At 38.7% G+C, this 144,179-nt stretch overlaps 2 protein-coding genes, 3 non-coding genes and 1 pseudogene across 6 annotated transcripts; all 6 read left to right on the top strand.

The window, feature by feature from the left end:
• The first annotated feature begins 2,597 nt into the window (after positions 1-2,597).
• Positions 2,598-51,788, top strand: MAP3K2 (mitogen-activated protein kinase kinase kinase 2). Its single transcript, XM_090278999.1, has 16 exons — positions 2,598-2,662; positions 11,638-11,756; positions 12,373-12,413; positions 13,828-13,927; positions 20,650-20,763; positions 21,135-21,219; positions 24,426-24,556; positions 25,607-25,686; positions 27,229-27,296; positions 29,586-29,678; positions 37,768-37,974; positions 39,698-39,846; positions 40,217-40,348; positions 44,600-44,729; positions 50,128-50,305; positions 51,037-51,788. Exons 1-16 carry the CDS (start codon positions 2,656-2,658, stop codon positions 51,260-51,262), a joined length of 1,860 nt encoding a protein of 619 aa, XP_090135125.1. The 5' UTR covers positions 2,598-2,655; the 3' UTR covers positions 51,263-51,788.
• On the top strand, positions 24,936-25,041 carry LOC150021803 (U6 spliceosomal RNA). The gene has a single exon (XR_016513441.1). It is a non-coding gene; the product is annotated as a U6 spliceosomal RNA (small nuclear RNA).
• On the top strand, positions 48,611-48,773 carry LOC150021804 (U1 spliceosomal RNA). The gene has a single exon (XR_016513431.1). It is a non-coding gene; the product is annotated as a U1 spliceosomal RNA (small nuclear RNA).
• An 8,333-nt stretch (positions 51,789-60,121) lies between the features above and the next one.
• LOC150021805 (small nucleolar RNA SNORA50) lies at positions 60,122-60,257 on the top strand. The gene has a single exon (XR_016513697.1). It is a non-coding gene; the product is annotated as a small nucleolar RNA SNORA50 (small nucleolar RNA).
• A 15,871-nt stretch (positions 60,258-76,128) lies between these two features.
• Positions 76,129-121,917, top strand: ERCC3 (ERCC excision repair 3, TFIIH core complex helicase subunit). Its single transcript, XM_090279003.1, has 14 exons — positions 76,129-76,332; positions 77,191-77,427; positions 79,036-79,085; positions 79,408-79,543; positions 79,699-79,863; positions 80,311-80,515; positions 81,699-82,013; positions 87,423-87,607; positions 90,198-90,400; positions 95,174-95,270; positions 96,333-96,450; positions 117,989-118,107; positions 119,897-120,049; positions 121,527-121,917. The coding sequence occupies exons 1-14, from the start codon at positions 76,291-76,293 to the stop codon at positions 121,656-121,658; spliced, it is 2,157 nt and encodes a 718-aa protein (XP_090135129.1). The 5' UTR covers positions 76,129-76,290; the 3' UTR covers positions 121,659-121,917.
• Positions 121,918-135,712: 13,795 nt separating this feature from the next.
• On the top strand, positions 135,713-136,883 carry LOC150021807 (large ribosomal subunit protein eL42-like; annotated as a pseudogene). The gene is made up of 2 exons (XR_016509067.1): positions 135,713-136,109; positions 136,510-136,883. The product of XR_016509067.1 is annotated as a large ribosomal subunit protein eL42-like (transcript).
• Positions 136,884-144,179: the final 7,296 nt, after the last annotated feature.

Genomic DNA, 144,179 nt, shown 5'->3' on the forward strand with positions numbered 1-144,179 from the left:
AACTCAAGGTGTCAGCCTTGCTGTGTTACTTCTGGAGGTTCTAGAGGAGAACCTGTTTTCTTGCCTTTCTATTTTCTGAAGTTTCTTGCATGTATCTACTATGGCCACCCCATCTCATCTGCCAAACTAACAATGACTAGTCAAGCTTTATTATGCTGCATCACTTTGACACCCCTTTTCTGCTTGTTCCTGTCATTTATAAGGACTGCCATGATTATATGGGGTCCAAGCAAAGAATCCAGGATAATATTCCCACCTTAACTTTCTAAATTTATTATATCTTCAAAGTCTGTTTTGTCATGTAAAGTGATATATATGTTGAGGTTCTAGGAGTTGGAGCATGGACTTTTGGGGGGTGGACCAGTATGGTACCTCCCACAGTCAGGAGAAATAGATAGTTAGAAACAAAAATATATGCTTATTCTGCCTTTTGTCTGTACTTATATAATTATCCTTACTGATGTTCTTTTGCCGTGGATTGGATTTGCTGCCTAGTATCCTTTCATTTCAACCTGAAGGACTTATTTTCTATTTCTTGTAAGGCAAGTCTGATTGTGATGAATTTTCTGTGCTCATTTATCTTGTAATGTCTTAACATAGGCTTCAGTTTTGCAGGATGGTTTTGTTGGATATAGAATTCTTGATTGACAATCTTTTTCTTTTAGCACTTTGAATGTCATTCTCCTGCCTCTGGTCTAGGTTACCAGTGAGAAATCCGTTGAGCATCTCTTGTACATGATGATTTCCTTCTCTGTTATTGCTCTTAAGATTCTTTGCCTTTGAACAGTTTGATTATGATGTGTCTAGGTTTGGGTCACTTTGATTTTATTCTATTTGGAGTTTGTTGAGCTTCTAAGATGTACAGATTGTTTTCCATTGAATTTGGGAAGTTTTAGGCTATTATTTCTTAAAATACTCTTTCTGTTCCCTTCTTTTTCTCCTCTCCTTCCAAGATTCCTATTATCCATTTGTTGGTGTGCTTGATGATTTTAGTAATTGTACTTTCCAACTCCAGAATTTCTATCTGGTTCCTTTTTAGTAATATTTTTTCTTTTTGTTGATACTCTGTTTGATGAAACATCTTTCTCATACATTCTTTTGTTCCTTAGACATGGCTTCCCTAGTTCTTTGAACATATTCAAGATAGCTGATTTACTGTCTTTGGTTTGTTAGTTTAACTCTAACAGAGGCTTCCTAAAGGTCAGTTTCTATTGATTTCTTTTTCTCCTGTTTATGGAACCATGCTGTCCTTGTATGTGTCACGACTTTTTCTTGAAAACTGAACATTTATATTATAGTGTACCACCTCTGGAAATCAGATTCTCCTCCCTTCCCAATTTTGTTTGTTTATTCTTATTTATTCACTTAGTGACTTAATTTTTTAAAGTCCTCTATATTCTTTGTTGTGTGTGGTGACTGACAACTGTTCAGTTTGTTTAATTGTTAGCTAATGATTAGAGAGATATTTCCTTAGATACCTGGAACCAGTAAGTCTCACAGTCTTCTTTGAGAGATTCTCGGCCTGTGTATTGGGTCTGGCCTTCAGCACTCTTCCAGGCATTTACATCTCCACTCTAGTCTTCACTTACTGCTACGTAGGGCCTCATGGTTAGCCAGAAGTGAAAGCCTTAGGGCCTTCTTAGGCCTTCAGTATACAATAGCCTTGGACATTTGTTTGACTTGTACATCCCTAGAAATCTGTTGGAGCTTCTCAAAACTTTCTATTGACATCTTACCCCTCAGCTTTTCTAAAAAAAATTTTTCTTAACCTTTTGTTTTGCCCCCAACTGTTTCCCCTTCCTCAGACATTTGAAATAATTTAATAATTGCCTGACTGGTTTTAACAAACACCCCGAGCTTTTTGCATTGTAAGAGCTTTGAGTCAGGTTTGGTTTTAGGTGTGGTCTACTATTAAACCACTTGATAGGTCAAATAATGATAATTTGGGGAGAATCAGACTATGAAGGTATTTCTGCCCCATCTGTCCTCTCTTGCGGCTTCCAGGCTGTTGGTTTACACTGCTACTTTGAAGTTTGGGGTAGGGGGTAGGGAGATAGGAATAGGAACGATTAGAGTACCACAAGTCTCTCTTTTTTATTGAGATAGTTAAATGTCGCCTAGATTGCTGCTGTTAGCTTTTGGTTAATTTCAGAGTTCTGAAAAAGTTGATCCTAACAGTTTATTTCTCTTATAGAAGAGAATTTTTGTAGGTCTTTACTGTTTTCTGTTGATGTCCTCAACCCTTTTTACTCATTTTTATATCTGCCATTGCCCTGTAGGAATTTGAGTTTATTGGATTATCTTTTAAGGATTTTGACTCTCAAAAATATTTTTTTCTTAAGCTTAGATAGACAGGAGCGTGAAAAACACTTAGTTAAACTCAATATGAAATAATAATGATTTTTTCCTTCATTCTCAATAATTGAGTATCTGGGAAAAATAGAGGACCTGTCCTCAACAAAATGTATATAAAGTATTACTATTGTATGTTTCTCATTCATGTTTTTTATACTTACATTTGTGTGTGTGTTTGTGTCTGCTCTTTCTGTTCTTATTATTAATGTCTGTTTTTGTTTTTTTTTTACCTCCTAAGGCAGTAAAGAATGCTGATGGGAGAACCATTACACTAATTTTCAGATTGTTGAGCTGGTTGCCATGATGGGTGAGTTCAAACTAAAAGAATTTTTTGTCTATAATTAAAGGATAAAATAGGGGAGAAATTTTTTTCTCTATGTGCATGATAAACATGTAGCAACTATGGAAAAAAGTATGCAGGGTTCTCAAAAAACTAAAATGGAACTGCTTTATGACCCAGCAATTCCACTTCTGGGTATATAATCAAAGAAATCCAAAACACTAATTTGAAAGAATATATACACCCCTTTGTTCATTGCAGCATTATTTGCAGTAGCCAAGCTCTGAAAGCAACCAAGCGACCATCAGTGAACAAGTGGGTGAGACTTGTGGTATTGAGTTGGCCAAAAAAATTTGTTTAGTTTTTCCTCTATGACGGCTCTAGTAGTGCTTAGTTGTTCTTAACTTCATCTGAAACAATTTTGTTAGATTGCATTGTGACGGTTGTCATGTGAGTGTGCATTTAAAAAAAAAAACCGACTCACTTCTGGTCAAGATTGCAGTGTAGGCAAACATGACTCACCTCCTCCCACAACCACATCAAAATTACAACTAAAATATAGAACAGCCATCACTAAAAACCATCAGAAATCGGGTTGAATGGAAGTCTGAGAACTACAGAATTAAAGAAACCACATCTATCCAGAATGATAGGAGGGGTGCAGACGCGGAACTGGCTGGTTCCAAATCCACATGTGGTGGATAAAAATCTGGGAGGGCTATTTCAGGAGTGAGGAATCCCAGCCCCATACAAGGACCCCCAGGCCAGGGTTTCAGTGCCAGGAAGATAAGTCTCCACAACTTCTGGCTGCAGAAACCAGCAGAATTTGAGTTGGTGAAAGAAACTTCTGGATCCCTAAGCAGTTTCTCTTAAAGAATCCACGCATGAACTTACCTACTCAGACTCACTCCCTCTGAGCTCCAGCACTGAGGTAGCATCTTGAAAGTCACCAGTGGCATACAGAGAGACTCTGAAGCATCTGGTATCAAGGTGAACAGAGGCCATTGTCCCTTTTCTGAACCTTCCCCCCACAGAGCCAACAAGCAGGTGCCATATCTGAGACTCCATCAGCCTGGCTAACATTGTTTGTTTCAACCTGGAGGTCCCCTGAGACTCCACCCCATCCAGCTTACAGATCTACCCAAGCTGCTTTTCCATATGAATGGCTGGTCTTGGCTCATGCTTCACAACTTCCTAAATCCTCTCAAACAAGCAGCAGCTGGCCTCAGTGAGCTCCAGGACCACCACTAGCAGCAGCCAGTCTAGTTTCACAGCTTGGCTTCACCTGGGTAGCTCTAAGCCCAGCACAAGTAGCAGCCGTCTGAGATTGCTTTATAGCTCAGGCAGGGTGGTACCAGGCAAAACACAGGTGGGGGATGACCTTACCCTGTACTACCCAGGAAACCCCAGAGCCTGTGCTTCCAGTGGGCTGCTACAGAATACGTCAGAGCACCACCACCTGGCCCCTGCACAGCTGATCCTCCATAGAAGGCAGAGGATGGTGGTCAGTGGTCACAGCCTGTCTTTGAAGCTGACTGGCCTGGGTAAGTCCCTCCCATTGACCTGTCAACAGTAAACAAGACTCAACCACAAGAGGAGGGTGTTCTCAGCCCACATAAAGGGTGCACCTTGAGTACCCAGCATGGATGATAGGGGAGGCTGTGTCACTGGAACCTATAGGATGCTTACTACATTAGGCAATACTATCAAGACATGGAGTCAAATCAATTTTACCTAATACATAGAAACACTGGGAGGCTGCCGGAATGAGGAGATGAAAAAACATGGCCCAAATGAAGGAACAGATCAAAATTCCAGAAAAAGAACTAAATAAAATGGAGGTAAGCGCTCTATCAGATGCAGAGTTCACAACACTGGTTATAGGGATGGTCAAGGAATTTAAGACCTCAGTGGCATGAAAAAGGATCCAATCAGAAATGAAGGATACACTAATTTAAATGAAGAACGATTTATAGGGAAACAGTGGTACAGTGAATGAAGCCAAGAATCAAGTCACCGATTTGGAACATAGGAAGCAAAAAACAACCAGTCAGAGCAACAAGAAGAAAAAAGAATCCAAGAAATGAGGATCGTATAAGCAGCCTCTGGAACAACTTCAAGCATACTGACATTCTCATCATAGGAGTGCCAGAAGGAGAAGAGAAAGAACAAGAAATTGGAAATTACTTGAAAAATTAATGAAAGAAAACTTCCCTAATTCGGTGAAGGAAATCGACATGCAAGTCCAGGAAGCACTGAGAGCCCCAAGCAAGAAGAATGCAAAGAGACCCACTCCAAGACACATCATAATTAAAATGCCAAGGGTTAAAGATAAGGAGAGAATCTTAAAAGCAGCCAAGTGAAAAGCAATTAGTTACCTACAGGGGAGTTCCCATAAGACTGTCAACTGATTTCTCAAAGGAAACCTTGCTGAGTAGCAGGGATTGGCAAGAAATAATCATGAAAAGCAGGGACCTACAGCCAAGATTGCTCTATCCAGCAAAGCTATCATTAAGAATCGAAGGGCAGATAAAGAGCTTCTCAGGCTAGAAAAAACTAAAGGAGTTCATCATCTCCAAATCATTATATGAAATGTTAAAGGGACTTATTTAAGAAAATTGATGTTTGCTAGATGGGAGGGGGCTATGGAGGAAGAGGTGAGGGGATTAAGAAGTACAAATATATAGTCACAGAATAGCCATGGGGATGTAAAGTACAGTATAGGAAAAAGAGTAGCCAAAGAACTTATATGCATGACTCATGGACATGAACAATGGTGGTGCGTTTATCCTCAAGCATGAGGAGCTGCTGAGCAAGTGCCGGCAGTGTGCAGCATGCCGGCATGTGCAGACCTAGCGGCCTTCTCCTGGGACAGCTCGTGGAGGGACCTGCAAGGCTGTGAGGAGGGCCAGGGCGAGGCCAAGGCCACCGAGAAGAGCCTGAGCCAGCATGTAGAGGCCATGAACAAGCGGCTGGAGCAGAGCCAGCCTGAGTACAAGGCGCTATTCCAGGAGATCTTCTCCAGGATCCAGAAGACCAAGACCGACATCAACGCCACCAACGTCAAGACCCACAGCAGCAAGTGACCCTTGAGGTCGCCCCCAAGTCAGGCTATGGGTCCCTCGTGTCTGGGCCGTGCTGCCTCTGGCGAACGAAGGAGCCTTTTAGAGGCAAATATGTCCCAGTGGAGGCTGCTCCCAAGCAAGCCTGTGTGGACACAGCTTGTTCCCTGCTGGTGTGGAAAGAGGTCAACATGTCAACATGCCTGGCCTCGCAGGACCCTCCATGGTCTTATGTCAACCCAAGGCACAGTTAAGAGTTACAAAGCCAAACGTCCCCACTTCTCTCCCCTGGCTTTCTGACCCCAGATTTGTCATCAGGCTTCTAAGAGCCATTCTGGACTAGTTGGCCTTTTTTCAAAGTTTTTTTTTGTTTGTTTTTTGTTTTTTTTAGAGGTTTGCAATGTAAGGTCCCCATGACTCCTTGCCACACTGAAAACACTTGAAGCGGGGCCCCAGAGCCAGCTGTAGCAGGTCCCTGGATTCTCTTGGACCACCTACTGCTTCTCTTCAGCTGTGACACACTGTCATTCCCTTAGCACACGCTGTTTCACCCCCAGCCTCAAGTGCCCCCACTCCAGCCCCGGTGAGGGTGGCCTTCTCCTTGGAGACCCTCAGCCCACTGCAGATCTGTAGCCAATCTGAGGAGCGGAACAGAAAGCCCCTCAGTAGCTATACACGAGCGGTGCACCATCTCCCTCAGAGCTAGCCTCCGTGGGTTCCAGCGCCGGAAATGCCCTCTGGGCATTAAGCCTTCCAGGGGTCTGGGCGTGGGGAGCCCCCATCTCTGCATGCCACCTGCCACTCATCCAGTTTGGCCTCTGCCTGCCCCCACCTCAGGGACCATAACGCGTCTCATTCACTTCCATGCTTCCCACACTCTGACCTCACCACAGGTCACAACAGCTGCCCCCAGAACGTGCCGGGCATGTGCCACAAGCCGGTGGTCCCAGCTTCCGCCCCTGCCCCCTTCACTGGGGACAGCCCCAGACACTCACCCCACACTAAACAGTGTTGACATAGGACTGGGAGGGAGAGGATGTCTCCTTCCTCACGTAAAATGTCTGCTCTTAAGTCCTGCCTTTGGGAGGTGGGGGGCTCTTGAGGACCCAGCTGGGGTTTAACCTATTTTTAAGGCTTCAGAAAGTCCAGCTTCACCTAAGAGTTGCCAAGCTCCCCAGACTGCCCTGAGCAATTCTTCAGGGCTTGCAGTTTCTGCTGCCCACCCATCCTGAGACCCAAGAAATCAGAGGAGCCATGCTGCCCAGTGAAGGCGGTGGTCCTGTGGGCACCTTCATGCCTTACTCATTCCTAAGGGGCAAAAGGGCTTTCTTAGTGAACCTGCCTGCCTGCCCCAGAGGTGCCAACCTGCTCTCCAGGCGGCACTGTGATGAGAGCTGTCGGCTGGTCCTTCAGCCACATATCTTGAAACCCTTTGTTCTTTGGAGCGGGCAGCTTCCAGCCCTCCATGTGTCTCTGTCATCCAGGTGGCAGGGGATCGGGTGCCTCAGGGTGTGGGAAGGGCGCTTGCTTGCTCATTTCCCAGTTCTGTAGCAGCCGACCAGCGTCACCTTTGAAGTATACATGACAGAAATATATGTACAAATCTCTTCTTTAATTAAAAAAAAAAAAAAAAAAAAGCACCAGTAAAAAACAAACACAGAAAAATGGGGGTGCTCTGAGGGGCAAAGGGAGAAAAATCAAGACAACTGTAATAGCATAATTAAAAACATCAAAACTGGTGGATTTTTGTGTAGCTATTTTAATATTGATGGAAGAAAATAAGCAAGATTTTTGGTGCGTTATGCTTCATTATTTCAAGTAAGGTAAAAATACAATTGAAATGTAAAAAGATTTGTGCAGTGTATGGAGAAGGTGCTGTGACTGGTTGAGTGTGTGAAAAGTGGTTTGCAAACTTTCTTTGTACTATTGACATTTTGGCCAAATAATTGTTCTCTGTGAGGCTGTCTTATGTATTGGAAGATGTTTATTGGCTCCCACTAGAAGCCAGTAGTGGGAGATGGCCAACATATTCAACATGTTCAAATCAATAATGTTATTAGTGAAAATGAAAAATGTGTGTTTTATGGAAAAAACTAAACAGTCTATTTGGCCAACCCAGTACATATATATAATGGAGTGTTACTCATCCATACAAAAACGAAATCTTACCATTTGTAACAGCATGGATGGACCTAGAGGGTGTTATGGTAGGTGAAATAAGTCCGCCAGAGAAAGCCAAATACCATATGATTTCACTTATATGTGGAATTTAAAGAACAATATGAATGTACAAATAAAAGACAGAGTCATAGACATAGAAAAGAAACTGATGGTTGCCAGAGGGGTTGGAGGTTGGGGAACTTGGTGCAAAAGGTAAGGAATTGAGAACTACAGATTGGTACTTATATAATAGTCATGGGGATATAAAGTACATCATAGGAAATACAGTCAATGATATTATAATAACTATGTATGATGCTAGTTGGATACTGGAAATATCAGGGGAAACACTGTAAGATATATGACTGTTGTATACCTGAAACTAATATAAAACAATATTGAATGTAAACTGTAATTGAAAAAAAAAAGATTTAAAAATTTTATATAATGTTTTATATTTACTTAATAAATTCCCAGTTAAAGTACTTCTTACTTATATTGTTACAGTTTTGGAATGACCATTTCATGCATGACATTGAAGGAACATTAAGAATACACTGTTAGGATGGATTTTCTTAGAGTCTGATGGCCAGAAAGATTGCTTGATAAATAAACCTGACTTTTAAGGATTGAAAGGATGCTGAGGAATTAATTGTTCTGATTACCAAACAATGTAATAATATAGATAGACTAAAGAAAATAGCAGCATAAAATAATACCTTATACAATTTTATAACAATAGAGCAGCAAATATTTGGCACTCAGAATATATTGTAATAGCTCTTACAAATATTTTATGCTATCATAATGTTAATGGAAAGGGAGGCTAAAGAATGGAAATGGATTGTGGGTATGGGTGTTTGGTTCATTTATCAGTTTTTCTTCTTTACCTCTTTTTTTTCTTTTCTTCTTGGGGTTGTAGATTCCAATATGAGTCAGGGATTGAACAGGGAAATGCTAGAAAGAAATAGAGTGAATGGCCCATGCAAGCTAAGTTTTTAAACTTACATTGATACTGATATCTTAACTCTGACATATACTTTCCCATGTTTGTCTTAGTCATGACACTTTTCCTAATACTTGCTTAACCAATGTATTATTCACTATTGTATGTATGTTCATAATATTATAGGCCAAAGAGGTTAAATTTGTCCATGTTCTTTATTTAATGGAAGCGCTAGCATACTTCTCAAAGTGTTTACTTATGGAAGTATGTAAGCCAAAGGGCCACTTTCTTACTTTTTAAATCTCCACTTTCTCTTTGTAACCATGAGTGCAGTGCCATCACGTGGTCCAAATTCTCCACTTGCTTCAGATTGGATATCTTTGTATTGAACTATTAGTAATTTTTCATTTTGGTTACTCTTACTTGGAATCTGAACTGTGTATTAAGTTGATTTCTACCATACTTCTCAAATAATACTTCAATATAGTAAGTAACAAAACAAAGAACAGCCACTGTTTAAAAACATATACCAAAGTAGTCATATGAATATTTTAAAGTGTGAATCACAGATATTTGAAATTTATTATTGAGGATGTTCTCCTAGAATTCTTTCTTAAGTATAATGAATTAGCATCTAAGATATCTAATTAAACAGGTCTAAGAAAAGATTTTATTTGAAATTATTTCCCAAATAATTTCTGATTTTGTGCTCAACTAAATGTCCTTTCAATGTGTGTCAGAAACTCACTGCTTCTTCTGTGTGACTGTTGGTCAGAGTGTGGTATCCTCTGGGCATCTGTACTGCCTGTTGGATCAACTCCTGATCCTTAGGACATTTATAACCTGTCTTATCTGCCTAGTATCTGTGACCACCACAGAGATTTTAATAGAGTAAAACAGTCTAAGAATTGTTAGAATAGTGCTCCTGGTGTATCTCAGCTCACTACTTTGCTTGGTCTTTTGTGGATTTGTTAGCTTACATCTTGTTACCTCCCTCAAAGTAAGTTTCCTGTTGGGTATTTATCTATCATGTGATTCTTCTTAAAGCCAGAAAAAGAAGGAACTCAATTAAATTGCTCTTTATTAGTATGTCATCTCTCTAAGAAGTCACTTTTATTCAAATGTCTTCTTTTGTATATGTACGAGATAGAAAATGGCACTTTTTTTTTTTAACAAGGAAATTAGTATATATAAATGATAAGAGATTTAGGCCAGTCTTCCCAGGCATTTATTTATTTTAGTATTGTGATATTAAATATGAAAATGCCTAAATTCAAGTGTTTAAGTTTTTTCTAATAAACTTAATTAAAACAGTTATGTTTAAGTATTAGAATTCCCCTCATCCAGTACAGAATTAAATATCTTACTTTTCTCAGGAAGATTACGTCAGATAATTTTATTCCAGTTGAGAGCATTTTAAGTTAATTTTTTTCTAAGGGAAGATTTATTTTTATCAAAAAATGACATAGTCTACCTTGAACCCATGGACAGTATACATATTGTGATTATGTTATACCCACTAGCGCAGTTGCTTGTTGGCTAAGCTAACATTTATTAGTAAAATCCTTGGAGCCATTAGTTTTAATTTTAGTTTCACTACATAACAATATACTGACTGTTAAAAAAATTAATACATTACAGAAGTCAGCTATTTTTGTGTTTGAAAGACTGGTAAAGCCACAGTCTTGTTAATGATTTTTTTCTTACAAGATAAAGCATGTTTTAATTATTACTACTCTGGAACATAAATTATTACTACTGGGGAACATAAATTTATTACTCATCAAAATGGTTACATTTTAAAATGTAAGCTGTAAAGTCCCTCAATTCCTTTATTTACCAGTTGTTGATTATTATCAGTGGAATTGGTTTACTAATGAAAGTTTATGGTTTATGATTCTTTTGCTCAGTATTATGGGTTTAATATTTTTTTTCCCTTAGGACTGGATTTTTTTTTTGGTATTGTTACCATTTGAATTGTTCCTGGCTGACATCATTAAATGGTCTTAAATGTTTGTAGTTCTATTGAACCTTAATGGTGAAGAAGTTCAAGAAAGCTCTGTAAAATCAGTACACCATTATCCACAGGAAAAGCCTTTTATTGTTTTTGACTTGAAGTACTGAAGAAAGAGAAAACTCTAAAAGGAATTATTTACTTTGAACATAAATGCTAAGTAATGATGATATTTATTAAAAGTAGTTTATTGCCCCCGCCCTACTATTTTTTAATTAAGATTTTAGATGTCTTGTGATGTCCAGGTGTCATAGAAAAGAATTAAAAGGGCTGTTTTGACCCATACCCTAGGATGTTACATAATTAGAAGAAGGAGAATGATTTTATCTTTAAAAAAAAAAAGATTTTATTTATTTATTTTTAGAGACAGGGGAAGGGCAAGAGAGAGGGAGAGAAGCATTGATATGAGGGAGAAACATTGGTCCATTGCCTCCTGGTATGCTCCCTGTCCTGGGACGGAACCTGCAACCCAGGCATGTGCCCTGGCTGGGAATCGAACTGGTGACCTTTCACTTTGTGAGATGATGTCTAACCGACTGAACCACACCGGTCTGGGCCAGAATGACTTTATCTTCCCTGTAAATGTCTCATGTGGGACATCTAGTATAATACTAGTGCTTGAGTTCAGTGCTATTTTAATATTACTGGCCTTCAGTTTTTAAATAATTAAAATTTTATTTCACAAAAATAACAAGTGTAGGCATTGAAAATGTTTTAGATGCATTTTTGCATTAAATTTTATTATAAATTTTGTGTTAATGTCAATAGTAAATACACATTAAAATTACAGTTCTGAGTATGCTATTTTTAAAATACCTAGATGATCAGCAAGCTTTGAACTCAATCATGCAAGATTTGGCTGTTCTTCATAAGGCCAGCCGACCAGCATTATCCTCACAGGAAACCAGAAAAATAAAATCGTTATCACCAAAAAAGCAGGTATTTGTTTCAATAATATTTTAATAAATTTATATTGTTCTATGAATTATTTTCCTTGAATATCCTGATCTTAGAGAGATTTTACTTGAAGTGTTTTGCTTTTATACTTTTGAATCAATTATTTTGTTAAACATTTTTTCCATTAAAGGTGTGTATTTTTAAAAATGAATGGTATTTTCGTTTAATGTGGTAACTGCTCTCTGAAGCTGATATTTCTTCCATTCTTAAAGCACTTAAGATAAGCAAATTGTTTTTATTTATAGTAATCTGTTCTGTATATTTCCAAATGAAGATCATTTTGATTCTTATAGATAAAATTTGTTTGGGAAAAGTGGAAATACATTATCCTTATTTCCCTCTAATAGGATTAGTAAATGTCTCATACCCATGATGCCATTACTAACAGATACTGGTGATCTTTCCTATTGATCCCAGATTCAGTAATATAATTCTCAACTTGGCTCTTTGGCAGATGCTATTAATTGATTAGAACTGATACTTAAATGAAACCTCCTTCCCACTTTGCACTGTTTTAAATGAGTGACTAAGAAAAAAATTATTTAGAAATTCTAAAAATTTTATCTGATTTCTGAAATGATTTATTATTTCATTACAGAATGATGTCCGAGTCAAATTTGAACATAGAGGAGAAAAAAGGTAAGAAAAGAAGCATTATATTTTAGATTATTGATTTAATTAAATGCATGCTGTAGTTAAAAGTTGTTAGAGGTTCTTTCTATATTTTAATTAAGGTTCTTAGCTTACAAATTGAGAATGGAATAGTCCTTGGTAATGTATAACATGTATTTAGACTTAAGATAGAAGCTGTCAAAATTCACGCTAAACATTAGAAATGATACATATTTTTACTTTGCAGTATTAGGAAATAAATAAGATAATTACATAATGAAGCCTTTAAATATTACCATTTCCTTTTATTTTTAATCAGTGGAAATTAAATATATTTGTTCTTATCATAATTGTGTTATTACTTCAGATACTATACAGAATTTATGTATGTGGGCTTACCATTCACAATTTTGATTATAGTAGCATTGAGGGAAGTGAGTTGGAATGGTGGCTGTAAATTATTTAGCAGAGGTGTAAGCCTAGTCTTCTTCTAGATATCTGTGTCTCGGTACAGTAGTGGAGGTGTGTGGTGTTGGTTAACAACAGAGTTACTAACAAGCCTAATAGGAGTTGGAGAATATGGGATTTCATTTTTATTATTAAAGTCTCATTAAATTAGTTTAATGAAAGATCTATCCATGTTAAGGCCTTTAAAAGTCTCACAAATCACATAACCTAAGATGTAAAAATATTTCACACAGAGATATGTTTTTTTTTTTTAATTATTATTTGTTTTATTTTTAGAGAAAGGGGAAAGGAGAAAGAGGGAGAGAAACATCACTGTGTGGTTGCCTCTCACTCGCGCCCCCAACTGGGGACCTGACATGCAACCTAGTAATGTGCCCTGACTGGGGATCGAACCAGCGACACTTGGCTCGCAGGCCAACGCTCAATCCATTGAGCCACAGCAGCCAGGCCCCAGAGATATGTTTTAAAAAATGTTATATACCAGATATACAAGTGTTGTCCAATCTGCTTTTTTTCTATTTACAATTCTACTGTGGATATTTTCACAGTTTTTCATTCAGGGAGTACTATTTGTTGAGTGCTTACTATCTGCTGGGCCATGAAGGAATAGAGTGAAACAGATGGTCCTTCCCCTTACAGAGCTTATAGTCTAGTATAGTAGTCTCCAAACTTAGGTTTATGCTTCCCAGAGGCAGCACAAGTGAATGTGTTGCAATAAAGGAAGGAAATACTAGAATTAAACATTCTGAGAATTTCCTTCTTATAATTTTTATTAGCACAGAACAAAATTCAGACTTTTTGAACTTTATGTTAAGAATTAGTGCACTTGATCAAGAATAAGCCATTGTAGTGTTCAAGTAAAGTAAATGTTTACGTTTTTACTTAATTTTAATTTCTCTATCCAAGAGATAACTGTTGTATGTTATTTAACTATACCTAGAAAATAAAATATTTTAAAATTCTGTTTATGCAGAATCCTTCAGTTCCCCAGACCAGTTAAACTGGAAGATCTGAGGTCTAAAGCTAAAATTGCCTTTGGACAGTCTATGGATCTACATTATACCAATAATGAGGTAAATATGTAAAGTTTAACTTTAAGTAGTTCCTATTTTAGAAAGTGATGCATTCATTTCAGAGATTGTTTTAGGACAGTTGTGTTTTATTTAGGTATTGCTTAGGGTATGGTATATTAGAGGAATGATATAGAACAGTTAAACTTGTAAATTTTAACTACCGTATTTTTTGCTCCATAAGACGCACTTTATTTTTCCCCCAAAAGTGGGGGGAAAATGTCTGTGTGTCTTATGGAGCAAATATTGCATCACAGACCATGATGTGTATTACCTAACCTGTCAGCGGTGGCGACAGCTGTTAGAAGAGGAAGTAGTGGGCCCATGCAAAACCCCTGGGGACGCTTAAATGTCCCACTTTACTGCTGAATCTCAGGGCATCTGGTCAGTATGAAGATAATAAAGAAAGCGATATCAGGGATTGTGAGCAACTGAGCTTCATAAATTCTGACACTAGCGATGATGAGTTCTCGGGGTTCCCAGAAAACTAGAAGAGTACTTGAACCTTAAAGTCTCTCCTTCTTTGTTAATGACAATGATGATGGTTCTTAATACCGCTGTTGACTGCTGTTCACTTTACATGGTTGAAATATTATTCTGTTATTTTATTAAATATTTTAGTACACCATTTGGTTCAGAATATTTTTTTTCTTGTTTTCCTCCTCTAAACCTAGGTTTATCTTATGGTCAGGTGCATGGTGCACCTTATAGTGTAAAAAATGCAGTAATTAAAATGGATTTTTCATTGTAAAAAATATTAAAAGGTGCTACTGTGAAAATAATTGAATGAGAGTCTATTAAAGGGGGAAATGTGTGTGAGGTCTGTCCAGAAGTTATCCAACCATGTAATAAGAAATATAGAGACATTTACGTATTGAAGAATATTCAAGATACAAGAAACATTGTACATAGGACAATGACACGTCAGTCTCCTTCTAAGTAGGCACCTTAGGACCTCCCACAGTTCTCCCAATCACCATCAGCTGCCCCTTCATATTTTTCTGAGTCTTATTGATGGTCTGAAATCTTTTCCCTTTTGAAGGTCATTTCAGTATTTGGTAAAGCCAGAAGTCACAAGGCGCCAAATCTGGGCTGTAGGGGGAATGAGTCACCTAGGTGATTTGATGTTTCACCAGAAGACTCTGTATGAGACGTGATGCATGAGCTGACACGTTGTGATGAAGCTGTCAATCACCAGTTGCCCATAGCTGCAGGCTTCTGAATCATCCAGATATTTTCTGTGTTGGAATATTCAAGCTTAATGAAAATTTGATGCAGAGTTGTTGCTCTACTCATTCAGTCATTTTGAATGCAATAGCTATGCAGTACATATGCTCACTCAATGGCTGTCTGCTGTCTGCACTGACTAGTACAGTGAAGTCATCATTATTCATGTATGAGCATTCCAGTCCACTCTCCTTGATTGCAGGTTACATTGGATATCGTGCAAACCTTTCTCATTAAACAATAGCTGGACTTTTTCCGGACAGACTTTGTATATTACTTAGAAGTTCGCTGCTTATTTATGTTTTATTTTTACATTATGTACTTTATTGATAAACTATCTTTTCTCATACTCCATACTTGGCTACATAGACAATAGCGCTTTGGTCGTGAGACAGTTTAGTTAAAACTTATAGGATTATTTTCATATTGATTAAGACATGATTAGATCATGTTTATATTTGGGGGTCGGTGGTGATCTGAAAGACATTCTGTGGCACTGAGGAGCTCTGTGTTCCGGGGAAACCTTTTTGAACCTTCTGTAAAACTTGAATTGGTTTAGATGATATTTCAGGTTTCTTTCAGATCCTATGAGATCCCAAGATACTGAGATCTTAAAATTTTTAGGGGCAGTGTTGTTAACTGGTTAATTTGTACTTTTTTTTTTTTTTTACCCCCTCAGAAAATACTTGTTGAATTTTCCAGGCATAAAACTATGATTTAGGAATTGCAGCCCCTCATGGAATTTATAGACTTGTAGTAGTAGAAGCAGACAATTAATAAAAATATTGTTTAAATATATTAAGTTCTTTGAAGGAAATGTGTAAAGAATAAAGGCAAGGGCAGTAGGTCTTCTATTTAGATAATACTAACTAAGAACTAACTGAGGTGGTGATTTTTAATTACTGAGACTTGAAGTATGAAAAGCTAACCCTGCAAAGAGTTTGAGGGAAAGAACATTCTTGGTAGAGAAAGAAGCTTGAAAGCAGTGCAGAGGTCCTAAGATGGAAAAGACTTATTTGTTTAATAGGAAAATTACCAGTGGGGATGGAGTGACAGTGGAAAGCTTAGCAAAAATTAGTTTTAGAATACACATGAAATTACTTTGCAGATGTTAAAGCATTGTACAAATAAAAATACTAGATTTTGAAATGCATTATTGTTAATTTAAATCAAAAGAATATGCTAATGTAGCTTGTTTAAAGAAACACTATGGGAAGCCAGGGTGCTTGGTGGTGGCAAATGTAGCTCAGCCCCAGATTGGAAAACCACTGGGAGCGTGGCAGCACACAGGACCCACTCCACACACTGGTTTTCCCATGGGGAACCAGGCCTGCGTTTCTATAATAGCTTAAAAGCTTGCTTTCTGCTAAAGGAATCCCTCATCCTGGGCTGAGAACAACAGATGTTCAGTGTGTAACTTTGAAGCAGTTTCTTAGGGTCTATTCTGGGCTGATTTTCAAGAACTGGATGTGGTTAGACGAGTTATCCTTTTCATCCATGCATGTGTAACATTCTTTTCTCTGTTATATAAAAAGTAATAATCATATAAGGCATTAATTGGCACAATGATTCATACCTTTCTTGGATGTAATCCACCTAAAGAATTAATAAAAACCTGTTAAGGAGGGGCAGACTGCGCTTTCTGCTCTGGAAAGTGGCCAGTTTTGTCCCTTCTCCACAGGATTCTTGCAGTCTGTGTGCATTTATTCATTTCATTCACAACGCCGTGGACCCTGCTGGTCGGAGGTCCGTGACAAAACACAGCTGAAAACAGAAAATATTTTGATAAAAAATCCATATCCAAAGAAATAGTAAACCTGAACAAAGTGATAAGTACTATAATTATAGTAATATCTTAAAATTTTAGTTTCCAAATACCTTGGCTTTTCCGTTAACCATGTACACCTCTTGTTGACTTGCCCTATCTTGATTCTTATTATTTGTCTTTGTGCTGGCCTGATTTCCCACTGCCAACCCCTGAGACTTTGACGGCTTTTCAAGGGTATGGCTATAGGGTCTAGGCCAGTGGATCTCAACCTTCCTAATGCTGCGACCCTTTAATACAGTTCCTCATGTTGTGGTGACCCCCAACCATAAAATTATTTTCGTTGCTACTTCATAACTGTAATTTTTCTACTGTTATGAATTGTAATGTAAATATCCGATATGCAGGATATATTTTCATTGTTACAAATTGAACATAATTAAAGCATAGTGATTAATCACAAAAACAATATGTAATTATATATGTGTTTTCCAATGGTCTTAGGTGACCCCTGTGAAAAGGTCGTTCGACCCCCAGGTTGAGAACTAGCTGGTCTAGGCTGAAGTACATATCAAGGATGGGGTGGGAGGAGGGGATGGATAGACTCTGCTTGCCTACAGTGGTAACTTGGTGGATAATATGCCCTTTATGGGTCTCTTTCTCTTCCCCATATTCCCCATTCCCTACCAGTGTTTCCTGGTGTATCTTTCCATATAAACAGCCTTGAACTTGAATCTGTATCTTATGGTATGATTCGAGGGGAACCCAGATGCATCTTTGTTTTTGTTTGCTCTAAAAATGTATCATAGAAAACTTTGAAAAGCCAGGCTACATTAAGACTACAATATTATCTTGATTTACCAGCCAAGTAGGTCTGTCAAGAAAAATGATGTTAATTTGACGTTATTTGTACCTGTTCCTGTTCTTAGAATTACTATTTCTTTTTGGAGTTCTCTCAATTTGTTTATGTAATTTTTGTAGTTTTCTTGAGGATTGATAACATCAAGCTAATTGATCTGTTGTTTTAGGAACTCTCTTCCATTTTTTAAAAGTAGAGAAATTTCTTTAATTTCATTTTCTTTTCCCTGAAGCTTTCTGAAGGATTTCTGGGAGTGGTTCTGCCATTATATCTGGATAGTTTGGGGCAGGAATGTGGTAGAGGAGGCATTAGGGTGAGATTACATTGTTTAAAATGTTTTACAACTTAGAGATTCTGTGAGAATTTGTGATTCTGTGAATTAACCATGGCCTAATTCACATCATGACCAGCTCAATGCATGCCCTTGCTCATTGGAGGTACTAGTAAAAAAACTTACAAGAGGTGTTAGTTTTGTGGGCCTGTGGACAAGCAAAAAAAATAATCTATACTGCTTGTTATTTCAGTTCTATACATATATTTTTTCTAGTGGAATATAAATTTTATTCCAAAAGAACCATTCTATAAACTTCTAGCTTGCCAGAATCGAACCAACCAGGAAATTTAAGCCAGAATTGATTGGATATGTTAGTTAGGCTCCTGTTTATGTAATAAAGTGTCAGGGGTGTGTGTGTCTCTGTGTGTGCTGTCATGGGGATAGATATGGCAGTGTGCGTGGAAAGTGAGTGGATTTTCAAGATCATTCCGATTTTACATGGATAGAGGAGGAAGACCTTTTTATGGACTGTTTTCATGTTTTACTATATAAAGTCAGGAAGATAAATCACTTCATTCAAATTTAAGTTTTATTTAATGGGTTTCTGAACTCAATTTTTAGTTTCCTTTCCAGAAGTGATTTATATTAACACATGACTGATTTATCAATAATAAGCCAGAGGAAAACAAATTTCATGAATGAGGCTAAAATGAATTGATGAAGTAGGAAAACATTGTGTGATTTATTTAGTGTAATTTAGACAAGCAGGGACTTGTTTTAAAATTTGTAATAGGTGACCTTAAAACATGAGGGATCACATCAAAACCATAGGCAGTAGTAGTGCAAGCTGCTGCTCCACACACAGCTCCAGAATGTCTAGATTTCATGTTTGCAAACTGAAGAGCAAAATCATTTTCCTTAATATTTTGTTACTGTGATTTAAGGTAGTTTTTTTCCCCCCAAAGCAACATATCTTGGAGAAGTAAGCATTCCAGTTATAAATAAACATGTAGTAAAAGTAAATATTTGGGTTTATCCCTCAAATGAAAAATTGCTAAAACAATCTTTATTTCTTTAAAATGTTTTCTAATGCTTAAGAAAAAAAGAATATTAAAGATTGGAGCATGATGTACCAATATGGTTCATAATGGATAGGATAATGAAAATAATTAAGTAGCTCAGGCTTATTTTATATTAAAGTTAATTTTTTTTTGTTATTAGAAAAAAAGTCTTAGGAAAAAAGGGTCTGGTTAAGTCGATAAGTTGTAATATAAAAAATTAGCTACACACAGAAATTGGGAATATAATTTCAAGTACAGATTACGTAAACATAAACAGATTGTATGATGGAATTCTTATTAGTCCTGCTTTATATAGTGAGCTCTCACGTAATAGCATTGACAGGTTCTGCGACTTATAATGAAACCAGTTTTACCATAGACTAATTGATACAAACAAGAATTAGGTTCCTATGCATCAGGACCTGATGTATTGGTGTCTAACATCTTTTCTTAAAACAAGGAATTTTTTTCCTAAAGAAATTTGTAGAGAATGAATGTACACCATGTCAGCTAGTAAGTTTGGGTGCAGATGAAGCTTTTACCCTATCATACTTACTAAACAACATTTAACAAGTGTTTGCTTTTCTGTGTTCTCCATGTTAATTGCTTGTGTGTGTTTGAGGTGGAGGGCAGCATCCTCTTAAAGACAATTATACTGTAGAGGACACAAAACTAACTAGGCCTTTACATTTGAATGGCTTATATACTGTGCTAAATGTGGGATATGTTCACTCTTGTTTTTATTCAGTTCTTCTTTTAATGAAATGGATGGAATATATACTTTGAAGGTAAATGAAGGAGTCATTTTATGCTACTAAGTTTACATTTGTTTTAAAAAAGAAAAAGGTATTTTGGTTTTGTTAAATGGTGTGAATCATACTTGTTCTCAAATACCTCAAAGATTGTTTTGTTTTATGTAATGTCTGATCTATTAGAAGACTAAAGAAAGCAGATTTCCACATTGAGGACTCACTGCGGGATGGCTGACTTATTTAGCTTATGTTTGCTTAGAATGTAGTGGTCAAGTCATCAGAGTTAGGGATATGAGCCCCTCCATTGCAGCTGTCACAGATGTTCATTGTGTTTGGTATGTTGATAAACCCCCAGTGAGAATGTAAATCCATGGTTACAATTGAAAAAAAAATCAACTAAACGTTTCATCAGTGCAGATGATAGTATTTTTATTTTATATAGCTTTTGTGTGTATTCCTTAATGTTGTTTTCAAGTGAATACTGTAACTTAAGTTTAGCAATATTATGGAAATATTGAAAATTAATTTTTAAATGTGTTTTCCAGAAGAATTTAATGATTAATAAAATAAAAAAGTTCATATTTATTTTATGATTTTAGTGGTGGTAACATCAGAAGAGCAAAACAATCTAGATACATATATTCATTCAGAATTTTATTATACAAATCAAAGAAGAAGGTATTTTGAGAGTTATAATTCCATAATAATAGAGATACTCCTGGAAGTACTTGACTGGTGAGATGGTTGCATGATTCCTAAATGATTCTTAATATTCCTTTCTGTTTAGTTGGTAATTCCATTAACTACTCAAGATGATTTGGACAAAGCTGTGGAACTGCTGGATCGTAGTATTCATATGAAGAGCCTCAAGATATTACTTGTAATAAATGGAAGTACACAGGTATGAACTGGGATTTTTTTCTCAGTAAGGATTATAGGCTTTATGCCTGTAAAAGTCAATATATAAAACATGGTTACATTCTTTAATCATTGATATATTTTCAACATGATTAAATTAAAATTTATTCATTGTAACTGTAGTTTAATATCCCTGTTCCTCGAAACTATATAGCCAAAATTACAAGTATAATATTGTACATAGAACTAGCAGAAACTGAGAAGTTGGGAAGAATTATGTTGAAATTTCAAAGAGTAGATTTAATAAGACTCACAAACAATATAGAATATCCAGGTTGTTTTTACTAGGGGACAGGATTCTGTTTAAAGCCTGAACGGGGAAGAATAGCATTAACCATTCTTTTTCCTCTGTAGGCTACTAATTTACCATTGCCATCACTAGATGATTTGGATAACACAGTAGTTGGAGCAGAGAGGAAAAAACGGCTTTCTCTAATAGGTAAGAAAGCTAGTGTTTGAATCATGATGAAATGGATGATTTCTCAGTGTCTTCTCTATCCTTTAATATAACCTAAACATTACCCTGAAAAATAGCAGCGTATCTCCGTATTTTCTGTAATTTATCTTAGTTAACTATGTTCTAGTAGCTGATATTCCCTGAAAAATTATGTTAAGTATTATAGGATTAGCAGTCTCTAACTTAAATATTTTCTTTCTTTATGTACCCCAATGGTATTTTAATGTTGAACAAATTCAAATTCCTCAAAGAAATTTTAACTGTACAAACAAACTGGAGGGGAAAAAAATTAATGAATTATTTTACTATATTAAAATTAATGAAAGGCGTGTGAGCCTTTCTCTAGGTTTTTAGTTAATGCCAAGAATGTTGTTAAAATAAAGAGTGCTAAGAGATTCCAGATTATGCTTTATTACTTTAGTAGTATCCAGTTTTTATTTATTATTAATAATACATTGTTATAATTAAGCTTCTGCTATAAAGAGAAATGGATGCTGTGTGCTGTTGTGTTTTAAAGGAGGCCTATCAAAGGGCATGTGCTGGGCAGAGGTGCTGTAAACTCCCCAGTCTTCAATTTGTGTAAAACGTTGATAATATATTTTTATGTTGTAAGAGCATTACATTGCTTAAAAACCATTTGTCTAAATGTTTTTAAAAGATTGGGCAGTGAATATGGTCATTAAAGATAGCATGAAAACATATTTGAGTGATAGGTTTGAAGGGGAGAATTCTATAGAGGAAGAGGTAAGACAGATGAATTAAGGAGGAAGCAAGAGAGTATGACAAAATAAGCGGTGTGATTGATAACAGAAAAGGATTATTCATAATGAAAGAAAAGGTTAAATTAACATGTGAGCCACCAAGAAAAATCAGTTATTTATCTTCTGTTTTGGTCCCCAGAAAGAGCTATTTTATGACTATTTCTAAGTGTCAGTCTTACATAAGTTGTATTTTTGTTTTCAGAAATGCTGAAATTGTGAGCATTGGAGATAATATACAAGTAAAATAAAAATTGCTCGTCTTCATTTGGATATATTTTTATATAATTTAAAGTTTTGGTGAAAAAACATTAGGGAGACCTGAATTCTAATTCCAGCTCTCTAATTAACCTGAGATCAGTAACTTTGCCCATATCTTTAAATCATGGGATAGTTGTAGCAATAAATTGAGAGAACAGTTTTAAAATACATTTTACTTTCAAACCAGAAAGCATGACTACTATTAATTATGTTTCTTTTTTTATTCCCTTTTCTTATATTTTTAAAATAAAAAATTGCCAATTTGTTTTAGTTGCATTAGACAGACAAGCTAAATGTACTAGTTAAATTGACATTTTAAATTAATTTTGAATTAAAATTGTACTGAATGTCTCACTCCTGTTTGACTTCATTGCCAGCATAAGAAGAAGCTGAAAATTGTAAAGTGTAAAATTACTGGTCTTTCATTGGCACCTCGAAACTCAGAATGGCTTTGATAGATATGACCATTATCTTCTTTTATTTATTTATGAACAATTATTCCCTTTAATTATTTTCGTAAGAGATAGCTAGGGGAAAAACTTACTTTGGGACGGGAATCTATGCTGTTGCGAAGTTCTTGATCAATAGTATATTGGCATACCCGTTACCAACAAAAGTTAAGAAAAATGAATTACTAAGTAAGAAGATGAAGAAACTTTCATAGTCCCTTTTCTTCCCTATCTCCTTTTAATAATGAGTATATAGGTCTTCTTTTATAATCAAGGGTATAAGAAGGGAATAACAATATTAAGGGCAGTGTGATTCTAGTTGTTAAAGAGGCCCAAATCAACCCTTGGCTTACAGTTGAGTCCCTAATAATTTTAGAGTCAAGTGTAGAAAATTATCTCATTTATGCATCTTGGTAATCATTTTATTCTTTCTTATTCTATCTCATTACTAACAAATATACTTAAAATAACCCCTTTATATAAGGTAAAACCTTTTTAAAAAAAATCTGATTAGAGCTTTTAATGCTGGTATAACTTCCCCATGTTTTTTTATAGTTTAATTTCAAAAAATAAGGAACAAAATAGAGAAAATTTATTTCTATACAACCAGGTAAAAATAAGGTGGATTATTGTCTAATAAGAAATTGATTAATTAGAAATGCAGACTCGTACAGCCACTATGGAAAACAGTATGGAATTTTCTCAGAAAACTAAAAATAGAACTGCCTTTCGAACCAGCGATTCCATTGCTAGGAATATACCCGAAGAATTCTGAAACCCCACTTCAAAAGAACTTATGCACCCCTATCTTCATAGCAGTGCTATTCACTATAGCCAAGTGCTAGAAACAGCCTAAATGCCCATCTGTAGATGAGTGGATCAAAAAACTGGTACATTTACACAATGGAATACTATGCAGAAGAAAGAAGGAACTCCTACCATTTCAATAACATGGATGGAACTGGAGAGAATTATGCTTAGCAAAATAAACCAGGCAATGAAAGACAAATACCATATGATATCACCTAATATAGGAGACTAATGAACAACACAAACAAATGAGCAAAATTGAACCAGAGGCGTGTAACCAAGGAACAGACCAACAGTTACTGGGGGGAGGGGAGGAGGGAGAGAAGAGGAGTAAGTAAGTGAAAGGTTTAGTAAAGGAACTAGTATAAATAACCCATGGACATAGCACATGTTCATTATGAATAATTTTACAGTCACAATACTCTTGCAAAGGAGGAAACAGGTTTCTGAAGATAAATAACTAGAACTGGCATTTAAATGTAGGTCTGACTAAAGCCCATATTCTTTCTACTACATCATGATGCCTTTCATTAATTGCATTGAGGGGTAATATACCTAAGTACAGGTGACCTCTCAATATTCAGAAGCAGTAGTATTTATCTAAAAATCTTTATTGTATTATTATTAACCCCACAATGCAGTTGTCAGCAGTCAGAAGAACATACCACCTAATAAGTCTAAATTAATAATTACACAGAGGTTAATAATTATAGTAGGGTGTGAGTTTAGATGGTATAAAAATACTTGAAGTTTTACAGACATGAATATTTTGATAAATTTTAATAAAAACAGTGTTTCAATTGCTAAAATTATTGGTACTGTAGTTCACAAATTCTGTGTGTGTATTTAATGAAAACAAAAATAGATTCCATGATTATGTTTATAAGTTCATATTATTTTCTTCTTTGAGGTCCCACTAGTAGAGATCAAAGTTCCCCTCCCCCGGGATACATTCCAGATGAATTACATCAGGTTGCCCGCAATGGGTCATTCACCAGTATCAACAGTGAAGGAGAGTTTATTCCAGAGAGCATGGACCAAGTAAGCAAAAGTTGGGTATGGTTTTTCGTATTACTTAAAGAGATGTTGCCAAGGTCAGTGTGGTTTGGCAGGTATTGGTGTGTGTGTACACCTCTTCTCCAAACCCCTATCTTCTTTACGTGAACAAAATAGTAAAAATATGTAGGAAAATACCCACTAGTTTACGTATGCCTGTGCTCATTCATGCATAAAGAAAGCTGGAATAAGACGGATTATCTTACATTGCCCATCCATAAATGAATGAATGCATATATTTGTAATCCTGGGGTAATGTGTAGATTTTTAAATTAACATTTGAAATACATAGTAAAACTACAAATATCTAACTTTGTGAAGGTGAGGTTTGCCAATTCTCTAAAACATTTAAACATGTTATTAAATTCTCACTCAGCAACACATACACTAAAATTGGAACCACACAGAGAAGATGAGCATGGCCTCTGCGCAAGGGTGACATGCAAATTTGTGATGTGTTTCATATTTTTATGGACTCTAATGAAGACTCCCAATAAAAAACATAGAAAAAATGTTATTAGAAGTTTAGTAGTATTGAAGTATTTCCGTGGGGTTCTGTTGTGTCCTTAACATCACCTTGGCTGCTTACCAATGCAGGTTTCTTTTTCTAATAGTGTAGCAGTCATGGTGTCATTAGTCTCGTTTGGGTGGGGCCTTTGTTCAGTTTACAGCAAGCAACAGTATTTGAAATCTTTTAGTGTTTAATTGCTTAGCTAATAGTCCATAGAGAAGCAATATTTTTCTCTTAGGAAAATTTGAAGTTATAGCCTACCTATAAGGGACAACTGCATTTTAAACATTTAAAAATGAGAAACTGGGTTGGTGGTGGTTGCTATTGGGTATGGGGTTTCTTTTGGGGAGACTGAAAGTGTTCTGAGATTGTTGTGCACAACTCTCAGTATACTAAAAACCACTAAAGAGTACACTTTAAATGGGTGAATTATATGTTACATCATTTGTATCTCAGTAAAGCTGTCTCTTAACAAACAGTGACTTCTGGTTATATAACATCAAATGGTGAAACTGTTTTCCTAGATGCTGGACCCATTATTTTTAAGCAGCCCTGAAAATTCTGGCTCAGGAAGTTGTCCATCTCTTGATAGTCCTTTGGATGGGTAATGTTGACTCTAGTTTTTGTTTCTTAGTATATGTGGGTGAATATGCATATAAATACAGTGTGTTGAATTATCAACAGTTGTGCTACATTTAGAGGAATGTAATTGATACTTGTTTATACTTACTAGCAAATGAATTTTTAATAGTTTAGACAAATCCCTTAACCTCATGGTGCTCAGTATTATTAGTTAAAATGATACCTGATTATAATATTTTGAGCACTCCTGCTTGCCAAAATTGTGTTTTGGAGCTAAATGCAAACTTAGAATTTATGCAGGTTTACTTTTAAAACTGTGTTGATGAAACTACTATCAAGTTTCTTATTAATAATGTTTTGGAGATTTCATGAGTTGTTTCACCTATTCAGGGTTTTATCCATTCTGGCACCAAATTATAAATAACTTAAGATTCTTGGTAGTTGTGACTCAGTATGTTGGTTGTGATTTAAGATTTAAGTACTTTAGTTTTGTAAAATAGGTGTTCAGGAATAGAAAGCAGATAAAGTTGCAACTGAATTTTTTGTTACAAGTGCACCCTCATTCCTGGTCCCAGTTAGGACAGTGTTCACCTGTAGTATACAGAGTCACCATGTAGCACACAGAGTTAGTATGTTTATTAAAATCTTGCCCTGGCTGGTGTGGCTCAGCTGGTTGGGCACATGTCTAGGTTGCAGGTTTGGTCCCCAGTTGGTGTGCATATGAGAGATAACTGATTGATGTTTCTCTCTCACATCAATGTTTCCCTCTCTTTCTTCCTCCCTTCCCCTCTCTCTCTAAAAAAAAAAAAAAGGAAAGAAGAAGTCTTTACCTATTTGGATGGGTGGCTCGGTTGGTTGGGATGTCATCCCTTACACCAGAAGGTCGCAGTGTGGTTCAGTTCCCAGTCAGGGCACATACCTAGGTTTCAGGTTCAATCCCCGGTTGGGCCACGTACGGGAGACAATTGATCGATGTTTCTCTCTCTCAAATCCATAAGCATATCCTTGGGTGAAGATGAAAAAGAAAATCTTTGCCTGTTTAATCTCCTCTGGGATTAATTTGTAAAAGCAAATTGTAAAAACATAATATTTTATGGAGTATACGTTTAATTTTTTGTTACCTGTACATATACATGAAGCCTTTGTCTTTGCCCACATCTACTTAAAGATAGCCATTTAAAACATTAAGAAATTTAGGGAAATAGTAATGTGAAATATTATATACTTGATGAGTTAGAAATTATCGCCTTTCTATTGATGTGGAAGCAGTCTAGAAAGGTGATTTGGCAAGTTAAAACAGCTAGTTAAGTGGCAGAGCTATGGTAAAAACACAGAAATTTCTAAACATCTGTAATGCCAAAGCATAACATTCTTACCACTATACTCTATGGGTTCATTTTATAAGCCAGACTTTTTGCCTGCATGTACCAAATAAGTATATATATATAATGTGTGTGTGTGTGTGTAGTCTCCCACACATACATACAGATACTGATATTATATAAAGTTTTTTAAATGTCTTGTTTATATTTTCTCAATTTAATGTGACATTTTCTACTTTTAGAGAAAGCTATCCAAAATCACGAATGCCAAGGGCACAGAGCTACCCAGATAATCATCAAGAATTTTCAGGTTAGATTATTCACATTCCGAATGTTTAATATTTATGTCATTACATCAGGGAACACAGTTTTCGTTGAGTTAGATCTGACACTTGTTTTTAACTAACTTTTGGCATCTGAATCCAAAAATGATGCCAGTTTTTCGCTGTCACGTCAACTTGTGAAGGTACAGGATACCCTCCCTTTTTCCAAAAAATAATGCAAAATGTACATATAAAGGAAAATAAAGAAAACAATTACCTGAATATACTGTTTATTTAGAGTTATTTTATTCATATAAAGGCACTATATTGTTACTGTAAGTCAAATTGTGTACAAGTAGTTAAATTCTGCTACAAAACATACATATTAAGGTATTTTATCTTTTCAAATGACAGGCTAGGAAATGCCAAAATGAGATACTTGAAACAGTCTCCTTCAGTTGGCAAAGCTTTAACAAATTGCTTCTTGAGACCCAGTTTTATGTGCAGAGATGGGAATATAATGTTCTTTCTGTCAACAAGTGGCTCATGTAGAATGTTTGGATCACCAGATTTGAAGTCAGATTTTGGAGGCCAATTCGACTCCACCCAGTGCTTCTCATGAGCTCTGCTGTTCCACATACACAGAAAACAGGGATACTTGGTGTATCTGTGTTGCTGACCAAGAAAGAAGCAGACCATTTTAAGATGAGCACACATGATCCAATTGTGCTTGTGATATTACAACAGATCAGTGACTCTCTTTATGTCTTTATATTCTTCACGAAAACAAACTGAATGGCCAACTGGGACAGCACCAAATAAATCACCATTGTGGAGGAGGACACACTTCAAGCTCCACTTTGAGCTATCAATGAACGGTCACCATTCAGTTGCATTCTAGATGAGAATTCCCAATTCCTCCATTAAACCCTGTATGTTATGGTAATGCACAAAGCCACCGTCACTTCAAAAGTACTGCAGAAATGCACTCTCTCTTGATTGAAAGTAGGATGCCTTCGCTCCTTTTTCAAGCAAGTTTTTCTTGTGCAGTCTTGATGCTAGGAGTTCTGAAGACTTTTTGGATAGTCCCAAATCTTGTGCCAAATCATTCAACTCATGCTGATCAAATCCCTTATGAACTGATTCGTCTTCAATTTCAAAATCTTCATCGTTGCTGTCACTTAGTTCTTCACCATACTCCTGTGTTTTGAAAGAGGGTAGTTCAGTGAAAACTGGCACTGGCATTTCAGCTGAATGAGGCACTGGACGTATGGCTGATGATGGTAGACTAGGATATTCTATTTTACACTTATTTTTCTTGTTATATCCTGACGTTTTCACTATATAAAAGTTATCAGTCACTTGAATGACCTATGAGCTCTCGCCAAACCATAGGTATACCAAATGGCATTTTATCGCATGTTCCCTTCATCCACATCCATAAACTCTCGACACACTGCTTGCACTCCTTGTGAGAGGCCCAAGATTTATCTTAATCACCAAGTTTTACTTTAAAATATGCAAACCATAGGTATACCAAATGGCATTTTATCGCATGTTCCCTTCATCCACATCCATAAACTCTCGACACACTGCTTGCACTCCTTGTGAGAGGCCCAAGATTTATCTTAATCACCAAGTTTTACTTTAAAATATGCAAAATATGCAAAATAGGCTTGCCTGACAAATGCGCTGATGTTTGTCTTTTGACTGGGAATGGTAAAACTGCCACAGATATAACAAAACGAATCAGGGTTGTTTAGGGACTTATGACAAGAGATAGCAGAGGTAGACATGATCTGAAGGAAAGAAAGTAAGTACGTATGTAAATAAAAAAATAAATTCTGCTAACTTCTTGTATACAGACAAGAACTCGGACTATACTTCTGAATACGATTCACTATACAGAGCAGTACACAACCTCTCACCACACTGTCTCCTGTGTAACTGAATAGCCTAGACAAGTATGAACCTGTCACTGGTCTCCAAGGTCGTCCCCACCCCTCTCCACTCGAGGGAGGTTTGCACTCAGCCAATAGGAAAGCACTAGTGCTTCTCTTGATCCAGGCTCGATCCACCCTGGAATGATCGCATTAAGATAAGCTGTACAGAAAGAATTTGACGTGACAAAAGAAAACTAATTGCAGTTTTGAAATCAGCATGCCTATTTAAGTCTAAAACAGCTGAAAAATCGAACTCAACAGGAATTATCTTAAAAATTGTTCCCTTGAGTAATATTTTAACTGGGAGGGAGAAGGGACTTGTGTTTAAATAAAATAAATGTGTAAATATGTTTGATTTTTTTAGTAACATAAATTTCTTATGTGTGTTAGTAGACTTTGATAACCCTATCTTTGAGAAATTTGGAAAAGGAGGAACATATCCAAGGCGGTATCATGTTTCATATCGCCATCAAGACTATAATGATGGTAAGTTGCTGGCACTCAGACTACAAGAAAAGTTTGTGAAAAATCTCAAAAGTAATAACAATAAAAATTTTATATAAAGGAATACCATTAGAAATAAACTTGTTTCTCCATCATTTAGTTTTCTGCCTAAATTATTTTAAAGAAATTGTATCATAACTAAAGCTCTAATAACATCTTAGCATTATGCCAACTTACCTCATAGTATTTATCCTCCCTTAGAAGAAAAGGAGTAAATAAAAATGATGTTATTTAGAAAGTTACTCCTTCATGATATTTATACTTATGTCATCCTTTTAAGGAAAAAATATTGCTACCTATTAACTTTTTAATTTGGGTTTATATTTTAAATCATGATTAGAAATGAGAATAAAATATATGTTTTCTACTTTTTATTCCATAGTGAGGGAGTTATATTTTATGAATATGTATATATATTTATAAACATAAAAGATTATTTGAATTTCTATTCAGATCCTGTTTGTTTTTTCCCTACTTTTCATTTCTCCTTTCACCTTTTTGCTGACTTGTATTTTCATTATTATTTTTTCACATTTTCTAACTATGTTTATACATAATTATTAAGAATATGCAGTGAACATCGAAGAAAAACCTAGTTTTCATGAAACTGCTATCTCTGCTTCTGTATATTCTAGTGATTTCATTGTTAACTATAACACACAGTGAATCATAAGAATGTTATGACAATGAAAGCAATGCTCTAACTGAAGGAATCATTAGAGAAAGTGGATATGTTTTGTACAGTGTAAACTTTACTATTTTCTTTTTTTTTAATTTATTTATTGTTTTTCTATTACAGTTGTCCCACTTTCTTCTCCCATTGGTCCCCACACACCACCTACCCCTTCTCCCAGAATCAGTCCCCACCCTGTTGTCCATGTATATGGGTCATTTATACTACTTCCTTGACTAGACCCTTCCCCTTCTTACCTTGCTTCATCCCATGCCCTCTCACCCCTTGTCACTGTCAATCTGCTCCTTCTTCACATGCCTTTAGTTCAATTTTGCTCGTTTGTTTATATTATTCTTTAGTTTCCTGTATTAGGAGATACCATATGGTATTTGTCTTTCATTGCCTGGACTATTTCGCTAAGCATAATTTTCTCCAGTTCCATCCGTGTAGTCACAAATGGTAGGACTTCCTTCTTTCTTTCTGCTGCATAGTATTCCATTGTATAAATCTACCACAGTTTTTTGATCCACTCATCTACAGATGGGCACTTAGGCTGTTTCCAGCACTTGGCTATTGTAAGTAGTGCATAGGTTCTTTTGAATTGGAGTTTCAGGATTCTTCGAGTATAATCCTAGCGATGGAATTGCTGGATCAAAAGGCAGTTCCATTTTTAGTTTTTTGAGGAAATTCCATACTGTTTTCCACAGTGGCTGCACCAGTCTGCATTCCCAGCAACAGTGCACTAGGGTTCCCTTTTCTCCACATCCTCATCAGCACTTGTTTGTTGATTTGTTGATGATGGCCATTCTGACTGGTGTAAAGTGGTATCTCATTGTGGTTTTAATTTGCATCTCTCTGATGCCTAGTGATGTTGAACATTCTTTCATATGCCTATGGACCCTCTGTATGTCCTCTTTGGAGAAGTGTTTGTTCAGGTTCCTTGCCCATTTTTTAATTGGGTTGTCTGTCTTGTTGTTGTTGAGACCTGTGAGTTCTTTATATATTTTGGAGATAAATCCCTTGTCTGAGGTATCATTGGCAAATATGTTTTCCCATGTGGTTGGTTTTCTTTTCATCTTGCTGATGTTTTCTTTTCCTGAGCAGAAACTCTTTAGTTTGATGTAGTTCCATTTCTTTATTCTTTCCTTTATCTCCCTTACCCTAGGAGATATATTGGTGAAAATATTACTACGTGGGATAGCTGAAAATTCCTGCCTATGTTTTCCTCTAGGGCTTTTATGGCATCACGGCTTACATTTAAGTCTTTGGTCCATCTTGAGTTTATTCTGGTGTATGGTGTAAGTTGGTGGTCTAGTTTCATTTTTTTGCACATCCCTGTCCAGTTCTTTCAGCACCATTTGTTGAAGAGGCTCTTCTTACTCCATTTTATGTTCCTTCCTCCTTTGCCAAATATTAGTTGACCATATAGACCAAGGTTTATTTCTGGGCTCTCTATTTTGTTTTATTGATCTCTATGTCTGTTCTTATGCCAGGATAAGACTGCTTTGATTACAGTGGCCTTGTACTATACTTAGATATCAGGTATTGTGATTCCTCCTACTGTGTTCTTCTTCCTCAAGATTGCTGTGGCTATTCGGGGTCTTTTTTGCTTCCATATATGTTTTTGAAGTATTTGTTCTAGGTCGGTGAAATATGTCACTGGTATTTTAATAAGGAATTGCGTTGAATCTATAAATTGCTTTGGGTAGTATGGACATTTCAATGATGTTGATTCTTCCCTTCCATGAATATGGTATATGCTTTTATTTATTTGGATCTTCCTTAATTTTTTCTTCAGTGTTCTGTAGTTTTCCAAGTACAGGTCTTGGGATTTTTTTTCTAGTTTCTATCTCTGATATTTCATTGTTGGTGTACAGAATTCCCTTCCATTTATGAATATTGACTTTGTACCTTGCTGTTTTACCAAATTCAATTATTAGGTTTAGTAGTTTTTTAGTGGAGTATATAGGGTTTTCTGTGTACACTATCATGTCATCTGCAAATGATGACAGTTTTACTTCCTCTTTTCCAGTTTGGATGCCTTTTATTTCTTTTTCTAGTCTGATTGCTGCGGCTAGAACTTTCAAGACTATGTTGAATAGGAGTGGAGAGAGTGGACACCCTTGTCTTATGTCTGATCTTAGGGGGAACGCGTTCAGTTTTTGCCCATTGAGTATGATGTTGGCTTCATGTTTCTCATATCTGGTCTCTATATGTTGAGGTGTGCTCCCTCTATTCCCGTTTTGCTGAGTGTTTTCATCATAAATGAGTGTTTTACTTTATCTAATGTTTTTCAGCATCTGTTGATATGATCGTGTGATTTTTGTCTTTTGTTTATGTGGTGTAATACGTTTATTGATTTGCAAATATTAAACCATCCTTGCGTCCCTGGGATGAATTCTACTTGATTGTTTTGTAAGTTCTTTTTAATGTGTTGCTGGATCTGGTTTGTCAGTATATTTTTTGAGAATTTTAGCGTCAATGTTCATCAGCTATATTGGCCTGTAGTTTTCTTCTTTGTTGTGTATTGACCTGGTTTTGGAATTAGGATAATCCTGGCCTCATAGAAAGAGTTTGGGAGTCTTCCTTCATCTTGGATTTTTTGGAATAGTTAGAGAAGGATAGGAGTTAGTTCTTCCATAAATGTTTTGTAAAATTTGCCTGTGAAGCCATCCAGTCCAGGGCTTTTGTATGCTGGGAGTTTTATGATTACTGCTTCAATTTCAATAGCTGTTATCAGTCTATTCAGGCTTTCTGCTTCTTCTTGATTCAGTTTTGGAAGATTATATGTTTCCAGAAATCTGCCCAGTTCATCCCAGTTGTCAAATTTTTTGTCATATAGTTGTTCATAGTAATTTCTTACAACCCTTTGTATTTCTGTAGTATTGGTTGTGATTTCTCCTGTTTTCATTTCTGTTTTTATTTATTTGAGTCCTCTCTTTTTCTTGCTGAGCCTGATTAAAAAAGGCTTGTCGGTTTTGTTTATCTTTTCAAAGAACCAGCTCCTTGTTTTATTGATCTTTTGAATTGTTTATTTAGTCTTCATGTCATTTAATTCTGCTTGATCTTGACGACTTTCTTCCTTTTACTCGCTCTGGGCTTCGCTTGTTGTTGTTCTTCTAGGTCTTGTAGCTGTTCTGTTAGGTTTTTTATTTGAGATTCTTATATCCTTTTCAGGTAGGCTTGTATTGCTATGAACTTCCCTCTCATGATGGCCTTCGCTGTGTCCCATAGATTTTGGGCTACTGTGTATTCATTATAATTTGTTTGCAGAAACTTTTTGATTTCTTCCTTTATGTCATTATTAACCCATTCATCATTTAATAGCATGTTATTCATTCTCTATAACTTTGAATGTTTTTAATTTTTTTCCTTGAGATTGGTTTCCGGTTTCAAGGTATTGTGATCTGAGAATATGCTTGATATAATTTCAGTTTCCTTGAATTTGTTGAGGCTTGTTTTGTGTCCTACCATGTGGTCTGTCTTTGAAAATGTTCATGTGCACTTGAAAAGAACAGATATTTTTTTTCTTTGAGATGAAAGGTTCTGTATATATCAATTAAGTCCATTTGAACTAGAATGTTGTTTAATGCCTCAGTATCCTTGGTGTTTCTTTGCTTGGAAAATCTGTCCATTGTTGACAATGGGTTGTTAACGTCCCCTACTATGAGTGTGTTGCTGTCGATACCCTTGCTGTAGTCTTCCAAGATTTTCCTTGTATATTTTGGTGCTTCTATGTTGGGTGCATATATTTTTACCAGGGTTATATCTTCTTGATGGATTATTCCCTTAAGTATTATGAAATGTCCTTATTTGTCTCTTTTTATGGCCCTTGTTATGAAATCTATTTTGTCTGATATAAGTATTGCTACGCCAGCTTTTTTTTCATATTCACTTGCTTGGAATACTTTTCTCTATTCCTTCACTTTCAGTCTGTGTAGATCTTTTGTTCTGAGGTGGATCTCTTATAGACAGGATATTTGTGGATTATGTTTTTGTTCCATTCTGCTACCCTACATCTTTTGATTGGAGCACTTAATCCATTTACATTTAAGGTTATTATTGATAGGTACTTATTCATTGTGATTTTTTTCCCTTTATATCTGTGTTCCTATCATTTTCTCTTCTTAAAACATTCCCTTTAGCATCTCTTGCAATACTGGTAGGTGGAGTTGTATTCCTTTAGTCTTTCTTTGTCTGGTAAACTCCTTATTTCACCTTCCATTTTGAGAGAGAACTTTGCTGGGTAGAGTAGTCTTGGCTGTAGGCCTTTGTTTTTCATTGCTGGAAATATTTTTTTGCCATTCCCTTTTGGCTTATATTTTTTCTGTTGAGAAATCCACTGATAGCCTTATCGGAGCTCCCGTGTATGTTATTTTCTGTTTTTCTCTTGCTGCCTTTAGGATTCTCTCTTTGTCTTTGAATATTGCCATTTTAATTATGTTCATTTGAGTGGGCCTTCTTGGGTTCATCTTCACTGGGATCCTCTGTGCTTCCTGGACTTGTGAGCTCCTTTTTCTCCTCATGTTCAGGAAGTTTTCTGTCATTACTTTTTCAGTCATGTTTTCTATCCCTTGCTCCTCTTCTTCTCCTTGTATTCCTATGATACAGATGTTATTGTGTTTCATGTTATCCTGCAGCTCTCTTAGATCCTCTTCATTTTTTCTCAGTCTTTTTTCATTTTATTGCACTGTCTGGGAATTTTGTTCTAGGTTATCCTCCAGTTCACTGAGCCAATCCTCTGCTTCATTTAGCCTGCTTTTGATTCCTTCTACTGTGTTCTTCAGTTCAGATATTGTATTCTTCATTTCTTCTTGGTTCTTATTGATAGTTTCTATGCCTTTTTTAATGCTGGTGTAGTTCTTAGTAAGTTTCTTGTAGGTTCCCTGGAGTCATTTGTCATTTCCCTGGAGTTCTTTGCAGTTCTCCAGGAGTTCATTGTAGTTTTCTCTGAGTTTGTTGAGTTCATAGAGCTTCCTTATTACCATTGTTTTGAATTCCATGTCTGATAGTTGGCTTGCTTCTATTTCATCTATCCCTCCTTCTGAGAGTTCCTCCTTTCCTTCTGGTGGGATGTTGTTTCTTCATCTCCCCATTCTTTGTGGCTCTTCTTGTCTCTGCTTCTTAGATTGGTCTGCTTTGACTTCTTGCTTTCATGTTGTGACTTTCTGTGGTAGGAGTTTTCTGGGATTCAGTGGTGTAGACTCCTTGATCCCCTGAACTTGATGCGCTTGGGGTGCCCTTTATGCCTTTTATTTGGCTCTCTGGTAGAATTTTGGTTTTGCTTCTTGTTGTGTTGCTCTTTCATGGACCTATCCTCCAGCTACCTGACTGAGAGTCTCCTGTGCTGTTCCTGTGCTTCTGTCCCTGTTTGCCCTATCTGAAAGCCGCTCTTACCAAACATTTGTTGAGCTGCTGCTAAAACAAAGCTACCCGCCCAGGCAAGAGTCCCACACCCACAAAGATATCTGCCACTTCAATCACTGTATCAACTGCTAATCAGCCGGTATTAATAAGGATTTAATAAGATTGAGTCTATTACAAAAAAGGAGAAACAAATAAGAGTTGACTAACTGGAAGAAAAATAATTTCTGAGAGGGGCGGGGGAGGAGCAATAATAGTAGCAAGTAGGGCAAGGCAATGAGAGAAAGTAAAATTTATGTCATAAATTAAAAAGGGAGGAATTAAGAGAGGGGAATTGTGTAGTATTAGGTTTAAACAGAAGTTGTAATATATATATAGTGTGTGAGATAAACACACATGCACAAATAATAAGGAAGATGAATATGAAGAAAAAAATAGGCATCAAATTTATGATGGGAAAAAGAAGAGGCTGGAGGGTTGAGAAGAAATTAGTGTAGATTGGAAACAGGTGGTAGTAAGAGAAAATATAGAATTTAAAACAAAAATTGGAGGAAGAAATCACATGGTAAAATTGATTGAGAAAAGGGAGGAGCAAAATATGAGATTTAAAATAAACTATAATATAAAGACTATTTACTTATAATGCATAGACTGGAGGGACAAACAATGACTATTAAAGGATATTTAGGCGACAACTCCTATAGAAGGTCGCAGTGGAATTCGTCACTGTAAGTTCTGTATTTTTTCACTTTCTTCTCTTTCTGAAACCGACCTGTTGACTTCAACTTGTGTCCAAGTCTGGATCTTGGCAGCCTAATCTCAGCAATCGCTGCTCTTCTGCCAGGGTGTCTGTCTTTCGCTTTTTACTCTAGTCACTCTGAAATCCGCAGTGAATCTTAAGCACCATGGGGTGGGGCCAAGTACTTTCTTCCGGCAGGGCTCCTGCTTCCCCTCCAGCTGTTGCCACTGGGAGGGCATTGATCTGCTCAAATGACTTCTCCCACAGCATTCAAGCATCTCCAGTCCACCTTCTGCCCACCTCTGCCAGAGCCCGGGACAAGTGCATGCCTGAGCTCCCCTTAAGAATCTCGATGCACCTCCAGCCGTTCCTCCTGGGTCAGTGAAAACAGATGAACAAAGAAACAAAAAAAACGTTGCTCTTCCAGCGGGCCCAGCCTGAGTTTTAGCCCCCAAACTTCTCGAGGAAAATCTGGGTGCTGTAAAATCTCTCTGCATTGAGGTGCTCTCTGCAGGCACCAAGCCTGCAACACTGGGTTCCTGCCAGCATCTCTTCTGCTATCTGCACCTGACAGGTCGTTAGGAAGCAGCCTCCTGCGTCTGCCACAGCCACAAGGCTCCACTCTGGGCAGTGTCTACTGGTCGTACCTATGATCTCTCAACAATTAAGCTGAAGATCCAGACCCAGGGGAAGGCCAGCACACCTTTTCATTGAGTCCCTCTGGGATATCACTGGACAGGGTGCCCACAGTGGGAGCGCAGCCTCCAGGCCTCTGCAGTTCCCCAGCCTTCACTCTTCACCCCCTCGAATCCTGGCCACTGAGCTGATCCTCCAGTGTCCCTTCCTGGTGCATCCCAAAGTGCAGGGCTGGGATCGGGGCCCTAGTGAGTCACCTTAGAAAATACGGACTGGGGCTCCTTCTCTCTCCTGTGCTGTTCCCATGCTCCTGTCCCTGTTTGTCCTATCTGAAAACCGCTCTCACCAACTCTCTGCTCTCTGTCCGTGCTCCAAGTCTCCTCTATAATGGGAGCTCACCCAGCAGCCTGCTGACTACCCTGCTGCCTTTTTTCTACTTTCATTATTGACTTTATGATTTATTGTTAACAAGGGTGTTTTCTTGAATTCTAAAAAAAATACCGATCTTAGGTTTAAAGCATATAATCAAATAATGATTGCTTTGTCTGTGTTTTTAGCCTTGTCACGGGACAGATTTCTGTTCCTTACATCACCAGTTTTAGAAACATTCAATTACAACATATTAAGAAAAGTCTTAAGGTAATATTTTTGTTTTGTAGGTCGAAAAACTTTTCCAAGAGCTAGAAGGACGCAGGGGACCAGCTTCCGATCTCCTGTGAGTTTCAGTCCTACTGATCACTCCTTAAGCACTAGTAGTGGAAGCAGTATCTTTACCCCAGAGTATGATGATAGTCGAATAAGAAGGAGGGGAAGCGACAATGATAATCCTACTTTGACTGTAATGGACATCAGCCCACCCAGCCGCTGTAAGTAATAGAAATTGGCATAGTGCAACGTTTAACAGAACCTTTGCAGAATTTTATAGTATTAAAAGGAATAAATACCAAGCCAGTCCTCAGAGTGAGACCAACTTCTTAAAATAGATAAAAGTGGTATTTCTAAGGTGATTGGAATGTCAGTTATAAGTATGGTATTGCTGCTAAATTAGGTGATTCTGTCCTTCACTTTTATTAGGAAAATGTTTACCAATTAATTATATATTCATTCATTTCACATTTCCTCATTTTGTTCCTGCACTGAGATTTCAAATACACCCTCTTAAGTTATAGTCTAATGGGGAGAATGATGTCTGGAACAATAATTATTGTATAACATTTAATCTTCATCTTAAATGTGAGTAGGAATTCACCAGTTAAGGAGGTGACATGTGCAGGGGACCACAGAATATTCTGAAAGTGGGGAATAGTTAATTTTTTTTGTCTAAAGTGGTGGAGATCTTACTTGAGAGAGTGGGAGTAGGAGAATGGTAACTAAGGTCAGATTGTCAAGTATTTGTCCTTTTTAATGTAAGCAGTGCATACAAAGATATGTGCTGATAGATTGCAGTAATATTTGCATATTCTGAATTCCTCTATTTTGTACTAGTGTTGTCATATTTTACTTCTACACCTGTGATCTCACACTTCATTGCTGCTATCTTTGCTTTTGAAAGCTATCTTTCAGAGATTAAAAATAAGAGAATGTCTTTTATGTGTACCTTCAGTTTATTTCTATAGATCTTTATGTAGATCCAAGATCCCGTCTGGTATCAAATTTCTTCTGCCTGAATAATTACTTTAACCTTTCTTGTGATATAAGTTTGCTGGTAATGAATTCTTTTAGCTTTTGTTTGTTTGACAAGGCCTTATTTCTTCCTTATATTTGAAAGATTTTATTTTCTGGGTGAAGAATTCTGGGCAGTTTTTTTTTTCTTTCAGCACTTTAAAGCTATTTTTCCATTGGTTTTTGTAGTTTTTATTTTTATCCTCACCCAAGGACGTCTTTTAAAAACTGTGTTTTAGAAGAAGGGAGAGAGGAGGGATGGAGAGGAGAGAGAGAACAACATCAATTGGTTGCCTTCTTGTGCACACCCCTATTGGGGATTGAATCCACAACCTGGGTATATGTCCTGATCAGGAATCGAACCTAGGACTTTTCGGGCTATGGGACAACATTCCAACCAGCTGAGCCACACCAACCGGGCTGTTTTTTGACTTTTATACTTTCTGAGCAGAAGTGTTCTATAATTTTTATCTTTGTTCTTCTGCCTGTAGTTTGCTTTTTTTCTCTGTGGCTGCTTTGAAGATTTTCTTGTTAGAATGAGAGGTGGTCTTTCCAGCTCTACAGCATAGGCAGATGGAAAGCTGTTTGTAAGTATTGCTGCAATAAAGATTAGAAATAGTCTGTCTTACAATCAGTGGTATCTTAGATTGAGTGAATGAGACTAGTACATTTGTAACCAAGAAAGAAAATAATCACATTGGAAAAAATGAGTTATGAGTTTATGAACCTAGTTTGGGTTTAGAATTTTTAGAAAATTGAAGAGAAAATTTTTCAAAGATGATGATCATTTTAAATTTGAATCATCTTGATTTTCTCTTATACCCAAGCATATACAATTAAGGATATCACTAATGCAGTACACTGATTTAGTCCTTAACCATTTTTGTGCTGTCTAGCTATTCCAATTTAAGAAAATGTTCTTTTTAGCTCCTCGTGCTCCAACCAACTGGAGATTGGGCAAACTGCTTGGCCAGGGAGCCTTTGGCAGGGTCTACCTCTGTTATGATGTTGATACAGGAAGAGAGTTGGCTGTTAAACAAGTTCAATTTGACCCTGATAGACCTGAGACCAGCAAGGTAAGAATCACTGCACAGACTGCACAATCACTTCACACAGAAAAAAAAGCAGTTTTAATAAAATAAATATAACACAATAGAATTATTTTTTCCTTAATACAAAGTATTTGCAAAACAAATAGATAATTAGATATGTTTATCTACTTTGTACTGTACTCTTTTAATGCTTAGTTATATTTCTAATCTGATTTAATGTTGCCTTAGCACACCTTTAAGAACTGTTATAAAAGTTATTGTTAGTGCTTTAAAATGTTTATTCTTTAGGAAGTAAAAATTTCAGTATCAAATCACCTTGATGGGCAATGAAATTTGAATTTTTTACTTTTACTAACAATGCTGTAAAGACTTAACAATGAGTTCTGTCTTTCAGGAAGTAAATGCACTTGAGTGTGAAATTCAGTTGTTGAAAAATTTGCTGCATGAGCGAATTGTTCAGTATTATGGCTGTTTGAGGGATCCCCAGGAAAAAACACTTTCCATATTTATGGAATATATGCCAGGGGTAAGTTAGCATATTCTTTGGAAATAGATATATTCTATTTAAGGGTTCAGTTGAGGAAAGAGAAACAATAAAACTTTGATTATAAAATGTTATACCTAATTAATGACATTTTGGAGAGTTTTAACCTAGTGATATAATTTTATTTTCTATATTCTTCAACTACCTCTGTATTTTTTAACTAATTTTTTTAAAATGCTGACATATACTAAAATAGCTTACATACGTAGCAGTCTATACTCAGATTTCTCTAAGTCTTAAAATTATCCATAATTGCTGGTTTATCCAAACCAGGATCCAGTTCAGGATCACACATTTCATTTAGCTGATATATTCCTTATTCCTCTTTTAATCCAGAACAATTTTTATATAACATAGATTTGACAGATAGACCAGGTTATTGTTCTGTTGACAATCTCATCTCATGGCATTGTAAAACTTGCTTCTTTATCCCCTTATTTTCTATAAACTCCAAGTTAGATCTAAAATCTAAATTAGATGCAAATTCAACATTTTTTATTAGAATGCATCATAGATGATGCTGTGTACTTTATATTGCATCTTATTAATAGATATACAGTTTTTTGTTGTTCCATTGTTAGTGATGCTAAGATTGACTGCTAGGGTGCTTGTCATCCTGATTCCTCCAGTGGAAAGTTTTGTTATTTTGCCGAAGACCAGAAAGTAATGAGCTATAGCAATGGCACATAGAAGTATCCAGTTCCTTCTCAGCCATCCACCTAATGTTTTAACACATTGATAATCATTGCCTCAGTCAGTAATTTCATTAGGAGCTACAAAATGTGATTTGCAAACTCTGTCATTTCTTCTTTTATTTTTATAATATAAAAAAGCCTCGTTGCTTTTGACTATGATAACCAGTGGGGGTTGGGGCAGAGGAAGAAACTGCCGATCTCAGTAGAGTCCACTTGTTTAAAGGGCCCCCACAGTCCTAGAACAACGGCCAGGGCAACAGCTAGAGAGGCGCCAGTCCCATACGGAAGCGGGAAAAGCGCCTGGAAAAGGCGCAAATGCTGAGCAAGCGACATTGTTCCCTCTCAGACCCCTCCCCCACATACAGTGTCACAACGTAGTGAAACAGGTCGACTGTACTGACGAATACCTAAGGCTCTGCCTTTTACAATGTAACAGGTGCGACAGGTCTACCTAAGACACACGCAAACAAACACAGGAGCCTGTCAAGATGAGGAGACAGAAAAGTATGGCCCAAAAGAGGGAAAGGATCAAGGTTCCAGTGGGAGAACTAAGTGATGAGGAGACAGCCAACCTAACAGACACAGAGTTCAAAACACTGGTGATAAAGATGCTCACAGGTTTGACAGATATATTTAAGTATGGCAAACGCACAAGGGAAGAAGTGAAGGCTTTGTTAAATGAAACAAAGGAAAATCCACACAAAACCAATGGTGAAGGGAAGGAAACCAGGGTTTAAATCAATGATTTGGAACATAAGGAATTTAAAAACAGTCAACCAGCACAGAATGAGGAAACCAGAATTGAAAAAAATGAGGAGAGGCTTGGGAACCTCTGGGACAATTTTAAACGTGCCAACATCCGAATTGTAGGGGTGGCAGAAGAAGAAGAGGAAGAGCAAGAAATCGAAAGCTTATATGAAAAATGATGAAGGAAAACTTCCCAAATTTGGCAAAGCAAATGGGCACACAAGTTCAGGAAGCACAGAGAGTCCCAAACAAACTAAACCCAGAGAGGACCCCACCAAGACACATCATAATTAAAATGCCAAAGGTGAAAGATAAAGAGAGAATCTTAAAAGCAGCAAGAGAAAAGCAGAGAGTTACCTACAAAGGGATGCCTATAAGACTCTCAGCTGACTTCTCAAAAGAAACTTTGCAGGCAAGAAGGGACTGGCAAGAAGTATTCAGTGTTATGAAAAGCAAGGATCTACAATCAAGATTACTCAATCCAGCAAAGCTATCATTTAGAATGGAAGGGCAGATAAAGCACTTCCCAGACAAGGTAAAGCTAAAGGAGTTCATCATCACCAAGCCATTATTATATGAAATGTTAAAGGGACTTACTTAAGAAAAAGATAATCAAAACTCTGAACATTAAAATGAACAGACTCACAACTATCAACAACTGAATCTGAAAAATAAAAACAAAATTCAACTAAGCAAACCAAAATAGGCACAGAATCATAGGTATGGGGATCATTTGGAGGGTTATCAGCTGGGAGAGGGAAGAAGGATAAATGGGGATATGGTACAGGGATTAAGAAGCATAATTGCTACAAAATAGTTAATAATATAGGAAAGGGTGAAGCCAAAGGAACTTATATGCACGACCCATGGACATGAACTAAGGGGGGTGGTATTGCTGGAGAGAAAGGGGATACTGGGCGGAGGGAGCAAAGGGGAAAAAAATTGGGAGTACTGTAACAACATAATCAATAAAACATACATAAAAAAATAAAATGGTTAATTGGTTAGAACTGACATCACAAATGGATATGGGTAATTTTTTCATTCTTAGCAATTTTAGGATTAAATTAAGACTATTCAGGAAGAGGTATTAGAGCATGTTTCTCATTAGTTACACCTGGTTTTGTAAGAGCAGCTATCTCTTGAAAGTATAGATTGTCATTTTTTGAATTTGAAAAGCATGTTACCAAATTAGTAATATTTAGGAAAGCCCATGGTATATATGGGTTGAACATAAATGTTCCTAGACTTCCCTGAATCTCTTTAAGTTTGTGAATGATACTCTACAATTTCTCTTGTTAAATTTATTATGCTGGACCCCTTTATGCCCTAGATTCAAAATTCTCCATCTGTCATTTCTTTCTTCAGTTCTCCCAAATGTACCATTCCATTCCTTAGTTTATCTAGAACTACTTTCAGACTAGAACTATAACTTTCTTTTATCTTTGATACCTGGACTAGCATTTGATTTATCTATGTTACTTTTACACACAGAAAGACACACACACACAATTTTTAGCTGGTACAGTGCTTCCCAAACCATTCTAGTTGTTCGCACTGAAGAAAGTAACATTTTATGGTACAGAAAGGTAACAAGACTATACCAATGGATCTGTTAGTTCCATAGGCCACTGACCCAGCTACCTAATGATTTAATGGATCCATAAGGCCATCACTCATTCACTGCCTACAATTATTTGGGGACTTACTGTTTGGAAAGCTCAGTTCAAGCTGGGTTATTGTATATATTTACTACAAGTAGAGGTACAGTAAGTAGACTGAAGAAACAAGCCATGTTGAATAATAGGTGTAGTTAGTTGGCTGGGCTCACTCCTTGTCTGAGGCTTTCCACACTAGTCTACGAGTCAAGGCCAGCAGAATGGCATCATTCTGTCCCTTTAGGGATTGCTCTTGAATAGTAGAAACAACAGATGGTTAAACCTGTAAAATTCAAGTATCTACTTTTATATGACAAAGTACATTGTTTACTAAAATTCAAGGGAAGGCAGAAACATTTGAATATGTTTTCTGTTTAAAAGAAAAGATTTGTCTCTTAGGAAGCATTTCATTTCCATTTTGTGAAGTGGATGAGTATTCATCAAATTTGTACATTGGAATCAGTAGGGAAGCTTTCGTAAATTCAGGTGTGCATGTCTCATTTCAGACTGATACAGCATTCTCAGAGGTGGCACCGCATCCTGCCTTAAAAACACTTACAAAAATTTGAAATTCCTCTATATTTTCTCTTATTTTGAACTAGAATGTTGAGTATATAAAGAAAAAACTTAAAAAGTTCATGTGTTCTGACTTTTTAATTATACCTGTTATTTCTCCTGAGAAATAAATTAGCAGATATCAATAAAACACTTAAAAACAGAGAAAGAAAAAAAACAGATAAAGAAATAAAGTAGGATATATGTAAAAGAGCAAGTAGGAAAAACAAAAGTATATTCCAGGCAAAAAAATGACATAAAAGTACTGGAGAATTTTTAAAAACATGGTTGCAAGGCATAGGAGATAATTGGAAACAACATAGTCATAGAAACAAGGCTATCCATCAAGAAACAGTTTTAAGGGCTTCCTTTACCTGTGAGCCATACTCTTTCATAGTTCTAGTCAGGGACTATATAGAATTGTATGTAAATGAGATGGCGTATATGTTCTTACTGAGAATTCCTGTGCTCTCCAACTAAAGCCTCCCACTGATGAAGTAGGATTCTTTTAAAAGTGAAGATTTAATATAGTGGTTTTTATTTCAAACCACACCGTAGTTTTCTTTGTTTTCTTTTAGGGTTCAATTAAGGATCAATTAAAAGCATATGGAGCTCTTACTGAGAATGTGACTAGGAAATACACCCGTCAGATTCTGGAGGGTGTCCATTATTTGCACAGTAATATGATTGTTCATAGAGATATCAAAGGTAAGTAATGAGGTATTTTTTAAGTGCACATGTTTTTTTTTTGGTGAATGTGAATGAATCAAGTAATACGGTTAATAAATTTAACATTTATATCAATACATTTACCTTTAAAGTACCATAAGAAAATAATTCTGCTCTCTCATGGACTCAGTCAATATTCCAACTAGTCCTGATTTTCAGGTCTCTACAATGGGTAGCTCCGCTGTGGGGGTTCACAGAATCAATAAAGTTCAAAATGATCACAGAATTGAGACTATGTTTTTATATAGAGAACATAAGCATTAGAATATAGTGATTTAGAGAAGGGGCTCTGACAAGAGATGGCCTGGTTCAAATTCAGGCTTTCTCCATCATTAACCAAGTGACCTTGCACATTCACATGATCCCTCCATGCCTGAGTTCCTCATATTTAGTGAGGGTGATAATAATGTTGAACCTATAAGGTTCTTACAAGGATTAAATGAGTTAATGTGTATAATATGCTTAAAATAGTCTGGTATCTAGAAAGCATTCAAATAGCTATGATGGTGACATACTTATATTGAGATCATATTTAATTAAAGCCATTGGAATGGGCGTTATTACCTAAGGAGAGAATAAGAAGGAGGAGGATGAGAACCTAAGATTGAGCTTTGATGAACTTCAACTCAGTTAAGCTCATTTTCAGGGATCAGGTATATAAGGTTAATGCATGACGTGAGACAAAAGTGAGTGGGGGAGATACGTACAATTTGAGAGGACTTAAAATTCTGTATTGCAAAGCATATCTGAAGGTTTGATTCTATAAAAACTGGGGTTTAATTCTATAAAAACTGAGGTTTGGTTCTATAAAAAATTGGGTATGACCCCAAATTCAAAGGTGACTCTAGTTGATCAACTGATAAGAATAATAAGTACACACATATATAAATAATAAATAAATAAATACATTTTTTATTGGTCTTTCTGAGGGTTCTTATGAGCTACCAGGTATTTACTACCTCCTTATGGTGAGCCACATCCTGAATATGGCCATATTCACACTAAAGAGAACATACCTAACCAGTTTCTAGTGATATATTGAAATGTGCTGGAAAATGCTGAGCCAGATCATGTGTACTAGAATGGAGCTTACCAGTGAGTCTGAGAGAATGAAGACATGGCTTATGATCTAAAAGAAATTGAAACCTGTCTTTCATTTTAAGACCTACTGAGCTTGGGCAGACCTCAGTTGTCAAGTATACAACCTGATAGCTTTAAGAACCACGTAGGGAAATTATTGAATGTGAATTATTCTATTAGGAGTGATCTCTTATTGAATGTGAATTATTCTATTAGGAGTGATCTCTGTTCAAGCCAGTTTCTCTTTAGCACTCTTTATAAAGAGACAAGCTAAAGGAACCAAGGGGAGATACACCCCCAAGTGGACCTTGTCAGCAAGAGTGACAAACTACTGTTAAAATGAGGAGGTTGGAAACAACAAGCTGACTTAAAATCATTATAGGGCAAATATATTGATAGGAGAAAAGTAAGATATAAAATTAGATATGCAATATGATCTCAAGTTTGTAAAAATAAAGTATGACCTAGAAGAAAATTTTTTATGTGATTAACAGTGGTTATTTCCAAATGTAAAATGAATGATAATTATTTTCTTCAGCATACTTTTTTACTTTTACTACATTTCCCAAATTTTTATAATGGGCAGTTTTTAAATTGTAAGGGAAAAAGAAAGGTGACTTAAGTTTAAACCTATGAGTTCATAATGAAGCTTAGGAAAAAACTAATTGATAATTGTTACTAGGGAACAAACTCATTATTTCATAACAGGGTTCCTTCATTCTGCCTTTCTTTTTCTAACTATACCATTGAGGACTAAACAATGGATGGAAGAAAACTTATCTTTATAGAATCATTTAGACTAACAAATGAAGAAGGAGTGATGGAATAGTACCATTTTGCAACCAGTAACCAATTAATAGATATAAGCATTAAACATTAATAGCTGCTTACATCACTAAAATGGAAGCAGTTGAGACTTCCTGTCCTTAGATACATCATCATATTTATGAAGTAATTTTACAAAAAGTAAAAGAATATGAGTCTGATTAAGCCTCTAGATTCAGCTACCAAATTTTAGAGTTATAGAACAGATATATCAGACATATGAACATGTTAAATACAATCCCTTGGGATAGAGTCAGCAAAATCTAGACAATAGGAAAGCTACAGGCAAACAGGTTCTTCATAAATTCCAAAGAAAAATAGATTAGAGGGCACTTTAGATTAGCAAAGACTTAAAAGATATATTATTGAGTCTCAATGTATGAAACTTATTTGGAATCTGCTTTTTAAAAAACTAAAAGACACCGAGTGTATATTTAATATTCTTAAGGAGTTATTGTTTATCCTGTTAGGTGTAATAAGAGTCTTTATCTCTTAAACCTATCTATTGGAACTAGTGAGATGATGTCTTGAATTTACTTCAAATAATATGAGGGAAAGAGAGTGGCTAGCAGTTTGGTTGGGGAAGATTTTCAGATGGTTGTTGGGGCTGAGTGATGGGTATCTGCTTTTGTGTATGTTTAAAAAATCTCCATAATAGCTTACTTTATTATTATTATTTCTTAATCTCCACCCACAGACATGCTTATTGATTTTAGAGAGAGAGGAAGGGAGGAAGAGAGAGAGAGAGGGAGAGAAACAATGATGTGAGAGACATTGATCGGTTGCCTCTCATGCATGTGTGGACCAGGGACTAAACCTACAACCGAGACATGTACCCTGACTGGGAATGAAACCTGCAACCTTTCAGTTTACAGGATGACACCCAACCAACTGCACCACACTGGTCAGGGCAATAGCTTACTTTTAAGGTATCGAAAATAAGTTTTGAAAAATTAGGAGACTATATTGGGAACCTGATTACAGTAGTCCCTCTTTATATCGTGGTTCACTTATCGTGGCCTCACTGTATCGCGGGATTTTTAAAAACATTATATTTAATTATTTATCATGGATTTTTCGCTATATCGCGGGATTTTGTGGTACTGTATACATATGTTGTTAAAGTTACATAGGTTTAAGAGTAGAATGTGTTTAAGAACATAAGCAGTGTTTATAAAAAGTGTGGAAAAGGTTAATAAGGGAGTGGGAAAGGTTAGTAAGGGACTGGGAATGGTTTATAAGTGTATGGGAAGGGTTTATAAAGCCTTAAAATATATATAAATACTAAAATAAATGTAAGGTTCCTATTTCATGGATTTTCACCTATTGTGGGGGGGGGGGTCTAGAACATAATACCCGCGATAAGTGAGGGAATACTGTACACGTTTTTCTCCTCAGGCCTTTGTGTGAATGGGCATTGGATCAACATTGGTGATTACTCCCCAGCAATAGTTCTCCCTGGCTGTGACCTGCTTGAGATTGTTTTATCCCAGCTTGTAGCCAGTAAAATATGGCTTGTTTGTTGTCCTTCCCCTGGTTAAATATTTTAGAGATAGTGCCTTTCTTTGACAGAGTCCTCTTTAGGTGTTGTATAGTGAGATGTTAAATAGCATAGACAGTGCTGTTTTACAGGGTCACTGGTATGTGTTTCACTTAGGCTTACAGCATGCAGAGAATGGAGCCTGTATCCTCTCCTGCAAAGGGGCTGAGGAGAGCTATCATCCACTAGGCTGGGGAATTTGCTGGGAGAACAGAAAGACAAGTACAGAAGCTCATGATGGGAATGGACATTATACATTCTCTCCACTGATAACTCTCCTTCTTAGGGTCCATAAAAAAATTAGAAAATAAGGATTTTTTTAAAATATAAAATAGGTTTAGGAAACTTAAAAACAGTGAACTGAATTTAAAAATGAAAATTAGGTAACAAAATGAATTGTTCATTTAAAAACAAGTAGTTTACCTGGCAGGGGAGATACCATGATCATGAAGGTGGTTTTCCCAGGGCGAGGCTTATCTGTTGCACTCCGGATGTGCTGACTCCTGCGATTTCCCCAAATGTGGGAACTCAACTGCATAATTTGTGGTAGTGGGGGACTGTGTTCACGCTCTCCCCTTAAAAATAAATAAATAAATAAATAAAATAAAAACAGGTAGCTTCCAGACAAAACTAAAAATGAGAATAAAAGTAATTTCTATTAGACAGAAACTAGACTTATAATCCCAGAAAAAAAGATTGAGTTTTAAAAATGATAAATAAAGGGGAAAATAGAGAATAAAAAATAAATGTACTTAGCACCTGGATCTTGATTTCTGATACCATTAAAAGTAACCAGGGCTCCTTGAAGAGATGGCTGATTGTAGGACTGGTGCAGGAAATACGCAAGCTGAGCCTGGAGTATCTAATAGTGCCCCAAAGTAATAAAATTCTAGAAACAACCCCAAACGAAAAACAGACAAGAACGCAATGGTCAGAGTATGGCAAAAGGACACAGGAGCTAATGGAAGAGTTCCCAATGGCCAAAGCTGGAATGACTTGAGCAAAGGAAAAAAACAAAACAAAACAAAAACCTTATTGGTTTATAACCCAAAGTATACAGTAAAATCCATGTGTTCATACTGACATGAATGGTCAAATAATAAATGGAAGAGAGGAGACAAATCTCTGCAGAATAATTCTAAATAATTCCAAACAATTTATGTATCTACTCAGCCTGGAGCATAACTCCTGACTCCTTAACTGTGGACTGCACATAGTGAACTTCTCCTAAAGAGTACAGTATGGAAAGGGGGGAACTTTACAGTAGAGGAGTCAACAAACTTGAAGCTAGGCAATCAAAGTCAGTTTATAATAAATAAATTAAACTTATTATAAAAGTGAATGAAATTTTAAAACAAAAAAGCCAAAGCTTTGTTAGAAGAGATTTAGCTTAAAATATATAGAAATCGAGAAGTAAAATTAATATAAAGCAAACCCAATATTTAGGAAAACTATAAAATATAAGATAACTAACATTAAGGGGGGGCAGAATGTGATAGAAGTCTTGATTATGAAACTCCTTCAGGAAATTTCTTCTCAGAGAAACAAGCTTCAGCCATAAGCCTCTTGGTTTATGATAGAGAAACTGTGCCCAAGAGCCTGTTGTTGCTCTCTATCCTTCTCTTGACCTTTCCCCTTTCCCTTCTTTTTCATCCCCTCCTACCTCTGAATCAGTCCTTTTCCGTGGGAGAACCTTCTTAGGTTTTAAAGCGCATACCTGACTCTAAAAACTCAGTGTTTGTGTTGTGAATCTTACTGAGAACTGTTTGTGTGTCTGGCATCGTGACAGGTACTGTTCAGAAGATGAAAAGCAGTCTAGTTTTGGAGACAAATTGAAGTGTATTTAAAGTTTAATTCTCTGCCATTGTTCTTTTAGATTATACTTCAAACTACTAATAAAAATAATGAAATGAAGATGTTTCTTATTTTTAGGTGCAAATATTCTCCGAGATTCAACAGGCAACGTCAAATTAGGAGATTTTGGAGCCAGCAAACGGCTTCAAAGCATCTGTCTTTCAGGGACAGGAATGAAGTCAGTCACAGGCACGCCGTACTGGATGAGCCCTGAAGTCATCAGTGGGGAAGGGTATGGCAGAAAAGCCGATATCTGGTAGGTTTGCCTGAAAACACCTGTCTTACTTATTTCCATCCAGGATGGAAATTACTGAGCCAGATTTCAATTACCTTTTGTACTCTTGAAATAGGATGTCAGGATTATAAAGATTAATATTTTAATTATGCCTCTTTGAAACTTAATCATTGAATGGATAAATGGAGGTCTTGGACCTGTCTTCCCTTCTTCAGGAGGAATTTCGTCTTAAGCAACTTCAGCATCAGAAAACTATCATTTCCCTGAAGAATTTTAAAATAATTAATCTTTATTGTTAGTCTCTTATAATTCAGTTACACTTTAATTGCTTAATAATTTTAAGCTAGAACTTATAATGGCCATTTTCTTCTTTCCACCAGAGAAGTTTTTTTTAATACAATAGATAATCATTTTAGGCATCTAAAGGCAGAGTTTTAACATTTGTATTTGTAAGATAAAGACCCAAAAATATACTTAATGTCAAGTTATAGAATTACATAAAGCAAAAACTATAAAATGAGGAATGTTTTTGCTTAGCTATTGGAGTCATTCCTTAAATTGTGGTTTATTTTCATTGGTTTTTATGTTTAAATTATGTTATATATATATAATAATTACAACCTTTTAAATGAAACTTAACTTGAAACCAAGTCATACTTAAATGTATATAGACTTCACTCCTGTTTCTCATTATCTGGCTTTCTTTCATCATGATATTGTTTGTGTAATGTAATTTAAAAATTTCTTTTTAGGAGTGTGGGCTGTACTGTGGTAGAAATGCTAACTGAAAAGCCTCCTTGGGCAGAATATGAAGCAATGGCTGCCATATTTAAAATCGCCACTCAGCCAACAAACCCAAAGCTGCCACCTCATGTCTCAGACTATACTCGCGATTTCCTCAAACGGATCTTTATAGAGGCCAAACTGAGACCTTCAGCTGAGGAACTCTTAAGGCACATGTTTGTGCATTATCACTAGCAGCCAGTAACCTGTCCTGTGCCTCTGCCTGCTCCCATCTATCCATTCACCTTCTCTCTGACTGCACTTTTCTTTTTTTATAAAAAAAGAGAGATGGGCGAGAAAAAAAGACAAGAGGGAAAGTGTTTCTCTTGATTCTTGGTTAAATTTGTTTAATAATAGTAACCTAAATTTTTTATATTTAATCTTTTTTTCCTTACAAGAACTTGAAACTTTTTTTAATTTAATTTTTATAATGTACTGATGTGATTCAGAGACATAAAGCACTTTAGTACATGGTCACTCTTTCTAGTACAAACAAATCATTTGGAATACTTAAAGACTGTAGTCTTTCTCTGTATCAATGACAAATTGTCAGTGATGGGAGACATGGAAAACAAGAAGAAGAAAATGATGTATAATTTGTAGTTTTTAATGATAGTATTTAAAATAGATTCTTATTTGTGGGTCTGAGCCCAAACTCGATTTTAGAGTAGGTACTAAACTTAAAGAATATAGATTCCTTCTTATATCTGTATTCTTTAGATCCTAACCTCTGTCTACCAAGCTTTTTGTTCAGTAGTAATCTTGATAGAAAATATGAATCTCCTAAGAGGTATGTTTATTTGTTCATTCTAGCCAGTATAATAAGCAAATACACTATAAAAGATCCATGTTACTGGAATCTATAAACCTTAAGGGATGGCCTTCTGTTTAAAAACATAAAAGATAGTATTTTAAAACAAATATGGGAAGTCAGTGAGCAAATACAAATTAAAAGACAAAAGGAGGTTGCTCTAATTCAATGTGGTAAAAGAGACCACATTTTCCTATCAACAGAAATAATGAAAAGCAGAACTAAGTGTTGTTTAGTGTATTTTAAATTGTGTTCTTTACCTGAGGGAGAAAGTCCCAAAATTAAGGGAAAAGAGAAATAACCAAAATAATTTATATTATATCTTCCTATTTCTAGCTCCTGATTCCCCATAGATAACATTTCTTAGGAACTAAATGTTTAACCTGGAGTATCCATAAAGCTAGTGTCATGAGATAAAACCCTTGTTCTTGGGATTACAGAATACGAAAGCACCTCAAAACAAACAAACAAACAAAAACAGTAAAACAGTGGATCTTAAGGGTGGGGTGGTGATAATTTCTCTTGGCATTTTGCAATGCCTAGAGACAGTTTTGGTTGTCACAGCTTAGGAGGATGCTAGTGGCATCTAGTGAGTAGAGCCCAAGAATGCTGCTAAACAAACTACAGTATACAAGGACAACAACACCTCCTGCCTCCCAACGAAGAATTGTCCTGCTCAAAATGTCAAAAGTACCAAAGTTGAGAAACTGTGTTGTTATTACCAGCCTCAGTTATAAAGTGGTAACAGCCATTTACAAAGCAGATTCCTTGCAAAAAGTAAATTTCAAAGAGAAAGTGTAATGCGTAATGAGGGTTTTACAACAGAAGCTATCACTACTTCAAGTCAAGGGTGAATGATCTGAACAGCAAGTAGCAACCTGTTTCTTACCAGCTGCATATTGCACCCAAATCAGTAACTTCCATTTTAGAAACAAAATGAACTTAAACACAGAGCTTATTGAACTCAGCCACCTGTATATATTCTTTTCTCAACTCAATTTATAATTTTGGGGAAAGAAAAGCATACAAAAACAAATATTAACTACTTGATAGGAATGTTAAAACTACCAGCTATTTCTAGTATAATGTATCCACTAAGAGCAAGGACATTAAATGGAAGAAGACAACTAGGAGAATTCCACTATCTCTAATGGACTTGTGCTACTGAAAAATATGAATGACATTAATAATTTGATGGCTTGCAGTTTTTTCAGTATTTTAAAACATCTAGAAAATAGTAGTCTTCCTGAAGGCCCATTTAGTGATGATGCCTTTTGTGGGATTATATTATAGGGGACTCGGGTATTTTATTTTCTGCTAAAAAGCATAATCTTTAGGGATTCTTTTAAAATACTGTTTCTGAAGTTAAGTAGACTTTGGTTTACCATATCAAGGTTCTTTCTGGTGTTCTCTGTAGGAAATTTGAAATTCCACTAGCTAGACTGAGAAGTCAAAGCACAAAGATTCTCCCATACCTTATAATCAAAGGAGGTGGCTCACCAAGAAGAATATACATTAGTGGCTCCTCCCCTGGAAAATCAACTATCACATCTTTGTGTTATAAGCATAGTCCCCAAGGATATTGATCTGTTATATTTCTTCATCTTTTATGAGTGAAGGCATATCTCCTACTTGAGCAATATCATGGTATCTGGACCAGTGGGCGTTTTCTTTGTTTCTTTGCCTTGTATGGTTGTGATTTTTTTCTGGCTCATTTTTGGTCTGTCAGGGTAACCAGTGGTGCAGAATATGAGACAAATGCTCTTTAGAGAGAAATCTTGGGAGACTGTGAAACTCAAAGCAAAATTGTTTGCTTTTTTGAGTCTCTCTTTTCTTTTTAAATGCTATAGAAAATAAACCTGAAAAAAAAAACTACTTAACACTGCTGCAGAAGACCTTTGTTTTATAAGAAAAATATTATTAGCTATGGGAAAATATTGTTCTTTATGTAAAACTTAAAAATAGACTAATAGTTTACAGAGTTATTATATAAAATGTGATGTGAATTTATTTTAAACAAATTGTAAAGGTACCAAAACTACAAGAAAAATTAAAATATATATAAAAGCTATTACAACAAAAAAGCTTGAAGTGGGTGAGGTATGGATGACCAAAAGTAAATTTAAAAAAGAAAATTTTGAAGCAACACCTCTATTAGGGGCAGTTAGATATAACACTCCAACTTGTTATTTCTAATAATGATATGGATCAACAAATGAAATTTGAACTTTTTATTTAAGATGACTCTCAATGTATTTTGTTTTTTAAATGCACAACTGATTCCTCTATACTGTAATGTTTCTTTGCTGAGGCTGGAAAAATGGTCAGACTGCTGACTTTGTGCCTTTAAAATGTTTTCTGCTTTGATTGTAGCAGACTTTTGGTGCTGGAGAAGATTCACTAGCAGTCTTACCTGTGCTTTTCAGGAAGTATCTTTCTACTTAGCCTTTAGAGATTCAAAATGGCGTGACTTAGGTTTGGGCCAAATATGAGATCTTTTCCATTGCAAACAAAGTGTATTGAATAAAAGGGTTGAAAATATAGTGACTAATGGAGATTTTGATTGTTAGTAATTATTTAAAATGTATTTAAAAGTATATAGGCTTTGAGATTTTCAGTATGAATATCTTGAAAAATTTTCAGTTTTCCTCATTTACAAAGCATGTTTCTAACTTCAAAAAAATGATTGTAGACTGATGCACAGGCCGAACTACAAGAAAAAAAATTACAACTTATTTTAGAGTAAATTAAATTGGCTTTCTCTTGGGAGTCTATCTTGTTCTCAGTTGAAACTACATTAAAAAGTGAAATTATTTAGCGTAACTTTTTGCTACTTTACCTCATATATGTCAGATCTGGTCTGTAGTATTTCTGAGATAGAGTTGTGAAATATAACGTGAAGTTATTAAGAAAATCAAATCTGAATAGTTTAGAAGGATGGCCAAGCTTAGGTTCAAAAGCCAAGATGTTTGCCACATGCAGACTCCTTGGCCCATGGCAGAGTTCTGAGCCAATGATTTCATTGGAGTCTAGGGACCAATAGCATGGATATAAAATCACCTGGTGTCAATCAAGACTAGTAATTTGTCATTTTTTTTTTAATAGGGCAAATCATTTTTATTTGCTTTGTCAATAATTGTGGCTTATTGTGTCAGGTACTAAATTTATTCTTAAGAAGGTCACAGTCTAGGAGGAAACATGGGCAAACAATAGGGTTTACCCTAACTCTGAAAGTTCAGCAATGATGTTTTAAAATATAACTTTGTATGTGATGTAAAGGGAAAGCAATTTTAGGTAATTATTGGTAGTTATAAATTAAAATGTCATTAACAACTTACATTAAAAGCATCCCCAAGTTAGAGGGACTTACATAGGTTGGGCAGCCTCTCTCTCTCAGGACTCCCTCTTACAAAACCCAGCCTGTTCTCTTAATAGTTTCAGTGATGAAGGGCATTTGTTCCATAACATGTTTTCTTCTGCTGTTTTTTTTAAAGAAAACCAAATATTTTGTTTGGTCTAAATAGTTAAAATACCTAAGACATTTGATAGAAATTGAATTCTCTTAGTGGTAATTATTTATACTAAGAACAGGACAATTTCTTGAGACCTTACTGTTTCTTATTTTTTGACCTTTGTTAGAAATGTGATTGTTCATATTTATTTGAATTTTAAGATTAGTTAAATGTTAATGAAAGCAATTTAATTGTTAATTTTTGGTAGTGCCTTTTTCTCTATATGCCTTAATTTTATTTTATATCAATAATTTACATTACCCACCAAAATGAAGATTTTTTCCAAAATCATTGATTTCAAGAGTTGATTTGGCTTTAGACTGTGTATTGGCCCTTAAATATTTCTTAATGCCTGCTTCTTCCTCCTACCCTTTTCTACCTTCCCCCTCCCCCTTTTTTTTAATGTTCAAAGACAAACATTAGCATTAGTCCGGAATAGACACACTGCAGTTTCCACTAGATGTGAACTCCTAAGGATAGAGGTATTCTAATTCTAAAGAAATGTGTAGTAAATTGTTTTCCAGACTGACTTCTTGATTTTCAATCATACTGACACTGTCCAGATTCTTTGTATATCATGGTTCAGTTATGATATTTATAGCAGAGGTAGAATGGTGGTTTTTGCCCTCAAGAGGTGGTTTAAATGGTTAAGGTTCCTAAACTTTGGGCAATGCACAAGAAATCCAGGGATAGCAAATTCTAATCTAACATTTTGATGAAAACTCTAGCTTACTTTTCTGTGAAGTGTGTGTGTGTGTGTAGAGTTGGGACAGGGATGAGAAGAGAGGAAAGGTATGAATGTTCAGTTAGATTAGTCTCTGTTCTTGGAGGAACAGCTCAAATGTGTACGACCTACTGATGATGGATGAGAGTAATCATCCTCAGGTAGGAATACCAGCACATTTTCTACAAGTAACTAGTACAAATGATTGTTTAATAAAGGTATTTATTTTAAATTGCCAAACTCTTGGTTGCTAAAAGATGAAAGTTAAATTTGTATGTGTGTATAATAGCTTACATATAATCCTTAAATAGAAAGTAATTGATTTTCAGTAGTTCTTCATGAACTCTTAGGAATAGAAGTTCTGCCAGACATTATTAAAATAAGCTTCCTTAGCTTATGAAATGTTCAAAAGGAAATTTTCTTACACCTCTCTTTGGTTGGCTTGGGAAGGCATGCTGTGAAGCTACTGTTCCTACTTCACAATTTTCTTTAGCTGTTCTTTGACTTCTGCCTGCATTCTGAACAGGATGCCATAATAGTTATTGGAAGTTTGAGAGCCAACCATTTTTTTGTACTTGCCTTTCAGAGCTGTAAATGGTTATGAGCTGTCAGGGGGAGTCTAGAGAATCTTTTCTCAGTGATAGAGTGGACATGATTTAGCTTCAGAAAGTTGAGGGAGCTATAATAAAGACAAGAATAAATTTTATCTGTTGCCTGCATGCAGTCTTTTATGTAATTCATGTTTTTCATAATTCTGCATTTTAATTGACAGTAATACGATATCATTGTTAATAATAGCAAAGGCATTAAATCAGCGAATACCATTATTCCCTGTGCCCGATTACTTTTTGTTTACATTCACAATCTGTGTTATCAGAATCACTTTAAACCAAAGCTTTTATATTCCCTGCGTCCATTGCCAAAATGATTTAACACTGTTATTTCTGCTTACCAGTAAGCTAATAGGATAAAAATGATAAAGCAGGTACTAGTAGAGTTTGTATTTCAATCTATCCTTCAAGTAAAAGGAGAGGTGCTCAGTGTTTGCATTTAGACATGCAGAATTTACTTCAACTATTATGGAACTATATAGACATTACAAACTTGAGCTTGTACACGTGCCGATCTTATTAACAGATGACCATAGATGTTGACATATAATGCCTCAGATTGGTCGTGTACTTTCTTCCTAGTATCTTCACATTGATGAATTTATGTTTGACTTGAGGGGCATTTCAGGAAAGCTGTGAAGAAAAGTAAATTATAGACTGATGTCTGTTTTGTGCCATAGACATTTTGGAACACAAGGAAGTCTGCATTCCAGTATCCATGCAAAATTTGTCCCCAAATAAGGATATCTGAGTCACATGATGATAGTTGAGAACAGTAAAGTTTGTGACTGTACTGAAAAAGCATTTTTATGTTCATTTACTTATTTATATTTTTTAGAGTTTATTTTTTAAAAGCATATATAACTCCTGGTGATTTTAGCATTAGCATTACGTAGAAGGGAGAGATAAATAACAAAATTACATCTTGAACTTTAGTGGATACTTAAACTCTAAAATGGATTTGATATATTCTCATTTTTCCAAAGACTTTTTTCCACCTGGATTAAGAAAAGAGGGCTTGTGGAAACATTTGAGCTGAAAAGGCTTATTATTGGCAAAAGAAAGTGGGCCAAACCCTATTCAAGTGAAAGTACAGTGTCTAAGGATAATAATGCATCTTTAGAAACAAATGATTGTTTTAAATACAGTCTTAATTAGTAAAAGGTTTACATTTTTATATTGCTGTTGGTTTTTAAATTTGCTACCCTGAATCAGAAATATTAAAAGAGTTAATACCAAAAATACTTCTAAATGTCTGACATCTCTTACATTTCACATGGTTCTTTTTATTCAAATATCATTGTAAATAAGAGTAAACTTGGATAAATTTGAGAATAATTGTTGCAAACTATGATTATCAATTTGTAAATTTACCCTTTGACCTAATGTACATTTTTTTAATGTAGCCATTAAATTCTTTATATTTAACCTATTAGTTTCTCTCTATAAACATTTTTAATCATAGTTGAATGCTGGGCAGTTTATAATTATGTACAAGTTTTTTTTCCCTATCAAGGTTGACTTTTTTGCACATTTCTGGAAATGTTTAATTTGTACACTGACTTATTACTCTTGCCAATAATTGTTGATGGGTGTGTGAGCATCATGAATGTGTGCATTGAACTACTGTCTGTGTCTCTATGTTTTAACTTCTTTCAAGAAGTAGCCATCAGTAACTGCACTGCTATTACAGACTTCAATGAACTTTATTGAATGAACTTTATTGCTTTTACAAAGTATACTTATCTATGGTTCTATCTTTGTTGAAGAACTCAGGAGTTCAACATCACTTTCTGATTTTATGTGTATTTTGAAATCCATCTAGTTGAAAGTATGCTCATAAGTTTGTGTGTCAGGGGATGTGTGTGTGGAGATGTCATTTTCTGTCTGTGGGCACATTTATATATTCCAGTAATTTCTTATTTTCATTTATTTCTACATTTTTTATGAACTTGTTTTATATGAGGGTACTGTTTAGTTAGAATTAAACATATATAAAAGCTTTCTGAGAGATCATTTACTATGTGAATATATTTTCAGCTGGCTGATCAAAAATATTTTTAAAATTTTGTTTTTAACCATTCAAAGTATGTTTGTATTTCCAAAATTGCAAATTTACTTAGCTATCAGTTAAAATACTCTTGCAGGGAAGAGCATTGACTTTTCTTTTGAGAATTCTCTGAAATACAGATTAAGAGGGAAAATAGATTTTAAGCAGTAGCAAAAAAAAAAAAGAAAGAAAGAAACACTGTTCACTAAAATGGTCTTTGAATTTTGAGAGCTATGGAAAATATATGAGAAACTAAATGATCTTGAAAAGATGCCAAGATTTTTATATCTCCAGTTTCTCTTGGTTGGTCCTACTGTTTTTGAATGTTTCCTTTATTCTGCCCCAAAGATTTTAACTTTTCAGTTTTTTTCTTACTGGCCAAGGTCAGATCTCCTTTATAAAACAATACATTGATATATTGTGGTTTTTTGAAATGGACTGTAAATTGGTTTAGAAATGTTTAAACATGCATTGAGTGTCTTTATACTGTACTGTGTATGTTAAGTAACTAGCAGGAAAAAGGAAATTAAATTTCCAATATGACAGTGTTATTGTAGTTAAGGAAAACTCTGATTTTAATATACAGTCCTATGTAAAATTACTTGTGTTAGGAATAAAATTCACTGTTGAAGTTGAATGTCACTAAACTTATTATGTTACAAGGAGCCAGTATGATTAGTAAAACCTCCCAGAAGCCAGATACAGTGTGGTATGTGCCACATTTCATTCATATTTTGACTTTGTATTGTTGATTAAAAGTTGTGCTTGTAAAAATGTATAAAATTTCTTGAGTTTTATAGTTTTTATGTATTTGTTTTTCTTGCTGGTAAATAGCCATTTAAAAATCTAATGTGAAAGAAATAATGTTTATATTTCGTTAGTGATCAATGACTTTGTTTATATGGAAATTTGTATATTGTTGGCACACATCTTTGTTTAGATGTATCATGCATGAAGGCCTGCAATAATTAGCACAATGAAAATTGCTTTTTTTTTTACATGTTCATTTTTTTTGAAAGATTGTGGTGCAGAGGGTTACTCTGAGTAACCTGGATTATGGAATATAAATGAATGGCACTTTGAGTGTTAATAAAGCTGATATTTATTTCCACTGTGATTGGTCTGTCCAAATCTTCTCTTGTACACAGCGTGTTCCCAATTTTCCTTACTTTGCCCTAGTTCATCACTTTCTGGGACCAAGAACAGACTAATCTAGAAACATTGCAACTGAATCTTTCCAGGATACAAATCTATAATGTCCTACCCAATATGCTCTGGCATATATTTTCTTGGACACTTCGATTACCCAACTCAGAAATTAACAGTGATTAAAAATAGCATGAACAAAGCACTGCTTTTGAACCTGATGTGTCTTGTCTGTAGTTTCATGGGCCAAGCAACAGTACTAGATTGTAACAGTCTCTTATAACTAGGGCTCTTCAACTTTCAACGGAACTGCTCTTTTAAAAAATAATTATATTTTTAAGAAATAGCATAAACAAAGCCTGTATCAGAGTGTAAGGAATGGATGTTCCTACAATTTTGGAGCTCATATAAATTAATACTTTCATATAGAGGGCAAATAAGCAATGTAAGTCAAAAGCCTCAGAATGCTGTATATTTTCTGACCCAGTGATTCTGTATCTAGGAATTAATTCTGTGGAAATGGTAGCAAATAGGCTAAGATATAGCTATAAAAGCTCCAAATTCAGGCTCTCTCTGTCCAACAATGGAGGTTATTGTAACAAAGCACCACAAACTGGGTGACTTATAACATCAGAAATTTGTTTCAATTCTAGACACTAGAAGTCCAAAATCAAGGTGTCCTCTTGGCCATGCTTCCTTTGAAACCTGTAGGGAAATCTTTCCTTGTTTCTTCCTAGCTTCTGGTCACACCAGGTTTTCCTTGGTTCATGGAAACATAACTCCAGTGTCTGCCTTCTGTCTTCACAGGGTGTTCTCCCTCTTTGTGTCTATCCCTCTGTGTGTGTTTAGTTTTTTTTTTTTGTTTGTTTTTATAAGGATACCACAATCATATTGGATTAAGGCCCACCATGATGACCTAATTTTAACTTCTAAAAACTGTTTCCAAATAAGGTCATATTCTGAATACTGGAGATTAGGACCTCAAAACATCTCTCTCTCTTTTTAAAAATTTTATTTTCAGAAAGAGGGGAAGGGAGGAAGAAAGAGAGGGAGAGAATGAATGTGTGGTTGCTTCTCATGTGCCCCCAACTGGGGACCTGATCTGCAACCCAGGCATGTGCTGTGACTGAGAATCAAACCGGCAACTCTTTGGTTCGTAGGCCAGTGCTCCGTCCACTGACCCATACCAGCCAGGGCAAAACATCTCTTTTGAGGGAAAACAAATCCATTATATTCTGCTCTGTGGCCCCTAAAATTTTATAACCCACCCACATGTGAAATACATTCACCTTATTCTACCATACCCGTCTTAATCATTTCAGCAACCACGCTAAGTCCAATATTTCATCTAAACATCATCAACTCAAATCATCATCTAAGTCATTCAAATAAATTGTGGGTAATACTTGGTGTATGATTCATACTGGAGCAAAATCCTTTTTCATTTGTGAAGCTACCAAATCTACTAGTTTTCTGCTTTCAAGTGGGAGAGATGGAGGATAGACATTTCTACTTTAGAAGGAAGAAATCAAGAGGAAAAAAGGCCTGTGTCCCAAACAAGTCTAAAACCTAAAAGGGCAACAGATTCCGTTTTAAGACTTGAGGAAAATTCTCATTGTCTCCATGTTCTGTCTTGAGGAACCCCCTGGGGTGGTGGCATTGCTTCCTCAGAACCAAGGGAGTGGCCCAAAATCACTGGACCTGCACCCTAGGCCTTTGCCTTCCTGGCCTATGGTGGCAGCAGCAGCCCTGCTGGCCTCTGCAATGCCCCTCAGATCACTCATCCCTTTTCTTGAAGTGTAACATGTTTGCAGTTGATCAGCTCTATCAGTCCCTTTCTCGCCCACAGAATTCCAGCCTTTCATTTACTTCTATCTCTGTCCTCTTCCAAGCTCGCAGGGTTTCTGCTGAGTTAGTTGATTGCATCCATAAGTCACAAGCCTGATCTCTTTAGCAAATAGTTTCTAACCAGACACCTTTGGTGTTTTCTCTAGAGCATACTTTTTCGTTATTTACCATATTAGGATGAGAATTTTCCAAATCTTCAAGTCTTGTTCCTTTTTTCTTAACAATTCCGTCTTCAATTTATTTCTTCCCTTACATTTTAATATTGGTAGCAAATTGAAACCAGGCTAAACTTTCAACCTGTACGTAGAAGTTTTTTCAGCTAAATAACCAATTTCATTGCTTACAGGTTCTTTCCACCCAACAGAAAACAGTTCAGCCAAGTACTCTGCCACTTTTTCTTTAGTCTCCAATAACATTTCTTATTTCCATCTGAGCATTCAGCAGAATCACTTTTAATATCCGTGTTTCTAGCAATAGTTTCTTCAAGGCATTCTAGGCTTTTCCTGTGATGCATCTCAAAATTCTTTCATCCTCTACCCCATTACCCAATTTCAAAGCCACTTCTATATTTTTAGGTATTTAGTACAGCAGTACCTCGCCTTTCTTTAACAAAGCCTGTATTAGCATTCTTCAGAGAGGCAGAACTTCTGTGTTGCACTCTAGAGGCGGAATTTTTGTTTTTCTAGGGAAACCTGTCTTTGCTCTTAATACCCTTAACTGATTGGATGAGGCCCACCCACATTATTGACGGTGTTCCACTTTGCTTAAAGTCTACTGATTATAAATGCCAATTATATCGAAGAAATACCTTAATAGTAACATCATGAATGGAATTTGACAAAACAATTGGACATCATAGCCTAGCCAAGTTGATAATCACAAGGATTAAGCAAATAAATTATAGGAAATCCATTCAATGGAACTCTTACATTATTGACTAGTGTTACATGAAGTTACATGAGGTGTATAGCATGATCTCACTTTTTGTTTAAAAATAGAAAAAATACTGGGGTGTTACTCCAAGGTTGGTCGAGTTTATAAGTGATTATTATTTTTGCTTATCTGTAATTTTTAAACTTTTATGATAAAATGTAGGTGTTTTGCTTAGTACAAAATTCTTTTTCTCAGCTTTATTGAGATATAATTGATGTATAACACTATGTAAGTTCAAGGTGAACAACGTGTTGATTTGATACACATATACTGCAGTATGATTACTACTGTTAGAAACAAGGACATAGTGACTCCCAAACCAGAAAAAAGTCATTAGTAACAAAGGGCAAATCTAATTAAAGGGTCTTAAGGGCAAATGTAATTAGAGGGTCTCTGAGAAAGGAGCTGACAGCACTGGCATATCTACAAACCACAGAAGGGGCATTTAGATAACCGTGTTAGATTGTAACTCCAGAGTAACCAGTAATGGAGAAATGGGGAAGAAGGAGATGGGAGGGGGAGCTAATTGCGTTAGGGCGGGGAAGCTAATCGCTCTCACTTTAGGGCAAAGAAGATAATCACTTTAGGGTGGCAATTTTAGGGTGGAGAAGATAATCACTTTAGGGTGGCAGTTTCAGGGTGGAAAAGATAATCACTTTAGGGTGGCAATTTCAGGGTGGGGAAGCTAAGACTATAAAACCAGTTTCCTTTGTCTACTTGGCGCGCACATTCTCCTGGCTATGAGGGTGCGCCTGGCTCTGCAGACTCGTGAATAAAGGCCTCGTTTTACTGCTCAAGTCCTGTGTCCCAGTTTTTATTGTGAGCGTTTCTCACACTACCATAGTGTTATTCATCATGCTACATAATTACCATTCCTTTTTTTGTGGTGAGAACATTAAGATCTACTCTCTTAGCAACTTTCAAGTATAGTATAATATTATTAACTATTATCCTGTAAGTTAGATGCCCAGAACCCATTCATCTTTCAACTGGAAGTTTTACTCTGACTACCATCTCCCTATTTCCCCCACCCTTCATACCCAGGTAGCCACCACTCTATTCTAAAAGTTCAAATGTTTTTAAAGTTTCTAAGAGTTCAAATGTTTTTAAATTCACATGTAAATGAGATCATACAGTACTGTCTTTCTCTGCCTGACTTACTTCACTTAGCATAATGCCCTCAAAGTCCATTCAAATAACAGGATTTCCTTCTTTCTCATGGCTGAATAGTACTCCATTGTGTGTTTGTGTGTCTGTCTGTGTGTGTATCTTCATTCATCCATTGACAGACATTTACGTGGTTTCCGTATCTTGGCTACTGTGAATAATGCTGCAATAAACTTGAGAGTGCAGCTATCTCTTCAAATTTCTATTTTCATTTCTGTTGGTTATGAACCCAGAAATGTAGATCCTGAATCATATGCTAAGTTTACTTTTAATATTTTGAGGACCCTCCATACTGTTTTCTTTAATGGCTGCACCAATCTTCTTTCCCACCTACAGTGCTCAAGGGTTCCCTTGTCTCCACATTCTTGGTAACATTTATTATCTCTTGTCTTTTTGACGTTAGCCATCCTAACAATGTGAGGTGATATCTCATTGTGGTTTTGATTTGCATTTCCCTGATGATAGTGATGTTGAGCATCTTTTCTTGTACCTGCTGGCCATTTGTATGTTTCCCTTTGAAAAATGCCTATTTAGTTCCTCTGCCCAATTTTTAGTTGGATTGTTTGTTTGTTTTTGTATTGAAGTGTATGGCTTTTTAATATATTTTGGATATTAACTCCTTATTAGATATGGTTTGCAGATTTTATTTTCATTCTATAGGTTGCCTTTTCATTTGTTGATCTTTTGTGTGTGTGTGCAGAATCTTTTAATCTATATGTAGTCCCACTTATTTTTGCAGAATCTTTTAATCTGTATGTAGTCCCACTTATTTTTGCATTTGTTGCTTGTGTTTTAGTTATAGCCAAAAAATTGTTGCAAACACTAATGTCAAGGAGTGTTTTCCCTATATTTTATTTCAGGAGTTAAGTGGTTTCAGGTCTTATATTTAAGTCTTTAATCGATTTTGAGTTAATTTCTTTTTTTTAATTTTATTTTTTGGTTTTTCAATTATAGTTGTCCCATTTTTCCCCCATTGCTCCCCACTCCCAGCCTATCCCTTCTCCCACAATCATGTCCCTCCCCTTTGTCCATGTCCATGAGTCATTCATACACGTTCCTTGACTAGACCCTTCCCTTACTTATCCCCCTTCTCTCCCTCCCCCATCCCCCCTACTGACTACTATTCTAGTCTTTGCCTATTTAGTTCGTTTGTTTGTGTTGCTCTTTACTTTCCTGTATTAGGTGATATCATATGGTATTTTGCTTTCTTTGCCTGGCTTATTTCACTAATCATAATTCTCTCTAGTTCCATCCATGTTGTCGCAAATGGCAGGAGTTCCTTCTTTCTTTCTGCTACATAGTATTCCATTGTGTAGATGTACCACAGTTTTTTGATCCACTCATCTACAGATGGGCACTTAGGCTGTTTCCAGCACTTAGCTATTGTAAACAGGGCTGCTATGAACATAGGGGTGCATAGGTTTTTTTGAATTAGGCTTTTAGGATTTTTCGGGTATAATCCTAGCAGTGGAATCGCTGGTTCAAAAGGCAGTTCCATTTTTAGTTTTTTGAGGTAATTCCATACTGTTTTCCATAGTGGCTGCACCAGTCTGCATTCCCACCAACAGTGCAGTAGGGTTCCTGTTTCTCCACATCCTCGCCAGCATTTGTTGTTTGTTGATTTGTTGATGATGGCCATTCTGACAGGTGTAAGGTGGTATCTCATTGTGGTTTTTACTTGCATCTCTCTGATGGCCAATGATGTTGAGCACTTTTTCATGTGCCTAAGAACCTTCTGTATGTCTTCTTTGGAGAAGTGTTTGTTCAGGTCCTTTGACCATTTTTTAATTGGGTTGTTTGTTTTCTGGATGCTGAGTCGTATAAGCTCTTTATATATTTTGGAGATCAGTCCCTTGTCTGTGATATCATTGGCAAATATGTTTTCCCATATGGTTGGTTTCCTTTTCATCTTGCTGATGTTTTCTTTTGCTGAGCAGAAACTTTTTAGTTTGATGTAGTCCCATTTGTTTATTTTTTCCTTTATTTCTCTTGCCTTAGGAGATGTATCCGTGAATATATTGTTACATGGGATATCTGAAATTTTCCTGCCTATGTTTTCCTCTAGGACTTTTATGGTGTCACAGCTTACATTTAAGTCTTTAATCCATCTTGAGTTTATTCTCGTGTGTGGTGTAAGTTGGTGGTCTAGTTTCATTTATTTGCATGTTCCTGTCAAGTTCTCCCAGCACCATTTGTTAAAGAGGCTCTTCTCATTCCATTTTATGTTCCTTCCTCCTTTATCAAAGATTACTTGACCATAGAGGCCTGGGTTTATTTCTGGGCTTTCAATTCTGTTCCACTGATCTATATGTCTGTTCTTATGCCAGTACCAGACTGTTTTGATCACAGTGGCTTTGTAGTATTGTTTGATGTCTGGTATCGTGATTCCTCCTGCTGTGTTCTTCTATTTCAAGATTGCTTTTGCTATTCGGGGTCTTTTTTGGTTCCATATGAATTTTTGGAGGATTTGTTCTAGGTCAGTGAAATATGTCATTGGTATTTTAATAGGGATTGCATTGAATCTGTAAATTGCTTTGGGTAGTATGGCCGTTTTGATGATGTTGCTTCTTCTCATCCAAGAACATGGTATTTGCTTCCATTTATTTGTATCTTCCTTAATTTCTTTCTTCAGTGTTGCATAATGTTCAGTGTACAAGTCTTTTATCTCTTTGCTTAAGTTTATTCCTAGGTACTTTATTTTTCTTGTTGCTATAGTAAATGGTACTTTCTTTTCTGCCTCTGTCTCTGATATTTTATTGTTGGTGTACAGAAAAGCCTTAGAATTCTGTATATTTATTTTGTACCCTGCTGTTTTGCCAAATTCACTTATTATATTGAGTAGTCTTTTAGTGGCGTTTATAGGGTTTTCTAGGTATACTATCATGTCATTTGCAAATAGTGATAGTTTTACTTCTTCTTTCCCAATTTGGATGCCTTTTATTTCGTTGTCTTGTCTGGTTGCTGTGGCTAGGACTTCCAACACTATGTTGAATGGAAGTGGGGAGAGTGGACAGCCTTGTCTAGTTCCTGAGTTCAGGGGGAATGCTTTCAGTTTTTGTCCATTGAGTATGATGTTGTCTTCAGGCTTCTCATATATAGCCTTAATTATGTTAAGGTATGCTCCCTCTATTCCCATTTTGCTGAGTGTTTTCATCATAAATGGGTGTTGTACTTTATCAAATGCCTTTTCTGCATCTGTTGATATGATCGTGTGATTTTTGTCTCATTTTGCTTAGGTGATGTATTATATTTATTGATTTGCGAATATTAAACCATCCTTGCATCCCTGGGATGAATCCCACTTGATCATGGTGTTTGATCTTTTTGATGTATTGCTGGATCCTGTTTGCCAAAATTTTATTGAGGATTTTAGCATCTATGTTCATCAGTGATATTGGCCTGTAGTTTTCTTTCTTTGCTGTGTCTTGACCTGGTTTTGGGATTAGGGTAATACTGGCTTCATAGAAAGAGTTTGGGATTTTTCCCTCTTCTTGGATTTTTTGGAATAGTTTGAGGAGGGTAGGAGTTAGTTCTTCCCTAAAGGTTTTGTAAAATTCGCCTGTGAAGCCATCCGGTCCAGGGCTTTTGTGTGTAGGGAGGTTTTTGATCACTGTTTCAATTTCCTTCTTTGTTATTGGTCTGTTGAGACTTTCTACTTCTTCTTGATTCAGTTTGGGAAGGTTATATGTTTCTAGAAATCTGTGCATTTCTACTAGGTTGTCAAATTTCTTGCCATATAGTTGTTTGTAGTAATTTCTTATAATTGTTTGTATTTCTGAGGTATCAGTCGTGATTTCTCCTCTTTCACTTCTGATTTTGTTTATTTGGGTCTTCTCTCTTTTTTTCTTAATGAGCCTGGCTAGAGGCTTCTCAATTTTCTTTATTTTTTCAAAGAACCAGCTCCTAGTTTCGTTGATTTTTTGGATTGTTTGTTTCGTTTCTATGTCATTTAATTCTGCTTTGATCTTGATGATTTCCTTTCTTCTTTTTGCCGTAGGCTTTGTTTGTTGTTGTTGTTCGAGTTCCTGTAGCTTTAGGATTAGATTTTTTTATTTGAGATTCTTCTCTCCTTTTCAGATATGCCTGTATTGCTATGAATTTCCCTCTTAGGACTGCTTTTGCTGTGTCCCATAGGTTTTGGGCTGTTGTGTGTTCATTGTCATTAGTTTCTAGAAATTTCTTGATTTCCTCTTTGATGTCATTGTTAACCCATTCATTATTTAATAGCGTGTTATTCATTCTCCATGAGTTTGGGTGTCTTTGATTTTTTTTCCTGAGGTTGATTTTTAGTTTCAAAGCATGTGGTCTGAAAAGATGCTTGATATGATTTCAATTTTCTTGAATTTGTTGAGGCTTGTTTTGTGTCGTATTACGTGGTCTATCTTTGAAAATGTCCCATGTGCCTTTGAAAAGAATGTATATTTTGCTTCTTTGAGGTGAAAAGTTCTATATATATCAGTTAAGTCCATGTGGTTTAGTGTGTTGTTCAATGCCTGTATATCTTTGGTGTTTCTTTGCTTGGATGATCTGTCTATTGTTGATAATGGAGTGTTGAAGTCCCCTACTATGAGTGTGTTGCTGTTAATATCCTTCTTGTGGTCTTCTAGTATTTGCTTTATGTATTTGGGTGCTCCTATGTTGGGTGCACATATGTTTATCAGTGTTATATCTTCTTGATGGATTGTTCCTTTAAGTATTACGAAATGTCCTTCTTTGTCTCTTTTTATTGCCCTTGCTTTGAAATCTGTTTTGTCTGATATGAGGACTGCTACCCCAGCTTTTTTTTCAGGTCCATTTGCTTGGAATATTTTTTTATATCCCTTTACTTTCAGTCTATGTAAATCTTTTGTTTTGAGGTGTGTTTCTTGTAGACAGCAAATATGTGGGTCCTGTTTTCTTATCCATTCCGTTACCCTGTGTCTTTTAATTGGAGCATTTAATCCATTTACATTTAAGGTTATTATTGACATGTATTTATTCACTTCCCTTTGTATCTCTGGTCCTCTACTCTTTTTTGTTTTTTCTCTTCCTTTTTTCTTAGAATATTCCCTTCAGCATCTCTTGCAATTCTGGTTTGGTGGATATGCATTCTTTTAGTCTTCCTTTGTCTGAGAAACTCCTTATTTCACCTTCTATTTTGAATGAGAGCCTTGCTGGGTAGAGTATTCTTGGTTGTAGGCCTTTGTTTTTCATTGCTTGAAATATTTTTGACCATTCCCTTCTGGCTTGTAATGTTTCCGTTGAGAAATCGGTCGATAGCCTTATTGGAGCTCCCTTGTAAGTTACTTGCTGTTTTTCTCTTACTGCTTTTAGGATTCTTTCTTTGTCTTGGAATGTTGCCATTTTAACTATGATGTGCCTTGGAGTGGGTTTTGGGGGGTTCCTCTTTATTGGAACTCTCAGTGCTTCTTGGACTTGCATAACTTGTTCTCTCATCAGGTTCGGAAAATTTTCTGTCACTATTTCTCCTATCAGTTTTTCAATCCCATGCTCCTTTTCTTCTCCCTCTCTTATTCCCATGATCCTGATATTATTTTTTCTAATGCTATCCTGTAATTCCCTTACACCTTTTTCATATTTTTTCATTTTGCTGTATCGTTTGAGAATTATTTCCTACACTATCCTCTAATTCACTTATACGATCCTCTGCTTCATTTAGTCTGCTTTTGACTGATTCTACTGTGTTTTTCAGTTCAGAGATTGCATTCTTCATTTCTTCCTGGTTCTTGTTGATAGTTTCTATGTCTTTTTTTATGCTGGTATAGTTCTCTGTAAGTTCCCTGTAATTTTCTTGGAGCTGTTGGTAACTTCCTTGGAGGTTGTTATAGTTGTTTTTGAGGTTTTCAATCATATTGAGCTTATTCACCACCATAGTTTTGAATTCCATGTCTGATATTTGGGCTATGTCTATTCCATCTACCTCTCTTTCTGGAGATTCCTCTTTTCTTTTCATTGAGAGATTGTTTCTGCGTCTTACCATGTTGGATTCTTCTTGTTTGTTTTTGTTATTTGGATTTCTCTGCTTTGGTAGATCTGAGGGTTTCAGTGGTGCAGTCTCTTTGATCTCCTGAGCCTGCTGTTCTTGGGGTACCCTTTATATCGTTTGTTTATGCTTTCTGGTTATATTTCAGATGCTTTTTGTTAGGATCTTCCTTCTGGCTCGTTGATTGAGAGTCACTCTATCCACTTTATCTTGAATTCTTTTGTGGAGATGTCAGTTCAGCCTTTGTGGGTTGTCTTGCTTTTCTGTATCCACAGCTGGTCTAATGAGGTGGGTCAGAGATTCCTGTTCCTTGCAGCAGTGGGCCCCCGCACTGCACGTTCCTTCGGTGTCTGTTGGAGCTAGCCAAGGTGTCTTCGCAGGCACGCCTGTGAGCGGGTAAGGTGGCCCGAGAGCCCACCTCAGGCCTGCCGCGCAGTGCTCTGGGAGTTTCCCAGGGTGGCCAGGGAGTTATCCTCAGATCTGCCGCACTGTGCTCCAGGAGATGGTCTCTCGCCTGCCAGTGCTGGGCCCCAGACCCTCGTGTACAGTGGAAGTGAGTGATTGGTGCCTTTTGATGTCGGCGAGGTATTTTGGCACTTGTACGCCCCTGCTTGCCCAAGGCAGCCGGGGATCTAGCCTCAGCGCAGTTCTCCAAGTGAGTGTCTGTGAGTCGCTGCTGCCTGCTGTTCCGGCGTCACAGCGCCCACTGTTCCCGCACCTGCCTGGGCGAGTACACGCCGAGCCCGAGCAAATGCTCTGCGTTCTGGCCTGGCACTCGGGCCTGGCTCCCGCTGGAACTGGCCAGGGGCAACTGCGCACAGTCTTCTGCGTATCCAGAGGTCCCTCCCTGCACCCGTTTGGGCACTGATCTTATGTCTGTTGGGGTGTGTCCGAGGGGCCCCTGGACTCTCGGCCCTGTGCACCTGGGCCAGTGAATGAGGGCACTTCCATATGCGCCTGCGACCTAAGGGGAGGGTTAGGGAGTGAGCGCGCACACCTCTGCACCTGCGCTCCTCAAGAATGTACTTTCACCCCCAAACTTTCCCCCCCTCTCCGCAGTTCACAAGAGAAAAATATAAAGAAAAAACGATTTCACTTGCTCAGCAGCACGCTGTCTCCCGTCTTTCAGTGCCTATGCCACCTGGTCGAGTCCTGTCTCTGCCAGCGGGCAGAGATCTGCTTTCCTCCTGACTTCCCTCTGGGGAAGCCTGTGGTCGCCAAAAAGCCTTTGTGTCCTTTCAGCCGCGACTCCGGCAGTCACCCCAGTCAGGAATCCCGTTTCGTCCCTGTTTCTTCTTTCACTATCTTCACTAAACAGGTTGTTCCCAGATGGTTTTTCTCTAATCCAGCAGTGCCAAGGCTCGACTCCTGCCAGTGTCCAGCTCCTCACTGAGATGTTCTGTCTGCAATTAGTCCAAACTACAGACAGGTCTCGGGAGCCTGAGAGTGCAGCCTCCCCTCATTCCTCCGCCATCTTCCGATCTCGAGTTAATTTTTTTGAGTGGTGTAAGATAGGGGTCCAATTTCATTTTTTTGCACGTGGTTATACAGTTTTCCCAACACAGTTATTGAAGAGACTGTCTTTTCCCCATTGAGTATTCTTATCAAATATTAATACACAAAATTTTTTTTTAAGATTTTATTTATTGATTTTTAAAGAGAGGGAAAGGGAGGGAGAGAAACATTAATGTATGGTTGCCTCTCATGCACCACCAACTGGGGACCAGGCCTGCAACCTAGGCATGTGCCCTGACTGGGAATCGAATTGGAGACCCTTTGGTTTGCAGGCTGGTGCTCAATCCACTGAGCCACACTAGCAAGGGCAACAGAATACTTTCTCAATTATGAAAATGTTAGATTAGTCATTCTTCCTCATCATCTCCTTTAGTCAAATTGACCAGGTTTGGCAGTAAGGGCTTTTAAAAAAGATATATGTTTAACCTAACATTGCTATTTCTCAGAATTTGCTTTAAGAAAACAACTTAAGATGCAGTGAAAGATATATACCCAGTGATACTCATCACAGAGCTACTTATAATAAGATACATTGGAACAATCCCAATGCCCTTAAATCAGGGCCTGGGTAAGCAAATCATGATATTACCATACATTGGAAAATTAGTAATTAAACATTCATTTTAATGAGGGCTGAACAAAGCTTATGTCACAAGGACATAAAATTATATATGTCCAATAAGCTAAAATGTCGATAGCCTTCACCATGCATTTCTTTGTTTTCCAAACTTTTGCATGACATGTATTACTTATCAGAGAAAATATTAAAATACAAGAACCTGTTTTAAAGGTTTGGTTACTTCACTTCTTGAGTAGGTAAAATTTATGTAGAGCAGAGACCAGCAAACCAATTTACTGAAGGCCATTTAGCTGAGAACTGAGGTCTACATTGCAAACCCTGTGACTGAGTCTCAGTCTTCAATTTGCTCACCTGATCAACAACATCTAAAACATTCAGTCAGTTCCTCCACCTTGAAATAAAACTAATTGAAAGCAGGACTTCCAAGACTCCTGATTTTTCTTTCTCATTGACTGTTCCCCGAGTGGGGTTACCCAATTCTCTCATCTTTCAGTCTGTTGACTGAAATGTTCTCAGACCTTTCTTCTACCTACATTTATTCCCTACGTAACCTCAATTAGTTCTTTAGCTTCAAAACAGTAGATATGTTGACAATTCTCAAACTTATATTTTCAGGTCCCTGAACTAAAGACTTATATTCAACTGCCTTCTTGGCATGTCATTTAATTGTCTAATGGGTCACTTCTATGGACTGAATTGCATCCTCCCCACAATTCATGTGTTGAAACCCTAACCCCCAATACAACTGTATTTGGAGATAGAGTCTGTGAGGCAGTGATAGAGGTTAAATGAGTTAATAAATGCGGGGCCCTGATACAGCAAAGCTGATCCCGTTATGTAAAGAGGAACAGACACCAGAGAGCTTGCCCTTTCCTCAACCCCTATGTGAGGATACAGCAAGAAGGCAGCTATCTGCAAGCTGGGAGGAGAGCAAGAGCTTGATCATGTACTTCTAGTCTCTAGAACTTTGAAAAAATAAACTACTGTTTAAATCACACAGTCTATGGTATTTCGTTATTACCCTGGAGCAGACTAATATAGCTACTCATATTCAATATATCTAAAACTACCCTTCAAATATGTACCTTCCTTAAGGTACACATTTACAGTTTCTTAGGCCAAAAATCTTAGGAGATAGTTATCTTTTACCCCTGTCTTTCACTTTCCATATCTAGTCAGTCAGCAAATCAAGCTCTAGCTTCAAAATATATTCAGAAAGAAACCAGTTTTCATGACCTTTACCCCTACTGTACTGGGAGAACCAAAAAATTTAAAAAAAAATTTTGTTTTTCAGTTACAGCTGACATTCAAAATTATATTAATTTCAGGTACAGCATAGTGGTTACTTACATAAATTATGAAGTGATCCCCAGTAAGTCTTGCACCCACATGACACCCTAGTTATTACATTATTGACTATATTTCCTATGCTGTACTTGATATACATGTGACTATTTGTAACTACTAACTTGTTCTTTTTAAATTTTTATTTTTTATTTTTAAGTATATTTTATTGATTATGTTGTTACAATAGTTCCAATTTTTTTCCCCTTTGCTCTGCTCTGCCCAGTACCCCCTTTCCCCCTAGCAATCCCACCCCTTTTAGTTCATGTCCATGGGTCGTGCATGTAAGTTCTTTGGCTTCACCCTTTCCTATATTATTCTTAACATCCCCCTCTCTATTTTGTACCAACCCTTTATGCTTCCTATTCCCTGTACCATTTCCCCATTTCTTCCCCTCCCCCCTCCCAGCTGATAACCCTCCAAATGATCTCCATACCTATGAATATGTTCCTATTCTGGTTTGCTTAGTTGGATTTTGTTTTTATTTTTTAGATTCAGTTGTTGACAGTTGTGAGTTTGTTGTCATTTTAGTGTTCACAGTTTTTATCTTTTTTCTTAAGTCCCTTTGACTTAGTAAACAAAATCCCTTTGTGTTTCCCTTAATTTACTGTTCTAATTACACATGATCTTTCTACTTTTGCCTTTTTACCTTTTACTAGGTTTAGTGTTGGTTGATCTAGTGCCTTTATTGTTTGCGTTTGCCAGTGAGAACTTTTTTCTGTGTGATATTTCCTTATTCATATTTTTAATTTACTTCCTTATTTTAAAGAAGTCCCTTTAACATCTCTTGTAGTACTGTTTAGTGGTGATGAACTTCAGATTTTTCATGTCTGGGAAGCTCTTTATTTCTCTTGATTCTGAGTGATGGCCTTTCTGGATAGTCATCTTGGTTGTAGGTCCTTGCTTTTCATCACTTTGAATTGTGGGCAATAAAAAGAGGGGGGGGGCTTCTATGCAGAGTAACCTTACAGGGTGATCTGATCATAAATTTGCAACTGGACAGGTCATGGTGGGTAGCCATGCCCCAGGCATGTAACTTTTTTTTTTTAATCCTCACCCAAAGATATGCTTATTGATTTGAGATAGAGAAATAGAAATAGGGATAGAGAGAGAGAGAGAGAAGGAAACATCAGTGTGAGAAAGAAACAGCAATCAATTGCCTCCTGAATGGGCCCTGACTGGGGATCAAACTTGCAACCTGGGTATGTGCCTTGAGTGGAAATCGAAACCACCACCCTTTGGTGTATGACATGATGCTCCAACCAAATGAGCCACCAGGCCAGGGCCCTAAGCATGTAACTTTTTAGTAAAAGATTTATCTTTGCCTTAACCAAGCCCTGCCCTTTTTTTCTGTGCATCTAGATTAACTTTTGAAATAAGCGGTAACCACCCTCAGGAAAGCACAAAATATTGTTAACTATCCTGTAATCCAATTATAACCTTGCTTTCTCTCACCTTCTTGTAATCTTATGTTATTTTCCCGACTTAATTTCAAATTATTAAAGAAGCTGCAAAACTTATTCTTTGGAGCACTTTAGATTCTTCTCCCTGACTTTTGTCATCAGTTTGGCTCAAATAAACTCAAAAACTCTCTACAGGTTTGGATGTTTCTTACATTGACAGAATTATTTCGTGACAATACCTTCTGGCCTGCAAAGTTGCTGTTGAGAAATCAGCTGACTTTTTATGGAAACTCCTTTTCTCTTGCTGCTTTTAAGATTCTCTCTTAGTCTTTACCCTTTGCATTTTAATTATGATGTGTCTTGGTGTGGGCCGTTTTGGACCAAAGACAGCTGCCAGAGCAGAGGAGCAGGCCTGGGTAGGACTGAGCAGAGCTGTGTAGCTGGAGAGGGCCTGGCCCCCGCGCGTCGTCACAGCACACTGCTGCTCCTAATTTGGTGGTTTTGCACTGAGTAGTTTCCTTTTTCACCCTCCCTGTTGGCATTGAATTGGCCCCAACCACCATTGGTTGACACTTTTCCTCACATTTGTGCTGCCCCAGCCCAGGCCCACCCCCACAGAGAACACTCACTTCTTCCTCTCTTTTGCTTAAACACCATCACTTTAGAGAGGGAGTCTGACCACTACATTTATAATAATACTACAGCCCTTGCCCTGGGCCGTTTTATTTCGCCTTGGCACTTAACAGCAAATTTACCCGCTGCCAACATCTGTAGAGTTTAAGTTCCAGGAGGCTTACAACAGTGGCTGTAACAGTGCCTGAAGACGGTGCCAAGTGCTCAGGAAATACAGAACTTCACTGACCACAGGAAAGGATCTTACGACCTACCCAGGGTCGCGTACTTAGCTCCGCCCCTTGCAGGCCTACCCGCCACCCGGAGCCCAGAGGCGGAACTTTGTGTGGCTGTCCAAAGAGTTTCCGAGGTTAACCGGAAGTGACCGAAAAGCAGCCACCCCCGGCGAGGCAGACGGCCTGTCCTGCTCTGGGCGCCATGGGCAAAAGGGACCGGGGGGACCGCGGTGAGAGGTGGCGAGGGCGCGCCCGGCCGTCGGCTTTTGCGGTCCCGTTGTTCTCTCCGGCCAGCTCGGGGCTCCGCAGCGGCGGCGTCCCCGTAGTCCTTTGCGGCCTGCACGTCGGTCCCGAAGTACCCTGAGCCGGGGGTGGGGGGGCGGTGATCCGCGCCCCTTGGGCAGCCGTGCGTCCTGGATCGGATGGACAGGGTCTGAGGGAGAGACGCCCGACAGCCCTTGACTCTTGGCCGGAAGTGTGTGGGCTGGTGGAGCCTGGGTGCTGCCGGGTTCCCCCGAAATGTCGCTAGGCGGGGCTAAGGGGGCCTTGCTCTTGGGGGCTCATTTCTGTGTCCGTATGTGCAGATAAGAAGAAGTCCAAGAAGCGGCACTACGAGGAGGAGGAGGAAGATGAAGACGACGCCCCTGGAAACGATTCTCAGGAGGCTGTGCCCTCGGCTGCCGGAAAGCAGGTGGATGAGTCTAGCACAAAATTGGATGAGTATGGAGCTAAGGACTACAGGCTGCAGATGCCGCTGAAGGCCGACCACATCTCCCGACCCCTCTGGGTGGTGAGCATACTGACAGCCAGGGCAGGAGTCTGGGGGGCCAAGACAGAAATCGAGGCTACTGCTGGCAGAGTCGGCGAGGGAGAGCTTTCATACGGGCAGTGTGGGCAGCTGAGCTAGGACTGGCAGGCGTGCACACCTGCGCCCGACTTCCTTCCCCTCTAACCCTGACTTTCACGCCCCCTTCTCGCCAGTTCTTCCGCAGGTTTGGGAATACTTTGATCTGCTGAATAGATGGTATTTGTTATGTGACACCTTAATTTCCAACTTTTAAAAAGTAATGGAAGACATAGTTGCTAGGCAGGTTTTTATTTTTGAAAAAGATTTTATTTATTCATTTTTCGAGAGGGGAAGGGACGGAGAGGGAGGGAGAAAAACATGGATGTGAGGGAGAAACACCCATTGGTTGCCTCTGGCACACACCAGGTTGGGGGATGGAACCTGAAACCCTGGCACATGCCTTGACTGGGAATCGAACCAGCAGCCTTTCTGTTCGAAGGCTGGCACTCAATCCACCGAGCCACAACAGCCAGGGTGCTAGGCAGGTTTTCTTTCTTGACTTGAAGTAATTAATGTTCTGAGTCCATTTGATCTTGCCAAAAGGTAATGTGAGGATAGCTAGTAAGGGGTTTTCCTGTGAAGAAGAGTGAGAAGTGGCTACTGACTTTGTAAATCTTTTCTTCTATTCTCTACTTGTATCTGATCAAAGTAAAGGCTCCACATTTTGCTGAAGGAGTGCTTACAAAAGTATCCCTGATGGGTCAATTTTTGGGCAGCTTATCTTTTATAGATAATGATGTGGAAAAGAGCCTAATAGTTTTAGAAACTCATTAGTTTCCTTGTCTGTTTGGTGTTTTTCAGGCTCCTGATGGTCACATTTTCTTAGAAGCCTTCTCTCCAGTTTACAAATATGCTCAAGACTTCCTTGTAGCTATTGCAGAGCCAGTGTGCCGACCAACCCATGTACATGAATACAAACTGACTGCCTACTCTCTGTATGCAGCTGTCAGTGTTGGGCTGCAAACCAGTGACATCACCGAGTACCTCAGGAAGCTCAGCAAGACTGGAATCCCCGATGGAATCGTTCAGTTTATTAAGGCAAGTAGGGGCAAAGGCTGGAGCTTTTATCCTCCTTATTTAAAGTAGTAATAGAGGGGCAGGTGTGACGCATTGTTAACTGTGGCAATCAAGAAAATGGCCATGCAGATCTAGCGTGGGGAGCATAGGAACTGATTGTTTCAGCTACTGCTCCTGTGGGTCCAGCTTTGTATTCTTGCTGAGGCCACCCTTCTCATGTGCTGCTCTTAGCCAGTGGGTACTCACACAGTGTGGGGAGTAATTCAGTCCTATTGTGGCCAAGGTTATTTGGGAATGCATCCCGAAGTTAATGGTGTGGCAGACTGAATTGTATACTCTACACAATTGGTAGAAGGAAGGAAGGAAGGTTAAATGAGGTCATAAGAGTGGGTCCTTGATCCAACAGGATTAGTATCCTTATAAGAAGAAACACCAAAAGGCTTGTGTACTCTCTTTCTCTTTGCATGCACACCCAGAGAGAAAGCCCTCTACAAGCCAGGAGAAGAACCTTCACTAGAAACTGAATCACTGGAACCTTAATTGTTGACTTTTAGAAATAAGTTTCTATGTTGTTCTGCATATGCATAATAGCCCAAGTAGACTAATACAGATGGCAGATACCATCTAAGGCTGAATACCTGCATCAGATAATAGTCAACAGTTTTCATTAGGGAAAGGTCAAAAAGAACTTCAAATGCTGAAGTGGGTAGGGTTCCATGTGAAAAGCACTTAAATATGCTTGGGTTTGTTCTAAGAGATAGGTGAATATCTTTCAGAAGAGATGGACAGTGGCTTTTGTTGCCCTCTGCTGATCTATAGGGGGTTGAATTCATACCCTCAAATCTGGTGTGGCAGAAGATGAGTACCACAAGGCTCCAGAACAGTAATTCACCCATTCTCAGAGAAGCTAGCATGGGCACTGGAGAGTTTTCTTCTCCTATGATATAGAAGTTTGCCCAGGGAAAAGGGCCTTCCTGGAATGAGCCACATTAGCACCCTGCTGTACTCAGTCTTGTCTGGGAGCTGCCTGCAGCCATGTAGGTGTTGGCACAGTGCATTAGTGGATCCGGAAGAGCAGCCGTGGAGGCAGGCAGCAGCCCTGGGTCTGACATGTGGCTTTTTGTGGTCACCACACAACCTGGCAGATGTACGTTGTATTCTTTACCATTAAGAAGCTTACATGCTAGTTGGGAAATAGGAACATTGGTGAGGAGGCCAAGAGGCTTTGCGCCTAATTTACATGACAATTACTGAACACACTCTGGCCAGCTTTGTTCTGGGAGCTGGAGTAATACTAATGTGGCATGATGGGTCTGTGGATTAGATTGGGGCCTGTGGCAATGGAGAAGAAAGGGAAAGGGAAAATAAAGATTTTTAAGCCCTGCTTTGTTAATTAAGAGATGTGCATCAAAATTCATCAGGCAATAGGAAGGTTTTGCTCTCAAAAAGAGGAGTCTAATAGACAAAGCTTAATTTAGGAAACTCTGAGCCTGATTGCACATTGGGTTTTCCTACGTAACCTGAACTCTGTACTTGGTTGATAGGTGGTAGGACATGCCCAGTGGTGAATGCGTTCTGAGTGAGCTACATGTTGATAATTTTGCCTGTTTGATTTGTCACTCCTTACAGTTGTGTACTGTCAGTTATGGAAAAGTCAAGCTGGTCCTGAAGCACAATAGGTAAGGGATTCTGTGACAGACCTGTCCAAGCCACTTTCAGTCTCTGTACTCCAGATGTTAAGAAGCCAACATTTGTGGACTATCCACTCTGCACCAACACCCACTTCCCTAAGTAAGGCTCAAGTCCCGGCTTATTTGTCTTCAAAGTATGCTTTGCCCACAACTCTCATGTTACACCACAGTCAGTAGTTTATAGCTCAGATTTGGCAAAGGGTTGTGGGAGGGTGAGAAAGTGGAGAGAAGCATGAGGCCACTGTTTTCAGACATCTGATTGAGCAATGAGACCTTCTGAATATGGTCAGTTAGGCACCTCCTTTTGTAGGTACCTCGTTGAAAGCTCCCACCCTGATGTTATCCAGCATCTTCTCCAGGACCCAGTGATTCGGGAGTGCCGCCTGAGGAGCTCTGAGGGGGAGGTGACTGAGCTCATCACGGAGACTTTCACAAGCAGATCTGCTGTATGTGAGCTTCTGGGTCACCCTGGGGGTGGGAACAGTTGGTACTGCTGCTCTCTCAGGTGCTTCTATTTCTGTGTTTGCAACCTAGAGGCCATGAAGTTCTCTTGCAACTTAAGTTATTGCTTTCAAATCCAAATCCTATCTTTCTCTTACAGATTGCAAAGACTGCTGAAGACAGTGGTGGGCCCTCCACTTCCCGGGTGACAGATCAACAGGGTAAATCTGACATCCCAACGGACCTGTTTGACTTTTATGAGCAAATGGACAAAGATGAGGAAGAAGAAGAAGAGACACAGACAGTATCTTTCGAAGTCAAGCAGGTTATTGAACAGATTCCTTCCTGGTTCCTTCTCTAAGCCTGTGTCAGAAGCTGGCCCAGCCCTGCACGGACTCTTTCTGTAGTCTGTGTGAGAGAAATGCTCATCCATTCCCAAACCGCTTTCTCCTCTTTGGTGTCTGTGGGCCATGGCATCATTCCTTCTAATGGAATTAGATCTGGGTGTTCCATTCCTCAGGCTGGGTCAACCTTTACAAATTCTTAGGGAGGTGTGGGAAGTGACGCTAGAGGGGCATTTTTTGTGGCTGGTTGGATTTCATTTTTTCTGTGTCCTCAGTTTGGGTTGCCTTTATTAAGCAGGATCTGAAGTTGCCAAAGCCTAGGGAAACTGCTGTCCTTTTGATCACAAGGCCCCTTAGAATATGTGCTGTTGGTGAGCATGCTTTGGAGTTAGGAAGTTTATAAAACCTCCTTTGTTCTCACTCTCCAGGAAATGATTGAGGAGCTTCAGAAACGTTGCATCCACCTAGAGTACCCTCTGTTGGCAGAATATGACTTTCGGAATGATTCAGTTAACCCTGATATCAACATTGACCTGAAACCCACAGCCGTCCTTAGACCTTATCAGGAGAAGAGCTTGCGGAAAATGTTTGGGAATGGGCGTGCTCGTTCAGGGGTCATTGTTCTTCCTTGTGGTAAGTGATACTTAAATGAAGAAGACCTCCAGGCTGCCTCACACTCTCCCTGTGTACCTTTCTCTAAATCACATCTGGCCAGGGAATAGCCATGGTCAGATGACTCCCATTCAGGACTTGACAAATATTTGAGGGCTTGCTGTGTGCAGGGCTCTGACCTCCACACTGGGATATAATGGTGGAGAGAACACTCTGATCTCAGGCTTATTTTGGTGAGGTGGAAACAGATGGTAAACACCTAAGCAATGTGTGAAATCTTGGGCAGTGTGTCAGGGAGGCTGTTATTTTGCATGCTGGGTTGGGCCCTTGCTCTTTGCCATCAGTCTTGTGACGCCTGTTTAGATGGAAGCTCCCCAGCACAGACCCTGGCTTATTCCTGGATAGTGGGTTAGAGTGTGTTCATCCATGAAGGCAGGAGCTGCCCTGGCTCCTGTCTGATATCATTTATCCCAAGTCGTGGCAGCTCCTGGCCTAGCTTCACTGTCCACAGTAACAACAGACTCCACTGTCCTGGACTTAAAGTGGCAGAAACTCTAGGGGAGTTTCATGGGCCTTTAGGTGTTGGTGTTCTTTTTTTTAGAGCTCCATGAGTTATTTTGATCCATATTCCTGGTAAAGGAAGAATTGCTGTTTAAAGGAATAGCTTGGTTTTTTAATTTTGATCTTCACAGGGTTGATGGTAGTAAATGTGGATGCTTCTGAAATTTCTCCTCTGTCTCTACCAGCAGTGTACACACTGCATTAATGACTTCTCAGCCCAGTTGGCTGTGTAGTCATAACAGCTGTCTTTTGCCGAGTCCTCCTTTGTGCATCTGTGTGCTGGGCACACTCAACCCCAGCAGCACTCCTTTCCCATGGATTTGGGCAAGTTATGCCTTAGACTTAGTTTTACCATGTTCAAAATGTAGTGTCTCTTATCTCTGGTTTGTTTTGAGATTTCAACATTTAAATAAGATGCTACAGTAGGGGCTGGCACTTGTCTCTTGTATTTCTTACATTTGTGTGTAAAGTGGGCATGGCTCCTTTTTACAAAGACAAACACAGGTTCCAGAGCAGTAACTGCCTCACAATGTCCGTTGTGAAGATTGGTACAAATAATTTGTCCAGATTTGTGTGCTGATGAGTCTGTCTCTCCTTCATTTTAGCCTGACCTTGGGTAGGATTATTCTTTGGTTTCTTGTAGGTGCTGGGAAGTCCCTGGTAGGCGTGACAGCTGCATGCACTGTCAGAAAACGCTGTCTGGTGCTAGGCAACTCAGCTGTGTCTGTGGAGCAATGGAAAGCCCAGTTCAAAATGTGGTCTACTATTGATGACAGCCAGATCTGCCGCTTCACCTCTGATGCAAAGGACAAGCCCATAGGCTGCTCCGTTGCCATTAGCACCTACTCCATGCTGGGCCACACCACCAAAAGGTCCTGGGAGGCTGAGCGAGTCATGGAGTGGCTCAGAACTCAGGAGTGGGGCCTCATGATCCTGGATGAGGTACACACCATACCAGGTAAGCAGAGTGAGAGCTAAGCTGCTCATTCATTGCATGGACAAAAACTGATTTCCAGCTGTTGTTTTGAGAGAGGGGCTACTATGTAGTACACCCATCTTGCTAGAAAGACTGGCCTGGTAGTTTTGTTGGTTAGAGCATCATGCCAAGGTTGTGGGTTTGATCCCTGGTCAGGACACATACACGAATCAACCAATGAATGCATCAATAAGTGGAACAATAAGTTGTTGTTTCTCTCTCTCTCTCTCTCTCTCTCTCTCTCTCTCTCTCTCTCTCTCTCTCTCTCTTCCTCTCTTCCTTTCTCTCTCTAAAATCAACTAAAGAAAGTAATTGAATAAGTCAGAAGCATGTGGGGGTGAGGGTTGGGGTGGATGGCATATACTTTCACAGCTTCCTTAATCACTGACCCAGAGTAATTTTTTTCTTTTTCAGTCTTATTGTTGCATTTCAACCCCATATTTTTTATGGTCCTGTGAAATTGACTAGGAACATTGAAAATCCTTGCAGCAGTGTTTGTTTTATTTGAAGGCTAAAGTATTGATCATTAATATATTACAGAAGCCCTACTTCTAATATTGCAAGCAATTTGTTTTTAAAAACTGCTCTATTAATATAATTTATATACCATAAAATCCACTCATTATAATTATATAATTCAAGCTTTTTAGTAAATTTATGGAGTTGTGCAACCATCACCATGATCTAGTTTTAGAACTTATTTACAGTCAGTGTTTTCATCCTTAGCCCCAGATGACCACTGAATTGCTGTCTATCTCTACAACCTTGCCTTTTCTGGAGACATCATATTAATAGGATCATATGTATTTTCTTGTATCTGACATCTTTCACTTTGCATAATGGTTCATCCATAGTGTAACATGTATTGATAGTGTATTCTTTTCATTGCTGTATGGTATACCAGGCAAACCTTTTCTGATAAAAAATTAATTAAGAGGAATTTGATAAGTATCAGTTAGAGATACTCTTAAAGAAATGGTAGGAGGCATTTTTACATGGAGTATTCAAAATATTGTCCAAATGGTTCTAGCATCTGCTTTTCTGTGTATGAGAGCTACTCCGGCACCTCTGGGTGTCTGAAGATACCTAGATGCTCATAGCAAGCTAGATAGAAATTAGGGGTCTCAGGTAGAAGGAACAGGGTGCAAATCCTGAGATGGGAAAGTACTTGGCATGGCCCAACAACAGCAAGGTGGCCCTGTGACTATAGAGGGCAACAAAGAGAACAGTCAAGTTGAGGTTGGAGAGGGGCAGGCAGGGTAGCTTCTGGGGGCAAATCTTATATGTAGGGTCTCATAGGTCACGGTAAGTGTTATATTCTTGAGTGGGTGGGAAGTCATTTGAAGGATTTGAGCAGAGGTGACCTGATCTGACTTAATACTAGAGAAGTATTGCCCTGGCTGCTGTGCTGACAAGACTGAAGGAAGCAAGGGTAGAAGCAGCTAAATGGGTTAGTTTGTGGGATCCCAACAGGGGGCTTGATCTGGTAAGAATAAAGGTAATCACACCCTGGCTGGGTTGCTTAGTTGGTTGGAGTGTCATCCTGTACACCAAAACGTTGCAGGTTTGATTCCCGGTCAGGGCACATACCTAGGTTGGGGGTTCAATCTCCAGTCTGGTGCATATGGGAGGCAGCCTATCAATGTTTCTTTCTTACATTGATGTTTCTCTTTCCCACTCCCCTCCCTCCCTCCCACCCTCCCTGTCTCTCTCCCTCTCTCCCTCTCTTCCTCTCTTCCTTCCCCCCGACCCCCTTCCTTCTCTCCCTTCTCTCTCTGTCAGATCAGTAAAACATCATTGGGTAAGGCTCACAAAAAGAATAAAGGTAATCTAATTCTGGATATGTTGTGAAGTTTAAGCTGACAGGTTGGTTCTAGGAGCTCAGAGAATGAGAAGTCAAGGATGACTGTCAGGTTTTTGGGTTGAGCACTTGGAAGGATAGAGTGGACATTAATTGAGATGTGGAAGACAATAGAGGGAGCAGATTTGGAAAGTGACCAGGGGTAGGATTTAGACATTTTAATTTGATTGCCTATAAGATATTCAGGCAATGGCAAAAACATTAGAAAATAGGGAGAAAACATGAATAGACATTTCACCAAAGAGAATATAGAGATGCCAGTAAGCATTTGAACAGAAGTTCCCCATCATAATCTCTCAGGGAAATGCAGATTAAAAGCATGATGATACACCACTGTACACCTTTTAGACTGGCTAAAATAAAACTGGCAATACTCAGTACTGACAGAGTACAGAGCAGCTGCAGCTGTCACACATTGCATGAGGCAGTGCACAGTGTGCAGTCACTCTAGACAAGTTGAGTAGCTTATTAGAAAGTTAACATATGACTCTATAGTCCCACCTTTGGACGGCCATCCTAGAGAAATGAAAATGTAGGTTCACTCGAAAATCTGTATGTGAATGTTTATTCCAGCTCTAGTCATAATCTCTAAAACCTAGCAACAACTGACATGCTCATCAGTGGGTGACTAGAGAGACACACTGGTGCATCTGTGCCCTGGAACACTACTCAGTAGTGAAAAGGGACACACGATTGCTGCACGTGACAGCCTGGCTGAATCTCAGAGGCAGTGTGCTAAGTGAATGGGCCTGTCTCAAAAGTTACATAGTGTGATGCTTTTGATAGCACATTTCTTGAAAAAAAAACTCCAGTGATGGGGACAAATCAGTGAGCGTCAGGATGGGGTGGGGGAGGGTATGACTATAAAGGGAGGGCATAAGGGAGATTTTGGGGGTGATGGATTGGTCTGTATCCTGCTTATGGTGGTGGTTACACAAATCTATACATGGATTAAAATCTATAGAACTGATTTCACTCACCCACCCACCCCCTGAAAATAATCAGTTTTTAAAACTAAACTAAAAAGGAAATTTGAAAGAAGGTGGGTATTTGACTTAATTAGATTGGAAATTGATGATATAGAGAACTCTATCATCTGCGTTTGAAACTTAGGAAGGCTGGAGGCTTTCTGCCTGAGTATATATTTAGTATGACAATGTTCCCACCTGGATCCCAGGTCCCAGAGGGTAACAGCCAGGCTTGGGCCTGGTTATCTGGGGATGAGGTTGTAGTCATGTACCTCATACAGTTCATGCTTGCCGTGTGCCTCTCTGCTGTGGTTTCCTGCATCACTTACTCTGGTTCGGTAGGAGAGTGAAACCAAACAGCTCTAAAGGATTTTGAGTTCAGGCGCTCACCAGGGTGGAGAGCAAATGTTAAATAAGGGAACTGTAGCAAATCAGAGTCAATTTCTTGACTTAAATATTTACTACATTGGATTAAATAGAATGATAAATCTTTGAGAGTTATCTCAAAAAATAAAGGTTGCTATGTTCTTTTACAGCTCTTCCAAAAGGAGCCTTATCAGGTCATTATATTAATAAGAAATTCTTATTACGGTGCTTGTATATATTAAGTATTTATTGCATTGGAGGCACTGTGCCAGTTTCATTATTTTTACAAGTATTTACTGAGGTCCTTTAATAGCAGGCACTGTGCTTAGCACTGGAGACAATGTAGGAGGGACAAAGAATCACACAAATACATGTTAGATAACAACCATGACATACTGTGCAGTCAGAAAAGAGGCAGACACCCTCTGTGATGTCTGAAGCCAGAGTCATCGTGCCCTTGAGGGAGAGCTGGTGTCGACAGGACAGGTCAGCAGAGAGACTTCTGGGTGCTGTGATCACTCAGATCATGACCTGGGTGGTTCTGCAGGTGTGTACCTGTATAAAAATTGATCAAGCTGTACACTTTATTGTAATGTGAGTTCTTCTGTGACAGCTGTCATGGCTGTTAGAGAACGTAAAAGCCATGTGACTGGTTTGTGAGCAGATGCCTCAGGGAGGGCTTGTTTCTGGCTACAGTACCCAGGCAGGGCCCAACTTTACTTCCCTGGAGTTGATAATCCCTGGGCCACCCCTGCTGCTGCTGCCCAGGGCCCATGTTAGGTTAATGTCTACATTGCTATGGCTACCTTGTCCTTCTGATGGGAAGCTTGTCTGGGGTCCTTGGCTGCCTGCTTTTTTGAGCTGGCCCCATTTTTGGAGGTAACACTGACCCTGTTTTTTTGTTTGTTTTCCAAGTCTAAGTGTGATCCATGTTAGGCCTGGATGTTTACTTGGAGTTAGACAGCCCTCTGTTATTTTACTGTTATGGTTTTGGTTTATGCTTTGGGTACAGTCTGACCTCTCATTCCTCAGATTGTTATCATTAACCTTACCTTTAATTGTAAGATAAACATTTTAGCTTTCCTTCAGAATAAAGTTGACCCTTAAACAACTTGGGGTTGGGGGTGCCGGTCCTCCTGCATCAAAAACTTGTGTGTGTAACTTAAGTTGGTTCTCTGCATATACAGATTCCCCACCTCAGACTGAAAGTACATTGACTCTTATGGACCCATGGAGTTTAAGCCTGTTGTTCTAGGGTCAACTATTAGAATTTTTCAAAGGTGAGCCCATGGAAACCCATAAATTGGGTCTTTTAAAATGAAAAAGCTCATATCCTTTATGTGTTTATTTTATTTAATTCGACAAATCAGAAACAATTACAATGTTCAAACAAAAGGAAAACAGGAAGCTGCTGGTTTACCAGCTAATTGGAGGAGTGTGGAGAAGGGTTTCTTAAGGCAGATCAGGGTACCTGGAGTTCACATTTCCCTGTTTTCTCCTTGCTTTCTGGGAAGATGTTGAGAAGCCGAGCAGATCTGGCTCCCTGTGTTCCTCTGATCCCCAGGTGCCCAGCCCTCTTCCTGGTCATCTTGGTGCAAGTTTCAGGGTGACAAATCCCTTGGATAATTCCGAGCATGGTTGCATTCTAAGTGTTGTATCCCCCATATCAAATTACCGTTGGTGCTTCTGCTGAGCTGTAGTGTGGAGAATGCTGAAAGTTGTATCTCCCTATTGTTCTCTTTTTATCCTTCTTTTGAAGAGGTCTGGGAGTGGTGTTAAGTGTTTCCACATGGTCATCCTTGTCTAGAACCAGGTTCCAGTGATCCAGAAACCCAGAAACCCAGGGGTTAGCCCACATAGTGTCACAGGCCAGTGTTAGGTCTCAAGGCTGCATGTGGTACTTGAGCATTTAAAAAAGTGACAGTGTGGCCCTGGCAGGGTGGCTCAGTTGGCTGAGCATTGTCTTATGCACCAAAAGCTTGCCAGTTCGAATCCTGGTCAGGGCACATACCCTGGTCAGGGTGTATATGTGAGGCAGCTGATTGATGTCTTTCTTTCTCCCTCTCTTCCACTCTTTTCTTCCTCTCTCCCTCTCTCCCCCTTCCTCTCTCTTTAAAATCAATAAACATCCTTGGGTGAGGATTTAAAAAAAATTTTTTTTTAAGTGACAGTGTGAATCGCTACTTGTTTCCCCAGCCAAGATGTTTCGACGGGTGCTCACCATTGTGCAGGCCCACTGCAAGTTGGGTTTGACTGCAACCCTCGTCCGGGAAGATGACAAAATTGTTGACTTAAATTTTCTGATCGGGCCCAAGCTTTATGAAGCCAACTGGATGGAGCTGCAGAACAACGGCTATATCGCCAAAGTCCAGTGTGCTGAGGTAGCTGTCCCCTTTTCTGCCCTGTCTCTCAGGGAGAGGCTCATGGTTCAGGGGAAATGGACCATGTCATTTTCTCATGGGTAAATACACAGGTCACAACCTGAGCAGAAGTGCTGCTCCCTAATGCAGTTCCCTCAGTCCCCTGTGAGGCAGGTGGTGCTCTGCCACCTCACAGACATATGAAACAAAATCATTATCTAGGAGCATACAGTGAATGGTAAAGTGAGGGTGCTAATCTAGGCTGGCTGTCCTCCAGAGTCCACGCTTCTCCTTTCTGGAAGTGAGTGACTCCGTGTTCTTGTGTGGGCAATCATCCAGATCCCCACCCCCACCCCCCACCAGTGCCGAAGCCTGTTGATTTTGATAAGCCCCAGAAGGCACCTGTGGCCTTGGTCATTTCATTTCTAAGAATACATTTTCCCAATATTGTTCTATAGTGAATACCTGCACAGGTATATATGCACATCTTCAAAGGTAAGTTTCTCAGAAGGAATAACAACAGGAATCCTTTCTGGCATCTAAATATGACCGTCACTCAGTGGTTGTAGTGGGGTGACCTTTATCATGAAAGTATAGAAAGGGTCCTGTTGGGTAAAGGTGAGTGTGAGGACTGTGTGCAAGTAGACTTGCTGTGCTGAAGAGCTTCCTTACTTTTTAGTTGCATCTTTGTAATCACCGCCCATCTTATGAGACAATTGCCAGAACCTTGGAGGACCTATTCCTATCTAGTTGCATCTCCCATCCCTGTGCTAAGGAACCACTGTCTTGGAGCTTAGGTTTCTCATTTCTTGCTTTTCTTTTTTATTTTACCTCCTATATATAATTTTCTAAACAGATGTTATTTCATTTTTACCTTTTATAAAATCTTTATGTATATATAAATAGAAACAGGTTACATATATTGCATATTTTCTCTCATTTGCTCTATTTTTTATTCCTTGCATAATATTTTTGATGATGAATGTAGTGGTAGTTCATCCCTTTGTATTGTTCTGTAGTATTTCATTGTACAATTACACCACAATTTCTGATCTGTAATGGGATATTACACAGCAGTAAAAAAATAAAACTTTTCTGTTGTTGACAGAAATTTGGGTTCCTAAGTTGTTTAAAATTTTTAACATCTTTATCAAGGTTTAAGTCTTATAACATTCACCTGTTGTAAGTAAATACTGTGATTTATAACTTCTTTGATTTTAGTTAATGTAGAGTTGTGTAACTATACCCACAATCTAGTGTTAGAACACTTCCATTACCCCCAAAGTTCCCTTGTGACCATTTGCATTGAATCCCTGCTTCTACTCCCATCCTAGGCAGCCAGTGATTTATTTTCTGCCTATCAATTTGGAGCTTAGTGGTTTCTTTTCTTTTGTTTGTTTATTTGTTTTTGCTGTTATGACAGTATTGATGCAAATGTTCCTTGGTCCCTTAGATCATAGATTTTCTAAAGCAGTGTTGTTCACACTGTGTACTGTGACCCCTTGGCAGATGGTGACATCACTTTGGTGGGTCATGATCAAGACAGAATAGAATTTACCAGAATGTGTAATATGTATTAAGGGTATATCTATATTGTTTTGTAAAACTGTGTGTGTGTGTGTGTGTGTGTGAGACTGTTTATAGTTTGTGATATGAAGTAATCCAAGTTTGATGGCCACTGCTCTGGCAGGGACACGAAGAAGTAGCTGGATCGAAGGCTCTGTGGAGGTTCACTTTATTAGTCATGGTACGGCAAACGTTTTCCAAAGTGATTGTATCAGTTAACATTCATCAAGGGCAAGTGAGGTCGCTTCACATCTCTTCCAATACTATTATCTAATTGTTTTCTTTAGTTTTTGCTAACCTGCTAAGTGTGAAATGCTATCCCTTTATAGTCTAAATTTGTGTTTCCCTCTTTTCATATATTTATCAGCCATTTGTGTTTCATATTCTGTGAAATGTGGGATTTTAAACATCTAACTGTGCAAAAAGAATTGCTACAACTCGCTTCTTTGGCCAGTTGACATGTTCCCATCATCCTTTGAGCACTTCCTTGCCTTAAGGTCCAGCAGTATATTTCTTACTCATCTGGCACTTGTCCTGCTCTGGCCCTGGAATTAGCCATTTTCCATGGAGTCTTTCAATAGAGAATATAACTTGCAAACCAAGATCTGGGTATTTGGTTTTTTCGTTGCTATTAAGTTATCATTTCTAAGCTCACTCAATAGACAGAGGTAGGAAGTGTGTGTGCACTTCTCTGTGCAGCACTGTATCACCTCATGGGAAGGTGTGATCTAAAGGAGAGGGGTTACTTGTACCACAGGTTGAGGGTCTGCTGCCATTCACTTGGAGCTGGTGTAAAAACAATTCCCTGGATATCGACACATTTAAAAATCTTTGTGAAATGATTAACACGTTCAACATTAAGTCTTGTGTTGTGTGTGTGTGTGTGTGTCTTTGCTTACAGTTATATTGAGATATAAGTAACATACCTTTGGTTTTGTTTTGATTTGTTTTAAAGTTAATTCTGCTAAATAAATGATCTTCAGAAGTTTCCAACTGTGTGATGTTTAAATGTGCAAACTGACTCCTGTTTCTTATTGTATCTCAGGTTTGGTGCCCGATGTCTCCTGAGTTTTACAGGGAGTATGTGGCAATCAAAACCAAGAAGCGGATCTTGCTGTACACCATGAACCCCAACAAATTCAGAGCTTGCCAGTTCCTGATCAAATTTCATGAAAGGAGGAATGACAAGATTATTGTCTTTGCTGATAATGTGTTTGCCCTGAAGGAATATGCCATTCGGCTGAATAAGTAAGAATATCTTCTCTTTGTTACGAGTGTAGAGGTGCCTTTTTGTTTGTTTGCTTGTGTGTTTGTTTTGAAGCTTTCAGAAACTTGCTAGGATCTAAAGGTCTGGTTCTATGGCCCCAGTTCCAGGAACCAAGCAAGACAGAGGAGCAGCTGCTTGGAGTCAGTGGTTAGTGTGCGGAAAAGGGAGCATGGTCACCCCGAACCCAGGGAGCAGAAGGTAGAGTTATGTTAACTTTGGAGCTGGGCTCCAAAGGTGTTTATAAGTTGGCATTGGAAATTTCAGGCTGAGTGAGCACTCAGGTGGGGAGTGAGGTCAGACTGTAAGGGCTAGGGACCAGGGAGGGCAAGGCAGACTGGGCCAGCATCCCAGGTATGGCCTGGCATTGAGAAAGAGCTTTTTAGGAAAAACACCCAGCAGAGTCCTCGGCAGTCCATAGCCCCACCCAGATGCTTGTGGTTAAAGCCTGCTGTAGTGACACAGGACTTTCATTGCTATGAGTGTAGCAGAAAGTAAGGCCCTGTCTGAAGACAGGCCTTAATTCTTTGTGGGGGTAGGGATAGAGAGGGAAGTATGCATGCAGGCCAGCTTCTCTTTAGCAAGCTATGATTTAATCATCACTGTAGCCATATAAGGTCATTTCATTGTTCCCGTTTTATAGATTAGAAAACTTAAGACACAGAAAGATTTAAGTTTCTTAAATTTCTAAAATTGTACCTTTTCTCAATTTAGAAAATATTTTATTTTTTATGAGAGCAACATAAATTGTTACGAAAAGCAGCAGTTCCTGTATATGTTCCCACCCCAATTCCTGTTCTTCTATTTACCTTCATGTGTCTGAGTAATAATTTATTTCGCTGTTTCTTGATTACTAATTATAGAAATTGTCTTTTAACTTTCTACTACAGAAGTTTAGAATTTAGCTCTTTTACGTATACCGCTGCCCTCCCCTATCCTCCTAGTATGTTTGGGGTCAAGTTAGTATTCAGTGTTAAATTATTTTGACTGTATATGTATTCCTCAAGCCAAAGCATATAGTGTACTATGATTACTTTTTTTTTTTTTGGTAAAATTTGTTTTTTCTGGAGTTGATATTACCTTGTCATCGCGTTTGCTTGTTTTTTATACACTTAACTGTGGCCCTTCAGACCCTTCCTGCAACTATAAACTCCCTCTCAGGAGGGTCAGACACATTAGTTCTTGTTTTCTTTCTTTCCCTGGTGGGTCCCTACCAGCACTGCACCCTCCTGTTCTGCTCTGGGACCAGAGATGTTCAGCTGTCATCCTCCTGTTAGTTCCTTCTCCCTGTGCTGGATAGTTCCTTCTCCCTGTGCTGGAGCCTTTTACTGTACCGCAAGTCTTTTTCTTGGTCACTCATTTTGAAGGAGCACAACCTCCAGTAGATTCCTGGTGGAATGTATATAGGAAGAACATTTTAAAAGACTTCTTGCAATGGTATTCACTCAGCCTTACACTTGATCCTTAGTTAGGCTGGGCCTCAGAACGTTAAAGGCGGGACTCAGTTTTGTTGGGCTTCCATTGTGCCTGCTCAGAAGTCTGATGCCCTTTTGGTTCTTCTCTGTACATGATCTGCTGTAGTCATCTGTTTCCTTCTCTCAGGAAACTTTTAGGATCTTTTAGATATCAAAACAGTATGTCTAGTATGATTTTCTTTCATCATGATGTGCGTTCGTTAGACCCTTTTAATATAGAAAGTCATGTTTCAATTCTGAGAATTTCTGTTTTTTCCTTTGTTAACTCATGTTCTCTGTTTTTCCTGTTCTCTCTCTCTTTTATAAATCCCTACTGGTAAGATATTAGATCTTCTGAACAACTTCTCCAATGTTCTTATCTTTTTTTCTCCCTTTGTCTGCCAACCCTTCTACGGAAGGTTTTGTTAATTTGCAAGAGTTCTTCATTGCTATTTTTGTTTCATGATAAAGTGTCTTTTCTGGGGCTGTTAAAGCTTTTAAAGTTTTCTTCTGTTTCCTAAACTGTCTCTCTTTTTTTTCAACTTATATTGTTGTGGTTGTTTCACCTCTGTCTTCAGAGACCTTCTGATTTTTGGTAATCCTTGGTTGTATTTTCTTGTCTTAAGAGTCAGTCACTAGAAAGCAGATTGGCCTTTCTGTATAGTTTAGTGGGTTTGCCAACCTGTGAACCTCAGCATGGTGTGATTGGGTGCTTCATCAACAAGAGATTGCCAAATGCGGTATCTCTAGGTCTTTTTTCTTGGGCGGGACATTTTCTCCAAAGAGGAATCTTCTGGTCTCATAGCTACCAGCATGTGGTAGGAAAGGGAGAAAGGAATTCCCTTCGTTCTTCACTTTCAGTCTTGCCTTTGTCCTCAACTAAGCCTAAGGTCCTAAGTGTAGAGAGCCTCCTTGTGAATCTAGAAAGTAAGCCTCCGGGTTTCTGCCCCATGGGAGGAGGCATGCCTGGCTGCTGGGATCAGGGCCTCACACTGCTCCTCCTCTAGATACTCTTCCAGTCCTTCTGTCTGTGGTCCTCCACCACCACCCAGCTTTTGAGGTACCTGGTAATTGGTTCCTGAATGTGGCTGTGTTCTGCATAGAAGAGGGTTTGTTTTGTATTGACTCTCCCTTCTGCTGGCTGGGGCGCCTGCTTCCTCTCATTACTAGCTCAGTTACTGTAATGCTTGTATCCGTCTATGTCTTGACTTCCACAATGTGTTCATTCTCTGCTCTACTGTTACTTCTTCCCTTTGCTGTTGTGCGTTTGTGTTTTTTTAATCCTTTACTGTCACGTTAGTGTCAATTTGAGAAGGGCAACAGACAATGCATGTGTTTATTGTGTCATATTTAATCTCTGTCCTCTCCTTACCACCCCTCCCCCCATTTCAGTACTCCATCTAGATTCTTCCTGGAGCCTTTTTCATGTGTCCTCCCCCACACCTACATTTAAACACACCCGAGGCTTATCTTTTGGTTGCAGCCTCTTGAGCATCTTCTGGGTCAGGAATACTCATTGGCTTGGCATTGTTAAATCTGAGCCTGTCTGCCACAATGAAGGGCAACAGCTCATAGCTCTCGTATGGATACTAGAAAGATAATTACAGCTTTAAATGAAGTGCTTTTGTTTGTCTTGTTTTCTTGCTTTAACATGATCCTGTGAATCCTGGGTATTTGCCCCATTCAGTAGCTTAGGACTGATTTTGGGGGTGGGGGATTCTGAGCTTCTGGTTCATCCCAGCCTTAATAAGAAAGGAATAAGTGTCACTAAATTACTTCGCAAGAGAGACTTCGGGTTATTTGGTATGTGAGGTAGTAGGAAGGACATCAACCTTGGAGTCGGACATGCTGGGTCTGACTCTCAGCAACTCTTCTTAATAGTTGTTTGACCTCAGGAGTAGTGTTTACCTCTCTCAGCCTCTTCTTGCTCTCTGGCACATGGACTTAAAATACCCCCCTCAGAGGATTCTTGTGCCTGGCATCTAGTAGGTGTTCAACAAGTGTCAGGGGCTCTTCTGAAAGATGGTTACGCTTCTGTCTCATTTCCTGTATAGGGGAATCTTCAGGAACTTAGGGTTTACCATGGTGTGACTAGTTTCTTCTGATGAGGAGGGAGGAGAAAAAGAACCACCTAAAAACCTGTATATCAAGAGACAGGCTATTAAGAGGAGCCGTTTCCAGCCTTTTTCCCAACATGACACACAGAAAATAATAAGGTGTGTTTGGTATTCTGGGATTTCTAGTATAACAGGCTTTCAGTGGTTAGGGTGACCAGAGGCCATCACCCTGGAGTATCCATCTGTCCCAGGCCCTGCCCAGCTTCCCCATGGGCAGGGGTTTTCCTACCCCAGGTACACCCATTACCACATTGTGGCACAGGGTTGGGAAGCGTGTGGAGGATCAAAAATTGTGCTTTCTGAGCCTTCCATGGGCACTGCCCTGGGATGGCTAATGGGCCTGGGTGGTGGAACATTTATGCTTGGGTTCATCCTCCTCAGACTCTTGCCCCTCAATATTTCATGTGTACCTTGGAAACATGAAATTTATCTTTTACAGTTCTGAGGACTGTTGGGAAGGATGGATGAATTTTTTCAACAGTATCCAGCTCGGTGTTTAGTGTGGGTAGGGCCTATATATCTGGTAGCTGTCCTGATTGTTGTCGTCATCATCATCTAAAACTACAGAGACTAGGTCATTCCATGAATGACAGAGGGATGGCATTGCCAAATCACAAGAGGTGATGAATGACAAGTGAGGCTGTCAGATAGGCTTGTGCCCTTTGGCTGAGCTCTGGGAATTAAATAGAAGGGTTTTAAACTAGTGTTACAGGAGGTCAGTGGGGAAAAATCTGGAGGTGGCTCTTTGCTGTTATCTACCTCTTTCTTGGAGAATGTTTGTGTCATTAGGAAATAGTTGTTTCCAAACAGCAATCTTTCCTTTTCCACCCCATTGTGCTTCATGAAATCCAGGGGATTCTCTTTATATAGACACTAAGCTTAGAGCTAAAGACCTTAGTTTAAAAACAAAGAAAAAAGTAAATGAGAGAATCCTAAAGAGAACGGTGACCTTGAACCACAGCTCAGTGGGGAAGGGAGACAGTGTGTGTGTGTATGTGTTTGTATGTATGTGTGTTTTGGAAGAGGAGTGGGGAAGGTGTGTTGCCACTCATTTTTATGGGTCTCCTCTTGAATGACAGGGCATTCTAGGGGAGAGTACTTTGTGGGAGCTCCTACTCTGATGTGCTTTCAGGAAAATTGAGGAATGATTCTATGGTTTTCCTAATACAGCTTTGTTCTTCTCTAGACCCTATATCTATGGCCCTACATCTCAGGGAGAAAGGATGCAGATTCTCCAGAATTTCAAGCACAACCCCAAAATCAATACCATCTTCATATCCAAGGTCTGTGTGGCATGCAGGGTGGTGGTAAGGTCCCAGCAACCCCAGAGCCTAGGGGTAGGGGGCAGTGAATTGGTGTTTGTTGAAGGAACATCATGTGTCAGTTTTCATTTCCATGTGTCTGGACAGTGGAAGAAACAAATTTAGGGTTTTATGTATTATATATAATCTATACAGTCCTTTTGCTTGACAAGTTTTTTCCACCTCTTTTTGGGATACCAGAATTTTAAGATGCATTTTCTTTATAAAGAGAAAAAATAGCTCATCACCTACTCTGACAGCAGTAGGCATTTGGATGAAATTCTCTGTGGAGTTGGAGATTCCTATGGGTCACAGGCACCCTTTGTCCTGACTCCTGCTATGCTGTGGTAGTAGGTGGTGAATGTAAAAACCATGCAAACTCGTGTAGGCCTCATTTGGTGATGGTTTCAATTTGTAGTTAGAAGCTGTGGCCCAACTGTTTAGAAAAGTCATTCAAATTAGAATAGACCCAGAATCCAAAAGAAATGAAATTTTTCATAAAGTGATCATGACTAGGTCTGTAAGTACCAAACTTTGATGTCTATGGGGGAATCTAGGTGGTTAGAACCCCCAATCTGAGGCAGCTACGCTGAGTCAGAATCCAGCCCAGTGAAGGCAAGTGGCACCCACTAAGTCACATGTCTAACATGTGCAGCTGGTCTCAATGGCCTTTATTTAAGAGTATGGGTGGTTTTATGCAGATTTATTTTTGTAGCAAAAAATAAGAATTGCTTACAGAAAGCCTCTGTTGATAGGGCCCTCTTGTCTCTGGGCCCCTAGCAACCCACACTGGGAATGTGGCTGAGGCAGTTGGTGGAGACTGCGGGTCCTGATTGCTTCTAAAGGACAGCTCTCAGGAGAATTCAAACTAAGTTTTAGAGGCCTGCCTACATCCGAAGGACCCTGTCACAGAGAGGTGGATAGTGATTGTTCTTCTAAATTACCTACAGAGCTTATTTAAATTTGAGACCAGTTGATTTTTTTTCCTTTTTTTGTCTCACACATAAAAACTTTCCCAGACACACGGCTGCTTTATTTCTGTAGGTGGGTGACACGTCATTTGATCTGCCAGAAGCAAATGTTCTCATTCAGATTTCATCTCATGGTGGCTCCCGTCGGCAGGAGGCCCAGAGGCTAGGGCGAGTGCTGCGAGCCAAAAAAGGTAAAGGTGGTCTTTTCCCTTCTGCTCTGGGAGGTCTCTCCTTTCAAACCACCTTGGATAGGAAGAGGGTAGGGCTAAGCTGCCTGTGTGTTTGTGATGCTGAACTTGTGCTCCTAGACTAGGTATACTCTGAGGGAAGGAGTCCCAGAGTGGGACCAAGATCTTATTGGCCCTTATTTCTCATGCCCTAGGGTACATATGTAGATGTTTTCTATGGTAGTTGCCTGTAACTCACATGGATGTCCTCTAAGCTGAGCTCTTATATTAGCAGATAGTAAGAGGAGCCATGACAGTAGTACTTCATCATGTAGACATAGAAGGGAGAGAGCAGAGCTTGGCCACCAGTGCAAGTGTGAGAGCTGGAACTTGTCCCCTGAACCTCAAGTCAGGAGTATGGGGAGGGCCTGGAGAGCAGCTTGAGCAGCCTCAAGTGGGTGCCTCCCTCATAACCTGTGAATTGTTCCCTAAGTGGCAGCTTGTGTCAAGGGTGTCAGAAACTCAGTGAATGAAGAAGCAAAAGGCATGGGTACCCTGTTTTTTAACTGTGGTTAAAAAACAAAAAAAAAATTAGATTTCAATTGCAGGTACAGTAGGGACTGACATTGCTGCTCAGACACAACATCCTCCTGGGACGAGGCAGGCCCTAAGACAAGGACACAGGCCCTGTCCTCAAGGAATTCACTTATCTTAGGAGGCATCTGGACTGGTAGGATGTTTGAAAATGATGACATATTAGTGGGCACATGTTGGGATTGTACTGTATTTAACTGTTTAAGGAGCAGGACACATTAGATATAGCAAGCATGGACTTGGGCACCAGACCAATTGTGAGACCTGGGCAAGTAATTTACCCCTCTGAGCCTTGATTTCCCATCTAAAGTAGTGACAATCCTGTCTTGCAGGACTATTATGAGGAATGAGACATACATAACAGAATATAGTATGCTGCTGGATAAATTGTAGCTTTTATGAACAGACAAGCATATAACCTGACTAGGATATGTGAAAGTAATTCATTACTTTCCTTACTCTTCATCACAAAAAAGAAACAAATATAATTTGAAAACCCCTTTGAATTTGATTTAGAATTTTGTTTTAAAATACTGTTTGACTTGCTCTGATTGATGTGGCTCAGTTGGTTGGGTGTTGTCCCCACAAAGTAAAAGTTCACTGGTTTGATTCCCAGTCAAGGTACATGCCTGGGTTGCAGGTTCAGGCTCTAGTTGGGGAGGCAACCAATCAATGTTTCTATCCCTTCCTTTCTTCCTCCCTTCCCCTCTCTCCAAAAAATAAATAAAAATAAAATCTTAAAAAAAAAAAAACAAAAACAAAAATCTATTTGACTCATTTTCCAGTACCAGTATCACTCTGATACCAAAGCCAGACAAGGACGCTACAGAAAAGAAAACTATAGACCGGTTATCCCTGATGAAAATAGATACAAAAATCCTCAACAAAATATCAGCAAATTGAACGCTAGCAAACTAGCAATGGTGAACAGTTGAAAGCTTTTTCTCTAAGATCAGGAACAAGACAGGGATGCCCACTCATCACTTTTATTTAGGATAGCAATCAGGGAATAAAAAGGTAAAAGGCATCAGAATTTGAGAGGAGGAAGTAAAATTGTTTGTTGTTTTCCTAAAGATTTTATTTACTTCTAGAGAGAGGGGAAAGGAAGGAGAAAGAGAGGGACAGAAACGTGATGTGTGAGAGAAACAGCGATCTCTTGCCTCTTTCACGCCCCCTATTGGGAACCTGGCCCACAACCCAGGCATGTGCCCTGACTGGGAATTGAACCAACAACCTTTCGGTCTGCAGGCTGGCGCTAACTCCACTGAGCCACACCAGCCAGGGCAAATTGTTTTTATTTGCAGATGACATTTTATGTATAGAAAATCCTAGAGACTCCACTCTCTACCACCCAAATTAGGTCTAATCAACAAATTCAGTAAAATTTTAATTATTAAAATGTTAACCTACAAAAGTTAACATAACAAAAATCAGTAGTGTTTCTATACACTAATAGAATTATCGGAAAGAGAAATAAAGAGAATGATTCCATCAAATAAAATGCTTAGAAATAAATTTAACCAAGGAGGTGAGAAGATCTCTACACTGAAAATTATAGGATATTGATGAAAGAAATTGAACATAAGTGAATGGAAAGATATCCTGTTTACATGGATTAGAAGTAATATTGTTAAAATGTCCATACTATCCAAAGTCATTTGTAGATTTAATACAATACCTATGAAGGCTCCAGTGACACTTTTACAGAAGTAGAAAATATAATTTTAAAATTTATATGGACCCACAGAAGACCACCAAATAATCAAAGCAGTCCCGAGAAAGAACAGAGTGGGAGGTAACACACTTTATGGTTTCTTTGTTTTTTTTCACCTTGCCTTTTCTTTCTTTTATTCTTTATTGTTTTTCTATTACAGCTGTCACATTTTTCCCCCATTGCTTCTCCTGCCTCCCCCCTCTCCCACAGTCAATATCCACCCTGTTGTCCATGTCCATGGGTCATTTATACTAGTTCCTTGACTAGACCCTTCCCCTTTTTTCCTCTTTCCCCACCCCTCCCTTCCCCTCTGGTCACTGTCAGTCTATTCCTTATCTCCATGCCTCTGGTTCTATTTTGCTTGTTTGTTTTGTTCATTAGTTTCCTGTATTAGGTGAGATCATATGGCATTTGTCTTTCGCCTCCTGGCTTATTTCACTAAGCATAAAATATTGGCAGACTGGATCCAGCAATACATTAAAAAGGTCATACACCATGATCAAGTGGGATTAATCCCAGGGATGCAAGGATGGTATAAGATTCACAAATTAATAAACTTAATACACCACAAAATGAAAGAAATTGTATGAGCATATCAATAGATGCTGAAACAGTACTTGATAAAGTACAGCACCCATTTATGATAAAAACACTCAGCAAAGTGGGAATAGATGGAGCGTACCTCAGTAAAGGCCTTTCATGAGAAACACTATGATTTTAAGCTATGTTATAAAGCTGTAGTAATCAAAGCAGTGTGCCACTGGCATAAAGACATAGAAATGGACCAATGTTATAAAATCTAGAGCCCAGAAAGAAACCTAAACATATGTGATCAACTAATATTTGACAAAGGAGCCAAGATAACTCGGTGGAGAGAAGACAGTTTAATTAATGGTGCTGGGAAAATTGGATATTTGCATATAAAAGAATGAAACTAGGCTGCTGGTTTACACCACTTACAAAATTAGCTTGAAATGGATTAAAGACTTAGATATAAGATCAGAAAACATAAAACTCCTAGAGAAAAATGTAGGAAAAAAGCTTGACATGTGTCTTGGCTGTGACTTCGATATGACACCTAAAGCAACAAGCAAAAAAAAAAAAAAAAAAAGTTGGAAATACATCAAACTGAAAAGCTTCTGTACAGCAAAAGGAATCAACAAAATGAAATGGCAGCCTGTGGAATTACAGAAAATATTTGCAAGTCCTATATCTTATAAGGGGTTATTATGAAGACCTCATACAACTCAATAGCAAAAACCCCAAATAATTCCATTAAAAATTGGCAAAGAATCTCAATGGACATTTTTCTGGAAAAGATATACAAATAGACAGCAGGTACATGTAAAGATGCTCAGCATCACTAATCATTGGAGAAATGCAAATCAAAACCACAGTGAGAGATTGTGCCTCTTAAAATGGCTATCATGAAAAAGATGAGATAAAAGATGGCAAAGATGTGAACAAAAGGGCAGCCCTTGTGCACTGATTGTTGTGGCTCCATGGGTTGGACATCCCTCACAGTAAAAGGTCACCAGTGGTTCCTGGTCAGGGCACATGCCTGGATTGAGGGTTTGGTCCCTGGTCAGGGTACATACAAGAGGAAACCAATAAATGTTTCTCTCACACATCGATGTTTCTCACCCTCTTTTTCTACCTCCGTTCCTCTCTCCTTAAAAAATAGATACAATCTTAAAAAAGGAGTGGGGCAGCAACCCTTATGCCTGGTGTTCATGGAATTATAAATTTACACCCACTATGAGAGAGTATGAAGAGTCCTCAAAAAATTAAAGATGTAACTACCATATCATCCAGCAATTCCATTTCTGGGTATATATCTGAAAGAATTGAAAATTGTAGGTGAGAGAAAAACTGCACCACAAGTTAACTGCAGCATTATTTACAATAGCCAAGGCATGGTAACAATCTAAGTTCCTTGACATTGAATGTGGAAAGAGAATGTGGTATATATACACTAGAAGACTCTTTGGGAGATCCAAGTGGCAGAGGAGTAAGTGGTACCTACACTAACCTCTCAGGACCAATTTGGAATTACAGCTAAATTGTGGAGAAATCATCTGGAATAAACCAACTGAACACTAGCTGTAGAGAAGCTTTATTACCACAGAGAGACAGAAGAAACTGCTTCATCACAATGTGACTGGTATGGAGTATGGAAGAGACACAAGAGGGCTGGCTGGGCTCCCACAGCAGCTGAAGGTCCAGAGAAATATTCCAGCAGCTGGGGCATGCCCCCTGAGAAGTGGGGGTCTAAACTCCAAGTTGGGCTCCCCAGCCTACAGAATCAGAGCCAGAAAGGAACCCATGTAGCATCCAGCTGTGAGAAGTGATGGGGCTTCTGCCTGCCAGGAAGAGGCAGTTGGAATCACAGACAGCTTCTTAAAGGTCCAACACACAAAATTCTGTTTGCACCCACTTACCCTGGGCTCTGGCAGAGGGAGGGCAGAGTGGACTAGAGACACTTGAGCAGAGTTTGTGGACAGTGGCTTTGGGGAGAGCACTGGGGGAGCAGACAATGGGATACCTGTGCTGAGTCACCCCATACTGCAGGAGCCATCTTGTGCAGGGAGAGCAGTCCCATCCAGGTGGCATCAGCCTGAGAGGAAGAAATAGCTCCGCCCACAGGAATTACTCTGACCCACCCAGTGTTGCTTAAGCCTGACTCCTAATTACAGATTGACTACATTAACAACTGAACAAGACAGCGACAGACTGTGGGTCCCTGGTTTGTTTGTTTTTTAAATAAACATGTTTGTATTTATTGAATCTGAAGTCAAAGTAATTATATAACAAAGAACAACAGTTTTCATACCAGACTGCCTGCATGCATGTAAATTGGAGCTCGTGTCAAGGAGGTAATGAATACAATTTCAGAATACATGAGATGAATCAAAAATGGAAAAATTAATGAAAGTTCTCATACCTCAAATAACCTAAATCAAAGTATTTTCCTTTTTTTAAAAAAATTGTTTTTCTGTTACGGTTGTCCCATTTTTTCCACCATTGTTTCCCCCACCCAGCCCACCCCTTCTCCCAGTTATTCCCTGCCCCATTGTCCACGTCCATGTATCATTTATACATGTTCTTTCAGTAGACCCTTTCTCTACTGCCCTCCTTCTCTGTCTCCTCCCTCCCCCCTGATAACTGTTAATTCTGTTCCTTGTTCAATTTTGTTCATTTCTTTGTGTTACTCATTAGTCTCCTGTATCAGGGGATATCATATGGTATTTTTCTTTCATTGCCTGGCTTATTTCGGTAAGCATAATTCTCTAGTTCCATCCATGTTGTTGCAAATGGCAGGGGTTCTTTCTGCAGCATAGTATTCCATTGTGTAAATGTACCACAGTTTTTTAATTCACTCATCTACAGGTGGGCACTTAGGCTGTATCCAGCATTTGGCTATTGTAAACAGCGCTGCTATGAACATAGGGGTACATAAGTTCTTCTGAATTGGGGTTCTAGGATTCTTCGGATATAATCCTAGCAGTTGAATTGCTGGTTCAAAAGGCAGTTCCCTTTATAGTTTTTTGAGGTAATTCCATACTGTTTTCCATAGTGGCTGCACCAGTCTGCATTCCCACCAACAGTTCACTAGGGTTCTCGTTTCTCCACATCCTTGCCAGAACTTGTTGTTTGTTGATTTGTTGATGATGGCAATTCTAACTGGTGTAAAGTGGTAATCTCATTGTGGTTTTTATTTGCATCTCTGATGGTTAGTGAAGTTCAGTATTCTTTCATGTGTCTGTGGACCCTCTGTGTATCCTCCTTGGAGAAGTGTTTGTTCAGGTCCTTTGCCCATTTCATAATTGGGCTGTCTGTCTTTTTGAGATCAATCCCTTGTCTGAGGTATTATTGGTAAATGTGTTTTCCCATGTGGTTGGTTCCCTTTTCATCTTGCTGATGTTTTCTTTTGCTGAGCAGAAACTCCTTAGTTTGCTGTAGTCCCATTTGTTTATTCTTTACTTTATTTCCCTTGCCTTAGGAGATGTATCGGTGAAAATATTGCTATGTGGGATATCTGAAATTTTCCTACCTATGTTTTCCTCTAGGACTTTTATGGTGTCACAGCTTACATTGAAGTCTTTGATCCATCTTGAGTTTATTCTCATGTGTGGTGTAAGTTGGGTGTCTAGTTTCATTTTTTTGCATGTCCCAGTCCAGTTCTCCCAACACCATTTGTTGAAGAGGCTCTTCTCACTCCATTTTATGCTCCTTCCTCCTTTGTTGAATATTAGTTTACCATATAGACCTGGGTTTATTTCTGGGCTCTCTATTCTGTTCCATTGATCTATATGTCTGTTCTTATTCCAGTACCAGACTGTCGTGATCACAGTGACTTTGTAGTATAGTTTGATGTCTGGTATTGTGATTCCTCCTGTTGTGTTCTTCTGTCTCAAGATTGCTTTGGCTATTCGGGGTCTTTTTCGGTTCCATATAAATTTTTGAAATATTTGTTCTAGGTCTGTGAAATATGTCACTGGTATTTTAATAGGGATTGCGTTGAATCTGTAAATTGCTTTGGGTAGTATAGACATTTTAATGATGTTGGTTCTTCCCATCCATGAACATGGTATTTGCTTCCATTTATTTGTATCTTCCTTAGTTTCTTTCTTCAGTGTTATGTAGTTTTCCAAGTACAGGTCTTTTATTTCTTTGGTTAGGTTTATTCGTAGGTACTTTATTTTTCTTGTGGCTATAGTAAATGGGATTTTTTTAAATTTTAGTTTCTATCTCTACTGTTTTGTTGGTACACAGAAATGCCTTCAATTTCTGAATATTGACTTTGTACCCTGCTATTTTGCCAAATTCACTTTCTCTGTCGAGTAGATTTTTGGTGGAGTCTTAGGGTTTTCTATGTACACTATCATGTCATCTGCAAATAATGACAGTTTTACTTCCTTTTTTCCAATTTGGATGCCTTTTATTTCTCTTTCTTGTCTGATTGCTGTGGCTAGACCTTTCAAGACTATGTTGAATAGCAGTGGAGAGAGTGGACATCCTTGTCTTGTTCCTGATCTCAGGGGGAACGCTTTCAGTTTTTGCCCATTGAGTATGATGTTGGCTTCAGGTTTCTCATATATAGCCTTAATTATGTTGAGGCATGCTCCCTCTATTTCCATTTTGCTTAGTGTTTTCATCATAAATGGGTGTAGTACTTTATCAAATTCTTTTTCTGCGTCTATTGATACGGTCATGTGATATTTGTCTTTCATTTTGTTTATGTGGTATATTGCATTTATTGATTTACAAATATTAAACCATCCTTGCATCCCTGGGATGAATCCCACTTGATCGTGGCGTATGATCTTTTTAATGTGTTACTGAATCCAGTTTGCCAATATTTTGTTGAGGATTTTAGCATCTATTTTCATCAGCGATATTGCACTGTAGTTTCTTTCTCTGTTGTGTCTTGTCCTGGTTTTGGAATTAGGGTAATACTGGCTTCATAGAAAGAGTTTGGGAGTTTCCCCTCTAATAAGATTTTTTGGAATACAGTATTCCATCACTTATTGTGGGTATTACATTATAGACCCCCCTCCGAAGTAAGAACCTTACATTTATTCTGCACTCTTACACCTACGTAACTTTAACGATATATGATATAGCGAAGAATCCGTGATAAATGACTAAATATAATATTTTTTAAAATCCTGCGATAAAATGAGGTTGCGATAAGTGAACTGCAATATAGCAAAGGACTACTGTAGTTTGAGAAGGGTAGGTTACATTCTTCCCTAAATGTTTTGTAAAATTTGCTTGTGAAGCCACTGGTCTAGGGCTTTTGTGTGCCTATAGTTTTATGATTACTGTTTCAATTTTACTCTTTGTTATCGGTCTGTTCAGGCTTTCTACTTATTCTTGATTCAGTTTTGGAAGATTATATGTTTCTAGAAATTTGTCCATTTCATCTAAGTTGTCAAGTTTCTTGCCAACTTAGTAATTTCTTACAATCCTTTGTATTTCTGTGATATCAGTCATGATTTCTCTTTCATTTCTGATTTTGTTTATTTCGATCCTCCTTTTTTCTTAATGAGCCTGGCTAAAGGCTTCTCAATTTTGTTTATGTTTTCAAAGAACCAGCTCCCACTTTTGTTGATCTTTTGAATTGTTTGTTTAGTCTCTATATCATTTAATACTGCATTGATATTGATGATTTAGCCCTGGCTGGTTTAGCTCAGTGGATTGAGCGTCGGCCTGCGAGCTAAGTGTCGCTGGTTCGATCTTCCAGTCAGGGTACAGCAGAGAAGGAAAACTCTGACTCCAAAAAACCTCTGCTGCCTTGCGGCATACCTCTTCAGGGGAAAGGCTAAGGGAGTAAACCCCGACAGAAAATCCGGAGCCGGAGTCCCTAAGGCGGTTTGACGTTGTAGTCAACACCGGCAACTCCTGCGGCGCACCTGAACCCAAGCTGTATCGACTCCGTCTTTCCCTTGGACCCTTCAGCTGCGAAGAGAGGGGGGGTCTGCTGCATGGGCAACAGCAGACCCTCCATATTACCCTGCCCAGGCTCTGTAGCTTCAGCGTCATCGCAAGATGTCGATTCAACACGGGAGGAGACAGATACCATGTCACTCCCGAGTCGGACTGCACAGCCATTCTCGGCAGTGCAGATAGACTCTTAAGAAGCTACACCATCGTCTCTCGAGACGGACGGCTGCCAACGACGACGATGACGATATTGATGATTTCCTTTCTTCTACTTGCCCTGGACCTTGTTCTTGTTGTTCTAGGTCTTGTAGCTGTAGGGTTAGATTTTTTATTAGAGATTCTTATACCCTATTCAGGTAGGCTTATATTGCTATGAACTTTCCTCTCAGGACTGCTTTTGCTGTGTCCCGTAGGTTTTGGGCTGTTGTGTGTTCATTATCATTGGTTTCCAGGGACTTCTTGAATTCTTCTTGATGTCATTGTTAACCCATTCATTATTTAATATGTTATTCATTCTCCGTGAGTTTGCATGTCTTTGAGTTTTTTCCTTGAGGTTGATTTCTAGTTTCAATGCATTGTGGGATGAGAAGATGCTTGATATGATTTTAATTTTCTTGAATTTGTTGAGGCTTGTTTTTGTCCTACTGTGTGGTCTATCTTTGAAAATGTCTCATGTGCATTTGAAAAGAGTGTATTTTTTGCTTCTTTGGGGTGAAAAGTTCTATTTATCAGTGAAGTACATTTGATCTAGAGTGTTGTTCAATGCCTCAATATCCTTGGTGTTTCTTTGCTTCGAAGATCTCTCTGTTGTTGATAGTGGAGTTTTAAAGTCCCCTACTATGAGTGTGTTGCTGTTGATATCTTTCTTGTAGTGTTCTAGTATTTTCCTTATATATTTGTGTGCTCCTGTGTTTACCAGGGTTATATCTTCTTGGTGGATTGTTCCCTTAAGTATTATGAAATGCCCTTCTTTGTCTCTTTTTATGGCCTTTGCTATGAAATGTTTTGTCTGATATAAGTATTGGTACCCCAGCTTTTTTTTCATGTCCATTTGCTTGGAATACTTTTTTCCATTCCTTCCCTTTCAGTCTGTGTATATCTTTTGTTTTGAGGTGTGTCTCTTGTAGACAGCATATATGTGGGTCATGTTTTCATATCCATTCCGGTACCCGATGTCTTTTGATTGAAACATTTAATCCATTTACATTTAAGGTTATTATTGACAGGTATTTATTCATTTCCCTTTGTACCTGTGTTCATCTCCCTCTCTGTTTCTTCTATTTCTTAAAGCATTCCCTCTAGCATGTCTTGCAATGCTGGTTTGGTGTAGATGTATTCTTTTAGTCTTCCTTTGTCTGTGAAACTCCTTATTTCACCTTCCATTTTGAGAGCCTTGCTAGGTAGAGTGGTCTTGGTTTTAGGCCTTTGTTTTTAATTCCCTGAAATATTTTTTGCCATTCCCTTCTGGCTTGTAATGTTTCTGTTGAGAAATCAGTTGATAGCATTATTGGAGTTCCCTTGTATGTTATTTTCTGTTTTTCTCTTGCTTCTTTTAGGATTCTCTCTTTGTCTTTGACTATTGCCATTTTAATTATGATGTGCCTTGGAGTAGGCCTTTTTGGGTTCATCTTCATTGGGACCCTCTGTGCTTCCTGGACTTGCATGACTTTTTCTCTCATCTAGTTAGGAAAATTTTCTGTCATTACTTCTTCAATCAGGTTTTCTACCCCACGCTTCTCTTGTTAACCTTTTGCATTCCTATGATACGAATATGTTTTAAATTTCATGTTGTCCAGCAGTTCTCTTACACTTTTTTCATTCTTTTTTAGTCTTTTTTTATTTTGTTGTGTTGTCTGGGAATTTTTTTCTACATTGTACTCTAACTCACTGATCCGATCCTCTGCTTCATTTGCCCTGCTTTTGATTGATATTTCTGTGTTCTTCAGTTCAGAACTTGTATTCTTCATGTCTTTCTGGTTCTTATTGATAGTTTCTCTGTCCTTTTTTATGCTGCTGTAATTCTTCGTAAGTTCCTTGTAGCTTCCTTGGAGTTCTTTGTAGTTCCCTGGAGTTCTTTGTAGTTCCCTGGAGTTCTTTGTAATTCCCCTGGAGTTCGTTGTAGTTTTCTCTATGAGTTTGTCAAGTTCATTGACATTCCTTATAACCATTTTTTTGAATTCCATGTCTGATAATTTGCTTACCTCTGTTTCATCTAGCTCTCTTTCTGGGGATTCCTCTTTTCCTTTAATTGTAAGGTTGTTTCTGGGTCTCCCCATGTTGGAAGCTTCTTTTTTTTTTTTTTCATTTCTTAGTTTTGTCTGCTTTGATTTTCTGCCTTCATGGTATGAGATTCTGTATAGGAGACCTGGGGGATTCAGTGGTGCAGTTTCTTTGATGTCCTGAGCTTAATGCTCTTGGAATGCCCTTTGTGCCATTTGTTTAAGCTGTCTGGTTGTATTTCAGTTACTCTTTTGTGGATCCTTCCCTCTAGCTAGTTGATTAAGAGTCACTCTGCCCACCTTGTCTCGAGTTCTTTTGTGGAGATGCTGTTAAAACATAAACACACAACCCAGGCAAGAAACCCACACCCTTCAAAATATCCCCCACCTACAATCACACTATCAGCAGTAAAGGAGACAGTAGTAATATAAATCTAAAGAGGTTAAGACTATTATACTATAGGGAATACAGATAAGAGTTGTTTCAAATGAAAGAAAGATGATTTGTGAGAGGGAAGATGGTAGAATAATAATAGTAGCAAGTAGGGTCAAGGCTATGCTAGACAGTAATATTTACATTGTATGTTGAAAGAGGGAGGGAAGAATGCAGAATGAAGTGAGAAAGTGGAAATGTATTAGATTTACTTAGCACTTATATGTTATATGTGTAGTGTGAGAGGGAGGATAAACAAAACAGACCAACAAAAAATTAAAGGAGAATAGGAGGGAGAGAAGATAGGAAACAGATTAAAGAAAGAGTTTTTACCCAGTACAACCTTTGGGTACTGTCCTCTTTTTCTGGATCCACCCCTGGTCAAAATTCCATGGGTTTCAAATCTTTTCTGGCTGACTGGCTGTGAGATCTGGCTGGATTCTGAGGCTGCTATTCTCTCACTTGTGGGCCTGCCGTGGCTCTCTGCTGTGAGCTGCATTTAGTTGACTCCCCTCTCCCCTGGTCCTGTGGCACCCTCCAGCCCTCCTCAGGCTTGTCTAGCAACGCTGTTCTGCTTGTGAGCCAGTGCGCATGCCGATATTGCCTGCCCATTCTCCGGTCCTGTCCCAGCCCCTCAAAAAAAGTCTCTGTGTTGCCTCCAAGCTGCAGCACCGGTCTGTATTCCTGCCTGTCCGCCTGTGTGTGACACTTGCCTGCCTGGGGTCCCTACCAAGTCTGCAGTTCCGCCGCAGCCTTCCTGTATGAGCCCCTCTCACCAGCTCAATTCTGCTTTTTTGTTGGGTGGAGCCTTGGTGCGAACGCCTGGGGCGCAGGGTTGCCAGACCAGGGTTACCAGCCAAGGGAGTCCGCACCTAGACTCAGTTCATACAGTTTTTCACAGTCTGGGCTGTTCACTGTCTTCCCATGCTTCTGGCTGTTTCAACCAAACCTTCTCACTGACTCCCTCTGGGACTTTGCTGGTCAGGGCGCCCACAGCATGGGGAAGCTTCCACAGATCCTGGCTAATGAGCCGGTCAGCAGCTTCCACTTCCGGGTGCGGTGTGGCAGAGGCGCCAGGCTGGGAAGCCCAGCGACTTTGCTTGGAGAGCTTGGCTGAGCTTTCTGCCCTCTCTCATGCTGTTCTCACACTCCCTTCCCTGCTCACCCTCTCTGAAATACTCACTCACTCACTCCACTCCGTGTTTGTACTCTCAGTCTATCCGTGATGGGAGAAAGGAGACAACACTGCTACCTACTTTGTCGTCATCTTCCTTCCTCCCTGGTAGTTTCTAACAGGCTGCCTAGAACCAGACTGGTACACGATCTGGCATTACCAGGCTGGATCCAGAAAGAAGAAAGTGTTACAAACCAGGTACTACTGAGATGAAATCTACCACAGTCTTCTTCATGATTTGTGGTATTTTCTCTCATGCATAGCTTTTTAACATTGATTTCTTTTCCTTCAAGTTTGTGCATAATAAATCACTAGTATTTATATTATAGTTTATTTCCAATCTCATATTTTGTTCCTCCCTTCTCTTACTCCATTTTACCTTCTCATTTCCTTTATTTATTTTGGTTTTAAATTCTGTTTTCTCTCTTGCTATGACTTGTTTCCATTCTGCACTCTTCTATTTCTCCCCTTTCGAGCCTCTCAAAACCATTTTTCTTGTCATTAGTCATCTCATATTCTTTCTCCCACTCTTAAAATACCATTAGTCTTGCTCCACCTGGATTAGTTTTTGCTCGTTGGTTGTGGATATGGTGGTGGTTGTTGGCGTTTCTTCAGTTTTATTCCTACGTCTTCACTAGTATTGTATTTCATATCTCAAATTTTACTGTTCCTCTTTCCTGCTCCATTTTGCCTTCCTCCTGCCCTTTCTATTTTTCATTTTAAATTTGAAATCTTCCCTATCTTAGCCTGGTTTTCATTCCTCACTCTTAGTATCCTTTCTCTTTCTATCATCTCAAAATCACCTCTCTTTCCTCCAGCCATCTCTTAAGCTTTTCTTTCTTTCTTTCCTCTTATTCCCATCCAGTCTATATTAATCTTTCAAACAATTTTTTGATTTATTTATTATTTTTCTATTACAGCTGTCCCACTTTTTTCCTCATTTCTCCCTCCCCAACCTAGTTCACCCCTTCTCCCACATTCAATTCCCACCTTGTTGTACATGTCCATGAGTTATTTATAGTAGTTCCTTTACTAAACCTTTTCCCTACTTACTCCCTTTCACTCTCTCCCCCTCTCCCCTGATAACTATTAGTCTATTGCTTGTTTTCATGCCTCTGGTTCAGTTTTGCTTGTTTTTTTGTGTGTGTGTTGTTTGTTAGTTTCCTGTATTAGGTGATATCATATGGTATTTGTCTTTTGTTGCCTCTCTATATTAATCTTGCTCATTGGTTGTAGATACTGCTGTGGTGAATCTTTTTCTTGAATTTGGTTCCTATTTTTTTATTTTCTTTATCTTTCCTATCTCTCTATATATGAATAGATAGATATAGAGATAGATAGATATAATTACTGTTCAAACCTAATACTATATGTGTTCCTCTCCTCATTCTGCCTTCTTCCCTTTTTTATTTACAATGTAAATTTTACTTTCCCTCATCACCTTACCCTAGTCACTAATCCTATTATTGCTCCTCCCACTACCCTCTCAAAAATCATTTTTCTTTCAGTCATCTCATATTCATTTTACCTATCTTATAATAGTCTAAATTTCTTTACACCTTTATTAATACTGGCTTATTTGTTGTTGATAGTGTGATTATGCATGGGGGTTATTTTTGTGGGTGTGGGTTTCTTTCCTGCGCTGTTTGGTTTTGTTCTGGCAGCACCTGTACAACAGCATACAAGACTTGTGGGCGGAGTGACTCTCGGCTAGGTGGAGGGAAGGACCCACCAAAGAATAACTCAACAAGAACCAAAAGCTACTTATAAGCAGGGACCCCACACACATGGCATTAAAGGAGTCAAAAGAGCTACAAGTTCAGGAAATCAAGGAGACTGCACCACTGAATCCCACTGGTCTCTTACCACAGAAGGTCACTACACAAAATCAAAGGGAGTCAAAGCAGATCAATCTAAGAAGCAGAATCAAATAATAGGAGTCACCTAAAATGGGGAGAGAAAGAAGCAATCCCCAATTGAAAGGAATCCCCAGAAAGGGTGCTAAGTAAAAGAGAGGCAAGCAAACTATCAGAAATTGAATTCAAAATAATGGCTTTAAGGAAGCTACAAGGAAAATACTATGAACTACACCAGCATGAAAAAGGACATAGAAACTATCAATAAGAGCCAGGAGAACATGAAGAATACAGTTTCTGAAATGAAGAACAGTAGAAGGAATTAAGCAGGCTAGATTAAGCAGCAGATCAGATCAGCATGCTGGAGGAGAAGGTAGAAAAAAAATTCCCAGACAGAGTAACAAAGTGAAAAAAGACTGAAAAAGAACAAAGAGGGTTTAAGAGAGTTGTAAGACGACATGAAACATAATAACAGCCATATCATAGGGATACCAGGAGGAGAAGAAGAGAAGCAAGGAATAGAAAACCTGTTTGAAAATGAATTACAGGAAACAACCCTAACTTGATGAGAGAAAGTCACCCAAGTCCAGGAAACACAGAGGGTCCCAAACAAGATGAACCCTAAGAGGTCCACCGCAAGACACATCATAATTAATCTCAAAATTCAAAGACAGAATCTTAAAGGCAGCTAGGGAAAAAGAGCCAGTAATATACAAGAGATCTCCAATAAGGCTATCAGCTGATTACTCAACATAAATTCTATGATCCAGAAGGGAATGGCAAGAAACATTAAAAGTAATGAAAAGCAAAGGCTCTGCATCCAAGACTACTTTACTCAGCAAGGCTCTAATTTAAAATGGAAGGCAAAATAAGGAGTTTCCTAGACAAAAAAGGGGCTAAAGAATTAATCTCCACCAAACCAGCATTGCAAGAGGTGCAACAGGGACTGCTTTTAAGAAGATAAAGAGAGTGAGAGAAAGGACCAAAGGTACGAATGGTGAAATGGCAAAGAATAAGTACCTCTGAATAACCTTAAATGTAAATGCATTAAATATTCCAATCAAAAGATGGGATACCGGAATGGATAAGAACACACGGCCCGTGTATATCCTGTCTACAAGAGACCCACCTCAGAACAAAAAATCTGTGCAGACTGAAAGTGAAGGGAGGGAAAAAATATTTCATGCAAATGGATGTGAAAATAAAGGTGGGGTAGCAATACTTATTTCAGACAAAATAAATTTCAAAACACAGGTCATAAGAGACAAAGAAGGATACTTCATAATACTTAAGGGAACAATCCATCAAGAAGCTATACCCCTTGTAAACATACAAACACACATAAGAGCACCCAAATATATAAGGAAAATCTTGGAAGACTACAAGAAGAATATAAACAGCAACACTCATAGTAGGCTAGGACTTTAACACCCCATTGTAAACAATGAATAGCTCTTCCAAGCAAAGAATCAATATCAGTATTTTGGCATCAAACAACACTCTAGATCAAATGGACTTAATATATACAGAATCTCTCATCTCAAAGAAGCAAAATACTCATTTTCAAATGCACATGGAACATTGTCAAAGTTAGACCACATGGTAGGACGCAAAACAAGCCTCAACAAAATCAAGAAAATTGAAACCATAACAAGCATCTTCATTGATCACAATGTCTTGAAACTAGAAATCAACCTCAAGGAAAAAATAACAGTCAAATTCATGGAGATAGATTAGCATGCTATTAAATAATGAATGGTTTAACAATGAGACCAAAGAAGAAATATAAAAGTATCTAGAAATAAATAAAAATGAACTCACAACAGCCCCAAACCTATGGGACACAGCAAAGACAGTCCAGAGAGGGAAGTTTATAACACTACAGGCCTACATAAAAAGGAAAAATTTCAAAATAAACAACCTAACCCTACGTCTACAAGAACTAGAGGAACAATAACAAACAGAGCCCAGAGCAAGTAGAAGGAAGGAAATAAGATCAGAGCAGAATTAAATGACCTAGAGACTAAAAGAACATTTCAAAGGATCAATAAATCCAGGAGCTGGTTCTTTGAAAAGATAAAATCAACAAGCCTTTAACCAGACTCATCAAGAAAAAGAAAGGACCCAAATAAATAAGATGAGAAACAAAAGAGGAGAAATCACAGCCTTTACTACAGAAATACAAAGGATTGTAAGAAATTACTAGGAACAACTGTATCCCAAGACATTTGGTAACCTGGGCGAAATGGACAAATATCTAGAAACATATAATTTTCCAAAACTGAATCAAGAAGAAGCAGAAATTTGGACTAGACCAATAACAACTAGTGAAATTGAAGCACTAATCCAAACTCCTGGCATGCCAAAGCCCTGGAGCAGATGGCTTCACAGGAGAATTTTACCAAAATTTAGGGAAGCACTACCTCCTACATTTCTTGAACTGTTCCAAAAAATTCAAAAAGAGGGAAGACTCCCAAACTCTTTTTCTATGAGGCCAGTATTATCCTAATTCCAAAACCAGTTAAAGACACAATATGGAAGAAAACTTCAGGCCAATACAGCTGTGGAACATAGATGCTAAAATCCTCGATAAAATGTTGGCAAACTGGAACTAGTACTACATTAAAAAGATATACCATGATCAAGTGATGCAAGGATAGTATTAATATTTGCAAATCATTAAATGTAATACACTGATAAACAAAATGTAAGATAAAAATTACATGGTCATATCAATAGATGCTAAAAAACATTTGATAAAGTTCAGCACCCATTTATGATAAAAATCCTCAGCATACTGGGAATGGAGTATACCTCAACATAATAAAGGCTGTATATGAGAAATCTACAACCAACATCATACTCAACAAGCAAAAACTAAAAGCTTTCTCCCTAAGATCAGGAACAAGTTAAAGATGTCCACTTTCACCACTTTTATACAACATAGTAAAGGAAGTTTTATCCACAGTGATCATACAAGAAATAAATAGCATTCCTATGGGAAAGTAGGAATTAAAGTGTCATTATTTGCAGATGACATGACAGTGTACATAGAAAACCCTATAGGCTCCACCACACAGTTACTTGACCTAATAAGTGAATTTGGCAAAATAGCAGTATACAAAGTCAATATTCAGAGATTGAAGGCATTCTTGTATACCAAAGAAATATCAGAAATAGAAAATAGGACAAAAATCCCATTTACTAGAGCAACGAGAAAAACAAAGTACTTAGGAATAAAGTTAACCAAGGAGGTAAAAGACCTGTACTCGGAAAACTACAGAATACTGAAGAAAGAAATTAAGGAAGATATAAATAGATGGAAGCATACACCATGTTCATGGATAGGAAGAATTAACATTATTAATACCTGGTATCGAAGTATATTACCAGGCCACTGTACTTAAAACAGTGTAGTACTAGCATAAGAACAGACACATAGATCAATGGAAGAGAATAGCAAACCCAGAAATAAACTGAGGTCACCATGGTCAATTAATATTTGACAGCGTGCAGGAACAGAAAATGTAGTAAAAATAGCTTCTTTAACAAATGATGTTGGGAGATCTGGACAGGTTCATGCAAGAAAATGAAACTAGACCACCAACTTACACCATACACCAGAATAAACTCAAGATGGATAAAAGACTTCAGTGTAAGCTGTGACATTATAAAAGTTGTATAGGAAAACATAGGCAGTAAAATTTCAGCTCTCCCACACAGCAATATTTTTGCCAATATATCTTCCAGGGTAAGGGAAATAAAAAAAAAGGAAAAATGGGATGACATCGAACTAAAAAGCTTCTGATTGGCTAAAGAAAACTTAAGCAAAATGATAAGGAAATCAACCATATGAGAGAACATATTTGCCAATGATAATTTGGACAAAGGTTTAAAAAATGCACAGAGGATCTGAACAGACATTTCTCCAAGGAGGACATACAGAGGACCCATAAGCATATGAAAGGATGTTAAACATCAGAGAGATGCAAATTAAAATCACTCACCGATCAGATACCTGCACAGGTCAGAATGACCATTGTTAATAAATCAACAAACAAGCAGTGGTGAGGATGTGGGAAAAGGGGAACCCTAGTACACTGTTGGTGGGAATGTAGACTGGTGCAGCCATGTGGAATTTCCTCAAAAAAGTAAAAATGGAACGGCCTTTTGATTCAGCAATTCCACTACTAGGATTATACCCTAAGAATCCTGAAACACCAGTTCAGAAAAACCTATGCACCCCAGTGTTCATAGCAGCATTATTTACAATAACCAAATAAGGGAAACCACCTAAGTGTCCATCAGTAAATGAGTGGATCAGAAAACTGGGATACAGTTACACAAGGGAATACTATGCAGCAGAAAGAAAGAATGAACTCCTATCTTTTATGGCAGCATGGATGGAACTGGAGGGTATCATGCTATGTGAAATTAGATAGGCAGTGAAAGACAAATACCATATGATCTCACCTAATACAGAAACCTAATGAATAAAAGAAACAAATGAGCAAAATAGAACTAGAGGCATGGAAACAAGGAAGAGATTGACAGTGACCAGAGGGGAGGTGGGTGGTGGAGAAGTGGGGAAAGAAGGACAAGGGTCTAGTTAAGGAACATGTATAAATAATCCATGGACATGGATAAAAGGGAAGGATTGACCATGGGAGTGGGGCTGAAGAACTGGCGGGACCATGAAGAGCAATGGGGGAAAAAGTGGGACAATCGTAATAGAACAACAATAAAATTAAATTAAAAAAAAAAGAAGACTGGCCATAAAATAAAAAGGAAATCCTGTCATTTACAACAACATGGGTGGACCTTGAGGGCATTATTCTAAGTGAAGGCAGTCATATACTGTATGATTTCACTTGTATGTGAAATACAAAAACCAACAAAACGCCAAACTCTGAAAAAGAGTTCAAATCTGTGGTTACTAGAGTCAGGGTGTAAGGGTGGAGGCATTGCAAAAAGATGTTCGAAAATATTATACTTACAGTTTTAAGGTAAATAATTACTTGGGATGTACTGTACAATATAATGACTAGTTTATACACACACACACACACACATATATATATATATATATATATATATATATATATATATATATATATACACACACACACACAAATGAAGCCTCTTTAAAAAGGAGTTGGAGCTTTCATCTCAGAGGAACTGCCTTGTAAGTCTTTTCAAACCTTTGGATGTTAAAACAGGGCAAAAATAACCTTTGGACTAGTCCTAAAGCAACTTGTGTCCCAAAGAACTGTTTTCAAAGATAACAAGAAAGCAGATATGATGACTCCTGGACTGAAAATTAAAAATGTTATTTTGAATTAACATGACTATGTTATGTTATCTGCGCCTATAGAAATGTCTTCCTTCTATTCGTGTAATTATTCCCCTTCCCTTTCTTGTAAATACCCATTGCCTTAGTCTCCTAATCTGAGCACTGTTTGAGCTTCTGCAAGAACCAATGCTTCCTGAAAAGATATTCTTTTTGACTTTTAAATAGATGCTTGTTGCCTTTCACGTTGGCCTTTTATTTTTAGGTTGACATAGTTAACACTGCTGTATGGTATATTTGAAAGTTGCTACAAGTTCTCCTGGCAAGGAAAAAAGTTTTTTGTATCAGTATAAAATGATGGATGTTAACCAGATTTATTGTGGTAATTATTTCACAATATATGTAAGTCAAATCTTGCTGTGCACCTTAAACTTACACAGTCTGTATGTCAATTTTATCTCAATAAAACAAAGAAAAAGCTATTTGATATAGATATTTGGTCCCTTTCTTTGTATCTTTGAGCTCTTGTAAGACAAGGAAGCAATTGAATTCAAAAGCAGTGTACAAATACTTAACCTGACATTGGAACTGTGAAATGTAAATGCTTAGATTTTCCTGAAAGATCAGGTTTTATAGGCTACAATATTTCCTGTCCTAGTTTCTGTGCTAATTCTGTTTTAGGTTTTCTCAAAGCCATTTTTTTTTTAAAGCAGCTTTCTTGAGATATAATTCATATGCCATACAATTGATCTATTTCAAGTGTACAATTCAGTGGTTTTTAGTATATTCACAAAGTTGTATAATCATCACCACAATCTATATTTAGAATATTCTCATCACCCCGAAAAGAAATCTGTACCCATTAACAGTAATTCCTCATTTCCCCTTATCTCCCTGCCTCCTACCCCAGGCAACCACAAATCTTTTGTTACTAAAAGTGTGCCTATTCTGGGCATTTCATATATATGTAATCATATAAATTTGGTCCTTCTGTGACTGTCTTGAAACTTTCACTTAGCAAAATGTTTTCAAAAGGGTTACCCATATTGCAGCATGTATTGAACTTCATTGTTTTTTGCTGAATAATGTTATATCGTATGGACATACCAATGTTATCCATTCATCTGATAAATGGATATTTGGATTGTTTCTATTTTTTGGCTCTTAGAATATGCTGATATGAAATTTTTGTGCAAGTTTTGTGTGGACATATGTTTTCAGTTCTTTTGGCTATATATCTAGGAATGGAATTGCTGGGTCATGTAGTAACTTTAACATTTCAATAAACCACGAGACTGTTTCCAAAGTGGATGTACCATTTATGTTCTCACTAGCAATGTACAAGGGCTGCAACTTCTCCACATCCTTGACAACAACTGTAATTATCTGCCTTTTAAAAACTAACTATACTAGTGTGTATCTCATTGTGGTTTTGACTTGTGTTTCCCTGATCACTAAATGATGTTGAACATCTTTTCAAGTGCTTATTGGCCATTTGTATATCCTCTTTAGATGAGTGTCTACTCAGATCCTGGACCCTTTTTGTAATTGGGTTGTCTTTTCATTATTGGGTTGTAATAGTTCCTTATAGAACCTAGATACAAATCCCGTATCAGATACACGTTTTGTAAACATTTTCTCCCATTCTGTGGGGTTCCCCCACCCCCAATTATTTTGATGATGTTCTTTGAAGCACAAAAGTTTTTAATTTTGATGAAGTCCCCATATAAAATCGGGGCACTGAACCCCTGAGTGCAAAGCTCTCCCACTGCATTACTTGCTTCCAAGCCTTGGATTCTCCCAGCTAAACTTGTCCTTTTTCTTGCCCCCAGGGATGGTTGCAGAAGAGTACAATGCCTTCTTTTACTCACTGGTATCCCAGGACACACAGGAAATGGCTTATTCAACAAAGCGGCAGAGGTTCTTGGTAGATCAGGGTTACAGCTTTAAGGTATGTTTCCATTTGGTCTCTGGTCAGAGTAGGACCACAGCTTTTTTTGTACTCAGGCCTCCAGAAAAAGTGGTGCCACAGTACCAGCTTGGGACAGAGTTGAGGCAGGCACAGAGCTTTAGGGGTCTGGAGGCCCTGCCTGCTGCAGACTCCTTTTGTCTTTGCATGAATTACAGGGCCTATGAGGGAAAATACTATGCAGAATCCCCTCATACCCCCAGCTTTCCACAGTGAATGGTTAAAGAATGAGGCCTCTGAAGCAAGAGGCTGGCGTCTTTGCTTATCAACACTTTACAGTTGTCTCGTGTAAAGCACGTTAGATATTGGTGGGGAAATATGCAAGGTTACCAGGATTTGGGGTGCCCAGAGGCTGTGGCCATCATATGTTAGTGTGAGAACCTGGGGTTACTTTCTTAAGAGGTACCCCTCCAGGTGCTTGGGAGAGCTCTTCCCATAGTCAGCTGGTGCGTCTGGGCCTCAGTGGGCCTCACAGACATGAGAAGGCACCCTGTATACTAAAAATCAGGTATTTGAATAACAGGAAATTCTAAAACTTTGCCTTCCATTTGCTGAGGCATTTTCTTTCCTGCTGACACAAATAGTAGGTTTATATCAGGATTTAGTGTCCCAGTGGGCTTTTATTTGTGGGGTTGGGTAGAAGATGCTGAAAGAAGGGGACTAAAAAGACCTCATTAGAACTTAGATGTACAGGTTCCCAGGTTCTTGATTTGAGAAAGACTAGACTGTCTTATATAGATGCTTTAGTGTGAGTTCCTGTTATTAGCCTTACACAAGAGGATAGGGTTGTCTGACACCTCCTGTTTTAGCCAGAGGCAGTGACACGTCTCAGACTTCTTATGCTGGGCTAGAGGACAGGACTAATTGGGCAGTTTTTTGAAGGATTTGCACTGTGACTATGTGCATTCATGCCTCTTGATCCCTGGAGAACGGTAGGGGAGGGGAGGCAGTGACTCAGGAAGTGCTGTGGATTCTTTGAAGGATGAGACTGACAGAAAGGCACCTGACTTACCTTTTCCGTGTTGGGAGCAGCCAAGCCAGAGTTCCCAGAATCATAACTGGAGGAGTGGCCAGGTCAGGGCAGAGGTGTCCCATATCTGTAATCCAGATCTGGCCACCAGAAGGGCTCAGCCAGATCCTTGCTTCTAGGAATTTTCTTTTAATTAAAATTATGACAAGAATTTGAGGAATAAAGTTCCCTTTACATAAATCAGTCTAAGCCTTCTGCAGGGATAGGTAGGCCTCGTAGTAAGTTACCGCCAAAGAAATGAAAACCATCTCTTTCAGGTTGTCATCTTGCTCTTTTAGGAAAAATCTTGTAAATCCATTGTCTGCATTTTGTTCCTTTGTAAGTGCTCCCCCTGCTGCAAATCCTGGATCCAAACCAGGAGGTTGAAGGCCTTTTCGGGGGCAGCAGGCTGTGTGCCTTTCAGTCCTTGGTCCCTTTTGTCACCTGGTGCAAGATGTTTCAACATCACCAAGATCCCTGTTGATCTTTTGTAAGGGATCATTTAGCTGCTACGTGTTGGGAGCAGATTTCTCTGGAATTTCCTTGAGACCTCTCCTGAGTTGCAGTCATTGATTGTGCTCCTATTGAAGTTTATTGCTAAAGCTGGTTTCTGGAGTGCCCCAAGGAGCTGTCCACTGATAGCCACCTGCTCCTCTGGTTGAGGGAAATGACCAGAGCAAGTGAACCCAGGAGAAGGCAGTGGGGAGGGCCAAAGGAGGAAAAGCAAAAGAAGCATTTTGCCTGCTGATTTGGTTCTTACAGGTGATCACAAAGCTTGCTGGCATGGAGGAGGAAGAGCTGGCGTTTTCAACAAAAGAAGAACAGCAGCAGCTCTTGCAGAAAGTCCTGGCAGCCACTGACCTGGATGCTGAGGAAGAGGTGGTAGCAGGAGAGTCTGGCTTCAGATCTGGCCAGGTGAGTGTATGCATGAGGCCCCTGAAGGAGCAAGTTCTTAGACACACATATGCATACTTGTGTGTGTGTGTGCCTGCAATTTTCTGAAAAACTTGTAGATCATATAGTAGTAACAACCCATTAACCTGTTGCTATACATCTTTCCTTCTGTATATGCTGTTTTACATGGCTGAGCCCACAGTGGCTGTAATTGGTTTCTTGCTCTGCAAGTATTAGTATTTTTATGTTGGAGCCTAGGATGGCGAATATGACCCCAGGCTCTTACTAGGGTAACTGTAGAAAGGAGTGTGATGGTCCTGGGGTTGTCACTCTTGGCCTTGGGCAAGTCACTTTATCTGTTTTTTTCCCCAGTCCCTAGCTGACCCTTCCAGCCTGTAAAATGAATCTGAGGATCAACTCATATTATAGTTTCAATACTTAATTTGGAAAAAGTTTATAGTTTTTTGAAAGTCCTCAACTTTCTACTCTGCAAATACTTCTTTAATGTCTACTATGTATCAGGCATGGCATAATTAACAAAAAGTATTGTGATAGGGAATTCTTAATTAGGCCCTCCAAGGAGAGAAGTATGGCTTGGTGGTTTCGAAACTAAATCGGTATTAGAGTCAAAAGAAGAGTAATGACTGGAACAAGGAAAGAAAGAAGCAGCGTCACCAAGAGAGGTGCTGCCCTCCCTGCAGCCTGAGACCTTGCTCCCCTTAGATCTGGTGATAAGGGGCTGGCTCTTTGGCATTCTCTATGGAGGCCCCAGGGAAGCCCCTTGCCTCTGACCATGTCGTGGGTGACTTCAGTCCTATCTCAGAGTGGGTCTCCTGAGGTTAGGCTGTTACAGGCCTAGCTGTGTATTTGGTTGTCATCTGGTCCCTGTGGGTGCCAGACTTGGGGATACACTATGGACTTGAGTGATTTCTGATCATAGGCAGGTGTGGTTATCCCCATTTAACAGATGACTTCATTGGGGTGCAGGCATTCAATATTTGCCCAAGGTCACCCAATGAGATGCAGAGCCAAGATTCAAGTCTAGGATTTCTGGTTTTCCACTTGATTCAAAGCTTTACGGTGGAATCTTCGGAAATTTTGAGGGACTTCTGCCCTCACTGTTAAAAAATGCTCTTCAGAAATTGTCATTAAGAGAGTTAGAGAAGCAATATGTTCAGGTATAGGGAAGCTGAAGGCAGACTACCTGTGTTCAAGTCCCATCTCTTTTAGGAGTTGTATGATCTTATACAAGTTACTTACCCTGGCTGTGCTTCAGGGAAAGTGGAGATTATAATGGTTGTGGGGATTAGTAAATTAATACATGTAAATATGTATATACTGCTTAGAACCATGCTTGACACATAGTAAGTGGTCAATAAATGTTATTTTAAAGCTAATAAAATTTGTTAAATTTAAAAAGCTTATGAAACTTATTATAAATGTCATAAAAGGAGTGTTGTTGCCCTTGGAAACTAATAGTGGGCTGGGTCCCCCACAGGTATCTCGGCGCTTTGGCACAATGAGCTCCATGTCTGGGGCCGATGACACTGTGTACATGGAGTACCACTCAGCGCGGAGCAAGGCTTCCACGAAGCATGTACATCCCCTTTTCAAGCGCTTCCGGAAATGACACCCATGGGGCAACGTATGCAAAGCATGTTCTTCCAGCGTTGGCCAGATTGATGCTATATTGAAAAAAATGTATTAAGAACTTGGTTGTGTCTCCATGGGTTATCAAGGGTTTAAAAAAGTAGGGAAACTATATATTTTTACTCTTTTTCAGACCACTTTTCAGACTTGTTGGGGAATGGTCGTTTCTGTATATAAAAATATGTAATATTTAAGGTGTATTTATCTTACTGTTCTCCTGAATAAACAAATGGACCGTTTTACCACTTGTCATTATAGATGTCCTTCTTCCTTGTCATAGGCATGCTTCAGGTCTGGATGACAACCCTCCATCAAGGTCACACTTTGTAGCAGGCAGAGTGAGGTGGGGCCCATTCTGCGGGAGCTACTAGGGTTGTTACAGAAACGGGAGTCCAAAAATCCCCAGAGTTTGCTGCTGGGGGATGGGGAGAAGGAAGCAGCTTTCAGAATGCCTCCACATGCCTGAGGCTGGTGGCTAGTGTCTTTTTTTATGCAAAATGGCTTTAATGCATCCAAAGCCTCAGGTAGATGGGAGGGGACTTGGACCAGAGGCATCACGCATCGGCAGCCCTCCGTCTAGAGACGATGGTGTAGCTTCTTAAGAGTCTATCTGCACCGCCGAGAATGGTTGTGCAGTCCGACTCGGGAGTGACACGGTATCTGTCTCCTCCCGTGTTGAATCGACATCTTGCGATGACGCTGGAGTGTCCTCTCCAGTGAAGCTGAAGCTACAGAGCCTGGGCAGGGTGATATGGAGGGTCTGCTGTTGCCCATGCAGCAGACCCCCCCTCTCTTCGCAGCTGAAGGGTCCAAGGGAAAGACAGAGTCAATACAGCTTGGGTTCAGGTGCGCCGCAGGAGTTGCCGGTGTTGACTACAACGTCGAACCGCCTTAGGGACTCCGGCTCCGGATTTTCTGTCGGGGTTTACTCCCTTAGCCTTTCCCCTGAAGAGGTATGCCGCAAGGCAGCGGAGGTTTTTTGGAGTCAGAGTTTTCCTTCTCTGATGTGCCCTGACTGGAAGATCGAACCAGTGACACTTAGCTCGCAGGCCGACGCTCAATCCACTGAGCCAGACCAGAGGATGATATGGAGAAAGCACACAGAGCCTGCGTGAGGTTCTGTGAATAGTCAGAACTGGTTACCGCACCCACTGCATCAGAGGACGTAGTCAGTGATTTAAAAATAAGCGGCAGACATTTTAGGCAGGCTGACTGTTGGATTTGACTAAGACTGAGGCTGACTGTGCGGATTTAACTAAGGCTGAGGCTGACTGTGCGGATTACAAAAGGACTAACTATACAGTTTACAAGGAGGCTGAGAATCCACGAGGTTCTGGATTAAAAGCTGGTGGACCCCATAACACAGACGAGGTCTCCCCAATCAGGATTGAATAATTGGCAGCTACTGGTAAAGCTGAACTGTGTTTGGAAAGTAGGGAAAGGGTTTCTCTAACTTTTCTAAAACTAGCCTGGTTTGGTAGGGGGGAGGCAAGGATATGTGTTTATGGGTGTTGTAAAGAACATAAGACTTAACAACAGAAGTCCGCAAATAGCTAAATCTATATAACTGTTAAATAACCAATTCTTTTTCTTTTCACTAAACTCTGGTACTGAGAGTTATAATTTAGGCGGTGGGCAATCGGGCCCCTAACTAAAGAGCCCGTGGGTTTGTTTTCGATTGGAGCAGCCCAGGGGTTCTGTAGCAGGGTGACGAGAAGAGACTTGTTACTTGGTGTTGAAATGTTGACAGGGGACAGGCTCCAGTAGCTGGGGATAGGGTGTGGTCCAGGTAGAAGGGAAGAGCTTGAAGCAGTTTGCAGTGCTACCTATTCCTGTTTAGCTCAGGTACATTCCACAGAGGGCACCCGCAGCATGCAGGTCCTCTTGATCACCTGAAGGCCATCACCTCTTTAGGAAGCCACAGTGCACACAGCTCCTGATGGTTGATCTTTTCTAAGAGAATGACCTTATTTCTCTCTCCCAAGTACATTTCTGATATTTCTGGGAAGCTGGATTCTTCTCCTAATAGCAGCTTAGTACCCTTGAGTCTTTAGTAGCTAGTTCCTTTATTCTGAAAAAATATTTTTGGGTTTTTTTTCTCTTGTTCCTGGTGTGAAAGAAAAGCTGTTAAGGAAAAGACAAGGCAGAATTGCTCCCTAAAATGAAGGCACACACAGGCATAGGTCATAAAGAAAAACTTATTCCACAAAGCAGCGACATGGCCGCCCTGGGGAGATGACAGTGTCTATTCTAGCAGGAGTGCTTTGAAACAATACCTCCCTTCTCCAAATTCCACTTCTATGAGCTGGCCTTTTGGGGACACAACCCATTATAGTCTGGCCAGCAGTTGGTGCTGGCATGCAATTGGGCACTTTGTCAGTATAAACCCCAGAAATGGCCCTGAACTGCCAGACCTGAGGTCTGTGCCCCAGGCACATATGTGCTAAGGCCTACAGACCTGCCTGTCACTCCCCAGTGGGCTGGGACCTGTTGTTTTCTTGTTCCCTAACCTCTCTCCTGACAATGTTGAATTTTAACTGAGTCTTCTGATCTTATGTGTTCTGGAAAACAGCTTACTGCAAAGAACCACCCTTCACATACAATTTAGGTGAGTCACGGATGCCCAACTGATTACCTCTGACAAGGCCAGCCAGACCTTTCAAATACTAATCCTTTGCTTCAAATGATTGGTTAAATTGCTTGTCCCCAGTGATCAATAGGAACAAAATGCTTGTTACCCAAACCTTAGTTAAGATTCTTTTCCTCCTAGCCTTTGGATTTTGGCTTACCCTTAGGTGACAGCCCCTCTGGAGAACAAGCTAGACTCAGGGTCAAACATTGTTTGATCTGCTGTCCGACCATGCCACTCATTCATCCTACTTCCCAACATCCTCTTTCTACATTTTTTCTCCTCACTATAAAAGGAAAACTTTTTGCCTAACCCTTAAAACAGATCTTATGGTCAGCACATTCTCCCTATTGCAATAGCTGTCCCCCACTCCCTTTGAAATAATTCTTTCAAGTAAAGTCTTTCCCTTCTAAGTCTGGATTTGGTATTTATTTGACACCATGTAACAAATTCCTGTTCTCTAAATGTAAGTCAAGAGACCACCCCTAGGAAACAACTCCTGCTCCTACCCCTAATGATATCCTCTGCTGTTCTGTCCTTTATGCTCTCTTTGTTTTGTTTTGTTTTTTACATGTGTATCTTGTTAGTCTGAGTTCTAGTTGTACCCCAATATCTGGCATACAGGTAGGTACCCATTGATTATTGAATTGAGCACTTTTCAAAGCTTATGGACGTAAGAGGAATACAATACCCTGCCTGTGTTTTTCTTGAGGAAAATTGTGAGTGAACTGTTTACTGGCAATAATATCCTGTTTTCCTCTGCCTTTTCCTTGAATCAGCCCTTACATCCCATGCAGGTGGAATTTGCAAAGACAAAGTACCAAACTAGGAGACCTACACAAAGAGCTGCAGAAATGTGCTTAGGGTAGCTCTAGTCTTCCACTGAGCACTGGTTAGTACATGCATATAAGAAAGCTATGTGAAAGGATTAGGGAGAGTTTCCCAGGGCCTGGACTATTCCTTTCTTCACCAGCCAGAGTGGAAAAACCTCATCATTCACAGGGTATCTGATCAAGTTTTCCACCTTCAATAAGGTGGAAAGTTACACCTCAACTAATGCTGCATTGCTCCTGGTGAACAAAGTTTAAAAGCAAGACCTGAAAAGATCAAATTATTTCCAAGTAAGAACACATCCCAGAAAAAAAGCAAATTATTGTGCCACAAAACTATCCATTAACTGTAAAGTAACTGTCTGACATCCAATCAGAGATCACCAGGCAAGCAAAGGACCTGAAAAATAGGACTCATAATGAATTATAAGGAAAATAGAAAGGACCCACAAATGACCCAGATGATAGAATTAGTACACAGGGCATTAAAAGTTGTAACTATATTCCATATGTTCACAAAGCTAGAGGTAAGATTTAGCATATTAAGTTGATGTGGATGACATAAAAGTGACCCATATCAAACTTAGATGAAAAGTACAATGTCTAGGGGAGACCAAGATGGCCGCGGAGTAGGAACAGTGTTCTCAGCTCGCTCCTGTTAAGGAGACAATCCAGGAGGAACAAACTCGGGGAGGAATGACTGAGTGAGTGGGAATATCTGATAACGTGAACGGGGAGGAGATCGTGGGAGCAGCGTGGAGGGGGGTGGAGGGGTTTATCACAAACTGCAGGCTGAGTCATTCTGAGACTCCGTGCGTTTGCAGTATCAAGCCGGAGAGCTCACTAGCCGGGAGTGAATTCTTGTAGGGAGTTAGGGAGAGGATTTGGCCGAAAAAGCCAGAGGAGGGAGAGAACAGTGAACAACCAGGACTGGGAGAAACTGTGTGACCTGAGTCTAGAGAGAAACATCCTCAGCTGCAACCTCCGAGGGAAAGCTCGGCATCCCGGGCGCGCCCAGCACTTGCGCTAGGGCCCTACAGAACAAAGGAGCAGTTTTGGGGCAAGGAGACGGGCCGCACAGAAAAGCTGCTGCGGAACTCCGGACCGGGGGAGAACTGTGTTCTTGAAATCAGTGTTTGCTCTTTAGTCGCGCTAGAATCCCACAGAACAAAAGGCAGGTTTGGGGCTAAGAGAGAAATAGGACGTGCAGGGTGTGTAAGTAGGGAAGAGAGCGGAGGCGGAGGTTCTGGAGGGGAGACGGTTTTAGGGCAAGGAGAAGGGCCGGCAGGGAAGGGCTGCTGCGGAGCTCCAGACCGGCAGAGAGCTCTGGGGAAGGAGAGTGCTGCGCTGACCGACCACACTAGAGTCCCACAGAACAAAGGGACGGTGCTGTGGCGGGAAGAAAGATAGAGCGCGCAGGCCGATAGGGAAGCCAGCGGAAGCGGTAGCTCGGAATAGAGACAGTTTTGGGGCAAGGAGAAGAGCACAGGCAGGAAAGCCACTGCAAAGCTCCAGACTAGGGGAGAGGCCCTGGGCAGGAAAGGGCCACTGGGCCCGGCACTTTGACCGACTGTGCCAGAGTCCTGCAGAACAAAAGGACGATCTTGAGACAGGGAGAGAGGTAGGGTGCGCAGGCATATAGACAGGGAAGAGAGCAGAAGCTGTAGCCTGGGAATAGAGACAGGACTGGAGGCAGGGCGGGGATTGCTGGCAGGCACAGGCTGGACCAACAGAGGGAAGGAGTAGCTGGACAAGCCTGAGGAGGGCTGAGGCTGCCTCAGGAGGGAACAACTAAAGGCAGCTCACAGCAGAGCGGTGGTAGGCCCACGAAAAAAAGACTAGCAACCCCAGAATCAAGCAGAACCCTCCCACAGCCAGCCAACCAACCAGAAAAGATTTGAAACTCATGGAATTTTGAATAGGAGCAGACTCAGGAAGGAAGCAAGGAAAAACCAAGAAACAAACAAACCAAAAATACCCAGAGACTGTGCATAAAAGTTGAATTGAGTTAAAATCCTCATTCTTTTATCTCTCACTCTCTCTCTAACTACCCCTACCGTCAGTCCCTTCTTATTCTCGCTCCTTTTCTCCCCTCCCCTTCCCTCCCTTCTCTCCCCTTAGCATTCTCCCCTGCATCCTATTCTCAGTTAATTTTATAATTTTAAGTTCTCTCCCTTTCTCACCCTCTCCTTTCTCTGCGCTACGCACCTTCAACTTTATTAAATTTCTTTATTTTGTCCCCCTTCAGTCTACATTCATTTTTCTTTCATCTCTTGTCCTTATTTTCCTTCTCTCCCTATGCATAATCTCTCTCTCTCCCTATTACACTTTATATTCTAATCTCTTAATATTCAAATTATAATTCTAATCTATCCCCCTCTCCCTTTACTCTCCCATTCTTACCCCTTCTCTTTTTCTACCCCACCCCCCCACTTCTTTCCCTACCTCTTGTATTTCTCTCCTTCATCCTATCTTTTGCCAACTCTTCAATTTCAATCCTCCCCTCCCTAATATCTCCTCTTCCTCCTGATTTCCTTCCCTCCTCTGAGCTCTTTTCCTCCCAAATCCTCTTGCTTTCCTATCTCCTATTCCTCTCTCTCTATATTCACCTTTTCTCTCTATCTTGCAACTTTATATCATGTTTTAATCTCCTAATCTTTTTTATAACATATAATTTAAAAAAGAATTTTAATCCAGTCCCCTCTCTTCTACCTCCCCTTCTTCTTTTGTTCTCTCTCCTACCCTTCTCTTCTCTACTTTCTCTCTCTCTTTCCTCTCTCCCTTCCTGTCTTGCTATTTTCTACTCTGTATTTTTATCCTTAAAAAATTCTCTCTCAATCTATTTCCTACCTTCTAATCTCCCCAGCCCTCTCTTTCAATTTCTGGCTGTCTGTCTACCTGGATGTCTGTTGTGTCTACCCTACCTCCCACGCTAATCATATAGTATATACCGATTATATAATCCTAATACTATACACTTCCACTTTCTCTCTCCACACTGTAACCCTCCCCTCCTTTTCAAACAGTATAAGTGTTAATTGCTCTCTTACATAACCTTGATCCCAATTGCTAATATTAATACTCTATCAACTTCCAGCTCAAAAATTACCCTTCCTTCATTTAAAACAACTCCTTTCTGTTTCTCCTACGAAATAAGAGTCCCAGTATCTCCACAAGTATATTAACACGGGCTCATTTGCAGCCTATAGTGGGATTGTATTTGGGGGAGACATTGGAGGGTGTGGGTTTCTTGCCTGGGTTGTGTAATTATGTTTTAGCAGCACCTTCACAAAAGATCTCAAGACAAGGTGGGCAGAGTGACTCTCAATCAACTAACCAGAGAAAAAGATCCACCAAAAAGTAGCTGAAATACAACCAGACAGATTAAAGAAATATCATCAAGGACAACACAGACAGAGATCCAGGAGGGTGGAGGAGTAAGTGGAAGCTACACTAACCCCCTCCCAGGACCAGCCAGTACTGACTCAGCCCCAGTACAGCAGACAGACCATCCCCCTCCAAGTGGTGTCATACTAAGGGGAAATAAAAGCCCTGCCTACAGGAATTAAGTTGCCACACCCACGGTCCTTAACCCTGACGGCTGATCACAGATTGAGTATAGTAACAACTAAAGAAGAGAGACAAAGGCAGTAGATCCCTGGAAGTCTCCAACAGGCTGACTAGGGCCAGTCTGGTACATGATCTGACGCTACCAGAGGCAGATCCAGGAAGAACTGATCATTCTAAGAAGCACCAACAAACAAAAGGAATCACAAAAATGGGGAGACAGAGAAACAACCCCCCATCAAAAGGAAAAGTAGAATCCCCAGAAAGAGTGCTAAATGAAATAGAGGGGAGCAAAATATCAGATACAGAATTTAAAACATGGATTATGGAGAAGCTAAATGAGCTCAGCGGAAACTACAAAGAACTCCAGAAAAACTACAGTGAACTCCAAAAGAACTATAGGGAACTTACTGAGAATTATACCAGCATCAAAAAGGACATGGAAGCTATCAATAAGAGCCAGGAGGAAATGAAGGATAATCTCTGAATTGAAGAACACAGTAGAAGGAATTAAAAGCAGGCTAGAGGAAGCAGAAGATCGGATCAGCGAGCTGGAGGACAACGTACACAAAAACTCCCAGACAATGCAACAAAATGAAAAAAGACTGAACAAGACTGAAGAGGTTCTAAGACAGCTGCAGGACAACATGAAACGTAACAATATCCGTATCATTGGAATTCCAGAAGGAGAAGAAGAGCAAGGGATGGAAAACCTCTTTGAAAAACTAATGACAGAAAACTTCCCTCACATGAGGAGAGAAAGAGTCACGCAAATCCAGGAGGCACAGAGGGTCCCAATGAAGATGAACCCCAACAGGCCCACCTCAAGACACATCATAATTAAAATGGCAACATCCAAAGACAAAGAGAGAATCCTAAAAGCAGCAAGAGGGAAACAACTAATAACATACAAGGGAGCTCCAATAAGGCTATCATCAGATTTCTCAGCAGAAACACTACAAGCCAGAAGGGAATGGCAAAAAATATTCCAAGCAATGAAAAACAAAGGCCTACAACCAAGAATACTCTACCCAGCAAGGCTCTCATTCAAAATGGAAGGCGAAATAAGGAGTTTCTCAGACACAGGAAGACTAAAAGAATACATCTCCACCAAACCAGCAATGCAAGAGATGCTAAAGGGTCTGCTCTAAGAAGATAAAGAAACAGAGAGAAACAGAGAAGAACACGAGTACAAAGGGGGAAAATGACAATGAATAAGTACTTATCAGTAATAACCTTAAACGTAAATGGATTAAACGCTCCAATTAAAAGACATAGGGTAGCTGAATGGATTAGAAAGAATGACCCACATATATGCTGTCTACAAGAGACCCACCTTAGAACAAAAGATCTACACAGACTGAAAGTAAAGGGATGGAAAAATGTATTCCAAGCAAATGGACATGAAAAAAAAGCCGGGGTAGCAATACTTATATCAGACAAAACAGATTTCACAGCAAAGTCCATAAAAAGAGACAAAGAAGGGCATTTCATAATACTTAAGGGAAAAATCCATCAAGAAGATATAACCCTTATAAATATATATGCACCCAACTTAGGAGCACCCAAATATGTAAGGAAAATTTTGAAAGACTCCAAGAAAGATATAGGCAACAACACACTCATCGTAGGGGACTTTAACACCCCATTGTCAACAATGGACAGATCTTCAAAGCAAAGAAACACCAAAGATATTGAGGCACTGAACAACACTTTAGATCAAATGGACTTAGTCGATATATATAGAAGTTTACACCCCAAAGAAGCAAAATATACATATTTCTCAAGTGCACATGGAACATTTTCAAAGATAGACCACATGGTAGGACACAAAACAAGCCTCAATAAATTCAAGAAAATTGAAGTTATATCAAGCATCTTCTCAGATCACAATGCCTTAAAATTGGAAATCAACCTCAAGGAAAAAACTCAAAAACATTCAAACTCATGGAGAATGAATAACATGCTATTAAATAATGAATGGGTTAACAATGACATCAAGGAAGAAATCAAAAAGTTCCTGGAAACCAATGATAATGAACACACAACAACCCAAAACCTATGGGATACAGCGAAAGCAGTCTTAAGAGGAAAGTTCATAGCAATACAAGCCTACCTAAAAAAGCTAGAAGAATCTCTAATAAAAAATTTAACCCTACAGCTACAAGAACTAGAGGAAGAACAACAAGCAAAACCCAGATCAAGTAGAAGGAAGGAAATCAACAAGATCAGAGCAGCATTAAATGACATAGAGTCTAAAGTAACAATTCAAAAGATCAACAAGAGTAGGAGCTGGTTCTTTGAAAAGATAAACAAAATTGACAAGCCTTTAGCCAGGCTCATCAAGAAAAAAAGAGAGAGAACCCAAATAAATAAAATCAGAAATGAAAGAGGAGAAATCATAACTGATACCACAGAAATACAAAGAATTATAAGAAATTATTACGAACAACTGTATGGCAAGAAATTTGACAACCTAGAGGAAATGGACAGATTCCTGGAAAACTATAGTCTGCCCAAACTGAATCAAGAAGAAGCAGAAAGTCTGAATAGACCAATAACAGCTAGCGAAATTGAAACAGTAATCAAAAAACTCCCAGCACACAAAAGCCCAGGACCAGATGGCTTCACAAGTGAATTCTACAAAATATTTAGGAAAGAACTAACTCCTATCCTCCTCAGACTATTCCAAAAGATACAAGAAGAGGGAAGACTCCCAAACTCGTTCTATGAAGCCAGTATAACCCTAATTCCAAAACCAGGTCAAGACACAACAAAGAAAGAAACTACAGACTAATATCGCTGATGAACATAGATGCTAAAATCCTCAACAAAATATTGGCAAACCGGATCCAGCAACACATTAGAAAGATCATACACCACGATCAAGTAGGATTCATCCCAGGGATGCAAGGATGGTTTAATATTCGCAAATCAATAAACGTGATACACCACATAAACAAAATGAAAGACAAAAACCACATGATCATATCAATAGATGCGGAAAAAGCATTTGGTAAAGTACAACACCCATTTATGATAAAAACTCTCAGCAAAATGGGAATAGAGGGAGCATACCTCAACATAATAAAGGCCATATATGAGAAACCTGAAGCCAACATCATACTCAATGGGAAAAAACTGAGAGCATTCCCCCTGAGATCAGGAACAAGACAAGGATGTCCGCTCTCTCCACTCCTATTCAACATAGTCTTGGAAGTTCTAGCCACAGCAATCAGACAAGAAAGAGAAATAAAAGGCATCCAAATTGGAAAAGAGGAAGTAAAACTGTCATTATTTGCAGATGACATGATAGTGTATATAGAAAATCCTTTAGACTCCACAAAAAAACTACTCAATCTAATGTGAATTCGGCAAAATAGCAGGATACAAAGTCAATATTAAGAAATCGAAGGCATTTTTATACAGCAACAATAAAAACTCAGAGATAGAAACTGAAAGAAAAATCCCATTTACCATAGCAACAAGAAAAATAAAATACCTAGGAATAAACTTAACCAAAGAGGTAAAAGACCTGTACACAGAAAACTACATAACACTGAAGAAAGAAATTAAAGAAGATACAAATAAATGGAAGCGTATACCATGCTCATGGATGGGAAGAATCAACATCATTAAAATGTCCATACTACCCAAAGCAATTTATAGATTCAATGCAATCCCTATTAAAATACCAGCAACATATTTCACAGACCTAGAACAAATACTTCAAAAATTTATATGGAACCAAAAAAGAGCCCGAATAGCCACAGCAATTTTGAGGAAGAAGAACACAGTAGGAGGAATCACAATACCCGATATCAAACTATACTACAAGGCCACGGTAATCAAAACAGTCTGGTACTGGCATAAAAACAGACATATAGATCAATGGAACAGAATAGAGAGCCCAGAAATAAGCCCAGGTTCATATGGTCAACTAATATTTGACAAAGGGGGAAAGAACATCAAATGGAGTGAAAAGAGCCTCTTCAACAAATGGTGTTGGGAGAACTGGACAGGGACATGCAAAAAAATGAAACTAGACCACCAGCTCACACCATACACCAGAATAAACTCAAAATGGATCAAAGACTTAAATGTAAGCCGTGACACCATAAAAGTCCTAGAGGAAAAAATAGGCAGGAAAATTTCAGATATCCCACGTAGCAACATTTTCACTGATATATCTCCTAAGGCAAGGGAAATAAAGGAAAGAATAAACAAATGGGACTACATCAAACTAAAAAGTTTCTGCTCAGCTAAAGAAAACATCAGCAAGATGCAAAGGAAACCAACCATATGGGAAAATATATTCGCCAATGACATCTCAGACAAGGGATTGATCTCCAAAATATATAAAGAACTCATACGACTCAACACCAAGAAGACAGACAACCCAATTAAAAAGTGGGCAAAGGACCTGAACAAACATTTCTCCAAAGAAGACATACAGAGGGCCCATAGACATATGAAAGTATGCTCAACATCACTAGCCATCAGAGAGATGCAAATTAAAACCACAATGAGATACCACCTCACACCAGTCAAAATGGCAATCATCAACAAATCAACAAACAACTTGTGCTGGAGAGGATGCGGAGAAACGGGAACCATGGTGCATTGCTGGTGGGAATGCAGATTGGTGCAGCCACTGTGGAAAACAGTTTGGAATTTCCTTAAAAAACTAAAAATGGAACTGCCTTTTGAACCAGCAATTCCATTGCTAGGATTATATCCAAAAAATCCCGAAACACCAATTCAAAAGAACCTATGCACTCCAATGTTCATAGCAGCACTATTTACAATAGCCAAGTGCTGGAAACAACCTAAATGCCCATCTGTAGATGAGTGGATCAAAAAACTGTGGTACATTTACACAATGGAATACTATGCAGCAGAAAGAAAGAAGGAACTTCTACCATTTGCAACAACATGGATGGAACTAGAGAAAATTATGCTTAGTGAAATAAGCCAGGCAACAAAAGAAAAATACCTTATGCTGTCACCTATTACAGGAAACTAATGAACAACACAAACAAATGATCAAAATTGAACCAGAGGTATGTAAACAAGAAGTAGACTAACAGTAACAAGGGGGGCGGGGGGGAGGAAAAGAAAGGTGTAAGGGGATGGGTCAAGTTAAAAAAAAAATATATATATATATGAATGACCCACAGACAGGTGCAACTGAGTGGGGACTAAATGTGGGGGAGGGGAGGGACAGGGTGCAGGGAAACAAGAGGGCTAAAAAAGTGAGACAACTGTAATGGAAAAACAAACAAAAATTTTTTAGTGGGGGAAAAATGAAAATATGAAGAATGGAAATGCCAGTTCAGTGAATATTAGGACAAAGATTTTTCTTCACGTTGTATATTTTTCTCCCTATTTGATCCCTCCAGAGTTTGGCATTCTAAACAAGTAAGTAATGACATAAGTTCCTTTGCATAGAACTAATAAGACCAGTTGTCAACAGAGGTTCTTTATTTATTTTTTTTTTTTTTTGACCAAGTCTTTGACTGGAATGTCAAGCCTAAAGGAAACATACTTGGGCTCAGATTGTTACCAGAAAGCCCTGAGGAACTGGGAATGACTTTCAAAGGTAATAAAAGCCCGTGAGATAAAAAGGCCTGGTACCATGGTTGGTTGTGCGATCCACAGCAATCTTTCCAGGGAAGGAACGAAGGTTGTTTTCCTGAAAGATGGCTAGAAGGGACCTTAAGGCACAAGGAAAGACCAGAAAGACTTGGAAAAAACAGGTGTGTACAGGCAAGGATGAATGCCAGATATGTGGCACAGCTTCTGTGCCCTGAAGAACAGACTGAAGGTCACCCCCAATATTCCTTGGGTAAGTTCCAGCAAAGCAGAACTAAAGATCATAAGTGATCATTTGCTGCTCTTGTTATGTTTATGCAAACGAACAGGATAAATTAAAAATGGACTTAATGTAGTCCCTTTAAAGACAAGGAGGGTAACCTTAGGGAGAAAAATTATTATTCAAGGAAAATCACAATGATCAGTAGTAGAGTATAAAACAGGGCAACTAACCGTCTTAAAAGTTTCTTCTCCAGATTTAGAGACTTGTTTGCGGGTTATGTTACATAAATTAACACGTGTTTTTTGTTTTCAAAGGACATAAGCCTATGATCGCATTACCTGAGTGATTGTACACATAAGCCTCACTTAATCCTCTCTGCAGCGCTGCCTCCTGAGACTCAACGGTTTGGCTGAACTAAATGGCTGGGTTGGGGAAGAATGGGGTGGTCTGTGGGCTTCACTTTAAAACGGGTTTCTCTTTTCTATCCTAATGGCTTGGACAGAGAGGGCCCAGAGGTCTGAGAGGGAGGAAACATAAACTATTTCCCTCAGCCCAAACTAAATATAATGGGCAAAAGGGTTTTGGACAGGCGAGATGTGCCTAGCACACCTTCTTACAAAGAAGCCTTTTTTTTTTTCCCTAATATGGAACATTGAAAAATTAATCCCTGCCTTTTGTCATCTAGTAGTTATGGATTGAATGATGTCTTTTAACCCTTTTCGCCAAATCTGTTGCCCCCAGAACACAACAAGGACACCAGCCTGTTAAACCAAGCACGCCGTTGACCGGAGACAGCCAACTGACCTGGAGTCTGCACGATCCTTCCCCATGTGGGAAGGCCACCCTCCCCTCCACACCCCCACTCTTATTAGGGTTTTCTGGACCCAAGGGTAGGTAGGACGACGACCATGTCCAGCTTGAAGCAGCTAGAGGAGCTTGAGACCTTCGCCCATTGTCCTTTACAAGATTACAAAGGGTCCTAATATTTGAGAGGGGGGGGATAGTTAATTTTTACGAACCAGGGGTATGGACTTGGGGGGGATTGCTGGGGGAGGGGGGTGCTGGGTGGAGGGGAACAAGGGGGAGAAGATTGGAACTGTTGTAACAATATAATCAATAAAAAACATTAAAGAAAAAAAAGAAAGAAAAGTACAATGTCTAAAATGAAAAGTATACCTTGTGGGTTGTTTTGGCAGCTTTTGGTATTCAGGCCCTTGTGGATTTGCCTCTTAGAGTGAATGAGAAGTACAGACTTCTGTTGAATAAAATCCATCAAAAGTGATGGGATGCTTGAGATTAGGTTACAAAAGACAGACTTCAACTTGTTTCCACACTGTTCTCTCTTGCTCTGACAAAGCAAGTTGTCCAGTGGAGAGACCCACATGGCAAAGAATTGAGAAGGGCCTCAGTCCAGTAGCCTGTGGTGAACTTAATCCTGCCAACAACCATGAGTGAGACTGGAAATGGATACTTCCCCCAGTAAGATTGACATGACTACAGGCATAACTTTTCCTTTGATTGCAGCCTGTGAGAGACCCTGAACCAGAAGACCCAGATGAGGACCTGGATTCCTGATGCACAGAGAGTGTAAGATAACATGTAATTTTAAGCTACTCAATTAAAAAATTTTTTTAATTTAAAAATTAAACATTTTCTTTTTTTTTTTTTTAAGTAATTGATTTCTAAATTCTAAAGGTGGATAGTGGTCATGGTTGCACATGGGTACACATCCATATATAACTAATACATATTTTGACACCAAGAGTGAGATGCTGTTGTAACAAATAACCCAAAATGTGGGAATGGCTTTTGAACTAAGAAGAGGCTGGAAGAATTTCTTTTGTAGTTTTATATTTTTAAAATGTATTGGGGTGACATTGGTTGATGATAACATAAGTTTTAGGTGTATGACTTTATAATATGACATTTGTATACTCTGTTGTGTGCTCACTACCTGAAGACTGGTCTTGCCTTTTTGTACGGACAGCGCTCGTGCCAACATGGTGAACATTCGTAAAACCCGCCGGACTTTCTGTAAGAAGTGTGGCAAGCATCAACCCCACAAAGTAACACAGTACAAGAAAGGCAAGGATTCTCTGTATGCGCAGGAAAAGCGGCGTTATGACAGGGAGCAGAGTGGCTATGGTGGGCAGACTAAGCCGATTTTCCGAAAAAAGGCTAAAACTACAAAGAAGATTGTTCTGAGGCTTGATGCGTTGACCCCACCTGCAGATCTAAGAGAATGCTGGCTATTAAGAGATGCAAGCATTTTGAACTGGGAGGAGATAAGAAGAGAAAGGGTCAAGTGATCAAGTTCTAAGCTTCATTTTTGGTTTATGTGACAATAAAATCTTGAAGATATATTCCAAAAAAAAAAAAAGGCTGGTCTTCATCGATCACCATATATTTGACCTCTTTTACCCTCTTCATCCTTCCCCCACAGATACATACTCTTGTCTTTATCTATAAGCTTTTTTGTTTTGTTTGTTCATTTGTTGCTTTTTGTTTTATATCCCACATATGAGTAAAATCATATGGTCCTTATCCTTTTACATCTGACTGATTTCATTTAGCGTTGTACTCTCAAGATCCATCCATGTTGTTGCTAATGGCAATATTTCATCTTTTTATGGCTGAGTAGTATTTCATTATAATGTATATCTGTACCACATCTTCTTTATCCAATCATAAGTCAAAAGATACTTAGTTTCTATGTATTGAGTATTGTGTATAATGCTTCAATGAACATATATCTTTCTGAATAAGTATTATTAAAAATTTTGGGTATATAACCAGAAGACAGATTGCTGGGTCATACGGTACCTCTATTCCTAATTTTGTGAGGAGCCTCCATACTGTTTTCCATACTATCTGTACCAATTTATATTCCTACCAGAATGGGAGGGTTGACTTTTTCTCCACATCCTCACTAACACGTATTTCTCTTCTTCATAATAACCATTCTAACGATTGTGAGGTGGTGTTTCACATTGTGGTTTTGATTTGCATTTTCCCTATAATTAGTGATGTTGAGCATCTTCTAATATAACTGTTGGCCATTTGTATTTCTTCCTTGGAAAACTGTCTATTCAGGTCCTCTGCCCATTTTTTAATCAGATTTTTTATTATTCAGTTGTATGAGTTCTTTATGTATTTTGTATATTAGCTTCTTATCAGAGGTATCATTTGCAAATATCTTCTTTTCATTTTGTTGCCTTTGCCTTGTTGATGGTTTCTTTTTGCTATGCAGTAGCATTTTAGTTTGATGCAGTCCCATTCAGAGAAGGAAAACTCTGACTCCAAAAAACCTCCGCTGCCTTGCGGCATACCTCTTCAGGGGAAAGGCTAAGGGAGTAAACCCCGACAGAAAATCCGGAGCTGGAGTCCCTAAGGCGGTTTGACGTTGTAGTCAACACCGGCAACTCCTGCGGCGCACCTGAACCCAAGCTGTATTGACTCCGTCTTTCCCTTGGACCCTTCAGCTGCGAAGAGAGGGGGGGTCTGCTGCATGGGCAACAGCAGACCCTCCATATCACCCTGCCCAGGCTCTGTAGCTTCAGCTTCACTGGAGAGGACACTCCAGCGTCATCACAAGATGTCGATTCAACACGGGAGGAGACAGATACCGTGTCACTCCCGAGTCGGACTGCACAGCCATTCTCGGCGGTGCAGATAGACTCTTAAGAAGCTACACCATCGTCTCTCGAGACGGACGGCTGCCAACAACAACGAGTCCCATTCGTATATATTTTTTCTTTACCTCCCTTGCCTTTGGTGTCATAAGTTTAGTGCCTGAGACCAAGGTCTATAAGTTTAGTGCCTGTGTTTTCTTCTATATATTTTATTGCTTCACGCCTGATATATTCAAATCTTTAATCCACTTTGAGTTAATTTTTGTGAATGGTGTCCAATAGCAGTCTACTTTTATTCTTTTGCACCTGGCTTTCCAGTTTTCCCAGCATTATTTACTGAATAAACATTTCTCCATTGTATGTTTTTGGCTTCTTTGTTGAAAATTAGTTGCTCATATATGTGGGGGTTTATTACTGGGCTCTCAATTCTGTTCCATTGGTTTGTGTGTCTTTTTCTGCCAGTACCATACTGTTTTGATTATTGTAGGCTTTGTAGTGTAGTTTGAAGTCAGGGAGTGTGATATGTCTGGCTTTATTCTTGCTTTTGTTTTTTAATCAGTATTGCTCTGGCTATTTAGGATCTTTTGTTCTTCCATACAAATCTGAGTATTTTTTGTTCTACTTCTGTGAAAAATACCATTGGAATTTTGATGGGGATTGCATTAAATCTGTATATCGCTTAGGTAGTACGGCCATTTTAACAATGTTGAATCTTTCAATCCATTAACATGGAGTATATATTTATTCCTTTGTGTCTTCTGCCATTTCTTTCAACAAAGTCTTGTAGTTTTCAGAGTACAGGTCCTTCACCGCCTTTGTTAACTTTATTTCTAGATATTTTATTCTTTTTTTTTTTCAATTGTAAATGGGATTATTTATTTCTCCTTCTCCTATGTCATTATATAGGAATGCAACAAAATTTCTATATTCATTTTATATCCTGCAAATTTATTATGTCTGTTTATTGTTTCTAATAGTCTTTCTTTAAGTTATATTTTATTGATTATGTTGTTACAGTAGTCCCAATTTTTTCCCCTTCGCTCCCTTCTTCTGAGTACCCCCCTTTCCCTCCAGCAATCCCACTCCCCCTTAGTTCATGTCCATGGGTCATGCATTTAAGTTCTTTGGCTTTACCCTTTCCTATATTATTCTTAACTTCCCCTTGTCTGTATTGTACCAACCAATTATGCTTCTTAATCCCTGCACCATTTCCCCATTTCTTCTTCCCCTTCCCAGCTGATAACCCTCCCAAATGATCCCCATACCTATTCTGGTTTGCTTAGTTGGATTTTGTTTTTATTTTTTAGATTCTGTTGATAATTTCAAGTTTGTTGTCATTTTAATGTCCATAATTTTGATCTTCTTTTTCTTAAGTAAGTCCCTTTGACATTTCATATACTAATATCTTGGTAATGATGAGCTCCTTTAGCTTTACCTTCTCTGGAAAGCACTTTATCTGCTCTACCATTCTAAGCAATAGCTTTGCTGGATAGAGTAATCTTGGTTTTAAGTCCTTGCTTTTCATCACCTTGAATGCTTCTTGCCAGTCCCTTCTTGCCTGCAAAGTTTCTTTTGAGAAATCAGCTGATAATCTTTTTTTTTTTTTTTGGTTTTTCAATTACAGTTGTCTCCTTTTCTCCCCATTTCTCTCCCCCACCCAACCCACCCCCTCTCCCGCAATCATATCCCTCCCTGTTGTCCATGTCCATGAGTCATTTATATATGTTCTTTGACAAAACCCTTCCCTTACGTATCCCCCTTCTCTCCCTCCCGCCTCCCCACTATTGACTGCTATTCTGCTCTTTGTTCTATTTAGTTCTTTTGTTTGTGTTGTTCTTTAGTTTCCTGTATTAGGTGATATCATATGGTATTTTTCTTTGCCTGGCTTATTTCACTAAGCAAAATTATTTCTAGTTCCATCCATGTTGTTGCAAATGGCAGGAGTTCCTTCTTTCTTTCTGCTACATAGTATTCCATTGTGTAAATGTACCACAGTTTTTTGATCCACTCATCTACAGATGGGCACTTAGGTTGTTTCCAGCACTTAGCTATTGTAAACAGTGCTGCTATGAACATAGGGGTGCATAAGTTCTCTTGAATTGGTGTTTCAAGATTCTTCGGGTATAATCCTAGTAGTGGAGTCGCTGGTTCAAAAGGCAGTTCCATTTTTAATCTTTTGAGGTAATTCCATACTGTTCTCCATAGTGGCTGCACCAGTCTGCATTCCCACCAACAGTGCAGTAGGGTTCCCGTTTCTCCACATCCTCGCCAGCACTTGTTGTTTGTTGATTTGTTGATGATGGCCATTCTGACTGGTGTAAAATGGTATCTCATTGTGGTTTTTATTTGCATCTCCCTGATGGCTAATGATGTTGAGCATTTTTTCATGTGTCTATGGACCTTCTGTATGTCCTCTTCGGAGAAGTGTTTGTTCAGGTCCTTTGCCCATTTTTTAATTTGGTTGTTTGTTTTCTTGATGTTCAGTCGTATAAGCTCTTTATATATTTTGGAAATCAGTCCCCTGTCTGTGATGTCATTGGCAAATATGTTTTCCCATATGGTTGGTTTCCTTTTCATCTTGCTGATGTTTTCTTTTGCTGAGCAGAAACTCTTTGGTGTAATCCCATTTATTTTTTCCTTTATTTCTCTTGCTTTAGGAGATGTATCCGTGAAGAAATTATTACGTGAGATACCTGATATTTTCTTGCCTGTGTTTTCCTCTAGGACTTTTACGGTGTCACGGCTTACATTTAAGTCTTTGATCCATCTTGATTTATTCTCGTGTTTCATTTTTTTGCAGGTCCCTATCCAGTTCTCCCAGCACTATTTGTTAAAGAGGCTCTTCTCACTCCATTTTATGTTCCTACTTCCTTTATCAAATATTAGTTGACCATAGAGGCCTGGGTTTATTTCTGGATTCTATTCTGTTCTACTGATCTATATGTCTGTTCTTATGCCAGTACCAGACTGTTTTGATTACAGTGGCTTTGTAGTATTGTTTGATATCTGGTGTTGTGATTCCTCCTGCTGAGTTCTTCTGTCTCAAGATTGCTTTTGCTGTTCGGGGTCTTTTTTGGTTCCATATGAATTTATGGAGTATTTGTTCTAGGTCTGTGAAATATGTCATTGGTATTTTAATAGGGATTGCATTGAATCTGTAAATTGCTTTGGGTAGTATGGCCATTTTGATGATGTTGATTCTTCCCATCCTAGAACATAGTATTTGCTTCCATTTATTTGTATATTCCTTAATTTCTTTCTTCAATGTTATGTAATTTTCAGAGTACAGGTCTTTTATCTCTTTGGTTAAGTTTATTCCTAGGTACTTTATTTTTCTTGTTGCTATAGTAAATGGTACTTTCTTTTCTGCCTCTGTCTCTGATATTTTATTGTTGGTGTACAGAAATGCCTTAGATTTCTGTATATTTATTTTGTACCCTGCTATTTTGCCAAATTCACTTATTATAACGAGTAGTCTTTTAGTGGAGTTTATAGGATTTTCTAGGTATACTATCATGTCATCTGCATATAATGAAAGTTTTACTTCCTCTTTCCCAATTTGGATGCCTTTTATTTCTTTTTCTTGTCTGATTGCTGTGGCTAGGACTTCCAACACTATGTTGAATAGGAGTGGAGAGAGTGGACAACCTTGTCTAGTTCCTGAATTCAGGGGGAATGCTATTAGTTTTTGTCCATTGAGTATGCTGTTGGCCTCAGGCTTCTCATATATAGCCTTAATTACGTTAAGGTATGCTCCCTCTACTCCCATTTTGCTGAGTGTTTTCATCATAAATGGGTGTTGTACTTTATCAAATGCTTTTTCTGCATCTATTGATATGATCATGTGATTTTTGTCTTTCATTTTGGTTAGCTGATGCATTATATTTATTGATTTGCGAATATTAATCCATCCTTGCATCCCTGGAATGAAGCCCACTTGATCGTAATGTATGATCTTTTTGAGGTATTGCTGGACCCTGTTTGCCAATATTTTATTGAGGATTTTAGCATCTATGTTCATCAGTGATACTGGCCTGTAGTTTTCTTTCTTTGTTGTGTCTTGACCTGGTTTGGGGATTAGAATAATACTGGCTTCATAGAACGAGTTTGGGATTTTCCCCTCTTCTTGGATTTTTTGGAACAGTTTGAGGAGGATACGAGTTAGTTCTCCCCTGAATGTTTTGTAAAATTTGCCTGTGAAGCCATCCGGTCCAGGGCTGGGAGATTTTGGATTACTGTTTCAATTTCCTTCTTTGTTATTGGTCTGTTGAGACTTTCCACTTCTTCTTGATTCAGTTTTGGAAGGTTGTATGCTTCTAGAAATTTGTCCATTTGTTCTAGATTGTCAAATTTCTTGCCATACAGTTGTCTGTAGTAATTTCTAACTATCATTTGTATTTCTGTGGTATCAGTCGTGATTTCTCCTCTTTCATTTCTGATTTTGTTTATTTGTGTCTTCTATCTTTTTTTCTTGATTAGACTGGCTAGAGGCTTGTTGATTTTGTTTATTTTTTCGAAGAACCAGTTCCTAGTTTTGTTGATCTTTTGGATTGTTTGTTTAGTCTCTATGTCATGTTGTTCTGCCCTGATCTTGATGATTTCATTCCTTCCTCTTGCCCTAGGCTTTGTTTGTTGTTGTTGTTCTAGTTCTTGTAGCTTTATGGTTAGGTTTTTTTTTGAGATTCTTCTCTCCTTTTCAGATATGCCTCTATTGCTATGAACTTCCCTCTTAGGACTGCTTTTGCTGTGTCCCACAGGTTTTGGGCTGTTGTGTGCTCATTATCATTAGTTTCTAGAAATTTCTTAATTTCTTTTTTGATGTCATTTTTAATCCATTCATTGTTTAATAGCATGTTATTCAATCTCCATGAGTTTGGGTGTCTTTGATGTTTTCCTCTGAGGTTGATTTCTAGTTTCAAGGCATTGTGATCTGAAAAGATGCTTGATATAATTTCAATTTTCTTGAATTTGTTGAGGCTTGTTTTGTGTCCTATCATGTGGTCTATCTTTGAAAATGTCCCATGTGCATTTGAAAAGAATGTATATTTTGCTTCTTTGGGGTGAAAAGTTCTATATATATCAGTTAAGTCCATGTGGTTTAGTGTGTTGTTCAATGCCTATATATCCTTGGTGTTTCTTCGCTTTGATGATCTGTCTATTGTTGATAACTGAGTGTTGAAGTTCCCTACTATGAGTGTGGTGTTGTTGGTATCCTTTTTGTGGTCTTCTAGTATTTGCTTTATGTATTTGGGTGCTCCTATGTTGGGTGCATATATGTTTATCAATGTCATATCTTCTTGATGGATTGTTCCTCTAAGTATTATGAAATGTCCTTCTTTGTCTCTTTTTATTGCCCTTGCTTTGAAATTTGTTTTGTCTGATATGAGGACTGCTACCCCGGCTTTTTTTTCAAGTCCGTTTGCTTGGAAGATTTTTTATAGCCCTTTACTTTCAGTCTGTGTAAATCTTTTGTTTTCAGGTGTGTTTCTTGTAGACAGCAAATATGTGGGTCCTGTTTTCTTATCCATTCTGTTACCCTATGTCTTTTAATTGGAGCATTTAATCCATTTACATTTAAGGTTATTATTGACATGTATTTATTCATTGCCCTTTGTACCTCTGTTCCTCTCCTCTCTTGTTCTTTTCTTCTTTTTTCTTAGAACACACCCTTTAGCATCTCTTGCAATGCTGGTTTGGTGGAGATGTATTCTTTCAGTCTTCCTTTGTCTGAGAAACTCCTTATTTCACCTTCTATGTTGAATGAGAGCCTTGCTGGGTAGAGTATTCTTGGTTGTAGGCCTTTGTTTTTCATTGCTTGAAATATTTTTGACCATTCCCTTCTGGCTTGTAATCTTTCTGTTGAGAAATCAGTTGATAGCCTTATCGGAGCTCCCTTGTATGTTATTTGCTGTTCTTCTCTTGCTGCTTTTAGGATTCTCTCTTTGTCTTGAAATGTTGCCATTTTAATTATGATGTGCCTTGGAGTGGGTTTTGGGGGGTTCCTCTTCATTGGAACTCTCTGTGC

Source organism: Furipterus horrens, unplaced genomic scaffold (assembly GCF_987537825.1).
Source record: "Furipterus horrens unplaced genomic scaffold, mFurHor1.1.pri manual_scaffold_1, whole genome shotgun sequence".
In the NCBI taxonomy this organism is placed as follows: domain Eukaryota; kingdom Metazoa; phylum Chordata; class Mammalia; order Chiroptera; family Furipteridae; genus Furipterus; species Furipterus horrens.

What these genes read in the sequence shown, in the direction of transcription:
- MAP3K2 (XM_090278999.1), top strand. An exon ending in CCATCAAGACTATAATGATG is followed by an intron (nt 29,679 to 37,767) that starts GTAAGTTGCTGG and finishes TTTGTTTTGTAG; the next exon opens with GTCGAAAAACTTTTCCAAGA. An exon ending in CATCAGCCCACCCAGCCGCT is followed by an intron (nt 37,975 to 39,697) that starts GTAAGTAATAGA and finishes TGTTCTTTTTAG; the next exon opens with CTCCTCGTGCTCCAACCAAC.
- ERCC3 (XM_090279003.1), top strand. Translation starts at nt 76,291, where the DNA reads ATGCCGCTGAAGGCCGACCACATCTCCCGACCCCTCTGGGTG. An exon ending in TATCTTTCGAAGTCAAGCAG is followed by an intron (nt 79,864 to 80,310) that starts GTTATTGAACAG and finishes CTCACTCTCCAG; the next exon opens with GAAATGATTGAGGAGCTTCA. An exon ending in GGTCATTGTTCTTCCTTGTG is followed by an intron (nt 80,516 to 81,698) that starts GTAAGTGATACT and finishes GGTTTCTTGTAG; the next exon opens with GTGCTGGGAAGTCCCTGGTA.